This window comes from Artibeus jamaicensis, unplaced genomic scaffold (genome assembly GCF_021234435.1).
Source record: "Artibeus jamaicensis isolate MK-2021 breed Jamaican fruit bat unplaced genomic scaffold, CSHL_Jam_final contig_511, whole genome shotgun sequence".
NCBI lineage: Eukaryota > Metazoa > Chordata > Mammalia > Chiroptera > Phyllostomidae > Artibeus > Artibeus jamaicensis.
Window position 1 is genome coordinate 3,423,857 of NW_026521866.1, and position 115,862 is coordinate 3,539,718.

At 40.9% G+C, this 115,862-nt stretch overlaps 2 protein-coding genes, 3 long non-coding RNA genes and 1 other non-coding gene across 8 annotated transcripts; 1 reads left to right on the forward strand and 5 right to left on the reverse strand.

Moving 5' to 3' along the window:
- Window positions 1–10,715: 10,715 nt before the first annotated feature.
- Window positions 10,716–12,520, reverse strand: LOC128627986 (uncharacterized). The gene is made up of 3 exons (XR_008392287.1): window positions 12,477–12,520; window positions 12,193–12,348; window positions 10,716–11,359 (listed from the first exon to the last, which is right to left on the reverse strand). It is a non-coding gene; the product is annotated as an uncharacterized LOC128627986 (long non-coding RNA).
- Window positions 12,521–36,488: 23,968 nt separating this feature from the next.
- Window positions 36,489–40,107, reverse strand: LOC119041268 (uncharacterized). The gene is made up of 4 exons (XR_005081013.2): window positions 39,829–40,107; window positions 37,671–37,976; window positions 37,101–37,178; window positions 36,489–36,557 (listed from the first exon to the last, which is right to left on the reverse strand). It is a non-coding gene; the product is annotated as an uncharacterized LOC119041268 (long non-coding RNA).
- Window positions 40,108–40,187: 80 nt separating this feature from the next.
- Window positions 40,188–55,117, forward strand: TUBB6 (tubulin beta 6 class V). Of its 2 annotated transcripts, none has more exons than XM_037134484.2 (4): window positions 40,188–40,269; window positions 41,115–41,223; window positions 42,947–43,057; window positions 53,616–55,117. In XM_037134484.2, the coding sequence occupies exons 3-4, from the start codon at window positions 42,997–42,999 to the stop codon at window positions 54,677–54,679; spliced, it is 1,125 nt and encodes a 374-aa protein (XP_036990379.1). In that variant the 5' UTR covers window positions 40,188–40,269; window positions 41,115–41,223; window positions 42,947–42,996; the 3' UTR covers window positions 54,680–55,117. The 2 variants fall into 2 exon arrangements, with proteins under 2 accessions (XP_036990379.1, XP_036990380.2); XM_037134485.2 differs by lacking the exon at window positions 40,188–40,269 and adding an exon at window positions 40,582–40,718.
- On the reverse strand, window positions 51,974–53,666 carry LOC128627987 (uncharacterized). The gene is made up of 2 exons (XR_008392288.1): window positions 53,578–53,666; window positions 51,974–52,258 (listed from the first exon to the last, which is right to left on the reverse strand). It is a non-coding gene; the product is annotated as an uncharacterized LOC128627987 (long non-coding RNA).
- A 2,172-nt stretch (window positions 55,118–57,289) lies between the features above and the next one.
- On the reverse strand, window positions 57,290–100,940 carry AFG3L2 (AFG3 like matrix AAA peptidase subunit 2). 2 transcript variants are annotated; one of them, XM_037134476.2, is made up of 17 exons: window positions 100,824–100,940; window positions 94,529–94,628; window positions 93,840–93,917; window positions 91,138–91,244; window positions 90,829–90,981; window positions 88,741–88,815; window positions 85,114–85,238; window positions 82,801–83,074; window positions 81,349–81,486; window positions 78,328–78,481; window positions 77,080–77,187; window positions 76,863–76,988; window positions 74,785–74,895; window positions 70,884–70,999; window positions 67,169–67,369; window positions 62,833–63,027; window positions 57,290–58,087 (listed from the first exon to the last, which is right to left on the reverse strand). In XM_037134476.2, the coding sequence occupies exons 1-17, from the start codon at window positions 100,938–100,940 to the stop codon at window positions 57,845–57,847; spliced, it is 2,421 nt and encodes an 806-aa protein (XP_036990371.2). In that variant the 3' UTR covers window positions 57,290–57,844. The 2 variants fall into 2 exon arrangements, with proteins under 2 accessions (XP_036990371.2, XP_036990373.2); XM_037134478.2 differs by lacking the exon at window positions 100,824–100,940 and having other exon boundaries at window positions 91,138–91,246; window positions 93,841–93,917; window positions 94,529–94,616.
- LOC119041275 (U6 spliceosomal RNA) lies at window positions 58,953–59,063 on the reverse strand. Its single transcript, XR_005081014.2, has one exon. It is a non-coding gene; the product is annotated as a U6 spliceosomal RNA (small nuclear RNA).
- Window positions 100,941–115,862: the final 14,922 nt, after the last annotated feature.

The following is a 115,862-nucleotide window of genomic DNA, read 5'->3' on the forward strand; positions in this document are numbered from 1 at the left end:
AACCTACTTACTATATGAGAGCTCAACTCTACCACTTTGTTTTTTTCCGGTTACTGCAAAAGTTTTTCTTATACAACCATCTTCACTTGACACTATGCCATCCTCTGCCATCCCATCAGCTAGCCTCTTCACATAGAAAGTGCTGAACAAACGTTTCTTAGTTAATGGAATAAATAAAGGAAGCAAGTCTGCCTCTGCTCTTTTCTTGGTAGGATTATTTGGCACACTGCAATAATAAGCACAAAATTCAAAAGACTTAAATAAACACACATGATATATAGAGTTACCATCTGAATTAAAATATGACATAAAACTTCTCAGGGTGAGAATTAGATGCCCACTCATGAGACTTGGCTTTGGTGGAAACCGCAGTGTGAGGCCTCACACCAGAAGGCTCTCGTTCTCCCCTGGGCCTGGCGCCCTACATCCCGCTCTGCCTCTGGCAGGACACAGCCTCCCTGCGTATCATTTTGAAACCTACATAATAAAATGGAATGACCACTCCAAATCAGACTCCATGTGACTTGTGAAGGTGAAACGTCACAAAGCATGTTGAGTACATTTTTTAGTTATGAGAGCTACTTAATTGCAAATGACTCAGATTTGTAAATTCCCACTCTTGAGAAACAGTAGAGGTAATATTTTTTATTTTTTTAAATATATATTTTATTGATTATGCCATTACATTTGTTCTATTTCCCCCCTTCATTCCCCTCCACCCTGCACACCACTCCCCCACCATTCCCCCCTCTTTAGTTTATGTCCACATGTCTCAAGTTCTTTAGATTCTATATTTCTCCTACTATTCTTGCCCTCCCCCTATCTATTTTCTGCCTACAGTCTATGCTACTTATTTTCTGTACCTTCTCCCCCCATCTCCTCCTCCCACTCCCCTGTTGCTAACCCTCCATGTGATCTTCATTTCTATGGTTCACTCCTGATCTAGCTGTCCTCTTAGTTTGCTTTTGTTTTAGGTGTGGTTGTTAATAACTGTGAGTTTGCTGTCCTTTCACTGTTCATGTTTTTTTAACTTCTTTTTCTTAGGTAAGTCCCTTTAACATTTCATATAATAAGGGCTTGGTGATGATGAACTCCTTGAATTTGATCTTATCTGAGAAGCACTTTATCTGTCCTTCCATTCTAAATGAAAGTTTTGCTGGATAGAGCAATCTTGGTTGTAGGTCTTTGGATTTCATGGCTTGGAATACCTCTTTCCAGCCCCTTCTTGCCTGGAAGGTCTCTTTTGAGAAACCCGCTGACACTCTGATGGGAGCTCCTTTGTAGGTGACTGTCCCCTTATCTCTTGCTGCTTCTAGGATTCTCTCCTTCATTTTAATCTTGTCTAATGTATTTATGATGTGCCTTGGTGTGTTCCTCCTTGGGTCCAACTTCTTTGGGACTCTCTGGGCTTCCTGGATTTCCTGGAAGTGTATTTCCTTTGCCAGATTGGGGAAATTCTCCTTTATTATTTGTTCCAATAAGATTTCCACTTTCTCTTTCTCTTCCCCTTCTGGTACCCCTATAATTCGGATATTGGAGCGTTTAAAGATGTACTGGAGGTTCTTTAGCCTCCCCTCATTTTTTTTGAAATTTCCCTTCGTTTCAATTAGTTTAGCCTTCATTTGTTCTTCTAATTTATGGCTAAAATCAACCAGTTCTGTGAGCATCCTGATCACCAGTGTTTTGAACTGTGGATGTGATAGGTTAGCAATTTCTTCTTCACTTAGATTAATGGGCTCTGGGGCTTTGAGTTCTTCTTGAGCCATGTTTTGGTCTGTTCCCGCCTCTTACATATGAGGAGAGGAGCCTTAGGTGTTCACTAGGGTGGGGCCACCCAGGTCGCTGGGTTGTGACACTGTATGTGGGGGCAGGGTCAGAGAGGGACAATAGTGGTCCCCTCTGCTGCTTCCCGCCACTGGGGCCTGCACGATCTGTCTCACTGCTAGCTCTTTTGCCTGGTTTATCTGCGAACAAATGTGGGACTGAGATCAGCTTGCCACCTTGCACCCTCAGTGGGTCCACCCATTGCTACTCCACACCTGGGATCTGCCCACTGCCTGCGTGCCTGGGTCACGAGCCTGGGTTGGTCCGGTGGATCTTTCCTGCCTGACCCCACTCTTCTGCTGGCTCTGCCCCTCTTACCGGTCTGGCTGAATGGTTTATTATTGTCAGACTTCAGTATAGTTCAATTTTCTGTGGTTTGGCTCGTTTCTGTTACTAAAACTTTGTTGTTTTTAAACTTGGTTGTGCGAGAAGGCACAGTGTTTCCACCTACGCCTCCATCTTGGTGGAAGTCTGAGGTAATAATATTTTTAAAAGAAATAAAGAGTGCATTTTGCACTTCCGCCAAGATGGAGGCATAGGTGGAGATGCCATGCTTTCTCACACAACCAAGTTTAGAGACAACTAAATAATAGCAACAGAAAACACAGTCAGAACACAGAAAATTGAACTTTTCGGAAGTCTGTTAACAACAAATTCTTCAGCCTGACTGGTAAGGGGCGAAACCAGCAGCTGGTAGAGCAGGGTAGCACAGGAAAACTCGGTCAGACAGACTCAGGTGTGTGGAATCCAGGCCCAGGGTTGGACCTAGTGAGAGACCCAGCGAGCAACCTCGGGGAAACAGCGAGAGAGCAATGCTGCAGGTTGACTGTGGTCGCGCATTCGTGTGCAGATAGACAAGCGAGGGAGTGGGCGATTGGATGGGACCCAGTGGGTCCCCGCGGTGAGTGGCAGTGGAAGGCGCTGCCATTTCCCCGCTCTGACGCCACCTCCACATACAGCGTCACAACCCACCAACCTGGGAGTCCAAGGCTCCGCTCCTCAGACTTAACGGGCGCAAACAGACCAAAAATGGCTCAAGAAGATCTCAAAGCCCCAGAGCCTATAGATCTAAGCTATGAAGAAATAGCAAAACTCTCAGACGCACAGTTTAAAACACTGGTGATCAGGATCCTCACAGAACTGGTTGATTATAGCCACAAATTAGAGAAACATATGAAGGCTAAACTAATTGAAATGAATGGAATTGCACAGGAAACCAATAGCAATGAAAAGGAAACTGAAACTCAAATCAATGGAGTGGACCAGAAGAGAGCAAATAATGGCCAAACAGAAAAGAGTGAAGAAGCAAGAATTCAAAAAAATGAGGAGAGACTTAGGAACCTCCAGGACATCTTTAAACGCTCCAACATCCAAATTATAGGGGTACCAGAAGGAGAAGAGAAAGAGAAAGTGGAAAACTTATTGGAACAAATAATAAAGGAGAATTTCCCCAATCTGGCAAAGGAAATACACTTCCAGGAAATCCAGGAAGCCCAGAGAGTCCCAAAGAAGTTGGACCCAAGGAGGAACACACCAAGGCACATCATAAATACATTAGCCAAGATTAAAATGAAGGAGAGAATCCTAGAAGCAGCAAGAGATAAGGGGACAGTCACCTACAAAGGAGCTCCCAACAGAGTGTCAGCGGGTTTCTCAAAAGAGACCTTCCAGGCAAGAAGAGGCTGGAAAGAGGTATTCCAAGCCATGAAATCCAAAGACCTACAACCAAGATTGCTCTATCCAGCAAAACTTTCATTTAGAATGGAAGGACAGATAAAGTGCTTCTCAGATAAGATCAAATTCAAGGAGTTCATCATCACCAAGCCCTTATTATATGAAATGTTAAAGGGACTTACCTAAGAAAAAGAAGTTAAAAAAAACATGAACAGTGAAAGGACAGCAAACTCACAGTTATTAACAACCACACCTAAAACAAAAGCAAACTAAGAGGACAGCTAGATCAGGAGTGGAAACATAGAAATGAAGATCTCAAGGAGGGTTAGCTACAGGGGAGTGGGAGGGGGTAGAAGGTGCAGAAAATAAGTAGCATAGACAGTAGATAGAAAATAGATGGGGGGACAAGAATAGTATGGGAAATATAGAATCTAAAGAACTTGAGACACATGGTCATAAACTAAAGGGGGGTAATGGTGGGGATGGGGGTGTAGGGTGGAGGGGAATGAAGGGGGGAATAGAACAACTGTAATGGCATAATCAATAAAAATAAATAAATTTTTAAAAAGAGTGCATTTTTTCTGATCTTCTTACATTTGTATTTTGGGGTTCAAAAATAATAATATTTCAACAAAAGAGTGGCATATTATTGATAGTAACATAAATTCTGATTCATTCAAATTGAAAATATTAAAAACATTTTATCAGAATGGCAATCGTGGCAAGGCTAAAGGTCATAATTAAAAGAAAGAAAATGTATAATTGTTAATAAGGAAAGAAATCACACTACAAGCCATTTATAATATTGAAAACTTCTAAAAAATCAATCAAAGAAAGTTCATAAAACAAATGAAGAACATTTAGAAGACATCAAAGTTCTTAGGATTATCTATTATATGGTTAAAAAAACAATATTTAAAGCTAATTTTTAAGGCACATTAGTGGTAATAATTGTTATGTTTCCAAATGGACCTTTTACAGACAAAATACATGATACTTGGGATATGCTTCAAGACACTTTGGAGTGTGGTGGAACGTAGATGACAATATGGATGAAATGAGATTACTCATGATTTGATAATTGTTGCAACTGAGTGATGGGTACATGGGGGTTCATTATGCTTTTATCTCTACTTTTGTATATGTTTACTATTTTTCATGATAAAACTGTTTAAAAGTCAAGCATTTTCAAACAGAAGAAATTTCATAGAATCTCAAGAAACCACTTTATTGGAATATGGTATTCCATATGAATGCTTTCTTGACTTGGTTTCCAGGAACTGAAGATACAACAATTTTGATTAATGGTTCTGCTTCTTCTAATGTATATATTTAGTACAATGAGAAAACAACTTCTGGGAAACTTAAAAATCAAAGTAGTAAAAGCTGAATCGCTATCAAGGAAGTCTCAACTGTCTCACATAAAATTTCACATAACAATGTTTTAATTTTTTTACAATGCAAGATTCATGTCCTTGTTTGAAGATCGTTTTCTTTCTTTTTTTTTTAATTTTATGAAACTGGGAAAACACCCAAGACATAGTATAGTAACTTTATTTTTGTGCTCAAGAAAAATGGCTTCGCCTAAATAGTAGATACAAAATAGACAGGGGGAGGTTAAGAATAGTATAGGAAATGTAGAAGCCAAAGAACTTTTATGTGTGACCCATGGACATGAACTAAGTTAGGGGGAATGTGAGTGGGAGGGCAGGTGCAAGGTGGAGGAGAATAAAGGGAGGAAAAATGGGACGATTATAATAGCATAATCAATAAAATATATTTTTAAAAGAAAAGAAAAATGGCTTCAATAAGAAATATGTGCTTGAAAAGTCCATTGGATTTTGTACAGAAGGGCCAGGAAGAAGTCTAGTCAAGCAAAGTTTTGGAAAGTTTTTAGATGTCTAAGTCTCTGTTAAAACACCTTTATTTAAATTATTTCTGGATAATCCAATGAAAGGTGTAAACCTGGAATCACTTTAGATCCTTCCCCAATAAACTTTTTATTTACTGCCGATATCACATAAGTATTCTCAAGAAATAACTAATATGCCTGATAAGTAGAGAACTAATGTAAACTGGTAGGGACCTGGTTGAGCCTTGTGGGCAGTATGTGGGGCTACAGCTGCAAAAGTGGCCTGACAACTGTATGATGTTTTATATGTTGACTTCAATTTTTTAAAAAACTGTAGAATGGAAGTCCTTAAAATTCAGGAAAATAAAATTTTTTTGTAGAGATATGGAACTTATACATTATGATCTAATATAGAATTAATGCTCCCTTTAGTTGCATAATAAAGAAAATTTCCAGTTATTAAAGATGACAATTTAATTCCATAATTTATAAAAGTGATCAAATATATAAAATAAGATAAACTATGAGTTAGAAGCAGAAGATACTATTGAACTAGAAGTATATGAGACATCATTTGGAGATAAACACAAACATCAACTCCAGAAGAAAAGTATTTTTTTTCTATTGATTATGTCTAATCAAGTGTTAAGTTGGCCAGAAAATCCATTTAGTTCTTATCCACAAAATAGAAGACACATTTTTCATCTTCACCAATAACTTTATGGATTTGGACATATTGAGTATGTTGGCTATCTTCCACATGGTATAATGTTGACTGTTCTCAATGTCTCAATTTGATCACTATCAACTTCCACTGATCTGCTCTACCATGGAGCATCATCCAGCGAGAAATCTCCAGCACAAAACTTCGCAAACCACTTTTGACACATTTGATCAGTCACAGCACCTTCTCCATACACTGCACAAACTTTTTTTGCATTTAAGTTGGGTTTTTATCTTTCTTGAAATAATAAAGCAAAATATGCCAAAAATGTTGCTTGTTTTCTTACATCTTCAATATTAAAATGGCTACACAAAAATTTACCAATTTTGACAAATTTTTAAAAAATGCATGCTGATATGACAGCTGTCACAATACAATCTAACAAAATTGGAGGGATTTTTGCAGATGTTCAGAATACATTTTTTTAACTTTAGTGTTGTTCAATTAGAGTTGTCTGCATTTTCTCCTTACCCCTGCCCCCCAGCCCAACCAAATCCCCCTCCCTCCCTTGCGTCCACCCTTCCACTTGGTTTTGTCCATGTGTCCTTTATAGTAGTTACTGAAAACCTTTCTCCCCACTCTCTTCTTCCCCCTCCCCTCTGGCTATTGTTAGATTGTTCTTAATTTCAATGTCTCTGGTTATATTTTGTTGCTTTTTTTCCTTTGTTGATTATGTTCCAGTTAAAGCTGAGATCATATGGTATTTGTCCCTCACCACCTGGCTTATTTCACTTAGCATAATGCTCTCCAGTTTAATCCACGCTGTCTCATGGGGTATAAGCTCCTTCTTTCTCTCTGCTATGTAGAATTCCATTGTATAAATGTATCATGGTTTTTATATCCACTCATTTACTAATGGCACTTAGGTTTCTTCCAGCACTTGGCTATTGTAAATTGTGCTGCTATGAACATTGTGGTGCATAGGTTCTTTTGGATTGGTGTTTCAAGATTCTTAGGGTATAATCTCAGCAGTGGAATTGCTGGGTCAAAAGGCAGTTCCATTTTTGTTTTCTGAGGAAATTCCATACTGTTTTCCACAGTGGCTGCACCAGTCTGCATTCCCACCACTAGGGTTCCCTTTTCTCCGCATCTTCTCCAACACTTGTTTGTTGATTTGTTTATATTGGCCATTTGACCAGTGTGAAGTGGTATCTCATTGTGGTTTTAATTTGCATCCCTCTGATGGCTAATGATGCTGAGCACCTTTTCATATGTCTCTGGGCCCTCTGTATGTCCTCCTTGGAGAATTGTCTATTCAAGTCTTTTGTCCATCTTTTTCACTGGTTTTTTCGTCTTCCTGGAGTAGAGTCATGTGAGTTCTTTATATATATTGGAGATCAAACCCTTGTCTGAGGTATCATTGGTAAATATGTTTTCCCATATAGTTGGTTCTCTTTTCATTTTAATGCTGTTTTCTTTAACCATGCAGAAGCTTTTTAATTTGATGAGATCACATTTGTTTATTCTTTCCTTTATGTCCCTTGTGTTAGGGGACATATCCATGAAGATGTTGCCGTGTGGAATGTCTGAGATTTTCCTGACAATGTTTTTCTCTAGGACTTTTATGGTGTTATGACTTATAATTAAGTCTTTTATTCACCTTGAATTTATTTTTGTGTATGGTGTAAGTTGGTGATTGAATTCCATTTTTTTTTTTTTTTGCATGTAGTTGCCTATATCTCCCAATACCATTTGTTGAAGAGGCCACTTTTGCTCCATTTTATGCTTCTGCCCCCTTGGTCAAATATTAATTGACTGTAGAGAGTTGAGTTGATTTCTGGGCTCTCTGTTCTGTTCCATTGGTCCACATGCCTGTTTCTATGCCAGTAACAGGCTGTTTTGATTATAGTAGCCTTATAATACAGTTTGATATCATGTATTGTTATCCCTCCTGCTTTGTTCTTCTTTCTCAGAATTGCTGCAGCTGTTTGGGGCCATTTATGGTTCCCTATAAATTCCTGAAATGTTTTTTCTATATCTGTGAAATATGTCATTGGTACTTTAATAGGGATTGCATTGAATCTATAAATTGCTTTGGATAGTATGGACATTTTGATGATGTTAATTCTTCCAATCCATGAACACAGTATATACTTCCATTTGTTTGTGTCTTCCTTAATTTCTTTCTTCAGTGTTACATAGCTTTCTGAGTACAGGTCTTTTACCTCCTTAGGTTTATTCCTAGGTACTTTATTTTTCTTGTTGCTATATCAAATAGTATTTTTTTCCTGGTTTCTGTTTCTGATGTTTCATTATTGGTGTACAAAAATTCCTTTGATTTCTGAGTATTGACTTTGTATCCAGCTGTTTTGCCAAATTCATTTATTAGGTCAAGCAGTTTTTTTATGGAGTTTATAGGACTTTCTATGTGCACTATCATATCATTTGTAAACAATGATAGTTCAGTTTTCTTCTTTCCAATTTGGGTGCCTTTTATTTCTTTTTCTTGTCTGATTGCTGTGGCTAGGACTTCCAGTACTATGTTGAATTGTAGTGGTGAAAGTGGGCATTCTTGTTTTGTTCCTGATCTTAGTGGGAAAGCTCTAAGTTTTTGTCAATTGAGTATGATTTTGTCTGTAGGTCTCTCTATATGGCCTTTATTATGTTGAGGAATGCTCCCTGTATTCCCACTTTGCTGAGTGTTTTTATCCTAAATGGGTGCTGTACCTTATCAAATGCATTTTCAGTATCTCTTGATATGATCATGTGATTTTTATCTTTCATTTTGTTTATGTGGTGTATTATGTTTATTGACTTGTGAATATTGTACCATCTCTGGGATGAATCCTACTTGATCATGGTGTATGAACTTTTTAATGTATTGCTGGATGCAGTTTGCCAATATTTTGTTGAGGACTTTAGCATCTATGTTCATTAGTAATATTGGCCTGAAGTTTTCTTTCTTTGTTATGTCTTTATCAGGTTTTGGGATTAAGATGATGCTGGCTTAATAAAAAGAGTTTGGGAGTCTTCCATCTTCTTGAACTTTTTGAAATAATCTGTGGAGGATTGGGGTTAGCTCTCCCTTAAATACTTCATAAAATTCTCCTGTGAAACTGTCTGGTGCAGGGCTTTTGTGTATCAGAAGCTTTTTTATTACTTTTTCAATTTCATCATTGGTGTGTTCAGGCTTTCTGCTGCTTCTTTACTGAGTTTTGGAAGATTATATTTTTCTAGAAATTTGTCCATTTCATCTAGGTTTTCAAATTTCTTCACAGTAATTTCTTACAATCCTTTGTATTTCTGTGGTATCAGTTGCAATCTCTCCTCTTTCATTTCTGATTGTAAAAAAAATTGTTTTGAGTGAAGTTAAAGACAACCAAGAACTACCAGAGCCACCATTCAGAAAAAAAAACAAACAGCCCTGGTTGGTGTGGCTCACTAGACTGAGCACCAGCCTGCAAACTGATGGGTCACTGGTTTGATTCCCAGTCAGGGCACATGCCTGGGTTGTGGGCCAGTCCCCCACATGTGTGAGGGGGATGTGTGAGAGGCAACCATACACTGATGTTTCTCTCCTTCTCTCTCTCCCCTTTCCTCTCTCTCCCCATTCCTCTCTATCTAAAAATAAGTAAATAAAATCTAAAAAGCAAACAAATTTTTTAGCCAACCTAATACATTAAAATGCATTTGTGATTTGATGAAAAAATATAATGGTTTATAATATTTCAAGGTACTGAATCACAAAACTCTGCCAAATAATATGTATGAGGCTTGATGGCTTGAAAATGAATAAAAATTAATAAGATGAAGCCAACTAATTAAATGTAGCATTTCATTAAGGTGTTTTCATGGCTTGGTTAATAACAGAGCTATTGAATAAAACCTTAGGCAGTATTAGAAAGTCTAGAAGTCTTTCAAATGGAGTTGAAGTTAGTTTTGTGGAACTAATGAAGATGAAGAGCAGTATCATTGGTGTTAACAGCAGTTCTCCATACAAGACACCCACTGGGAGAGTTTGGAGTGTTTCCTGTATCAGACCATGGCTCAGACAATGGCATCATTTAGCTAGCAGCTACCAAGTCATAAAAAAGAAATCACCTCAACATTTCCTAAAAATAAAATAATAGTTGAAGATTACCAAGATGACTTGTAAACAAATTATGCTATAAATATCACTTGATTAGCAATTTCACAATATAGTTTTATTTAACTAGGAATAAAAAGAAATGATTTTCTGTTTTTATTAAATGACTGATTAACTTATGACTGTGCTAACTCTTCCCACTTTTAAAATAGCACCCTGTGTTTGCCAGACATAAATTATTCTTGAAGATTCAAATAATACTTAGGTGCTACTTCCAATTCTGCTCTTTTGCTAGCTCTATTGTTTTGGAGGGAGTTATTGGACACCTCTCAGATTTAATTTCCTCATCTGTTAAATGGGTTTAATGCTATTTTTCCTTATCACCCACAATATTATAAGAATCAAATAAGATAATAGAGTTAAAACAGGCTGAAAACAGTAAGGTTTTATTAAATGACAGAAATACATGTAGTTCCTGATAGCTGCAAAAAATAAAAACAATAATAAAAATATCTAAAACGAGTCACAAACATGAGAAAAATAGTTTGTAAAAGCAAACACTCAAATTAACTCAATTCATCAAACATAGGAAAGTCTCCTCTCTGCCACTCTGAGAGTAGACTCGTTTCTTAAGCTCCTACGGACACTGGGCTGGTTTCTCCTTCCTAGGGTATGTAATCTTGGCAGGTGCTGGAACCGCAATCAAGGGCTTGGCATATTAGCAGCTAGGTCCTGAGCTGAGCCCTCAATTTGCATGCCTGGCCTGGCCCTTAGGTGCTCTAGTGATCATCATAACAAGAACACCTCCAGGTAGCCATTGCCCTCTCAGCGGGGTTCCAGAGTGAGATAAAGGGAGCAGATCTGAACATGCCCTGTAGCCTAGAGCCTCATCCAGATGGCCTTCAGAGCAGCCAGCCAGAGCAGCCAGAAGAAGAAGAAAAGAAATGCCTGTCTTTTAAGCCACTGTTGGTGGGGTGGTTGGTGTACAGGATCACTCAGCAAAAGCAAACAGAGCTCCCGGGTGCCAGAGTCCAGTGCTTGTCTTAGCTGTCTTGGTTAAAAGTTTCTGGGTCACATGTCGCTTCTCTCTGCAAAGCATTTCTTCCTATTCTTCAGGTGACACAAATGTCCTTCTTTGAGGAACAGCTGCTACTCAACTTCACAACGTTTGGGTGGAGCTGCCAAACGTGAACTTCTCATGTGCTCCATGGCCCAGGCTGGTCCAAGCAGCATCCAAGGCATCTGCCACAGAAAGAGCCTAAGAGATTGACACAGAGACCAAACCAAGTAGAAACAGGAGAAAGAGTGAAGGCTCCAGAAGCTGCCCCAGGACTGTGGGTGGCCCTTCTTTCATTCTCTGAGTTGCCCTTTTCAGACAGAATTTGCTGTAGGAAGAATAGTCATTCCACACAGTTCAAGCAGAAAAAGATTTAACCCAGAGAATAAGATGCTCAGAGTCACTGGAAGCACTGGAGTAAGGGTTGCCTGGACAGCTGCATGACTGTTCCCCAAGACCCTCACTGAGTCTGAGGAGGGTCCTGCTGGGTCACAGGAAGAGCAAGAGAGAGTCCTACTTATTAACCAGGCCCCAAGCCTCTAACTGGCCAAACCACCATTTACATCCAGAACCCTTGCAACAGAGAGTTTACAGAGATGTGGCTCAGTTTTTCAGCCTCTCCAACTAGAAGGAGGGCAGCTTTAGGGTCCCAGAAGAGTGTTTCTGACCCCTGTTGGTTCACAAACAGTCCAAATAACTTTTATATTTTTTACTATTTTTAACAACTTTTAAAAAATTAATTAGTTGATCTGAGAGAGCGTGAGAAACAACAATTTATTGTTCCAGTTATTTATGCATTCATTGGTTTCTTCTGGTATGTACCCTGATGGGGGATTGAACCTACAATCTTGACATATCAGGACAATGCTCTAACCAACTAAGCTACATGGCCAGGGCTAAGAAGTGTTTTTATCATTACAAAATAATTCTGTGGTTTAAAGAGAGTTGTACTGCATTTTCATAATAATAGTTAAGATCAACACTAACTTGGTTACTCTACACATGAGGAAGCCTAGAATTTAGATTTTAATTACCTTTCTCAAAGTCCCACCAGTGCTGGCCTCAATCCACCTCTTCCTAGACCTTAAGAGCTGATAGATGCTATTCCAGTAGGTCCAAAGATAGAACCTGGAAGGGAGCTTGGCACATAGCAGGCATCCATCAATGCTCGGAAAGTAAACACCCTTTACCTAAGAGAAAAGGAAGATGTAACAAAAATTCAATATATAATCTTCAAAATATCTGACCCATTTATTTTCCCATTTCTTCATGAAAAGAACAAATTAAAACACTTACAGTAAATCTGACACAAACATACCATATTTTTTCTTTTCTTCTACAGGATACAGGTATGTGAGTTCTGTCAATAAAGCATCCAGCCACGCAACATGAAAAATAGAGACATTTATTGAAGAAGATACAAGACATGAGAAACATTGTCCATGGGATAATGACACCTCAGTCCCCTTCAAAGTAGGCACCTTGGGACCTCACACAGTTCTCCCAATCACCATCATCTGCCCTGTAGTATTTTCCCGAATCTCACTGATGATCTAAAATCTCTTCCCTTGCAAAGATGACATTAGTTTTGGAAAAAGCCAGAAGTCATAGGGTGCCAAATCTGGGATGTAAAGGGGGTGAATCACCTGGGTAATTTGATGTTTCACCAAAAAATTCTGCATAAGACACTATGCATGGATGGACATGTTGTTGTGATAAAGCTGCCAATCATCAGTTGCCTGTAGTTATGGCCTTCTGAATCATCCAAAGAGTTTCCTCAGAGGAATGTTCAAGCTTAACACAAAATTTGATGCAGATTCATTGCTCTTACTTGTTTAGTCATTTTGAATGCAATTGCCACACAGTTCACATGCTCATTCAACGGTGTCTACTACCCTCACTAACTAGTATAGTGAAGTCATCATTGTTCAGACACTCACATTCCAGTCCACTCTCCTTGGCTGCCAGGTTACATCAATGCCACTCAAACTGTCTTCGTTATATTAACAATGGCTGGAGTTTTTCTGGACAGACCCTGTACTGTTAACATTTAAGAAATGCTTCTACATGAAGCTGGGTGATGGATACATGGAGTTCATTAAGGTAGTCTCTAATTTGTGTATGTTTAAAATTTTCTATAATAAAAGTAGGGTTTTACTAATTGATTTTTTAATGTTTCCTCCTGCCCAGGACACTGTGAATGAAACAAGCCCATCCTCTAACCACAAATCTGATGGCAGCCCCACCAATGCTTGGCTGCCTGACTGCTCCAAGTTTAGCTTTCAGTCAAGGCCACCACAGGGACACCCAGGTCTTATTATTACAAGGTGAAGTCTCAGGCTTTCTTTGGGTGCCTCTCCTCTGCAGAGCATTTGCTATGCCCTCTCTCCTGGTGGACTGAGGTCAGCAGCTGACCAAAGTATCTGACACATTGTGCTCCCTGCTGGAGCCTGATCCGCAGACCCCGACAATGGCAGGGCAAGCTCAGCTCATTCTAGAAATAGAAAATGAATCAAGGGCACACATATCACCCCAAACTATGACATGTAAAAGGCTTTCTTTCTCCCTTTGATATCCTCATGCCACATTTCCAGTGTCCCTAGAACAACAGTCAGGAACAGGGCTTGGCGTCCTCAGCTGTCAGGGTGTCACCCACCTGCTGTAGCATTCCTTGGGCTTGCTGCTGCCTGCCAGGCCTGGTCTGGAGGGCAGATGGGTACATAAAAATAGTCAAGAGCCCTTGAGGTGCCACTTCTCCAGCTGTTCTTTTGAGCAGAAGCCAGATGAAAAGTTGGAGAAGTTGTGGTGTCTGTCAGGGCCTTGGAGAGGAGGCCAGCTGTTCAGTGTGGTCCCCCAGTGCACTGGATGAGCATTGGACGAAACGGTTTTCCGGTTTCATCGTTTTCCAATCAATTCTACTGCAGCTACAAAACTCCGTTGCACCGTGCCAATATAAACACAGCCTCAGGGCTCACGTGTCCTGTTTCTTGTTTCAGAAGTTGGGGTCATGACAATGGGGATTTACTACCCAGTTTCATTTGAGCAATATGAATAAGATTTGCTGTGGAACATTGTAGTATATTATTGTAACAATAATATAGTATACACTTTAAGAGAATAGATCTCAGGTTGAGTGTTTTTACAACAATACAATAACATTTTTATAAAGAAGAAGCTAGAGTCTAGATGTGTGGCCAGGAAGAGGTACTTGGCCTGTCTCAGATGTGGTTTCCTCATCCATAAAAGTATGAACAGTACCCGCTGTGGAAATGAGATGCCTGGGAGAAAGCAGCGGCTCCCTTCTTGGAGCACTGTGGACACCCAGCGCCAGATTGCTTTGTTTCTGCCTGATTAAATGAATGAGCCATGTAGCATACATTTGGCAGTTCGTCACAAATATACTTAAGTAGGGAAGGGCAAAGGAATTGGGGGATGAGTTGTTAGGGAGGGTGGGGAGAGATGTTTTCTGAATCACGGAGCCAGCTGAGAACTGAGGGAGTGGCTGCCACAGAATTCCTGAGAACAGCTGAGACAGCTGGGAGAAGGGGCTCTCAGCTTGAACTGAGTTCAACTCTCTAAATAGCTATAATTCTTACTATAGAAAGGAAATATTAAAAATGTTGTATTACTTTGGTCTGGCAGTGTGCGATTTGTGGGCATCTCTACCTACATTATCTCAGTTGCTTTCCTAGCAACCCTGTTGGGCAGAGAGAGTGCCCACTGACCCCAGAGACTCTGGGCTTGTCAAAGGGAAGGCAGAGATGGAACTTCCCCCTTGCCTTCCCAGCATGCCCTGCCACCCCTGCAACGAAACATTCAAGGCCAAGACTCCAAATAGACACAAAACTAGCTCTTAACTAGAGCAGCAGGGAATGACAAGGAAAGAAATTTGGGCGAATAGCTGGTTGGTCATAGCTGTAAACCATTCTGACTGTGTTTTAAAAACACCACCTGAATTTATACCTTACTCTGAGAAAGCCCTGGTGTAGGGAGGCATTAAGAAATTTTTCTTTGTTTCATCATAATATTTTGGGCCCTCCTTTCAGAGAGGAAAGTTCTTCTGCACTGCAAATTTTCTGCCACTCTACTTCCTTCATTCTCAGTCACTTATTAGGTACATTTGTATAGTATGTAATGTGCTGGATTTCTAATGGACAATGTATAGGAAGTGTAGTCTCTAACCTTAGGAATTTATGCTCCATAAGGCAGTATTACAGCTACTTCCATTAGTAGGATAATTTTGTGCTCTAATGTCCCAAAGAGAGGACACTGTCAAAATCACATAGAAAGGGCAGAGAACACTTTGTAAATGAAATTGCCAGGGATGATCCTTGGAAGAGGAGGGCAGGTAAAGTGGCCCTGTGGAGCGTGGAGCGGTATTAGTGAGTTTCTACTACACCAGGGCAGTGCCACAAGGCAGACCTGGGCAGAGCTGGTTGGGTCGTCTGTCCCCTCCTCTGTGAAACCCCGGGGTCTCCCAGAGGCCACCTCCACCTCTCTAAGCTCTTCTCCTCTAACCATAACTTCGTCCAGAACTCAGGCCCCCTGCCATTAGTGCCTGGAAAGCCTCTCCTCTCTGAGGGAAAGACAAAGGTTCGTTCTCCTTCTCAAAGAATTCCAGGCACCCAGAGATGTGGGGAGGAGGTTTAGGGGTGAGGTGAACATTACCCTCCATACTAAGTGATTTTTGTCCTCTAGTTGCCTTGAGCTCTGTCCCGCACTGATCCTCTCATCATTTTTTTTTCTGGAAAGAGGACTGACACCATGTATCAAAATCCTTTTACTCCAACCATTTGACCCAGTAATTCCACTTCTAGGAACTAATCTTTACTTCTAAATTTAAATAATATTTTATGCACAAAGATGTTTATTGAAGCATTATTGATAATAGTGGTAAATAGGAAGCAATCCAAATGGCCAAACATATTAGAATATGTTAGAAAATGATGGACAGTCATTAAAATGTATTTTATGAAGCCCCACACTAATGCAAAGCTATATTTACAAAGAGCATTGTTTTAAAGCATACTGCAACATGCACCTAATTAAAGTTTTTAATTCTTTTTAAAATTTTTCATTTATTTTATTTTTAGACAGAATGGAAAAGAGGGGGAAAGAGAAGGAGAGAAACATCAAAGTGTGAGAGAAACACCAATTGCTTGCCTACCATACACATCCCAACAGGGGACCAAGTCGGCAACCCGGGCATTTATCCTGACTGGGAGTCGAATCGGCACCCTATCACTTTGTGGGACAACACTCAACCAACTGAGCCACAGAGGTCAGGTCTGTACCTGGTAAAGTTTAAGAAAACTATTTGTAGAATAAAAGGTGGGCAGGAAATGTATCCCACGTTAATTAATTAATGGTGTTTAAGGGGTCAGATTTTGTTTTTTGTTACCTTCCAGGGTTCTCAAATTTGTGAAGCTTGTTCATGACTACCCATCCCTTTTTAAAAATTGTGGTTAAGCCCTGGCTGGTGTGGTTCAATGGCTGAGTGCTGGCCTGTGAATGAAAAGATCTCTTGTTTAATTCCTGGTCAGAGTGCATGCCTGGGTTGCAAGCCAGTCCCCTGGTTAGGGATGTTGGATAGGCAACCAATCCATGTTTCTTTTACACCCATGGATGTTTCTCTCCCTCCCTCCCTCTCTCTCTAAAGAATAAATATAATCTTTTTTAAAAATTGTGGTTAAAAAGCACATAACAGCCCTGGCTGGTGTGGCTCAGTGGATTGAGCGCGGGTCTGCAAACCAAAGGATCGCCTTTAGGTTCCCAGTCAGGGCACATGCCTGGGTTGCAGGCTGATTCCCAGTGGGGGACCCATGAGAAGCAACCATACATTGATATTTCTCTCCCCTCTCTTCCCTTCCCCTCTAAAGATAATAAAATAAAATAAAATAAAATAAAAAGAATAAGTAAGAACTTTCATATTAAAAAAAGCACATATTGTAAAAAGTACCACCTTAACCATTTTTAAGCATACAGTTCAGTTGTGTTCGATATATTCACATTGTTGTACAACAGATCTCTAAAACTTTTTATCTTGCAAAACATATTTGTTTCTAATGAAAAATAATATGTAGACTATTTTTTAAATTATAAACTGCCCAAGAATAGTCCTGAATATTGCCCTGCTTCAACAGGTACTTTAAAAACTTTTAAAGTATATTCTATTGATTACACAATTACAGTTGTCCCATGTTCCCCTTTTATTCCCCTCCATCCTGCACCCATCAGCTTCCAGAATTCCCCTGACCACTTAGTTCATGTCCATGGGTCATACACATAAGTTCTTTGGCTTCTACATGTCCTATACTATTCTTAACCTCCCCCTGTCTATTTTGTACCTACCATTTAAGCTTCTTATTCCTCGTATTTTTCCCCCATTCTCCTCCCTATCCCTCTGCACTGATAACCCTCCATGTGATCTCCATTCCTGTCATTCTGTTCCTGTTCTAGTTGTCTGGCTAGTTTGTTTTTGTTTTGTAGGTTCAGTTGTTGATTGTTGTGAGTTTATTGTCATTATACTGTTCATAGTTTTGATCTTCTTTTTCTTAGATAAGTCCCTTTAACACTTCATATAATAAGGGCTTGGTGAAATGAGCTCCTTTAACTTGACCTTATCTGAGAAGCACTTTATCTTCCCTTCCATTCTAAATGAAAGCTTTGCTGGGTAGAGCAATCTTGGATGTAGGTCTTTGGATTTCATGACTTGGAATACTTCTTTCCAGCCCCTTCTTGCCTGTAAGGTCTCTTTTGAGAAATCAGCTGACAGTCTGATGGGAACTCCTTTGTAGGTAACTGTCTCCTTTTCTCTCGCTGCTTCTAAGATTCTCCCCTTATCTTTAATCTTGGCTAATGTAATTATAATGTGCCTTGGTGTGTTTCTCCTTGGGTCCACCTTGTTTGGGACTCTCTGAGCTACATAGACTTCCTGGAAGTCTATTTCCTCTGCCAGGTTGGGGAAGTTCTCCTTCATTATTTCTTCAAGTAAGTTTTTAATTTGTTGCTCTTTCTTTTCTCCTTCTGGTACCCCTATAATTCAGATGTGGGATGTTTAAAAATATCCTGGAGGTTCCTAAGCCTCTCCTCATTTTTTTGAATTCTTGTTTCTTCATTCTTTTCTGGTTGAATCTTTCTTTCTTTCTTCTGGTCCACACCATTGATTTGAGTCCCAGTTTCCTTCCCATCACTATTGGTTCCCTGTACATTTTCCTTTATTTCACTTAACATAGCCTTCATTTTTTCATCTAATTTGAGACTATATTCAACCAATTCTGTGAGCATCCTGGTTACCAGTGTTTTGAACTGTGCATCTTATAGGTTGCCTGTCTCTTCATCAGTTAGTTGTATTTTTTCTGGACCTTTGACCTGTTCATTTGAGCCTTTTTTTTTTTTTTGTCTCAGTGCTCCTGCTACATAGTAAGGGGTGGAGCCTTAGGTATTCAGCAGGGTGGGCAACCCATGTGGCTGCATTGTGGTACTGTATGTAGGGGAGGGGTCCAAGAGGAAACAGTGCCCCTTGCTCTCTCTGCCAGTTTTCAGTCAGTTCCCCCCATTCACAAGCAAAGTGGGTCCTTCTGGTGCTGATTTCCAGGTGGGTGGGTTTGTGTACTTTCTAGGACCCTGTGGGTCTTTCCAACAAACTCTCCTATGAGGCTGGGAGTTTCTCCCACTGCCTCCTCAAGCCCCACAGGTAATTTCAATCAAAGGTTTGAGGCTTTATTTCCCCATGCTGGAACCCTGTGTTCCATGGTCTGTCTCACTCCCCAGTTGTTTCTCCTGGTTTATCTGCATGTGAATGTGGGACCACCTGCTCCACCAGCCTCCACTTCATGGAGTCTGCCATCTTCCACCTTGCCAGCCAGCCACTGCCTTGCCCCCTCCAGTCCTCCAGCTGCCACCTCGCCAGGAGTCCTGCCCACCCAGCCTCCCGTCTACACCTCTCCTACTGGTCTGGATGAGTGTTTCTTCTTTAACTCCTTGGTTGTCAGACTTCCATACAGTTCAATTTTGTCAGATCTGGTTGTTTTTTGTTTTTAAATTGTTATTGTCCTTCTTTTGGTTGTGTGAGGAGGCAAAGTGTATCTACCTATGCCTCCATCTTGGCCAGAAGTTTGCCCATCCATTCTAAATGATAACTTTGCTGGAAAGAGTAATGTTGGATGTAGGTCCTTGTCTTTTGTGACTTTGAATATTTCTTTCCAGCCCCTTCTTGCCTGTAAGGTTTCTTTTGGGAAATCAGCTGATAGTCTTATGAGCATTCCTTTGTAGGAAACTCTCTCCTTTTCTCTTGATGCTTTTAAGATTCTTTCCTTATCTTTAATCTTGGGCAATTTAACTATAATTTGTCTTGGTGTGTTTCTCCTTGGATCCAGATTCTCTGGGACTCTGAACTTTCTGGACTTGCATGTCTATTTTCTTCACCATTTTGGAGTTTTCCTTTTTATTTTTTCAAATAAATTTTCAGTTCCTTGCTCTTCCTCTTCTCCTCCCAGCACTCCTATGATTCAGATGTTGGAACATTTAGAATTGTCCCAGAGGTTCCTAAGCCTCTTTTCATTTTTTTTGAATTCTTGTTTCTTCGTTCTGTTCCAGTTTAATGTTTATTTCTTTTTTCTAGTCCAAATCATTGGTTTGAGTCCCAGTTTCCTACCCTTCACTGTTGGTTCCCTGTATATTTATCTTTATTTCACTTTGTCTAGCCTTCCCTCTTTCCATTATTGTGTGTCCATACTCAGTCATCCTTAGTACCAGTGTTTTGAATGCTGCATCTGATAGGTTGGCTATCTCCTCACTGCTTAGTTCTTTTTGTGAAGTTAGATCTGTTCTTTCATTTGGGCCATATTTCTTTGTCTCAGCATACCTGTTATGTTGTAAGGTGAGAAGCCTTAGGTATTTGTCAGGGTGGGGCAAGTCATGTGGCTGCGTTGTGACACTGTATGTGGGGAGGAGCCAGAGAGGGAATAGTGCTGCTTATTTGACTCTCATCAGACTTTCAGTCACTTCTGTCACTACCCACAAGCAAATTGGGCCCTTCTGGTGCTTATTCCCAGGTGGACAGGTTTGTGTATGTTCTAGGACTTTGGCAGTCTCTCCAACAAACTCTTCTGTGAGGCTGGGAGTTTCTCCCACCACTGCACCCCCACAGATCTTTACAGCCAGAGGTTCTGAGGCTTTATTTCCTTGCACTATAATCCTGGGTTGCACAGTCTTATCTTTAATCTTGGGTGATGTAGTTATGATATGCTTTGGTGTATGCTTCCTTGGGTCCAACTTCTTTGGGACTCTGAACTTCCTGGACTTGCATGTCTATTTCCTTCACCAGATTGGGGAAGTTCTCCATTATTTTTTGAAAAACTGTGGAACTCACTTTCCAGTTGTTCCTTCCGGTTTATCTGCATATGAATATGAGACTTCTCGGTCTGCCAGCCACTGCCTAGCCCCACATCCTCTCCACCCTGGCTGCCCGTCTCCACCCCTCTACCAGTCTGGATGAATATTTCTTCTTTAACTCCTTTGTTGCCAGACTTCCATACAGTTAGATTTTCTGGCAGTTCTGGTTGTTTTTTGTTTTTTAATTGGTTGTTGTCCTTCTTTGGTTGTGTGAGGAAGAAAAGCATACCTACCTATGCCTCCATCTTGGCTGGAAGTCTGCTTCAGCTGGTTTTAAAAATCCCAAGATGAAAACCTCTCTCTTTAGTTCCTCTTCCCTCCACCCTAAGTAACCTGGTGGGGATAAACCAGAGCCTATTCTCTCTGGGAGGCCCCTTCATTCCATTTGGGGCTCCACCTGACTCCTACCCCACCCCAGTACGACTCTCCACCCCTCCACAGCTCCTGGGATGATTGCTACTGCCTTGGCCTCCAATCCTGCACACCCTGTGGCGTATGTATTCAAGGTAAAGAGCCAGGGTGAGGGAAGATGGAGGTGGAAGTTCCCATGAGCATGACCAGGGAGCTTCTGGGAAAGTTTTAGATCTTTGAACTGGAGGGTCCTCACATCTGGTCTACTTAACTCCCTCATGTTTCAGAGGAAGAAATTGAGGCTGAGAGGTCCCACAGTTTGCTAAGGGTTCACTGGGGACTAGATTCTCAAGTGCCATTGCCTCATTCAGCACCTCTACAACATGTGGAAGATTGTTCTATTGTGCACAGTACCAGAGAAAATGGTCAGTGTTAGAGTTGATTCCATGACTGGGAAAATAAATGAAGGGTTAGGTTGGGCTGGAAAAGGCCATTTGATTACAGCTATGTAGGAGACATGCTGCACATTTTTGCCTCATTCCTATACAAAAAGGTAAGAATTTTTGTTATGATCAGATAGATGTCAAGTCATATTTGTTATAAATTTGATTTATACACTCAGCTCTATGTATATGACAAGGAGAAAATTCCAACATGTCTTAAATTAAATTATAGCAAGCCAGAGGGTGGAAGAAAGAGGCAAAAAAGGGTTCAGGGGAAAGACAAGCTTTCATCTACACTCAAGGTTTTTCTGGCTGGCCTAATAATCAAATAGACATGAGACAGATTAGCGAGAGAAAATAATCAAATGTAATGCATACATGAGAGAGTAAGAGACATCACATGCAGGAGAAGTTCAGACCTATAGAGGGGGTTGAGGTATATAAGACATTCTGAGACAGGGATGAGGTAATGTACCTCAGGGGCTTTGAAGGGTCATTGAAGGCAGAGTGCATGTTCAGAAATTAGTAGTTCACCCTGCCATACAGACAGGTTAAAAAATCACTTCTGGTAATAGCTCTTATATGAGCCAGGTTCCTAATTTAAATTCTGCTAGACAGTCAAGGGGAAGTAGAAGTTCCTTTTTAGCCCACAGAGTCTCAATTGCCCCCAGCTTAAAATCTGCATACCACTGAGGCACACTTGGGGTGCCTCATTTGAAACCCCTAATGGAGTTAATTAGTTAACAACTGAAGTGCAACACCAACAAAAGACTGCTGTATGTTGGAATTATTATTATTATTATTATTATTATTATTATTAATCCTTACCTGAGGACATTTTTTTCATTGCTTAGAGAGAGAGAGATGTGAGAGAAAAACATTTATTATTTGCCTTCTCGAATGTACCCTGTCTAGGGAAAACCCATAATGTGGATTTATGCCCTGACCAGGAATTTAACCTGCATTTTTTGATCCATGGGATGATGCTCTAACAAACCAAGCCACACCAGCCAGGGGTGTTGGAATTATTAAATTAACTTTTTTCAGGTAATTTCTGAGATTATCTAAAAACAGACTAGCCAGGTGCCATCAAAGCCCTGAAGCCTCTGCTTCTTATTTACAAATGAGCTTTAGGAACTTTGCTGCAGACTCTACTGGCCTATCCCAGAATGAGTCCCTTCACCTTCTCCCATCCCCTTGTCCCTGGCAAATGTACATCCTTTCAAAATAGCTTACATCTTTCTCCTGCTATTTGATGTATTAAAATGCTTGCATGGCCAAGATGGAGGCATAGATAAATACAATGTGCCTCCATGCACAACTAAAATGACAACAACAAATTTAAAAACAAAAAACAACCAGAACTGACAGAAAATTGAACTGTATGGAAGTCTGACAACCAAGGAGTTAAAGAAGAAACATTCACCCAGACCTGTAGGAGGGGCAGAGATTGGCAAGCAGGCAGAAAGGACTTGAGGCAAGGCGGTGGCCAGAGGACCCAGTGGTCCCACATTCACATGCAGATAAACCAAGAGGAACAACTGGGGAGCAAGACAGACCACACCACCCAGGGTTCCAGTGCAAGGAAATAAAGCTTCAAAACCTCCGACTGAAAAAACCTGCGGGGATTGAGGCAGCAGCGGGACTAACTCCCAGCCTCTCGGGAGAGTTCATTGGAGAGACCCACAGGGTAATAGAACAAACACGAAGCCATACACCTGGGAATCAGCACCAGAAGGGCCCAATTTGCTTGTGAGTAACAGGGAGATGTAACTGAAAGCAGGGCAAGAGCTGAGCAAGCAGCGTTGTTCCTTCTCAAACCCTTTCCCCACATACAGTGCCACAACACTGCCACATTGGTTGCCCCACCCTGGTAAACACCTAAGGCTCTGCCACTCTGTTACATTTTACAGTGTAACAGGCATGAAGAGACCAAAAAAAAAAATATGGCTCAAATGAAAAATCAGATCAAAGCTCCAGAAAAAAATACAAATAAGCAAAGAAAAGATAGCCAACCTGTCAGATGCAGAGTTCAAGACACTGGTAATCAGGATGCTCACAGAAGTAGTTTAGTATGGTAAAAAAAAAAGAGAGAGAAAAATGTGAAGGCTATGAAAAGTGAAATAAAAATAAATATACAGGGAACCAACAGTGAAGAAGAAGAAACTGAGACTCAAATCAACAGTTTGGAGCAGAAGGAAGAAATAAGCATTCAACCAGAACACAATGAAGAAAAAAGAATTCAAAAAAATGAGGAGAGGCTTAAGAACCTTCAGGACAACTTTAAACATTCCAACATCAAAATCATAGGGATGCCAGAAGAAGAGGAAGACCAAGGAACTAAAATTTTATTTGAAAAAATAATGAAGAATTTCTCCAATCTGGTGAAGGAACTCGACATGCAAATCCAGGAAGTTCAGAGAGTCCTAAAGAAGTTGGACCCAAGGAAGCACACACCAAAGCACATCATAACTATATTACCCAAGATTAAAGGTAAGGAAAGAATCTTAAAAGCGGCAATAGGAGAGAGTTTCCTAAAACAAAGTGCCCAGAAGACTATCAGCTGATTTCTCAAAAGAAATCCTACAGGCAAGACGGGGCTGGGAAGAAGTATTTAAAGTCACAAAAGGCAAGAACCTACATCCATGATTACTTTTTCCAGCAGAGCTATCATTTAGAATGGGAGGGCAGATAAAGTGCTTCCCAGATAAGGTCAAGTTAAAGGAGTTCATCATCACCAAGACCTTGTTATATGAAGTGTTAAAGGGACTTATCTAAGAAAAAGAAGATGATCAAAAATATGAACAGTAAAATGACAATAAACTCACAACAATCAACAACTGAACCTAAAAAATAAAAACAAACTAGCCAGACAACTAGAACAGGAACAGAATGACAGAAATGGAGATCACATGGAGGGTTGATTATCAGTGGGGAAGGGAAGGGAGGAGAATAGGGGGAAAGGTAAAGGGAATAGGAAGCATAAATGGTAGGTACAAAATAGATGGGGAGGTTAAGAATAGTATAGGAAATGTAGAAGCCAAAGAACTTATATGTATGACCCCTGGAAATGAACTAAGGGGTGGAGGGAATGCCAGAGGGAGGCGGGTGCAGGGAAGAATGGAATAAAGGGGGGAAAGTGGGACAACTGTAACTGCATAATTGATGAAATATATTTTTTAAAAAATACTTGCAAAACTCTGAGAGGACAGACATGTCATCCTTCCTACCGGCCACGGGGCTGGTTGTTTAAACTCCATGGCCCATGACAGGTCTTCTTTTGTGCTAGCAATGGCCTAATAAGCCTTTTCATTTAAAACAAAAAGAAAAAAAAAAACGTTTGGCAGTGGAAGCTAAAATTTTTGATCAACACATGAGTGTTCACTCTTCACTACTTTCATTAAAATAGAGGATATGGACAATCAGGTTGCATTCTAGGTCAGCTGGTTTTTGTTTAAGTCAGAGCCGGCGTTGATTAGTCACAGGATGTGAGAGCTACTTGGGAATTAAAGATCATATTTTCTTACTCACTGGCTAATGAGGAAACCGATTTTATCTAAACCTACAACTTCCAGGATGCAGGGTTAAGAGTCGCAGTTAACTTTGTGATTCATTTCCCCTGTAGAAAAAAACAAGTTGCAGGTAGCCACATTCCACATGGGCATGCCAGGGGTTTAGAAAATCTATGACAACAAAAATATTTTCTAAGCATACATCCTGAATCTGTCAAACAGGATCATTATTTTTTCCCAACTCTACACAAAAGCAGCCCAAGTGGGAGCAGTGGTAGATATGCCCCATCACCTGACAATGCACACTGTCCAAATGAACCCAAACATGGAAGCTCAGGTGGGGTGGGGTAAGGGCTGCCTGCAACAGTTGAGCCCAGTGTCCTCAGTTCTTTGGCCCTTTGGTTATTCATCTGCCTACAGGTAGGCAGTGTAGCAGTTTAATTTCCACAGGTGTTCAGTTAATGTTGGAGGGGTTGAATTAGATCCAAAGGCTGGGCTCACAACTCCCATCACACATCATGAGGGCATATCAGAGCTCAAGAATGAATACAGATTCATACCTTCCTCTCCACACTTGGGCTCATAATTGTTCCAAAAGACTGTGCTAGGTTTCCAGCAACCTCCAGCCTTTGGAAGTCCTTCCCAGAAGTCCTTCTCCCATGGAGCCACTGTCTCTCAGCCACCTGACACTGTTTACTCATCTGTCCTTTCTCTGTCTACAGTGAAGGGAGGAGGCTGCCCCAGTGATTTGGCCGCAGCTTCTAACCTACAGAACCTGGAGGCTGTTGCCAGGCTGTGTGTCCTCCACTCATTGAGCCAAATCATTGGAGTGCATTCCCACCACCATCATTTGATTTCAGTTTTTAAACCTATGAGAAAGTTAAAAGAATAACAACAATAATAAAATGAACACCTATACCCTTCATCTAGAATCTACTATTGCTGACATTTTGCCACTTTTGCTTCCTGTTTTTCTTTGTACACACAACCATACGCCACCCCCTTCCCCCACACACATCCTTTTTTATGGAGCATTTGAAAGCGTGCTGCACACACCATGACACTTCAGTGTGTATCTCCTACATGATCACAGCATCATTATCACGACTTAAGAAATCAATAAGATATCATTTAATTTCCCCAATTATCCTCCAAATGTCTGTTAAAATTTTTTTAAGTGATCCAGTCAGAGTTCATAATTGCTTTGGGGATTTTGTCTTGCTCAAATGTCTTTTTTAAAATCCTGAACTCTGCGAGTTTTCCAGATCTTCCATAATTAGATTTACACAGAAAAACCAAAATGAGTGGTAGCAAGAAACACGTGGGAAAGACACTACCTTCACCACCTGTGGCCTGTCAGCTGCCTCCCCGTCAAATCAGAGAAAAGTTTTCACAGGTGCTGCTGAGGCTGCTCCCTCTGAGCCTCATCTGCAGGGCGATGAGAGGGAGACTGCATCTTACAAGTAAAACCAGAGGTGACTCCTGCCCTTTTTAAAAAAATCCTCACCTGAGGATATGTTCATTGATTTTAAAGAGGGGACGAGACAGAGACAGACAGAGAATGAGAGAGAGAGAGAGACAGACAGACAGACAGACAGATAGACAGACAGAGACAGACATGGATTGGTTGCTTCCCTTTTTTTAACTGGCCTGACCAGGGATCAAACCCACAACCCAGGTATGTGCCCTGAATGAGAATCAAGCCACAATTTCTTTGGTGTATGGGAGACACTCCAACCAACTGAGCCACCTGGCTAGGGCTCCTGTCTTTTTAAAAAATGGGAGTAAATAAAAACTTCACGACCTGTGGGCCTGTAGGTAGGGGCGGCCTCCACAAAACAAAGGGGACTTTCTTGCCAGCCGGGTGCTTCTTGCCCCCAGCTGGGAGTGCCAAGGGTAGCCAGAGAGGGTGGTTTTCTGGGGATCTGGAAGGCAAGGGAGTGGGGTAGAGGCCTCCAGCCTGAGCACATCCTCTTTTCCCCTCCCTCAAAATCCAAATGGTTTCACAGCATGTATATGCTGCTTGAATAAAGCTGTTAGAAGTCAATTCCAGAGGTTGTGACAGCACTAAAAATGGGGCAAACTCAAAGAGTAGATACCAGTGTGTGAACAGAGTGCATAATAAGGGTAAGATTGTTTTGTGAAACTTTTATTCCAGTTTTGTATGTGTGCATGCACTGAATTACAAATATATTTGTTATAGTGAGTCAAGTCAAAAAAAGTTTGAAAGTTACCAATAAATCAAGATAGAAGGCCAAATAAAGAGCTTCCAAGACAAAAGAAGTCTAAAAGAATTTGCTGCCACCAAGCCAGCTCTACAAGAAATACTAAAAGGTCTGCTTTAAGGAAAGGAAGGAAAAGAGACAGACAGAGAGGAACACAGGTACAAAAATGGCAATGAATAAGTACCTATCAATAATATCCTTAAATGTAAATGGATTAAATGCTCCAATCAAAAGACACAGAATAGCGTCATGGATAAGAAAGTATGACCCACACATATGCTGCCTACAAGAGACCCACCTCAGGACAAAAGACCATCACAGACTAAAAATCAAAGGATGGAAACAAATTTTCCAAGCAAATGGACAAGAAAAAAAAGCTGGGGTAGCAATTCTCATATCAGACAAAATAGACTTCAAAAAAAGAGCCATAAAGAGTGACCCAGAAGGTCACTTCACAATACTCAAGGGAAGAATCCACCAAGAAGACATTAACATCATAAATATATACGCACCCAACATAGGAGCACCAAAATATATAAGGAAAATCTTAGAGGAATTCAAGAAAGATATAGACAGCAACACAATTATAGTGGGGGATTTTAACACCCCACTATCAAAAATGGACAGATCTTCCAAACAAAATATCAACAAAGACATTGCGGCATTAAACAACACCCTTGATGAAATGGACCTAACTGATATATACAGAGCTCTTCACCCCAAAGAAGCTAAATACACATTCTTTTCAAATGCACATGGTACATTCTCAAAGATAGATCACATGATAGGGCACAAAACAAGCCTCAACAAATTCAAGAATATTGAAATCATACCAAGCATTTTCTCTGACCATAAGGGACTGAAACTGGAAACCAACCCCAAAGGAAAAAAACCCAAAACACCCAAAATCATGGAGACTGAACGGTATGCTATTAAACAATGAATGGGTCAAGAATGAAATTAGGGAAGAAATCAAAAAGTTCCTGGAAACAAATGAAAATGATCACACAACAACCCAAAACTTATGGGATACAGCCAAGGCAGTCCTGAGAGGGAAGTTTATAGCAATACAGACCTACCTAAAGAAAACAGAAACATTTCAAACAAATGAACTTACTCTACGCCTACAAGAACTCGAGGAACAACAACAAAAACAGCCCAAAGCAAGTAGAAGGAAGGAAATAACCAAGATCAGAGCAGAACTAAATGACATAGAGACTAAAAGTACAATTCTAAAGATCAATGAATCCAGGAGTTGGTTCTTTGAAAAAATAAACAAAATAGACAAGCCTTTAAGTAGGCTCATCAAGAAAAGAAGGGAACGGACACAAATAAACACAATCAGAAATGAAAGAGGAGAGATTACAACTGACACCACAGAAATAGAGAGGATTGTAAGAAATTACTATGAAGAACTGTATGCCAAGAAATTTGAGAACCTAGGGGAAATGGACACATTTCTAGAAAAATATAATCTCCCAAAACTCAATGAAAAAGAAGTAGAACACCTGAATAGACCAATAACAGCAAAAGAAATTGAAGCAGTAATCAAAAAACTCCCATCACACAAAAGCCCTGGACCAGATGGATTCACAGGAGAATTCTACAAAGCATTTAAGGAAGAGCTAACCCCCATTCTTCACAGACTATTCCAAAAAATCCAAAAGGATGGAAAACTCCCTAACTCCTTTTATGAAGCCAGCATCATCCTAATTCCAAAACCAGATAGAGATACAACAAAGAAAGAAAACTTCAGGCCAATATCGCTGATGAACATAGATGCTAAAATCCTCAACAAAATATTAGCAAATCTCATCCAACAATATATCCAAAAGATTATACACCCTGACCAAGTGGGATTCATCCCAGGGATGCAAGGATGGTTCAACATTCGCAAAACAGTAAATGTAATTCATCACATAAACAAAAGCAAAGACAAAAACCACATGATCATATCAATAGACGCAGAAAAAGCTTTCGATAAAGTACAACACCCATTTATGATAAAAACACTCAGCAAAATGGGAATAGAGGGAACATTCCTCAATATAATAAAGGCCATTTATGAGAAACCTACAGCCAATATCATACTCAATGGACAAAAACTAAAAGCTTTTCCACTAAGATCAGGAACAAGACAAGGATGTCCACTTTCACCACTCCTATTCAATATAGTATTAGAAGTTTTGGCCACAGCAATCAGGCAGGAAAAGGAAATAAAAGGCATCCAAATAGGAAAGGAGGAAACAAAACTGTCACTGTTTGCAGATGACATGATAGTGTACATGGAAAATCCTATAGACTCTACCCAAAAACTGCTCAAACTAATTAATGAATTTGGCAAAACAGCAGGATACAAAGTCAATATCCAGAAATCAAAGGCATTTTTGTATACAAACAACGAATCAGCAGAAGCAGAAATCAAGGAAAAAATCCCATTCGATATAGCAAAAACAAAAATAAAATATCTGGGAATAAACCTAACCAAAGAGGTAAAAGACCTGTATGCAGAAAACTACACAGCACTGAAGAAAGAAATCAAGGAAGACACAAACAAATGGAAACATATACCGTGTTCATGGATTGGAAGAATTAACATCATCAAAATGTCCATAATACCCAAAGCAATATACAGATTCAATGCAATACCTATTAAAGTACCAATGGCGTATTTCACAGACATAGAACAAACACTTCAAAAATTTATATGGAATCATAAACGAGCCCGAATAGCAGCTGCTCTTTTGAGAAAGAAGAACAAAGTAGGAGGGATCACAATACCTGATATCAAACTGTATTACAAAGCCACTGTAATCAAAACAGCCTGGTACTGGCATAAAAACAGGCACATAGACCAATGGAACAGAACAGAGAGCCCAGAAATCAACCCAACTCTCTACAGTCAATTAATATTCGACAAAGGGGGGCAGTAACATAAAATGGAGTAAAGATAGCCTCTTCAGCAAATGGTGTTGGGAGAACTGGACAGCTACGTGCAAAAAAAATGAAACTTGAGCACCAACTTACACCATACACCAAAATAAATTCAAGGTGGATAAAAGACTTAAATATAAGCCATGACACCATTAAAGTCCTAGAGGAGAACATTGGCAAGAAAATCTCAGATATTCCACGCAGCAACATTTTTACGGATATGTCCCCTAGAGCAAGGAATAGAAAGGAAAGAATAAACAAATGGGATCTTATCAAAATATAAAGCTTCTGCATGGCTAAAGAAAACAGTATTAAATTAGCAAGACAACCAACTGTATGGGAAAACCTATTTGCCAATGATACCTCAGACAAAGGTTTAATCTCCAAAATATACAAAGAACTTACACGACTCCACTCTAGGAAGACATCGAACCCAATTAAAAAATGGGAAAAGGACTTGAACAGACACTTCTCTAAAGAGGACATACAGAATATCCAGAGACACATGAAGAGATGCTCAATATCATTAGCTATCAGAGAGATGCAAATTAAAACCACAATGAGATACCACTTTACACCAGTCAGGATGGCTATAATAGACAAAGCAACAAACAACAAATGTTGGAGAGGGTGTGGGGAAAAGGGGACCTTAGTTCACTGTTGGTGGGATTGTAGACTGGTACAACCATTATGGAAAACAGTATGGAATTTTCTCAGAAAAATAAAAATTGACCTGCCTTTTGACCCAGCAATTCCACTGCTAGGATTATACCCCAAGAATCCTAAAACATCAATTTCAAAGAACCTATGCACCACAATGTTCATAGCAGCACAATTTACAATAGCCAAGAGTTGGAAGCAACCTAGGTGCCCATCAGTAAATGAATGGATCCAAAAATTGTGGTACATATACACCATGGAATTTTATGCAGCAGAGAGAAAGAAGGAGCTACTACCTTTTGCAACAACATGGATGGTACTGGAAAGCATTATGCTGAGTGAAATAGGCCAGGCATTGAAGGACAAATACCATATGATCTCACCTTTGACAGGAAGCTAAAGAATAAAACAAACAAGCAAACAGAATAAAAACAAAGACGCTGAAATAGAGAACAAGTGGGCAGCGACCAGAGGGGAGAGGGAAGGGAACTTAAGGGGAAAAAGGGGGAGGGATTTTGAGGAACAAGTATGAATGACACAGAGATGAGGACTGGGGGGGGGGGAATAGGAGGGAGGGGGGAGACCGGGCGGGGGGGGGGGGGAGAGAAAAAAAAAATGTACTTGAAAAGTAACCAAATAAAAAAAAATAAAAATAAATAAAAAATAAATAAAAAAATAAAAAAAAAAAGAAAGTTACCAATAAAGGCTGACTTTCCTGGAAGAGCACTGTCTTTTGCTTTGGTTCTTTCTCTTTCTTCTTTTTCCAAACTAGATCCAAGCATGCATCTAGACATGCTTTCTACCTTCCCAGGTCTTTCAGCCTCATCAAGTCAAAAAAATTACTTTCACTCATTCTCAGAGCACGCTGTGTCACCTGGTATGAATATTTGACCAGAGAGCACTCCCTTCTCCATCAATTCTCATAACCCACAGAAATCTGTGTCTGACAACTGAGTTCAGGACACCATGGACAGTTCAGCAGCAGGACGGTTCAGAATGAGGGAGCTACTTGGGAGCTATTCAATAACTATGTTACCTGCGGTGTTCGCTCTCAGTTCTCAACCCTGGCAGAGGAAGAATTCAGAACCAAGAACTCATGCACAAGAGGAAGTTCATTTAGCATGCAAAATGAAAGCACACTAGAAGAGCAGATTCAAATGGGGCACTCAGAGAGCTGCTTTGGCCTTTTAGAAAGATGGCAGAAGTGAGCCAGCTGGGCTGTGTGGACTCAGGAAACAAGTACAGAGGCATAAAAAGGGGCCCTTAGAAACAGGTTGAGGGATTAGTCTGGGACAAGCTGCTGCTCCCAACTGCTACCCTGGTTGTAAGTCTTGTGGAGATGCTTAGAGCTCAGGAGAAAGCAAGCAAAGATACAGACCTGAAGAGAGAAGGTGCAGGCATGCTTCAGTGAGAGAGAGAGAGAGAATGCCGAGTCCTTTGTCTTAAGGATTTTTATGTTTTATAAAGATATGAATTTTAGGGGCAGTCTCCAGGGAGGATCTCAATAGAATAGTCATCAGCTTTCTAGGTGTGCCCTATAATACACTGGTTCATCAAAAAGATCTTATAGTGTCAGGGTCATGGTCTTTACTGATTGGTTGGTGCTAGGGTGGCAGGTCATTGGTCATTGCATGTGGTCCTGATGTTAGTCATGGCATCACTTCATCTGGTTTTCCTGCTTTACTGTGTCTGGTACTGAAAAACAGCTGAGGCCTAGATGTTATCTCCAGTTTGACCAAATCTCTGTCTCTGCAGTCAACAGACCCAAGGCTTGGTTCCTAAGATTATTTTATGCAAATAAGAATCTCATTGCCCTGAGAGCTTAATGTTAAAGGGAGTGGTTGTGCTAGGGAGGAGGCAGGTGTGTCCGGGTGCTGGAGGAGACCAGTTTGAATGAGCTGTCTGTCTCAGTTCCCCCATTCCACTTGCTAAGGAAGTTTCCTAGCTTCTTACTATCCTACCTCGGCCACAGCACCCCTTTCTGCCCACTGAGAAGGCTGGTCCTGCCCAGATGCTCAGCTCAGCCACACCTGGTGGAGGGGCTGTGGGCGCCAGAGCATAGTGTCTCCAGGCAGCCTAAGCAGCTGCTAGAATGGGAGTGCCTGAATCGTTATCTTGTAATTCCATTTTAAAATATACTTCTGTAGTTTGTGTCTTACTTCTCATATAATTTTCATGACAGTAACTCAAAAGTAATTACCAACACCCTTCCTGATGAAGAGTGCTCCTGTGATGAGTCGAGCCCCTACAGTACTACTGCACAGCCCTCTGCCTAAAGCTCATTCTATGCCCCCCCCATTTCTCTCGTGGATGAAATTCCCCATCTGTTCATGTATGTTGTCCATCTTTTTCACTAAATATTTAATATAGTAATCATAGCTATTTTAAAGCCCTTATCTAATAGTTTCAACATCTAGGCCAATGTCTGGGTCTGGTTCTGCTTATTGCTTTATCTCTTTAAAATGGGCTGGTTTTTTTTCCTTGCCTTTTTGTATAATTTTTGTAGAGACTGAGGGAAATAATATTTGTGCCTGGAATGGCATGCTTCCTTCTTCAAACATTAGTGTAAGAGTTTGTTAACCTAGTCAGTGGTTGAACTGGTTTCAGTTTTATTGTTGCTATAGTTACCCTCAGGGCACCACAGCTTCAAATACCTCCAGAACCGTTTTCTAAAGAGCTTTATTCAGATATAATTCACCTAACATACAATTCACTTACGGAGAGTGTTCAATTCACAGGTTTTTAGCATATTCACAGAGCTGGGCATCCATTCCCACAATCCATTTTAGAACAATTTCATCACCCGAAGAAGGAGCCCCACCCACTCCTCTGAGCCGTCACCTTCCACTCCTCATCCTCTCCAGACCTGACAACTACTAATCCACTTTCTGCCCTTCACATATGTGGAATCACGTACTGTGTGCTTTTGGTCTCACTTCTTTCACTGAGCGTACTGTTTGCAGCGTTCATCCACGTTGTAGCACGTACCTGTGCTCCATTCCCTTTTATTGCAGAACACTGCTTCACTGTGTGAACATATGCTGGTGGGTTTTCTCAGTGTTCTGCTCCTTCCTCAGCTTTCACGTCCCTGCGTAGCCGTGCCATGGAGAGGGTCTCTTTCTGTGCTTTGCCTTGTTATTTGGTGTTACCCTTGTGGTGGGCCTCGGGGACATTCCCTATTTTCCTGGTCAGTCCCATGAGCCTGGGCCTCCTGGACCACTGATGGCAGTTCCACAGAACCCAGCCTCTCCTTCCCAAGAGAGTTAAACTCTGCCTAGACCTGTGGGGGGTCCTGCCCTCCCCCAATGGCCTATGAAGGATCTGAGGAAGTGGGTGGCACCTGATGGAGGCACTGGAAAAGAACTTGTGTCTTGTGTCTGGGGCTTCCAGTTACAGTCGCCCACAGAAGTTATTAACAGACTTGCTAGTATCTTAGCTACTAGATTACCATTTTTATGACGCTGCATCTGCCCCTGTACTTAGTCAACAGTGGAACAGCTTAGTATCTTTTGTCTGGAGATGGGGGCACGCTGCCTCTTTGTAATTCAGTCAGGAGCTTTATGCCCCGGTTCTATACCTGTTGCTGCTATCTGAAACACTCTGGCGGGGTCTGGCTGAGGAAAGGGTAATTCAGGGTGTATAGTAGACACTTAATAAATGTGGGCTTCATATGGAGGGAAAAACACCATGGTTCTTAAACTGGGAAGCATGTCGAACCCCCCTGAGAACTTCCTCAAAATACACACTTCTTCTGAGACACCCCCCCAACCAACCACAGAAATGGAAGCTCCTCTTGTCACGGTTGGGGATTTTAGTTCCAATGTGGCTTTAATGTTAAGACCCCCTGGAATAAGTGACTGACATGGAGATAAATTAGGTGATGCCTCAATGAGCAATAACCAGAGCACGACATCCCACGTGGCTGCTGTGACCCACCTTCCTGTCACAGCTTAATTAAATTATATTCATGGTCCTGGTCACATTTGAAGTGAAAAATGCCCATAATTGACAACAAACTCACAACTGAACCTAAAACAAAAACAAAAACTAAGTCAACAACTGTAACAGCAACAGAAACACAGAAATGGAGATCACATGGAGGGTTATCAAGTGGGTGGGGGAGGGGAGAGAATGGGGAAAAGGGTACAGAGAACAGGAAGCATAAATGGGAGGCACAAAATAGACAGGGGGAGGTTAAGAATAGTGTAAGAAATAGGAAAGCCAAAGAATGTACATGTACGACCCATGGACATGAACTAAGGTGGCAGAATGATGGTGGGAGGGGAGGTGCAGGGTGGAGGGGAGTACAGAGGAGAAAAAAATGGGACAGATGTGATGATATGTCATCATCACAGAAAATATATTTTTAAAAAAGAAAAATGCTCATAATTCTCAGCCCCAGAATTAGAAAATTAATCAACAGTTTTGAGTTGGGAGCACTGCCTTCCAGCAACGAGGTGAGCATGGAGCCGAGTGCAAAAGGGAGGAACCAGACTTCTGTTTTTCATTGTTACAAAGAATGTGTTTACAAAATCCCTTTTAATGTGTTTTTATATAGGATATTTTGTGGCTTTGTTGGCTCCTCCTCTTGCTATCTTGATCAAAATTATCCCAACAAACACACTTTGCTTCAATTTCTCCTTCCTTACCCTTTATCTCCTGGCCTGTAAGTGCAATCTATTTAGTTACTACAGCGTAAATTCCTTAATATGCATTTGGGAAAGGTATACTGTTTTATGTTTTTATGGCTATTTTATGCATAATTTAGAGCTTGTCATAAGACTCTATTTTTAAAGGGAAGCAAATATTTTCTACAAGGACTAATAGGTCTTTCTGCAAAAATTAAAAAATGATGAAATGTTTAAAAAAAGGGAGACCCAGCTCCCAGGGTCCCATGAGAGCCTGTACCTCCTTACATTCCTGTCAGCCCTCATTCAGGGGCTCCATCAGCCTTGGATTCTCCTCTAGCATGTTCCCCACAGACTGTGTCTTCCTTGGGTGAAGGGATTTGTGCCTCCCTCCCAGACCTCCCTCTGGGTGCTGAACCATAACAGCCACTACCCAGGTGGCTGGCCTGTATCATGGGCTGGAGCTCCTCTCCTGTGGCCTCCCTAGCAGTGCACACACCTGTCTCAGGTGTGTACCAGAGTCATACAAGGTCCCCTGGTGCAGAGTGCAGCTGCAAAAGCAAAGATAAGAGGGTCAGGTCAAGGCTGGAGCCAGCTGCCCCATTCTGTCACATCTTGCAGAGAATTCTGTCACGTGGCATCAGAAAATTCTAAATCAAACCTGGCTTTCCAGAGTGTCATAAAGGTACAAAGGTTAAAGTGGAGGATAAATATTACACGATAACTTAAATACAGTGATAAACAAGGTGGGCCTCCATTGGTACACTCATCCCAGGCCCTACAGATGTCAGGGAGAGCACCGGAAGGTCCCCTTTTGTCTGTGTAACCTCTGGGCCACCTGGCGAGTTCACAGCATGCCTGCAGTGTAGGCTATCTTATCTAATTCCCATGACAACCGCAGACATCAGAAGCTCTATGACTTCTGTGCTACACATAAGAGGTGGGAGCAGGCAGGAAGCCTCTGGCTCATCCTAAAGCATGTGAAGGACAGAAGCAGGCCTGTTTCCCAGAGGGCCTGACACTGTGGTAGGCCACAACCACACCCACTCCAGACCCTCCGGAATGGGTGTTACTCTCATGTCCACTTGTTCCGTGAGCATGGTGTTCTGGCTGGTCAATATTTCAGTACTATCATAAAATACCATTTTTCGAAAGAATTGGAACCAAGAAAATATACTTACCTAGACTGCACTACACACAGGTTGGTATTTAAGAGGTCTGCAGGCCACCCGTACAACCGACTCTTCTCCCTGTAAAATGAGGACTTGGGTGGAGTGACCTGAGTGTATGAGTCCAAGTTACCTTCAGGCACCACTGGCATTGGCCCTGGTTTCCCACTTGCCCTGGGCGTGGCTGTGTTGCCAGGGCCTGCTCACCCCACGAAACAAGACAGTTGCGAGTTCATCACAGAGCTTGGAGCCCAGGTGGCAATACTCAGAGGGTGGAATAACTGCACACCCCTCCCACAGCATGGTTCAGTCTCCATTTCCTGTGCCAGCACCTGCTTCTCCCTGCACAGCTGACAGGTGGAATGGCCTCTCACCTCCCAAGAACCCACACTCTCCACCAAGAGTCAGATAACATAAAAAGCACAATGATCAGATATCATTACATTCAACATCTGGGGTTTTAGTTGAAAATAAAACCATGGTGGCCATCACCAGCCTGTCCTGGTCCCTCAGGGACTTCTCAGCATTTGGAGAGGAGTGGGACCTTAACTCTTCTGTCACAGCAACAGAGAAAGGGGCAGAAACTTGGCTCCTATCTCCTACATTCTGAATGCTTTTCAATACCTGTATCCAGACCTCGGCAGGGATCCCAGAGTCCTCACTCCAGGTGGATGATTGTGGAGGAAGCAGAAGAGGGGCATTCTGAAGAGAAATGAAATGTGATCAGGGGCACAGAAGATGAGGGGCTGGGGGAGGTGGGAAGCCAGCAGCCAGGAGGGCGTAGGCCACGTGCTGCGGAGAGCACCAATGCCGCAGAACTGGAGGCCTGTTATCACCCTCAGACCCAAACACAGAGCCGCTGGGATATGGCCCCCCAGGGCCCATGCCACTGCTTTCGCACCCAGGACCTCAGGACTCTCTGCCCAAACTCCTTGAATCTGATTCCAGGGTGTATTCCTCCTGTGGATGACAGCGACATCGATGCACACCAACAGGTGGTCTGCTGTGTGGGTGGGGAGGATGAGCTTGGGCTAAGAACGGGGATGTCCACAGGGGCCCTTCCCAGTGTAATGTAGAGTTGGAGTGAGGGCTGGAGGGGGACAAAGGGGGATGAGCTGAAAGTTGGGGCTGGAGGTCAGCCCTCCCCCATGGCTACACTTCATGCAAATCCCCAGGGTGTTTGAGAGTCTTTACCTGGAGCCTTGCTTTGCAGATAGGAATGTCTGTCTTTGGACAGACAGATAGCTGATAGTTCCTGTCCACTCTGCAGATGGGAACGCAGTCTCTGATTTTTGTAAGCTTGACTTTTAACTTCTTTATCTTTAGACATTCATTTACTCTTGCTCTGGTCCCATCAATATTAAGAGACAGGTATCAGACTCTTGTTGGAGTCTTTTCACTCCTTTTTGCCAGCAAGGTGACAAGGCCCACTCTGATCCTCTGTTGCATCATCTGCAATAATATCTACCTTGGAGGGTCACTGTGATGATTTCATAAGTTCTGTACAAAAGAATGTAACACTGAGCCTTAGTCACCTTAGGCACATCCATCCCCAACCCTCTACCTCCCACCCCCGCCATGGTGTGGGTGGGTAGGCTGGGGTGCCAGTCAACAGAGTGTCCACTTGAAACTCCAATAAATCAACTTTCCCCCAGTGAGTCCAGATTATAGCAGCATTCTTTAAGCCACACTGGCACTACATTCTGAATTGATACCTTGGATTCAAATTCCCGCTCAATGATTAGTATTGAAAATGTGGCTATTTCAGCAAACTATGAAGTTGTTGCCTGGTGGCTTGATTTCTCAGGGACTGAGTGACCAGAGCTGAGGAAAGATGCTCTGAGGAACCATAGGCCCACCACTCCCCTGCACCAGTAGATTGATGAAGAGAGCATGTACTTGAACAATTAGGATGTGTCTAAACTGGGTCATCTCAGGCTGTTAGTCTGCCAGGGTAGCATGGGTGAGGCTCTGGCCTCACTTGCTTCTCTGGGAGTGTCCTGTGAATAGAGACTTGGGGACTTACAAGAAGGCATAAAAGCAGCACAGAAGGGGAGTGAGAGGGGGTGGGGCAGGAATCCAGAGGTTAAAGAATTAATACCTAAAATTAGAAACATTTGAGAAACTCCGAAATTTTTTTAAAAGTTCTTCACCTCTTTCCAACCACATACACACTCATTAGGATTTCCCCCAAAGTTTTTGCATATCTAAAAAGAAATCGCTGGTGCAAATTGTAGAACCCTCCGTCTGGAAGGGGATGCAGTCCAGGTTTACAGTCTCCTCACCTGAAGTGTTCACATGGGAAAACACATGCAAAAGTCTTTGTGGTCACATTCAGACTGAAGGTTCCACAGAATCAAGTCCCTTAGGAAAATCCTTTCATTTTACCAATAAGTAAACGGAATCCCAGAGAATTCAAGTGTCTTAACACAGAGCCAGTTGGAAAGAGTGGAATTGAACTCCATGTCACCCTGACTCACCACCATCTAGTGGTCATTCCTTTCTACCACACAAGACCTGGGAGAGGAACTATTGCTCCCTAAAGACCAAATTCATGCCTAGAAGGAATCTGGATTTACAGTGTACCTGGCATACATTATTTGCCTCAGTGGCCAAGTGGGTGAGCCTTGCCAGCTGGAGTTGCCCATAGGAGCATACTGGAGAGAGTTCTAGGTGTTTGAGTCTTGGAATATGCCTCTGGGACGCCTAACATCAGCAAGGCCCAGGTGTGTGGTGGGGAGAGGGCAACTGCACATGGAGGGTAGGGGGCCCAGAACCTAGAGGGCCCTAGACACAAGCCACTAACAAATGAAGATTTTATTTACCTGCTGGAGTGCCTTCCCAGCAAATACTGGGAACTGAAAAGGGTGGAGTTCAAAGAGAGGTCAGGGCTGCATCGTGTCATTAAAAATAAGATTTTATACATATATATATATATATCTCGCCATGCTTTGCAAAGCAGAATTATCTCCAAGTTCCCAGGGAGAGCTTTGTTCATTCTGCAGGGAATCCCCCCACCTTTCTGTACAAGCAAGACAAGCTGCGTAGGATTAAACTGTCCTCCTATCGTCCTCACTCCTCCAGCATTGCACTTATCCAACATCCACACATGCACGCCTCTCTGCCAACGGCAAAACGAAGTCCCACATCTAGGACTAGGGAAGGTGAGGGAATGGCCTGCTAGAGCCCAGCCCTCTGAGCCCTCCTAGGGGCAAAGCGCTTTCCATCACTAACTCCAGAGAGATTGCGTAGACCACAGTGCAGGAGGTTGTTCACTTTCAGATCCCGGGACGTATTTACTTCAACCAAAGCCCTTTGCAAATGGCTCAGAGTCACCAGAATGGAACGGTACCTGTAGTTGCAGATGGAAAGGCTCCCGGAGGGCGGTGAAGTGAGTGTGTGAGGGGGAAGGGGGAGGTCAGAGTCACTGTGAAAAACTCAGCTTTCGTAATTCGACCTCGCGGATCGTGCGGGAAGCGTGTGCACCCAGCTAGGCCCGCGCGGTCCCGAGACCTATCCAAAGTCGCTCTGGGTGGGACCCCGCCCGCCCTTGGCGGCTGGCGTGGGGGGGGGGGACGACTCTTGACACCAGTCTCAGGAGGTCTGAAGGCGAGAGGTCTCCAGTTTCCCTCCCGGGAGGATCAGCAACCGAGGAAGCAAAATGGGGTGGGGGAGGGGCGGGAGCCGTTCGTCTTTTCCTTCTCCCTCCCGACTAAGTTCCCACTCTACGCTCGAGGGAGCCGCTCACTTCCCGGCCTGGCTGCCTGCACAAGGGGTCCTTCGGCTGTTCCTGGTTAGTCCTCCCTTCTGGGAACCAGCAGGGTCGAGGCGGCCCCGGGAGGAAGACCCTGGGAACAGCGAGCTGCAGGCTGCGGGGGGCGGGCTTTGGCGCCGGGGCCGGGACTCCTGGGCCCGGGACTCCTGGGCCCGGGACTCCTGCGGCCAGGGGCGGGGGCCGACGAGCGGGAGGGGGGAGCAGGGAGGGGCGGAGGGAGGGGCCCCGAACCGCTGGGGCGGAGGGGACGCTGAGGGGGAAGGCGAGGCCCGCAGCCATTGGTCAGGGCAGCGGCGGGGGGGTGGAAATGAGGGCGGGAGGAGGGTCGAGTCCCCGGAGCGTGCGGCTGGCCCTCAGTAGCCTCCGCGGTTAGAAGAGCGAGGTCCGGCAGCGCAGAGTTCGCGCCCGCCATGAGGGAGATCGTGCACATCCAGGCGGGCCAATGCGGGAACCAGATAGGCACCAAGGTGGGTCGGGCGAGGGGCGAGCGGACATTGGGCTTCCCTGCGGGCGAGCAGCTTGCAGGCCTGGGGCGTCTGGGCTGGACCCTCGGTGCGGGTTCTGTGCCCCTCGATCCCTGGAGCCAAGTACTGCCCCGCGCCGCACCCAGGAAGGGCTGGAGGAGCGGCACCCCCAGAGGCGGGGGCGTCACAACCCAGGACCCCCTGGCCCTCACCCCACTCTAGCTGGGAGCGGCCGCGGGAGGCTCAGGCGCGCCTGGAATTCGGCAGCGGCGGACGCGCGCCCCCAGCCCCTCGCCCCTCGCGGCCGGGCCAGCCCTGGGGTTAGCCGCGGGGGTGGAGGGGAGGCGCCTGGAGCTCCGGGTTCTGACCCTGTGTCACCCCTGCTTGTCCTGCATAAAGTTTTGGGAAGTGATCAGCGATGAACACGGTATCGACCCAGCTGGAGGCTACGTAGGTGACTCCGCGTTGCAACTAGAGAGAATCAACGTCTACTACAATGAGTCATCGTGTGAGTAGCGGCGGGTCCCTGCCCGCCACCTCTGGGACCCCGCCCTCCCCCCCCCATGGTTCCCTCCCGCGACCACGCCCTTCCCCTCCGGAGCCCGCCAGTCCTCTCCACGATCCCGGCCATCGCCCGACCCGACCGCGGCCACCGCCTCGGCCATCCCACTCCCGGACCGTGCCCTTCCCCGCCGGACCACGGCCATCGCGCTCTGGGACCCCAGCTTTCCCCTGTCTTCTCCACTCGGACCCGGACCCGAGTTGGCGCTCTGGGCTCGCCTTCTCGGGAGGGTAGTTTGCTCTAGGAAAATTTCACCTGGGACACAGCAGGATGCCTGGCTCCTCCCTAGCTCGCGCTAGGGCGGGGAAATGCGCTGTCAGTTTATTTCAAACAGCCCAATTCTGCGCGGGTCTGAGCTTTTGAACGGGACTACCCATTAGTGTTGTGAAATCAACTTGGTAATGTCCAGCCTTTTTCTTTCCAGTTTAAGATGACCTCCTAATGGAGGTTGTTGGCTAAACTGAAAAGTACTCCCTTACAATGATTTTTCTGCCCCTTGCAAATCTCCAAAAAGACTACATTCTCTGGAAACTGAAACTAGACAATTCTGGGTAATTAATTGTCTGGTGAACTTTAGTAAAAATCCAAGCTGTAGTTTAGCTTAGTTTGAAAGTATTACCCCCTGTCCTGGATATCTTCATATGTATTGTAGCTATATGTATACATTATTTCTGTAAGGTTTTTTTGTGTGTGTGATAGATGAGGTACATGCCCTTCAAAACAACGAAAAGCTAAGACACTGAAAGAGCACCCAGGAAATAACAGATGCTGCCCTTCTACACCAAACACATATTTTGAGAGATAATCACATTCAGTTTTTGGAATCATGCTGCCTGTCCACACAAGAGCAAAGCACAGAAATAACTGGATTTATTCATTGAGTAGCTATGACAAATGGTCTGTCACAGTCAGGCCTAGGAGATGAAGTTGCTAGATAGCTCTAAGGAAAATTCCAGTACACACTGCACTTCCTGTTAACCCTTAGGTCCAGCTTAGTTACATCCTTTCTTCAATTGGGTGTGTGCATAACTGGACAGAAGTTGAAGAGCACTTCCTGTGTGCAATCCTATTAACCTCATCCTCACTGGGAACAATTTATTGCCCAACTGGCACAAAAGTGTACTTAACAATGAAAATGCTACACAGGAGCAAGCACTCACTTATAAATGAGAGTGTCTCTTGGGAAATGGCCCATGGAATGGTAACTAGAATGAGGTGTTAACAACCGTAGCTTGGGTTCCTTGTGTGTGTGCACGTGAGGGAGGTGCCAAAAAGCAGAAAGATCATCACAGCAGCATGGCAATTTGCCTCAACAGATACAGTTTATTTCCATGGAGCTAAAAAGGCAAAACTGACCAACAGGAATGGAGTGTTAGGGTGAACTGGAAAATACAGGAGGCAGGAAGTCAGAAGACCTGATTTCTCACCCTGCTTATTTATTCCTGGAATTCCCTCTGCCCATTCATTCCTGGGCTGGTTTCCTCATCTGAACAATTCAAGGGTGGAATTGTGTTCTCCCAGTGCTAATGAAATCCCAGTGCTGTGATTCTAAATGAAATCCTGCTTCATACATTCCAGGCATCTGAGCTGGTGGGACTTGCTCTGAGGAACTCCATTACTTTAGAAACCAGAAATTGACGTTTTGTGGGTGGGCTTTGTTCTCTTCTAGCTCAGAAATATGTGCCCAGGGCCGCCCTGGTGGACTTGGAACCCGGCACCATGGACAGTGTGCGGTCTGGGCCTTTTGGGCAGCTCTTCCGGCCTGACAACTTCATCTTCGGTAGGTTCCATCTTTCCCGCTTTTTTCCTACTTTTAAATTATGTGCAAGATTAAAAACATCACATGGCACAGAAAAGTTTGGAGTGGAAATCAACAGTCCCCAGCCTCATCAAAAGCACCTGTTAACTTTTATATTTTTTATTGGAAAAATAACCTCTGTATCTCTAAATGAAATGCTTAATCTGGTAGTTCTTTATTTTTAAAAAAACTTTAGATATTAATTTTCTTCATAAATCATTATGATAATATTGCCCATCTTTTAAACTTCAAAATGTTCTGCTTCTGTTCTAAAGACTGTTACCATATAAGTTTTTTTATTACAATTGGGCAACTCTACCCCTCCCTTCTACATAAAGAAAAAATGATAATATTACCTTCTCCTCTGTAAACTCCTAAAGAAAATTATATAAAATAATTGGCACTGTTAGTGTTACCAGCCTCCATCACCCTGTAGCCATGGTTTTTAGAGTCAAGACTACTTCAAAGTATACAAGAGGATACAGAATCTTGAAAGATTTTATTGGTATATGAGTTGATTACACTGTACTTGAATCCGGCAGTGACATGTTAGAAAGGTGACTCAGGAAGATGAACATTCACAAAGAGTTTATGTGTCCTCTGGGTATCATCTGCTTTCCTATCACCATGACAACCCACACAACCAAAGGCACAGGTGAAATTTCTGATAACAACTTGTTGAAAGGTTTTTCCACCTTTAATATTTCAAGTAGATCAGCACTTTGGTATCCCTTTTCTTAAATCAGAAAACCTAAATTGCCAATGTTTTTACGTTCCACAACATTTATATTCTTTACCTTTCACTGGACTAGAGACCATAATGGCCCCAAGCACAAATAAACAGGGCTCACACATAAAGAAATCTGAAGACACAATATTAAAATGCAACTTGCTGAACCCTGTTCCCATGGAGGTTGGTTAGCCAAAACACAGGCACGCACACACATACATTCAACTGCTTTTGGAGAGAAAGGAAAACATGTATTCTACTGTACATTGTTTAAATTTAAGATGTTCTAAATTATAGATGTTATACTGGTCTTCATGTAACATTTTTATGTAAGTAGATATTTATTACATGACTCTATATCCTTTTACATGGCTTAAGTCTGTCATAAATGTCATAGATGAGACTATGGCATCTGTTGATGCACTCTCTGGAGAACGTCTCGAGCAGGACACCAGAGGCCATGCACCTTCTCTGCTTTACTTTCTCCCTCTTCCAGTCCAGACGTCTTGCTCAGGAGCCAGGCCTCACCCTCGGCCATTCCTCCTGCACAGCCAGGGCATTTGAGGTTTTAAAGAGAGTCATAACCGTGAACTGATTTTTACGTAATTGAATTATTACAAACTGCTGAAGTTTGGAGTTGTAATAAGCTAGTTTCTCAGAGTAGCAGCTTCAGGAATTGTGGAAGTTTTCTTTGGTTTTATTTATTTGAACCAAATATTGGGAGTATACAAAAGGTTTGGTCTCTTCTTTCTAGGTGTCAGTAAATGGGAATCAAAAAGTTTAAGAACAAATTAAGAACTATAGTAAACAAATAATGATCTAATTTACTATCCTTGTAAACCTTAAAAAATGTTAGAAATGACATTTGACATGTACACTGTGTCCAGGATTACTTCTTGTATCTTTGTTTCTTCTAGAACATGTATACCTATTTTTGATTCAGAATATTTAAAAATTTTAACACACTGCACTGATGTGAAATATTGGATAGTAATTTTTTAATGATGCTCTTTTTATTAAGAATTGTGAATTGCTTAAGTGAATATGCTTCTTTTGTTAAAACAGTACATTTATTTTGTGGAATGTATGAACATACTGCATTGTTTTGCTAAACAGTTGTTTTTATGGCACTCTCCAGTTACTCAAAGAGGCAGAGTTGTCTGTAAATGGGAGGTGGCTTTCTAGATCATAGTTTCAGAGTCGGTAAATTAGAGTAAACCAGTATTATTCCATTTTCAGATATAGTTTGAAATGCTTTTAAAAAACAGACGAAGTACACATAATTCTAAAAGTGAAAATTACCTGCATTTGAGATTTGAACATGGATATAGTTTTTTAAAAAACCTTTTTCTTCACAAATTGCTACCTGCATCACAGTTGTGCCTATTAGATAGTGGGAAAGGTTCTTGTAGGAGAAAATGAAATACCAGAGAGAGAAATTTTCCTTTAAGCCTCTTTCTGCACTTGTACCTTTTTCTTCAAAATTTAGGTCAAAAGGCACATACATAGCCTTCAGGCTTATTAATCGATCCCTCGGGGTAAGTTGTATATAAACCAAAGGGTGTAAACCAGGACTCTGTGAAAACCCTGCAGATCTGTTGCAGCCCAACTGCCAAAGCTTAGAGATTATAGGCTTGAGTTCTACGATCTGGAGCCACTGATTAATGTCACAACGTTGCATTAAGAAGATGTTCAACTCATAACCCCCAAATATTTAACTGGGAACATCTGTTGCTATGAGACAGTGGCAAAATATTTTCAGAAGCCACCAGCTTCTTCCTTTTGTCAAGAGCAGAGAAAACTTCATGGCTATTCATGCTGTAAATATTGAGGAAGCCAAGTTGAATGATATGAGCTGAGGGAAGAAAAAGGGTCAAGTTCAGAATCTCTGTACACCAGCTATACGGAGCTTGATTTACTGTGCTGATCTATCTGCCTACAGCCACCTTTTTGTTTTCAGTTATTAGTTTCTACTCAATTTTAATGAAATCATTTCTGCGTTTTTTTTGTGACAGCTACACTCAGTCTTTGCTTTGCACAGGTATGATAGTTCTGTGCTGAGCCACAGGTACAAGGCTAACCCTGAGTGTAAGGCTAGCCCTAAGCTTATTTGTCCCACTGCCTCTGCCGTGGTCTGGCCGAGCTGCTGTCTGCTGGAATGGGTGGAGAGGGGATGGGCAGGAGTTAGTGGGGACATAGGAAGGACAGTGGGCTTGCCACAGCTACTCTTACCATTTTTGACCCTGGTAAGAGTAGGTGGTCAGCCAGGTTTCATTGTGTGACTCAGTTGGGTGGGAAGAAAAAGTAAGAGAACAGTTACCTTCTAGTCGAGTAAATGGCCACCTGAGGGGGCTGAAGTGGCCAGTGCCCACAGAGTCTGATGCAGGCTCAGAGGGACCGTTTTCATAGTTTATTATTAAATAGATATATCTGCATCATTTACTTTGAGCCATAGGCCCTGCCATGCCAATTGCCTTGGTGCCTTTGACCAGACAAATGGGGCAAAGACCACAGGAGTGAGGCTGAGCTCACTTATAAGGTGGGGCTAAGGCAGACAAATACAGGGGGAGGCCGAGGATATTTTTTCATTGCTTTTAGAGAGAGAGAAACATCGATGCAAGAGAGAGGCATTGATTGATTTCCTCCCATGTGCACCCTGACCAGCGATCAAACCCCCTAACGTAGGTATGTGCCCTGACCAGAAGTCAAACCAGCAACCCTTTAGTCATGGGACAAGGCTCCATCCAAGTCACATGGGCCAGGGAAAGTGTCAGTACATTTTAAAATTACTGAAGAATTGAGGATTTCCAGTCAAGATGGTGGTGTAGACAGACATGGCCCACCTCTGTGCACACCACATCAAAATCATAGCTAAAATATAGAACAACCATCACTCAAAATGATCAGAAATTGAGCTAAATGGAAGACTGAAAACTATGGAATTAAAGAAACCGCATCCTTCCAGACTGGTAGGAGGGGTGCAGAAGCAGAATGCTCTGGTCCCTCACCCACATGTGGTGGATAAAAATTCAGAAGGGATATCTTGGGAGTGAGGCGTCCGAGCCCCACACCAGGCACCCTAGCCCAGGGTTCCTGTGCCAGGAAGATAAGTCCTTACAATTTCTGCTGCAAAAACCAGCAGGAATTGAGTTGGTAGAAGAAACTGCTGGAGCCCCAAGCAGTTCCTCTTAAAGAACCCACACATCAGACTCACTCTTTCTGAGCACCAGCACCAGGGTAGCAGCTTGAAAGGCACCATTGTTACACAGGGAGAAACTGAAGTGTCTGGCATCAGGGCAAGCAGAGGCCATTGTCCCTTTTCTAAACCCTCCCTCCACAGAGCTGGCAAGCTGGTGCACATCTGCGACTCCATCGACCTGGCTAACACAAAGGCCTGCCTTGGAGATCCCCAGAGACTCCGCCCCACCCAAATTTAGGGCCCACCCAAGCTGCTTTCCCAAGTGAATAGCTGGTCTTGGCTTATGCTTCACAACTTCCTAAATCCTCTGAAACAACAGCTGGCCACAGTGAGCTCCAGGCCCAGCACAAGTAGCAGCCATCTCAGATTGCTTATAGCTCAGGCAGGGTGGCCCCAGGCAAAACACAGGTGGGGGCTGACCTTGGCCTGCACCACCTAGGAAATCTCAGAGCCTGTGCACCTAATGGACAGCTACAGACCACATCAGAGTGCCACCACCCTTTCCCCACACAGTGGATCCTCCATGCAAGGTAGAGGTTGGTCAGTGGTCACATCCAGTCCTTGCAGTTGATTTGCCCAGGTAAATCCTTCCCATTGACCTGCCAACAGCAACCAAGGCTCACCTATAAGGAGAGGATGTACTCAGCCCACATGAAGAGTGTACCTTCAGTACATGGCTTGGTTGATAGTGGAGGCTGTGCCACTGGATCCTATAGGACACCTACTACATTAGGCCATGTTACCAAGAAAAGGAGTCATAGCAGCTCTAATACAAAGAAACACAAGAGGCTGCCAAAAGAGACAAACATGGTCCAAATGAAAGAACAGATCAGAACTCCAGGAAAAGAGCTAAACAAAAGCAACCTATCAGATACAGAGTCAAAAAACTTTATAAGGATGCTCAAGAAACGTAGTGAGGACCTCAGCATCATGAAAAAGATCCAGTCGGAAATGAAGGATTACACTAATTAAAATAAAACAATTTACAGGAAAACAACAGGGTGGATGAAGCCGAGAATCAGATCAATGATGTGGAACATAAGGAAGCAAAAAACAACCAATCAGAACAAGAAGAAAAGAGAATCCAAAAAAACAAGGAAGCGGCCTGTGCAATCCAACATAGAGGTGCCAGAAGGAGAAGAAGCTGCCAGCAGGAAATATATTTGAAAAAAATAATGAAAGAAAACTTACCTAATTCGCTGAAGGCAATAGACATGCAAGTCCAGGAAGTACAGAGTCCCAATTATGATGGATACAAAGAGGCCCACTCCAAGATACATTCTAATTAAAATGCCAAAGGTTAAAGATAATGAGAGAATCTTAAAAACAGCAAGAGAAAAGCAGTTAGTTACCTACAGAGGAGTTCCCATAAGACTGTCAGCTGATTTCTCAAAAGAGACTTTGCATGCTAGAAGGTATTGGCAAGAAATACTCAAAAGTCATGAAAAGCAAGGAACTATGGTCAAGATTGCTCTGCCCAGCAAAGCGATCATTTAGAATTGAAGGACAGATAAAGAGCTTCCAGACAAGAAAAAAATTAAAGGAGTTCATCATCACCAAATCATTACTATATGAAATATTAAGAGAGCTTATTTAAGGAAAAGAAGGTCAAAACTATGAACAATAAAATGTCAAAAAAATACAAGTCTATCAACTATTGAATCTAAAAAAATGAAGTAAGCAAACAAGACAGAATCATGGGTACAGATAATGTTTTGCTGGTTGCTAGCTGGGAGGAGGATATGAGGGAATGGGTGAAGAAGTGAGGGGATTAAGAAGTACAAATAAATAGGTACAGGATGGCTATGGGGATGTACAGTACATTATAGGAAACAGAGTAGCTGAAGAACTTAAATGCATGACTCAATGGTGGGGGCATTGCCTGAGGAAGTGGAGGGTGCTGGGTGGAGGAGGGGCAAAAAGCAGGACAGCTATAATAGCATAATCAATAAAGTATAATAAATAAAATTACTGAAGAATCACAGAATTAGGCGTTTTTTCTTGTTTTAGACTTCTGTTAAGACCATAATGTTTAGCACTGATAAATGCTGTGGAAGATACAAAAAATTTAAGATGACTCATTTGCCCAAGATTAAAACCTTGAGTACAATGCAGAACCCATTGGTACTCATCAGCAAACCTCACTGTGAGAGGCTCCCACGTGATGTAGTGCACAAGAGCCCTTCATCTATTCATCTTAGGTGATGTAGCACAAGGCTGGTCTCAAGAAGGAGCCTTGGGGTCACTGTTGCCTACCTCAGCTTCCCCTTCTGGTATGCAGCATCAGGTATGGACCTGCCCATGTACAGAGCGGAGAAGCTGGTCTTCAGGCAGTGGCTGTGAATTCTCACCACCAGCTGGGTGTAGGCTAAAGTCAAGTTAACACCTGAAGAATAAGTGGGGAGAGGTCTATACAGTGCAGTACCAGCAGTGTCCTGTACCAGAGCAGAAGGACAAACAGGCCTTGGCATCTGTCTCCTTTCGCTTCTGTCCACTTGAGGCTATCAAATTGGCTACCCAACTCCTGCTTTCAGCAGTGTGTCCTGGTCTCTTTCAATATGGAGGGAAAAATCTGATCAGGGTGCTTACAGATTTACTTTTTTATACATGGTTCTTCCTTTCAACATCAGAGTTTGATATGCCCATTTACTAAAGAAACAGAATGCTTTTTAATTACCTTCTTTGCTTGCTAATTAACTTACAATTTTAGCTATATATTATTTTTTTCACCAGTTAAAGGAACGAGAAATAGCAGTATCTTGTTTTCACATTTTATTTTATAGTATGCTCTAGAATTTAGTTCTCAGTGGTTTTCTCCTAATAGTCCTTGAAATGCATGTTAACCTGTTTATTTGAATTTAAAAATAAAGTCATGTTTTTCTAACAGTGTGTCTAATTGGAGGATGACTCTAATGATGAGGACTGCCTTTGCCAATTAGATTATACAAGTAGTATTTATAATTCAAATAAGCAAAAATTGCAACCTAAACATTGAAAAAATATTTTTTATTTTTATTTTTTTTAACTTTTTTATTGATTATGCCATTACATTTGTTCTATTCCCCCCCTCCATTCCCCTCCACCCTGCATACCCCTCCCCCACCATTTCCCCCTTTAGTTCATGAACACGTGTCTCAAATTCTTTAGATTCTGTATTTCCCCTACTATTCTTACCCTCCCCCCTATCTATTTTCTATCTACTGTCTATGCTACTTATTTTCTGTACCTTCTCCCCCCTTCTCCTCCTCCCACTCCCCTGTTGCTAACCCTCCATGTGATCTTCATTTCTATGGTTCCACTCCTGATCTAGCTGTCCTCTTAGTTTGCTTTTGTTTTAGGTGTGGTTCTTAATAACTGTGAGCTTTGCTGTCCTTTCACTGTTCATCTTTTTTATCTTCTTTTTCTTAGGTAAGTCCCTTTAACATTTCATATAATAAGGGCTTGGTGATGATGAACTCCTTGAATTTGGTCTTATCTGAGAAGCACTTTATCTGTCCTTCCATTCTAAATGAAAACTTTGCTGGGTAGAGCAATCTTGGTTGTAGGTCTTTGGTTTTCATGACTTGGAATACCTCTTTCCAGCCCCTTCTTGCCTGTGAGGTCTCTTTTGAGAAATCAGCTGACAATCTGATGGGAACTCCTTTGTAGGTGACTGTCCCCTTAGCTCTTGCTGCTTCTAGGATTCTCTCCTTCATTTTAATCTTGGCTAATGTAATGATGATGTGTCTTGGTGTGTTCCTTCTTGGGTCCAACTTCTTTGGGACTCTCTGAGCTTCCTGGATTTCCTGGAAGTCTATTTCCCTCTGCCAGAACGGGGAAGTTCTCTTTTATTATTTGTTCAAATAAGGTTTCCACTCGTGACTCTTCCCCTTCTGGTACCCCTATAATTCAGATGTTGGAACGTTTAAATATGTCCTAGAGGTTCCTAAGCTTCTCCTCATTTTTCTGAATTCTCATTTCTTAATTCTTTTCTGTTTGATCATTTTTTTCCTTCCTTCTGGTCCACTCCCTTGATTTGAGTCCCAATCTCCTTTCCATTACTATTGGTTTCCTTTGTATTACCATTCATTTCAATTAGTTTAGCTTCCATATGTTTCTCTAATTTGTGACTAAAATCAACCAGTTCTGTAAGGATCCTGATAACCAGTGTTTTTAACTGTGCATCAGAAAGACTGGCTATTTCTTCGTCGCTTAGATCTATCGGTTCTGGGGCTCTGAGTTGTCCTAGAGCCATTTTTGGTCTATTCGTGCCGTTAAGTAAGCAGAGCGAAGCCTTAGTTGTTTACCAGGACGGGGCGACCCAGGTCGCTGGTTTGTGACGCTGTGTGTGGGGGCGTGGTCAGAGGGAGCCATGGTGGTCCTCTCCGCTAGCCCAGTCCATCCAGTCACACCACTTGCCCCGGGCCTGTTTATCCGATCGGAATTGTGCGAGCCTGCTGCCCCACGCAGGCTTCCCTTCTCACTGGTTTATCCGCACGCAGACAGCCCGCCGCGCCTCTTCCCTGTGTGCTCCCGTAGCTAGCCCGCTCCGCTGCTGGCTTCGCTTCTCTTACCGGTTTAGCTGAGCATTTCATTGTCTTTGGACTCCGTACTGTCGATTTTCTGTGTGGCTTGGTTGTGTTTATTGTTGTTAAAAATAGTTGTTCTTAGATTTGGTTGTGCACAGAGGCAAGGTGGTTCCACCTACACCTCCATCTTGGCGGAATGAAAAAATATTTTTAAACATTTCATTAAAAGAAAGTTCTACTGGTATTATTTCCATTTTCCCAACTCGAAGTATATTGGATTAAACAAAATGCCTTTCAGTGAAAGAGTTAGAATTTGGTGAGTCTTGGGAAAGCCTTTCGGTATCTCCCAGAAACAGAAGGAAAGAATGACTGATCCAAGTGAGATATTTCCAATTCTGCTTTCAACAAGAGTGAGTTTTTGGCTGAAAATATAATTAAAAAATACTTTTTTAAAGACTAGGAAAGGTCATAGCAACTTTATTTTTTCTTTATTTTCATTGATACTATTGCACATGTCCCAAATTTTCCCCGTTTTGTGACCCTCCTCCCAGCCCCTGCTCCCCCTTCCTCCAGGCCATCACCACACTGTTGAGTGTCCATGGGTTATACATATGTTCTTTGGCTGGTCCCTTCACCATCTTTCATCGAGTCCCCTCTTCCGCTCCCCTCTGACAGCCATCAGTCTGTTCCATGTGTCCATGCCTCTGTGATTATAGATCAACTATTTGATTTTTTGGCGTGTAGCTCTGAAGATCAAATAATTAAATGACATTGTTAAAACATAGTTTGTTCACATTTACATATTTATGTTACATGTGTGCATATATATTTTTCAACATACATGTAAAATCAAAACTTGATGCCAAATTTTGACTCATTATTGCAATATTTAATATTCATCTTTAGATAAACTAATTGAAAAAGTTACAATGTATTTTTAACATCTTGTGATCTTAGGAATTTAACAACAATCAGTTTCAACTTACAATTTACTTCTGATTTTTATATACTCTATTGGATACATGTAACAGAATGATGTAAGTTGTTTTTAAAAGAGAGTAGCTATAGTGCCCTAGACATTAAAATTGTGTCATTTACAACTATTTGAATTTATGAAGACAAAGTGGATGTCAACTTAAAACTGTATGAGGGGGTATGTAGTTTTATAGTGTTTTCAGTATTTATAGTATTTGTAGTATTTTCAGTGCTACAGAGCTCTGTTTGAAGAGCACTGCATTATAAGAAAGCAAAAACTAGGTAAGTCCCTCCCTGTCCTTTTTATCGTGTCTTTATAAGTGCAGCTTTTCATACACACACATGCCTGTATTATTTATACAGCTTGGGAAAGAGACCTTCACTACCAATAGACCTTCAATTTTATAATGAAACAAGCTGAGAGGATCTTAAATTTAAGAGACAACCTTTCAGATGCAAAATTTCTTTCACAAAGTAAGACACAAACAAGTAGGTGGGGAAAATGCACCACTGTGCAGAAAACAGACTTAACTAGAAGGTCTCTTGCTAGTTATTTGAACTATTTGGATAAAAATACAAAAATCTTTCAGGTATGTTCACTTCCTTACCAGCACTGGGCTGGAAGCAGTCTGAGGGCAGGAATCACTTCCTGTGCTAATTACAGGTGCCACATAAATAGTTGGTGCTCAGAAGATTTTGCAACAGTAATTCTGGATGATAAATGAGGGACTCCATTAACATGAAAAATATTACTGTTTCTAAAAGAAAATGTACATAGTACAAAATTCAGAAAACTTGAGAGGGAAGAGATTAATGTATATATTATGTCCCCTTTGACTTTTACCATGTGTGAGAATTACCTATCAAAAAATAAAAATGGAAATTACCTGGTCAAAACATGTCCACCTTAAAAATTGATAGGACTTTAACTCGTCTTCACTGATACTAAGTTATGTGCTCCGCATTGGGACTGGTGGGTGCCTGTGTCCCTGCCCACTGACCGGCGGATACCGTATTATCTAATCGTCTCATAACACATTTTTTAACACCATTGAAAAGTATTAATATCCATGAGCAATTTCTGTCTCACCTTATTTAAGTTGCATTCTCTACTCTTGCTTATTACAGGACAAACCGGTGCAGGGAACAACTGGGCAAAGGGTCATTACACAGAAGGAGCAGAGCTGGTAGATTCGGTGCTCGACGTGGTGAGGAAAGAGTGTGAGCACTGTGACTGCCTGCAGGGCTTCCAGCTCACCCACTCCCTGGGAGGAGGAACAGGGTCGGGCATGGGCACACTGCTCATCAGCAAAATCAGAGAGGAGTATCCCGATAGGATTATGAACACCTTCAGCGTCATGCCCTCCCCCAAGGTCTCGGACACAGTGGTGGAGCCGTACAATGCCACCTTGTCAGTCCACCAGCTAGTGGAGAACACAGATGAGACCTACTGCATCGACAATGAGGCTCTGTATGACATCTGCTTCCGCACCCTGAAGCTGACCACTCCAACTTATGGAGACCTCAACCACCTGGTGTCAGCCACCATGAGTGGGGTCACCACCTCACTACGCTTCCCTGGCCAGCTCAACGCTGACCTCCGAAAGCTTGCTGTGAACATGGTCCCTTTTCCCCGCCTCCACTTCTTCATGCCTGGCTTTGCCCCCCTGACAGCCAGAGGCAGTCAGCAGTACCGGGCCCTGACAGTGCCCGAACTGACTCAGCAAATGTTTGATGCCAAGAACATGATGGCAGCCTGTGATCCAAGACATGGGCGCTACCTGACTGTGGCCACTGTCTTCCGTGGCCCCATGTCCATGAAGGAGGTGGACGAGCAGATGCTGGCTATCCAGAACAAGAATAGTAGCTACTTTGTGGAGTGGATCCCCAACAACGTCAAGGTGGCCGTGTGCGACATCCCTCCTCGAGGCCTCAAGATGGCCTCCACCTTCATCGGTAACAGCACAGCCATCCAGGAGCTATTCAAGCGCATCTCGGAGCAGTTTTCTGCCATGTTCCGCCGGAAGGCCTTCTTGCACTGGTTTACAGGGGAGGGCATGGATGAGATGGAGTTCACAGAAGCAGAGAGCAACATGAACGACCTGGTGTCTGAATACCAGCAGTATCAAGAAGCTACGGCCAATGATGGTGAAGAAGCTTTTGAAGATGATGAAGAAGAGATCAATGAATAGAAGAGTGCTCCTGTTTCAAATACAATGCAGATTTTCTTTAATTTTGATGTGTCTTAATTCTAATGGCCAGCAAATGATGAACTGGTCTTAATGTATGGGTGCAGGCCCCTCCCAAATGCAATAAAATTGTACCCAGTCATCTAGAATAAAGAAAGCACATTCAAATAGAAAAGAATTGGCAGTCCAACCCAGCCAGATCAGACTAGCAACATTTTCTACTGGACAATTTAAAACAAATAATAGGCCACCAATAAAGGGCTAAACAAATAAACCTCACCTTCTGTAAGAGTTCAACCATGTCTGAGAACAGCAGAGTAGTTAGTGGTTTTTCATCCTTTGAAATGAAGCTGTGCAGTGTTGCCTTATATTGAAAATGCAATATTAACCTTTGACACAATCTATTCATAATAAAACACTAAAACTGTTTTGTCTCTTCCAGCCTGTTTTATAATTTGTTACTTTGCATTATTTCAGTGGTTGCTCAGCTCTCTAATGCCTTGCGGAATGAACTGCCCCTGCAGCTCACCAAAAGAACTGAAAGGCTTTTCTTGAATTGCAGGCTTTAAGGGTGGTAGCCAGAATTCTGAGCCTAACAGTAATAACACCTGTGTAATTAAACAGCCTTTCATCCACATTTGCAACCAGCATTTAGACCTCCCACAGAATTTGTCACCTCCCTAGGTTATATCCTGGGCTAGTAGGCCCTGGGCTTTTCTGACAACCCAGCTGAACTTTGCCAGAGGAGCCACAGAAAATCCCACTTGCAGCAAGCCCTCGGTGGGTGAGAGGGTACGGAGTAGGGTAGGTTTCCAAGAGCTGTTGAGCTTCCTTCAGTGAGTTCTCAGACGAGGAACCCAGGCCACTGGCCCAGCCCAGCAGGGAGGGTGAAATTTTCTGTGTAACAATTATTTTTATGGTTCCTGTAAATTAGCCACAACTTCTCTAAGAGGTCTTGCAAAGTAAAGTTCCATAGAACAGGACCTCGCTATTAGTAATCGGCAAACATTGCCAAAGTTAGCTGTGAACCTGTGACTTCTCCTGTAGATGACCCAGCATCTCCCTGAGCAAAGCTCCCCCCCCCCCACTTTGTTGGACAAGAAGAGAAATGAGCCTTTGCCATTTGCAGCCACTGAGATCTAGGGCTGCCTCACAGCATGACCTAGCCCCACCTGGTGCTGTGGTGCCACAGCTCACATGCAGTAACTGCATTTATCTTGTGCTAAGTAAGCCCCAGCCTTGAGCAGACAGCAGAAAACTGAACTATTCTGTGAAATTACAGTAAAAATAAACCTTACCACCCCCAACTAACCTGGAAACATGCTAGGTTTGATTGACCTTAAAAAAGATGTGCTGTGAGCACCTGCTGTGAGCCACACTGTTTAGGTCCCAACAAAGGTAATGCTCACCACCATGAATGCCCCGGAGTACAGGTGTGACCATAAGGAGGCCAGCTGGGGGCTGCAGGTGTGGGTTACCATCTGACTCAGCCTCACACACAGCTTTGTCAGTTTTCATACTGAATTGTGACTCATGTTTGGCACAACTCACTTTCCACCCAGAAGCCTCCCAGCTGAGGCCAGAATAGCATACACTGGCACCTCTGCAGTGGGATGGGGAAGGAGTAGAGTATCTAGTCTCCTCTTTGTCTACTGCTTATGTGGAGAACAGTGCACTAGACATCTTGATGGCAAGTGAGTCCTCTTACAGCCTTAAAACAATTCTTCACTCCACTACTTACCACAAGCATCCTGAGGAAAGCAGGCAATCTGTGACTTCTGCAGGTCACTGCTAGAGGAGCTGGGAGACTCCCAAGTGTCTTCTACGATGAGTTAGTGGAGTCAGAAGAACTGCTCCTGGGGCAGGTGAGCTGGAGTTCGGCATCTCTGGGCCCACTGAAGAGTAGTCACAGGACAGAGCAGCCTGCCTGAGCCACCCCGCATCCCACTAGCCCAGTGCAGTGGAGATGCCACAGATCCTGCGTCTTAAATGTGAGGAGACACCATTCCCACATTTTTAACTACATCAAGAACATGCAAGGCATGCTGGAATAACACTGAAGGAGGCTGCTAAAAATGTTAGTAAATGCAAAAATGTATGGTACCTCCAAATCCAAATAGTGGCATTTGAAGACAGTACACCTTCATGCCATTTTTGGGTAAGAAATCTGACCTAACCTAGGTTTGTAACAATGCAGACCTCCACTTTTCTGGAACTGCATACACCCTTCCAATACTACTGGTAATAGCTTGTAATTCACACCTGGGAAGCCATTCAGGGCACAGGGGCCTCCCTAGCTTATAGTCACTGTCCTCTGAAATCCAGGTGATGGCTTGGGACAACCTGGCACACCCACTATATTACACACTGACTTCCACACCCAGACAGTATGACCAACATGTGGTGATGACTAATCTAGTAAGGGTGTAAACCGATGCCATTATCACAGATTTTTGGACTGAGTTGGTATCAATATATTTTACACCCAGAGTTCATTCCAGACACACAAACCTGCAAGTTACTCATTGTCTTGTGATCTGATGAGAACCAGAAAGACTGACATTTTGTTTTCTTAAAAAAAAGCAGTCCAAGCATAAACAGTGGCCCTCTCTGTGGTTAGAAGAAAAGAAGTACAATGTTTACACTTTATTTTTGATGTAAAGAAGCCATATTTACATAATACATTCATATTTTAAATATGTTACAGCTCTCTGTAGAAAACCATTCCATTAAAACAGCAACATGTGACCTGTATTCAATCTTTAAAGTATTAGTCAAATTAAAATATTCGTATCAGGACTCTTAATTTCACAGCCTTCGAAGGAAAATGGGAATGAAGAATGGGCTGTTGCAAAGTGAGAAACAGACCTTTGCCACGTGGCCAGCTCTGAGTCTCTCCACTTCACACATTGAGCTGGCTTTCACTGACAGTGAAGAGGGAAGAGTGCTAGGATCCGATCTCCACTCTTCCAGGGGCTATCCAAGGGCCCAGGGCCTTGGGAAAAACTACCCTGCCACCCCTACTGGGATTTCTGAAGCTGAGGATTAAGTACTCCTCTTCCCACCACTTCAACTGGTCAGCAGCTGGTTAAATCAACTTAGCAGTGTTCCCATTCTTCTGAGAAAGCCAGAGTTGAAATAATGTGCAAACTGAAACCACAATACAAGCTAAAATGGCCTCCCTCCTCGGATCTGATTGGCAATTTTCTCATCTGGGGATTCCTCTTTCTCCTTTTCCCGCTCTTTGTTCCAGTCTTTCAAGCCCTCTGGAAGTGAAGTGTCCTCATCCAAACTGCCAGTGCCTTCCACAAATTCTTCATAGGTAGATTTTTCTGCAAATGGTCTGGGGCCCAAAAGTTCAATCATATCACTCTTATCTAATACTTCTTTTTCTAATAATAGAAGAGCAACCTGAAACACAAACAGTTCTTATTAAATAGCTACTCGGCAAAGTCTATTCAAAGTTAATGTTTTTATTTATATCCAACCTCATCCTCAAAAGGGTTTAAAACCACTGAAAAAGACATACATAAGGTCACATAATTTTGGAGTAAGATGTGCAAAACACTGGAAAAACAAATGTCCATCAGTAAGGGAGTCACTAAATAAATTTGGTACACCCACACAATGAACAATTATGCACCTATTCCATGAGAAAAGTGAGATGCATAATATCTGTAATAAGCTAATTTGTTTTTAAAAAATATTTTATTTATTTATTTTTAGAGTGAGGGGAAGGGAAGGAGAAAGAGTGGGAGAGAAACGTCAGTGTGTGGTTGCCTCTCACGTGTCCCCCACTGGGGACCCGGCCCACAACCCAGGCATGTGCCCTGACTGGGGATTGAATCAGCCACCCCTGCTTCGCAACCCTGTGCTCAATCCACTGAGCTACACCAGCCAGGGCTGCTAATTTGCTTTTTAAGAGGGAAATGTATCTTTTGGTGATAAACCAACTTTTATATGTGCTGCAATCTTATTCCCCATGTTTTTCCTTACTGTTACCTTTTAAAATTAGATTTGTTTTCCCATTCTTTTTTGCATATTTTCCCATTTCATTAGATTTACAGAGAGACCTGTGTGAATGTGGTTAATTACTTTTTAAAAACATTTCTTTTAGTTCATTATATTTTTAATTTGATTTTGTTTAATAAGCTTGTTTTGAATCTACTATGCTTAATTTGGTTTTATTTTCCTTGCTATTCTTATATTCCATTTATATAGTTTTAAAATTCCATTTTCTAAAAATTGGTTTCTATATAAATGTGCAGCTTTGTGAAAAAATATGGAAGGAACATGTCACAAATTTGCATGTCATCCTTGCACAGGGGCCATGCTAATCTTCTCTTTATCATTCCAATTTTAGTACATGTGCTGCCAAAGTGAACACAGGAAAATAGTATTTTTTTATGTGTGTATATATACATAAAGGAATTCTGGAAGGGTACATAGGTAAGTGGTGGAGGTGTTGGGGCAAAGGACAAAAACTGAGTGAGCAGGAAATTTTAAGTTAGTCCAAAAATAATAAAGACAAACAAGGGCAAAGATAGAAAAATGAAACCAGGAAAGTTAACATGAAAATAAGTATCTTGAAGTTCTATTCATTTGTATGACTGAATCACAAATTTGACACTATACATGTTAACAGGCCACTGGAAAGGGGACACCTGACCAACCACATGCACAGAAGTGAGTGATGGTGTCAGGGGAGCAGGGAAGAGTGGTCATGTTAGAGCATCTGACCCTTTCAAGGAGAACCAAGTGGGTTCCACTGTAAACTGATCTCATAAAAGATTGTAGGTGACTTCCTAAGAAATTTAACATTCTATCGTTTACATTAAATGCTGTTTCTAAAGACTCCAAATTTAAAAAAGAACAATTTTCTGCTATCTTTAAATTTTTTTAAAGTTTATTAGGGACTATTTCAAATATGTACAAAGGTAGAAAAAATGGGTAACTAATCCCCACATAACCACTATCAACAGTTATCAACTTACACCCATTTTTATTTCATTGACTCCCTGGTTTATTTTAAAGAAAATCCCAGATGTCTCACTTTATCCACATATACTTTTGTCTATATCTTCAAGAGATAAAGACTCTTAAAAAAACATAACCAGAATACTAAAACAGCCTAACTTTTAAATATATTGTATATGTAAGATATGAAGAAATAAAAGCTTTAGGATTTCTTTAGACCATCTTTATTTCTCAAACTTGCCTATTTACACAATTGCAGCTAACCACTTAAGTTGTGATAATGTATTTTATTTAACTCAAGATATCAAAAATATTGTCATATCAATATGTAATGACATTAAGAATAGTTGACATATTTTACATTTTTTTTCATACTAAGTCTTCAAAACCCAGTGTACATTTTATGCTCACAGTACATCTCAATTCAGATTTGCCACACTGACAGCATAGGCTTGGTTAAAAGTTAATGACAAGGGCTCTGCAGACAGGACATCTGGGTCCAAATCCTAGTCCTGGCACTTACCAACTGCCTGATGACCTTAAACAAAGTTAAGCAGCACTGTTTCTTTATGTATTAGTTTATCTGTAAAATGGGGATGATAATGTAGTAACTTCTTGAGGTGTCAGGGTGTTTTAAGAGAAGTTAATACATCTTAAGCAGTACCTGATATATGTAAGATACTACATGAATGCTAGCTGATTACTGTTATTCTCCTAAAGCTTTCCCTTAGAGATCAACTCGTCCAACTCCTTAGCCCACAGATGAGTAACCTAAGGCCCAGAGTTTGGAAGGCACTAGCCATAACAGCAAAGGCTCCAGATGCCTCTCCTCTTTGATTTCTTTTATTTATTTATTTTTAGAGAGAAGGGAAGGGAGGTAGAAGAGAGGGAGAGAAACACCAATGTGAGAAAGAAACATCAATCAACTGGCTGCCTCCCACATGCACCCCAACCAGGGACTGAATCACCAACCTGTGCACCCCGACTGGGGAGCAAACCAGCAACCCAGGCATGTGCCCTGACCAGGAATCAAATCAGTGACCTTTCGCTTTGCAGGATGACACCCAACCAACTGAGCCGCATCAGTCAGAGCAGGCGCCTTTCCTCTTGATGGCTCCTGGATGGCATGTTATTCTTAAATATTTAATATTCTCTGATGGACCAGGCAGAATCTCAGAACTCTGCGGTGTTTCAGGATCCTCACTCTGTTGAACTAATTTTCTCTTCACAAACATTTATTTCTTTGTTACCATTGTCAGGACATGTACTGCACAAATGGAAGGGTAGATAACCAGGTGTAATTTCCAGGACCCATTTGAGCATCTATAGCATGTATGTGGACTCCCTGTACTCACACACTATTCTCCTAGGACTAGTCATCTCGATTGAGCGCTTCCACTCACCATTGTCTTTTACAACTCATTTCTTCTTTTCAACAATTGAAGGGGGATAACCAACAAACCCTATGTCTGGCCTAGACCGCTATCCATACACCACTTGCAAATGCCTACTGCTCATGCCCTCCTGGGTGTCAAGACTGAATCTCTCCCCATCCCAGGCTGCATCTGCCACTAGGAGGAGTCCTGGAGCCATCCTAAGGGCTTCCCTTCCATTCATTCTCTACTTTAAATATCTAAACATCTCTTGGTTTTTTAGATCTGCCACTACCCAGCACACCTCAGGAATGTCAACACATGCCTGCAACAGCTCTCAGGTGGTCTCTGTCCTAGTCTCTTCCATCCCACTGGCAGTGGCACACTGCTGCCACACTCTCTTTTTAAATGATGAATCACTTCCACTCAAGATTTTTTTAAGGACTCCCTACCATAAAAAAGGGGGTTGACTTAGACTATTCTAAAAGTCACTTTTATTCCCATTATTGTGTTTCTAAATTTTCTAACTAGCTTTTGAGGACTGCAGTCCTCCTTCCCCCCATTATCTATCTGACTGAGGAAGGCCAACCCAATCCTGCCCTCCTCCCCAAACGCTTCTCTGCTCAAGTCTCCACACTGAGACCTCCTTTCTTTCCCATTGACTTTAACCGGACTGTTCTTCAAGGTCAAGTGTAAGCCCTATGTTCTATGTAAAGCCTTCTCTGACCACTCTGGTCTTTCCTTACTTGGAGCTACTGCTGTATGCTTTCTAGTGTTTCACAGACACCAGCTCTCTCCCCAGTTACACTGTGTACTTTTCTGAAAAGACATTATAAATTTTTAGAATTACATGGCACTGGGCAGGTTCACAGGAGGCTTTTTCTGAAGACTTGCTTATGAACAGCCTACTTCAGAATATTCTTTTATCTGTGTCAATCCTTTATAAGGCTTTTTCATTTGTGTTTTTCTCATTCAAGTGTGGAATGTTCAAAAAACAAAAACTTCTAATTTTGGTTGCAATGGATTTGAAAATTAAGAGTGCACAGGATGCAAGAAATCCACTGAATTCAAGATCTGCTGCTTTTGCAGGTGCTATTCAAATAAGGTGCAACAATGAAAATCATGAAGCAGATTTACTCGTGGATGCTCATAATTAAGCCAATGTAGTTTTCGTGTGCTGACTTCTACTTACTAAGTTTGGCTAATACATTTATGTGCCCTTTCATTTGTCATTCTGGAGGTGAAAAACAATGGTAAATTTCTATCAGTCCATTGTGCTCCATATTTAGGAGTACAGCAGAGCCTTGAATAACATTGTTTTGTTCAGCACTGTTTTGTTTTAACAGTGACAAGAGGCCACAGGAACTTAATTCTTATTTATATCAATTAGCCTATGGTAAAACTGGTTTCATCATACGTCATTTCACTTAAGGTTGCAGAAACTATCAACAACATTAAGTAAGGATTTATTGTACTGGTAAAATACCTGCTGGGAAAAAAACTTGGTAGGGAAGAGTGTAGATTAAATTGTTCACTGGGTAGTTGATAATAGACTTCATTAATCCATCACTCATATCCTTAAGAGCCACAACAGCCAGGATCATTCCTGGTTTTGCTCACCACCATATTTTTACCACATCACAGAGACAAAAACAGACACAGAAACATCAAAGTAAAGGAAGGAATCCAAAAGTTAGCCAAGTATGGGAAACACTGATGTCTATAAACTAAGCAAAAGAACAGATCATCACTTTAAACTTTTTTTGCAAAACTGTGTATAGAATTATTTGCACAACTGGCACCTACCTTCTCCACATCAGCTTTCTTTTCTGTGAGGAGAGCTACTGTTCTTTTATAAGCATCATTAATAAGTATTCGTACTTCGTCATCTATCAGTCTTGCAGTGGCTTCACTATAAGGTTTCTCTAATACCATGTCACCCTGACGCGGGAAGTCAAAGGAGATTTGCCCAACCTTTTCATTCATGCCAAACTGGACAATCTGAAAAAGAACACATCATTGGTAGTATACATCCATTTTTGGTGATAGGCTAACATATTTTTATAAAATGCCAGTAAATCTTTACAAAGACATTAATTAATTCCACACACTTCACTGTAATACCACTCTTTAACCTGGCAAAATCTACATGGCAGTCTTGAGCAGGCTGAGTGGACAAGTGTGTTCTGTGTAGATATAGCCAGCAATGAACAGTGTCTCAAATTCCTCAATGAGGAATACAAGACCGGAAGCCCCCAGACAACATCTATAATACAATCAGGTGAGAAACAGGTGGGGACAAATCCCAACAGCCATAATACCTGCATGATTCTACCCTCTGCATGAGGGAAAGTAGAAAAGAAGCAAAAAGCTTCTGACAGATGTAGGAGTAAGAACCTCAAACCCTCCAGGCTCTTCCTACAAAGAGCATCACATCACCTTGTGAACAACCGACTCTGGAAGGGGCATTTACATTTTTCTGTTTCGAGTCCATGGGGCTAGGAGATTATGTGAAGAGACTGGCACAGTCTGGGCCATAGCTAACGAAAATAAGCTTTACATTAAGGAGAAGCTTCTGGATTATCAACAAGACAAGTAAAAACAAGTGTTGGAGAGGTTGTGGAGAAAAGGAACCCTCACTTACTGCTGGTGGGAATGCAGGCTGTTTCAGCCACTATTAAAAACAGTATGGAGATTCCTCAAAAAATTAAGAATAGAGATACCATATGACCCAGAAACCGCTATTCTGGTATCTACCTGAAAAATTTGAAAACATTCACAAAGATATACACAACCTTATGTTCACTGCAGCATGACTCAGAGTGGCCAAGATGAAGTGTCCTTCAATAGAGGACTGGATAAAGAAGATGTGGTACATACATACTACCCAGACATAAGAAAAGATGAAATACTGCTCAGCCACAAGATGAAATATTACCATTTACAACAACATGGATGGACCTTGAGAATATTATGCTAAGCTAAATAAATCAGAAAAAGCTAAGAACCATAAGACTTCACTCATGTATGGAATATAAGACTGAAACTCATAGACACAGACAACTACGGTGGTTACCAGAGAGAAGGGGGTAGAGGGTATAAAGGATAAAAGGGGGCCAAATACGTGGTGACAGAAGATGATTCGACTTCAGGTGCTGGGCTCACAATGTAATACAGAGATCTTGTATCATAGTATGTACACTTGAAACCTACATAGTCTTATTAGCCAATGTCACCCCAATATATTTAAATAAAACAAAAAGAAGCTACTGCTTCTGAAAGTAAAATCCAAACTCAATAGAAAAGAGAAGGTCAGATAAAAGTGGGGAGCAGGAACAGAGCTAGGAGAACTCAGAAGCCATGTTTTTTAAAACTTTGTGAAAATAACAGAAAAATAATTCTAAAGCTAAAAAACTAGAAAAGCAGTTCCAATCTTCCTCTTTCTTAAGAGGTCAGGAAAACAAATTTCATATTGCCTATTTCAATGGGCAATAGAAAAATCACTTATGAAGTTATTATGAAAAACATGAGCAAAATAATGTCTCCACAGGTAAGGAAAGCAAGGTGGAAAGACATGTTCATAAAAGAGATGAAGGAGTTCCGGCCAAGATGGAGGCATAGGTAGAAACCCTTTGCTTCCTTGCACAACCTAAAGGAGGATAACAACCAATCTAAAATCAATAAACAACCAGAAGCTCCAGAAAACCAAACTGCATGGAACTCCAACAACCAAACAATTAAAGAAAATCAATCAGCCCTGGCTGGCGTAGCTCAGTGGATTGAGTGCGGGCCTGTGAACCACACAATCGTGGTTCGATTCCCAGTCAGGGCACATGCCTGGGTTGCAGGCCAGTTCCCAGCAGAGGACTCATGAGAGGCAACCACACAGGGATGTTTCTCTCCTTCCCTTCCTCTCTAAAGATAAATAAATAAAATCTTTTTAAAAAGTTAAAAAAAATCAACCAGAATAACCAGACTGGTAAGGCAGCTAACCACGAGGGCCAGCTGGGGGAGAAAAACTGCAGCAAGTCAGCAGACCTCGGGGCAGGGCTGGCTGAGGCATGGCAATGGGCTGCGCGGGCCGCACTGGCAGGGCTGACTTGAGGGGAAACAGACTCAGAGCTGATGCGGGCTGCTATGGTAGAAGAGACTCCCAGTTCCACACAAGAGTCTGTCAGAAAGTATGCTAGGTACATGCAGGCTGCATTGTTCCCTCTCTGGCGCCTCACCCAGGGGCAGCACCGCAGAAAGTTGCCCTGCCTCAGTGAATTCCTAAGGCCCCACCCCCTTAAAACTACTCATCTGTGCCAAGACAAAGAAATACAGCCAAAACGAAAGAACAGAGCATAACCTCAGAAAGAGAACTAAATGATAAGGACAGAGCTAACCCATCTGACGAAGAATTTAAAGTGCTGGTAATCAAAATGCTCACAGATCTGATTGAGCTTGGTTGAAAAATGAAAAAACAAAGATACCCAAAATGACATAAAGCAAAATATTCAGGGAACCAACAGTGACAGGAAGGAAATCAGGACTAAAAGCAATGATTTGAACAAAAGGAAGAAATAAACATCCAATTGGAACAGAATGAAGAACCAAGAACCCCCCAAAATGAAGAGAGGCTGAGGAATCTCTGGGACAACCTGAAACATTCCAACATCCGAATTACAGGTGTGCCAGAAGGAGGAGACAAAGAGCAAGAAACTGAAACCTTATTTGAACAAATAGTGAAGGAAAATCTGGAGAAGAAAATCTATCTGGAGAAAATCTTTCCTTCCCCAATCTGGAGAAGGAAAAAGACTTTCAGAAGTCCAGGAAACCCAGAGTCCCAAAGAAGTTGTACACCAAGGCACATCATCATTAAGTTACCCAAGATTAAAGACAAAGAGACAATCTTAAAGGCAGTAAGAGGGAAGGAAAGAGTTACCTACAAAGGAGTTCCCATGAGACTATCAGCTGATTTCTCAAAAGAAACTTTGCAGGCAAGAAGGGGCTGGAAAGAAGTATTCAAAGTCATGAAAGGCAAGGACCTACATCCAAGATTACTCTATCCAGTAAAGCTTTCATTTATAATAGAAGGGCAGAGAAAGTGCTTCTCAGATAAGGTCAAGTTAAAAGAGTTCATCATCACTCAGCCCTTATTCTTATGAAATGTCAAAGGGACTTATCTAAGAAAAGGAAGATCAAAAAACTAGGAATAGTAAAATGACAACAAACTCATGATTATCAACAACTGAACCTAAAAACAAAAACAAACTAAGCAAACAAGTAGAACAGGAACTGAATGACAGAAATGGAGATCACATGGAGGGTTATCAGTGGGGAAGGATAGGAAGGAGAATGGGAGAAAAGGTACCAGGGAAGACAAAGCATACTTGGTAGGCATAAAATAGATGGGGAAAGATAAAAAATGGTATAGGAAACAGAGGACTCAAAGACCTTACATGTACAACCCATGGACATGAACTAAGGGTGGGGGGAATGCTGGAGGGTTGGGGGTCAGGGTGGGGGGGGATAGAGGGAGAAAAAATTGGGAAAACTAATAGCATAATCAATAAAAATACTTAAAAATTATACTTAGGAGGGTAATTAATAAGAACAGAGTTTATACATTTCAAGGTAATTAATATTTGTTTGCAATTAAATTTCACCAATTTTTTAAAAGGATAAAAATTGCAGCCTACTCCTTCAAAACAGGCTGAAAGAAAACAGGAAAATTACAGAAAATATAAATGAGTAACAAAAATCAGAATCAGAAAAACTCCAATGAGGTCCTAGAATACAGAAAAAAGACATAAAAGAAAAAATTATTTTAAAAATAAAGATGAAGCTACAAACAGCACAAGAGCATACAAACTCAACAAAAATACCCTAAGAAATAAAAGGTAAAAGATGACAGTAAGAAAAAAAATTTTATGTGAGGCATAAAAAGATTTTGAGAAAGTGGCAGACCCAGAAGAGCTGACATGAATAACAGGAATGCCCAAAGAAGTCATTACTTAAGTTCTGATTGCTTTAAAATGGATTTAATAACTACTCCTTTCCTGAAAAGCCTAAACCAGTCACACACAGTAGTACTGTTTCAGAACCATTCATGCCCATTGCTCAAATGTGAGGAAGAAACACTCCATCTCATACTCACTTGGGCATACGCACTCTGGGTCACTTTCCTCAAGTCATCTTGAGCACCAGTTGTAATTCTTCCAAAGAAGATTTCTTCTGACACTCGGCCACCTAGAGTCATGCACATCCTATCCAAGAGCTGCTCTTTGGTGTACAGGTATTGTTCTTTGGGTAAATACTGAGCATAACCCAGTCCCTTGCCCCTTGGGATGATGGACACCTGGCAAGTACAAAACATAAAACTGTTAGAGACTCCACCACCAAATACAGACTTGATCACAATACTTACAGATAAACTCACTTATGAACAGTAAGCTCCAGCTGGGCACTCCATCAGCCTTGGCTAGATGAGATCTAGGAGAAGTGACTGTTCAGGAAAAATATTTCTCTTAGGACAACTTCACCTTAGAGTTCCAGAAAGTATTTGTCTTTTTATAAAACTCAATTGAAATTATTCAGTCTTGACAAAGACTGTCAAGTCTTTTTGAGTCAAGACATCTTGACTGAGTGGTGACATATCCTGAGAGCTTGGATACAGTGAGGGCTCCATTCGACATGACTGTCGGCCACAGCCACACCCTCCTTTACAGGACAGGGGGTAAGGCAGACCTTAATGATCAGCTTTATTTTCTTTTCTAGTCCTCTTTTTGCCATTGAATAAATTACTTTAATTTTGAAAAAAATCCACTTTATTAAGGGATGAATTTATATATAAAAGAATGCAACCATTTAAAGTGTACAGTTCAATGTGGGTTTTTTTTCCACGTTGGACGCACTTTTATTTAAACAACTCTTCAGTTTACAAAACATTGGGGGAGCCCCTTTTAATTTACACTTGAATACTAGTATGTAAAACATGAGTCTCTGTGGTCTGGGGAGAACACATCCCCACACAACAGATGGAGCTGCTTGTTTATTTACAGGTATGAGTTCATAACATGCAATTGTACAAACTTGTTCTTCATTCAGCTATTTTAAGATCGATGAGTTTTGACAAACTTAACTCCCTACCACGATGAAGAGACAAAATATTCTCTTCATCCTCAAAAGTTCCCCAGTTTCTCTTCGTAGTCAACCCTTCCCCTTACCCCCAGGCAACTGCAGATAGCTTTCAGCCCCTATGAATTAATGAATTAATTACAATTTCTAGAATTGCATATAAATGGAATCATACAGTATGTACCTCATTGTGTCTGGTTTCCCTCTTGGTTGCTGGGACTCACCTCCACTGTTGTATGTATTAATACTTGATTCATTTTTACTGTTGTGTAGCACTCCAATACACATTTCGTTCTTAAGCGATATCAGGGTTGTTTCCAGTTTATTGCTATTATTTATAATGTAGTAAAAGTCTCTGCATGGACATAATATTTTCATTTGTCTGGGTAAATATCTATGAGGGGATCTTTGGTCATTTGGAAGCATTTACAAGAAACTGCTACATTGTTCCTCAAAATGACCATTTCACATTCCTATCAGCAATGTATGTAGTAATTCCAGTTGCTCCACATTCTTATCAGCCCTTAAGGACCAGCATTAACACTGTAACCATTCAGAATTTCCTTATGGTTTAATTTGCATTACACTGATGACTAGTAATATTGGGTATTTCATGTGCTTACTATCTATTCATATACCACCTTTTGTGAAGTAGTCTTTTGTCATATACTGGGTTTTACTAAGTTGCTTGTTTTCTTAGTGAGTTTTAAGAGTTCTTTGTATTCTTTGTGTTCTAGATACAAGTCCTTTTTCATATGTGAGTACTGCAAATATTTTCAGAGTATATGGCTGCCTTTCATTTTCTTAATTGTGTCTTCCAAAGACACACGGTTTTTAATTTTGATGAGATCCTGTTTATCAACTGTTTTTGTAGTTCATGGGGTTTTTTGTTTTGTTTTGTTTTTTAAAAATATTTTATTCATTTATTTTTAGAGGGGAAGGGAAGGAGAGAGGGAGAGAAATATCAATGTATGGTTGCCTCTCATGTGTCCCCTGCTGGGAACTGGCCTGCAACCCAGGCATGTGCCCTGACTGGGAATCGAACTGCAATCCTCTGCTTCGTAGGCCCACACTCAATCCACTGAGCTACACCAGCCAGGGCTCATGGTTTTTGTGTCTTCAGAAATTTCTGGCTACCCAAAGTTACAGAGACTTTTTCCTAAGTTTTCTTCTGGAAGTGTTATAGTTTTAGCTTTTATGACCTATTTTCAAATTATTTTTTTGCATATAACATAAGGGGCAATGTTTACTTTTCCCCCCATATAAACACTGAGCTACCAGAACCACTTGTTAAGACAATCCTCCCCACCTACAATTACCTTGGTCTGTTTTAAAAAAAATCAATGAATCAATGACTTGTGAAGGTCATCTTCTGGACTCTATTCCAGCTCACTGGTCTATGTGTTAGTCCTCTCACCAATATTAGTCTTCATTACTGTAGCTGTATAAAAAGTCTAAAATCGGTCAGTGTAATCCCTTCAACTTAATTAACTATTCTAGTTGATATCTGCAATTCCATATAAATTCCAAAAAAAAAGGTTTGCTATGATTATGACAGAGATTGCACTGAAATGTCAGAACAATTCAGGGAGAACTGACATCACAACATTCCATGAACATGGTGTATCTCTACTTTTATTTAGGTCTGAATAATTCAATGCACAGGTCCTATAAAAACAGGGTGGGGCAAAAGTAGGTTTACTGTTGTTCATATGGAAGATAATATGACAATAAATAAAAGAATAAATAAAAGAAAACCCTGTTTCACATACAAACTCTAAATCTACTTCTGCCCATCCCATATTTTGATAAATTAATTCCTATGTATTCCATGTTTTTGATGCTTTGAATTTCATGTTTTGAATACACTGTAAATAAATATGGATTATTAAAATTTCCTTGTCTAATTGTTCATTGCTATATATAGAAATACAACTGATCTCTGCATATGGACCTTAAATTCTACAGCCTTGCTAACTTACTAGTTCTAGTGGCTTCTTTTTAGATTATTTAAAATGTTCTGTGTACACTTTTAGGCTGTCTCCTCCATGGTCCCCTTACTTCAGTGGACCCCCCTAAATTTCCTGTTATCCTAATAAAACAAGCCATCCGTGCTGCACCAGTTTGGGAATACATTCAGTTGAAAATGCAGAAAATTTAACGATCTCACTTGGTGCACCCGTCTCTTTGGTCTCTGCTTAGTTTCCCAGGCTCTCTGGGATATCCCTTTGTGTGCACGGTCTAGTAGTCAGCCAAGGATTTGGGTCGTTTCTACTTGGTTTTGGGTCTCCCCCCTCTGTAGCTTTCTTGCTTCTAGAATTTTCTTGTTAAATTTCCAATTATCTTTATATCCTAAACTTTCTCCTCTGCCAACTTGTAAGTCCAGCATTCCCCACCTCAGGCTGTGGAAGTCCTCAGGCAAGAAGCCACAAGTGCCCAATTCTAACTAACTGCAGCTATTACTTTTTAAAAGTAAACTCTCCTCAGGTTTGGTCTGCTTTGGGAAACTTTTCGGTCCCTTTCAATGGCAGTTTTCTTTCCAAAACTTTGTAGCTTACCCATGGGAGGTTTTGTGTAACCACTTTATCCCACTGTTATTACCAGATGTTTCTGCTAAATTTCTTTAAATTTAAACATCTCATCTATTTATCCTTTGAGGAAGTGCCATCTTCTTCTCAAGTAATTGCTCACACAATTACCTGGCTTACCTACTGTTCAACATAACCTGCTTTTACCTTTAGAAGTGGGTCTGCATGTTCCAGATACCAGCCAGCAACCGCATGACCTGCCTCATGGTATGCCACAGTTTTCTTCTCTTCAGGCTGCAGAACTTGGGTTTTTTTCTCTAAGCCTGACAAAAAAAAAACCCAACACCACTGCATTAGTGACCTGACATAAAAAGAGTTATCCAATACTATACAGTGCCTTATCTAAAAGGTGATTTAGAGATTAGGATGCTTTGACAATCCAAAAATGATCCAAGTCAGAATAAAAATAAAGGATCAACTTCAAAACAGACCCAACTATAGCAAAATGCACTTACTACCCCTACCCCAAGGCATACTATTTCCCTAACTTTCTTACTCTTTTGAGTCAAGAGTGTATTATTCTGGGATATAAACAGAAATGACAAATTACATTCAGCATTTAAGTCAACTTAAAACATATGTAATTCACCTGGCTCAGTGGACTGAGTGCTAGCCTGAGAACCAAAGGGGTGTTGGTTCAATTCCCAGTCATGGCACACGCCTGGCTTGTGGGCCAGGTCCTCAGGATGGGGAACATAAGAAGCAACCACAAACCACACTCTTTCTCCCTCCCTTCCCCTCTATCTAAAAACAAATAAATAAAATCTTAAAAAAAATACATACAGACACACACACACAATTCATAGAAAACAGAGTCTGGAAAGAGCTCAGTCTAGGTATTCAGAATTGCCAAGCACTGGGAAAGCAACGATGCCTGCCATGGTAGACTGCTTGGCAGACTGCCTGCTCTCTCTTCTTGATGGAAGGTAGACAATAGTCATAGGAAGGACTAAAGATCTTAGAAATACTGAGTCAGTTAGGCCAATGCTGCAGCACCCAGCATACTCAATGAACAGCCCAAGAGGGTTCTAAGAGCCAGACAAAGGAGCAGCAGGGTAGACCAGAGAAGATAAACCCCAAGAAACCTGTGCTGGGCCAGTGAAAGGCCCCTAATCTATGCACAATTCTTCTCTGGCCTGGATAAAAGTCGATGCTGAACCTCATCACACCTTAACAAAAATAGTTTTGTTGTGTTCAAGATAACTCATCTGAGAGAATTTATCAACTGATAACATATTAAGAAGTCTAGAAGATTTAAAAAAGAAATAAAGTAGTATGTTGCCAATGATACGACATAAGGCAAGTATGTGTATACCACAGGTGGAAAGTATATGCAAGGGTGGGAAGTTATACAGGGTGTGTTAACAAGCCCTCTGTTTTACAAAGATAAGCAGTTCTTGTTTAACCAAGAAAACGAAATTTCCCCCATAGTTTATCATAGGAATTTTTCATTTTTCGTATATTATCACAGAACAAAGGCTACCCACGGCTGGTTTACAGTGTCTGCACTGTGAACAGGTAAGTGTCATCCGCCTCAGAGCAGGGCCTCTTACTCTATCTCCCGGCAGCTCTCTTTTCACAGTCCCATTTTGTACTAAGCACTGATAGCATCCCTCTGACTTAAAGGCACAAATATGCAGTTTTCACATTTTTATAGTGATTTACTTCATTTAATTCCATCCATACCTCTGTCATTTTAGATTTTTTTCTTTTCATTAACAAATTTTAGAGTAAGTGGTTGGTACTCACTCATCCAATAGTTATTTAAAAACCTAACCCAGACTGAGCACATTGCTATTATAGCTCTAGAACCTCTCTGGAATCTCCCTTAATCTGGCTTCATACTCTCCCCTCAATTCAAACTGTCATGTCAAAAGTCACCAAGAACAGTCTCACTGCCAAATCCAAAGGTCATTCTCTCCCACATCCTCACATCATTTGATCCTGCTGCTAACTCTTCCTTAATAAACATGTGTTTGTCCTTGTCTCTTCTCCTCCAACTTCCTGAATCTTCTTTGACAGTACTTCTTCTTCCTTGTCTTATTTGTGGGTGCACCTTCTGGGTCTGTAAGCACATAAGCTTTGGTGGCTTCACTGATTCACATTTCACCTCTCTGCTAATTTGGCAATGCTTACTAGGTGAGTCCCTGTCGCCCTACAGGGCACCTGCTCACTGAGTCCTCTTACCCACCTTCACACTCCAGGAACCAGTCTATACCACTGTAGCATTCCAGAATTCCACATGGACACCCTGCTCTATTTCAAACCCAGCACATCTCATTTTCTGCCAAACTAGCTGCATTGGAGAACCCCACCCCACTGTCCTTGCAGCCCGTCAAGCTGTCCTCTTTTTTTTTTTTTTGCCTATTTTCATCAGAACCACCTGTGCTAAAGCCTGCTATCTCACATAAATGACTGCAAAGTTCTCTGTTTCCACATACTTCTTTCTTCTTCAGAGATAGATCATTTCCCTAAACTATCATTAATTATCACATTACTCAGTGGCTCAGGAAAAAAAACCCGCATTTGTTCAATATTGGCTACAGGACATTTTAATAATGAACTATAGAAATGATCCCTGAAGCCCTGGCTGGTGTAGCTCAGTGGATTGAGCGCGGGCCTGCAAACCAGACAATCGCGGTTTGATTCCCAGTCAGGGCACATGCCTGGGTTGCAGACCAGTTCCCTGCAGGCCAGTTCCCAGCAGGGGACGCACGAAAGGCAACCATACATTAATGTTTCTCTCCCTCTCTCCTTCCCTTCCCCTCTAAAGATAAATAAATATTAAAAAAAAAAAAAAGAAATGATCCCTGAAAATATAGTCTTGCACAAGACATTTTAAAAAGACCCTGAAGCCCTGGCTGGTGTAGCTCAGGGGATTGAGCGCGGGCCTGCAAACCAAGGGATCGCAGTTCGATTTCCAGTCAGGGCACATGCATGGGTTGCAGGCCAGTTCCCAGTGGGGATGCATGAGAGGCAACCATACATTGATATTTCTCTCCTCTCTCCTTCCTTCCCCTCTAAAGATAAATAAATAAAAATCTCTTTTTAAAAAGTCCTTGAGCTTAATATTCAAGGCTTTCTAAAATCTGGACTTAATTTTTTTCAGCTGTGCCTTACTTCCCATAGGAACCTGAATCTGACCAGTTTACTTTTGCTCTATGAAACACAGGGTGTATGCAACACTATCTCCAAAGCATCTTCTAATGTTCATGCCACTGTCACACAGTACCCCATCTGCCTACTGAGTCCAGTTTAAACTCCACCTCCTCTGTGTAGCCCTAACTGTAGTCCTTTCTCTCCTTTGAATGCCCAAATTTTTGAATTGCTAATTATGTTTCTATGAGTATTAAATTGTAAGATCTCTAGAAAGTAAGGAAAACAATCATGTGCATCCCCACCACGCTGGTGAGGTGAGCATTTCCTGGTTAAACAGTCATTAGAGCTGTTTACCCATCAGCTATATTTAACATAGAGCACATTTAATTCATATTTGGAAATAGGAAGGTTGTGAGCATTTATTAAAAAAATAGATTGGGCCCTGGCTGGTGTAGCTCAGTGGATTGAGCGCGGGCCTGCGAACCAGACAATCGTGGTTCGATTCCCAGTCAGGGCACATACCGGGGTTGCAGGCCGGTTCCCTGCAGGCCAGTTCCCAGCAGGGGACACATGAAAGGCAACCATACATTGATGTTTCTCTCCCTCTCTCCTTCCCTTCCCCTCTAAAGATAAATAAATAAAATCTTTAAAAAAATAAATAAATAATAGATTGGTATAGTTCAGAGGAAGACATCTATCTCACTGCTTGCTGCCCATGCAAGTGAGGCAGCATGTGAACTACCATCTCAGACTCACCCAACTCCTACATCTCCAGGGGATGAAAGGGAGTTGCAGCACCAAAGGAACACAGCAGGTGCATGGTAAGCCCCACAGCTAGGGAGATATACTTTTTTTTTTTTTGCTTCTAGATCTTGCCAAAACAGAGAAATCACTGGCCTCACATTCATCTTCTCAGCTTTGTGACTTGAGTTACATTCAGATGCCTTACCACCAATCACCCGTTCAATTGCTTGTTCAAAGTGTTTCTGGTTTATGGAATCTGAAAGGTGTCTCGCAGCAATCAAAGCAGCTTCATTACAGACATTAGCCACATCAGCTCCTGCAAAATGAATATACAGAACGGCTCAGTCACCAAATATGAACACTCAAACTAATTAGTCACACATTGTGGAAAACTAAACCCACAGTCGACCTCTCAACCAGCAGACTAGATTAGGGTTTTATGTAAATTTAATTCAGTCTGATTCATGATAACCCTAAGATATTCTAACACTCAATAAGAGCCTGGTAATATCCTGGCACTTTATATTGAGAGGCAAGTTTTACTAGTAAATAAATTATTACAGGCAAATATTTACCTTTACATACAATATTGCTCATATAGTAGCAAACAAAGATAATATTTAAATGCGCCCATTAATTAACTTGGTTCTACTCTGTGGGGAAGGTGATTTATGTGGCTATTACACAATATGCTGAAATATAATAAAGAAAAACATAAGCATTAAAATATCCTAGTGCGTTAAAACACCAAAAACTTCACAACTTGCCAAATGCTTTCTAGAGCCATAAGGTTCTTCGAATTAATTTTTCAGACAAAGTCTATGGTAATGCAAACAAACTATAACACAATGCATGTGTTCAACAAACAAATAGTAAAATATTATAAACTGCAAAGTCTAAAAACACAAAGCAAGTAAAAAGTTAGGACCTCTGAGACATTTAAGATGTTTATCTTCCTCTAACAATATACTTGTTATAATCTCCTTGTACTTTTCAAATGTTCCTTTTTATTTCATTTTGAGTTTGGAAGAGGAAGACAGGGAATGGGAAGAAAGGATCATATTTTATATTTTAAAATTCTCAGAATAAGCACATTAAAAGATGCTCAGCATCACTGGTCATTACAGAAATACACATCAAAACCTTGAGATACCACTTCATACCCACTAGGATGGCTACAGTCAAAAAGACAGACAATAACAAGTGTTGACAAGTGTGAAGAAACTGGAACCTTCATACATTGCTGGTGGGAATGAAAATGGTACAGCTGCTGTAGAAAACAATTTGGCAGTCCCTCAAAATGTGATTCAGCAATTCTACTTCTAAGTATATAACCAAGACAAGTGAAAACATATATCTATATAAAAATCTATACATGGATGTTAATAGTAGCATTATTCACAATAGCTAAAAGACAGATACAACCAAATGCCCATCAACTGATGAATGGATAAATAGTAATGTGGTATATCTATACCATGGAGTATTATTCAACCATAAAAAAATGAAAGCCTACAACACAGATGAACTCTGAGAACATTATGCTACATGGGAGAAGAAGCCAGGCACAAAAGACCACGTTATACAATTCTATCTATATGAGAGACTAAAATAGAAACATTTAGAGACAAAAAGTAGATTAGATTAGGGGCACCTAGGGCTAGAAATGGAGGGAGTGGCTGCTCATGTATTCTTTTGAGGTGAGGAACATATTTTTATTTATAGTGACTGGTTGCATACTGTATTTACTAAATATACTAAAAACCACTGAATTGTACTCTTTACACACAGGTGAACTTGATGGTATGTTAATTTTATCTGAACAGGGTTGTTTTTTAAAAAATCTAAATATTTTCTATAACATTGCTCAGTTTCACTGGCCATTTCTCAAACATCAAGGCCATGGCTGCAGAACCTGTACCTTTAGGTTCAGGTTCTGTACCTTCAGGTACCTTGGTTTATGGATAAAACGTTATGTTGTCAAGAAATTTGTCACAAATGATCCAGAGACACAGAGAAGAGGGTGAAGACATAGATAAGATTGAACATAAATTAAGAAGTGCTCCTACTAGCACTACTAGCTCCTACTAGCTAGCTAATGGGTGCAAAGAAATTCACTACACCATTTTCTCAACTTCTGCTATGTTTGAAATTTCTCACAATAAAAAAGTAAAAATATATACACAGGAAGCCCCAAGATGAGAGGTAACAAAGTGAACTGGCACCTGGCAACTATCATTGATTTAAAGAACTTATAATCAGAACAGATTATGTTCCACTCACCTGAAAACCCTGGAGTTAAGGATGCAAGTTTTCTTGCCAGTTTCTCCTTTTCCAAAGTACTGTCCAATTTTAGTGGTCTGAGGTGAACTTTGAAAATAGAGGCTCTTCCTTTTATATCTGGTGGTCCTTGAGAAATTATTTTTAAGGGAACAAAAGTCATGGTTAAACAGTGACATCCTCATGAAAACTGGACCAAATTCAATGAAAATCATCTTACCAATAAAGATTTGCCTATCAAAGCGCCCTGGTCTCATCAGTGCAGGATCTAGGATATCTGGTCGATTGGTGCCGGCCAAAATGACCACATTTGTGGTTGTGTTAAAACCTGAAAAGACAATACCAAAGACACAATCATTATTAAGTAACATGAGGCAGAAAGTAAACATGTACCTGAGAAGAATATAAGAACACTACAGATATACTGCTATTTAAATTTTTTTCAATTTATTATCTAATGTTTTAAGTCACAAACATAAGTGATTTTTTTATTATTCATATGTCCTTAATAATACTAGTCATAATTTTAAGAATCAATTTTTTAAAGACAAAGATTTTAATTTATTTAACTAGAAATTCAGATGTTATCAATTTTAAGAATGTTTTATAATCAATAAGATTAAATTTGCAAATGATGTGTCTAAACTCCCTGGGCCATGGGATAGCCCACTGCGTATGTGAAGACAGATCTCAACCTCCACCTCCAACCACTTCTCCAAGCTCAACTTGCTCAGTTTTACTGGCCATTTCTCAAACGTCAAGGCCATGGCTGCAGAACCTGTACCTTCAGGTTCAGGGTCTATAGCTTTAGGTATCTTGGTACTGAAAGATCCCAGATATTAATTTCCCCAAATATGGCTCTCTGATTTAAACACGTGGTACTACATGTGGACTGACCACCAGAGTGAAGAAGGAGCACTACCTTCTGATTCTGGACACAATACCCACTCAGTAGTAATATAAGCTGGCTCAATACTTGTCACTGTGCCCTCCCCTTTGTGAACACCCAACAGCATCCACGTATCTTACAGCATGAAGGACCTGGCCCATCCTAAGGACTGGCTTTCTTAAATAAAAGGAAAAAAGACTGCTACTCCCTTAGTAAAAGAGTATTCATGATTTGCCAAATTCATACATGGTTACACTTGGGTTTTCCTGATGCTCCAGAATCATAAATAGTTTTGAGAATAAGACTAAAATCTTTTGAGTTATTTCACCAATTTTCCTCTTATTCAATACCAGGTACAAATACCATCTTAACACTAATATTAAGTTATGGCAGGCTGACAGGAAAAGAATATTTTGTTACTATCTACACTGGTATAAAAGAGCATTTTAAAAGGCTGTTTTAGAAATGCTTTTTTTGGGGGGGAAGTGGTTAATAAGAGCATAAGGATTCTCCTTTAAGATATAATATATAGAACAATTAGACAATGTAATTTAAAATACAAAAGACTCAAATATTCACCATCCATTTCCACAAGCAATTGATTAAGTGTATTCTCCTGTTCACTCTGCCCCCCAAAGTTGCCTCTTCCTCTCTTCCTTCCTACAGCATCTATTTCATCAATGAAGAGAATGCAAGGGGCATTCTTCCGAGCAAGGGCAAATAAGTCTCGAACCTGGATAAAAATATAAACTAGAGTCAGTTGACAAATACATTATTATTTATCCTCCCAATAAAAAAAAAATAAACATCAATTTTCCTGCCCCACAGGAAGACAATTTTTTTTTTGCGTTAAACACTGTACAGTAAATATTTTAGAAGTTACAAGTAGCAAAGAAGTGAAGTGGCACATAACCTTGTGGGTAACTGACTTAAGGTAAGCAAATATTTTTATAACCTCATAAATTACTGTATATGAAAGCACTAACAATATCTTCTACTTTTACAGCATCAAATTAATAATATATATCTTTAGCCTACAAAAAGATAATACAGTAGCACTGTAAACTTTACATTCCCAGTTTAAAAGTTCAAACTACTCTGAGATTCACATTGCATGCCTGAGGCCATTATTAACAGGGACTTACTAAAAGATCTAGGCAACACTTACACAGAAAGTAAAGGAATGACCCACCCAAGTCCACCCAGCAATTGACCCAGAGCCTCTGACAGTGCCCTACCCTCAGCCCTGCTGCCAACAGGAGCAGTTGTGAGGCCCCTACAGCCATATCTGCCCCACAAAAGCATGCCCCTCAGGCTACTCGCTTAGGTGGGTTGAAGAAGGACTAGGTCTCCCCATTGCCTCACTATCAGTGACAGAGTTCAGGGTCGCACTCTATCAACCTACCCCTAATGGAGAGATCCAGAGACAAACTCCCTATCCCTCATATCCCTTTTACTTCCTTCACCTAAAGTCCAAGTCTCCTATCATCCTCCTGGGCCTGGACTTCTGAAATATTTATGCGTACATTGCTCTCAGCACATCCCTTAATGTAACTCATCTCCCTCTAATACAGTATGACCTCCCCTCTGAACTACACATCTGTGATCAACAGTCCTCTACCCTCTCAAACTCTTTCCTGAATAATTATTTTATCTCTTTGCCTAAAATGAAATTTGGCTGTTCCTGCAAAGCTCTCAACTAGAAGGTTTTTCATCTTTCCCTCCGGACCAGTTTGAGACTAACATCCACTTCATATCCCAAAATAATTCCACTGGAAAACCCCCTGCGCACTGAGACTCCTGCCATGTGCCAGACACTGTAGCCACCTAGTCACCTATTTCCCTACTTTCCCACCCATATCCCCCACCAGGAACAATTTTCTTAGTGATTTACACACTCCTGCAGGTCCTGGTCTTTTGGTTCCCTAACCCACTTCTTCAATTACCTTTCCCTCCACTCTGACATGACTAGCACTGCCATGGTCCCCTCTAAACAGCCAGCTTCAAACAGTCTAGTCACTGACCATCCATCCTCCTGACCACCTGGCCTGCCCACGTACTCAAGCACCTTCCACAACCAATTCATCTACTTTTTAGCTCTCCATCCCTTTAGGCCCATTGCTTTCCCTCCAACCATAGCTGTTCTCTGGTCTTTAATTCCATCTGTGCCCATATTAGATTCCATGACCCATCATAAAAAACTTCCCCATACTCTCCTATTTTTCTAAGACTTATCTGCCTTACAAAAGTCATATGAATCTACCATCTCCACCTATCATAGTTCATCTATTGTAAGATGCCAATAATGGTTAAGATCCATCATTATCACTCTACTTGTCACTGAAAAAGAAAAAAATGCTGTCAAATGATAGCACAACACTTTTATTGCTTATAAATTGTATCCCGATATTTAGAAAAGTAATTGTGATAGCACTCTATAGTGCTATCTATAGCATTTCTATAGTGCTTAAAAAGAAAAGATCAACATCTTAGACATTGGTAAAATACATGAGAGTAAAAATTTAAGTGTTTCTTTAAAAATTATTCCACACTCACATTTCCTGATTTCAAAACTTAGTACAAAACAACAATAATGAAGATGGCGTGATACTGGCATAAAGATAAACATACTGGTCAGTGAGGTAGAATTGAGAGTCCAGAAATAAACCCATCTACCCGTGGTCAAGGATATCAATACCATTCAATGGGGAAAGAACAGTCTTTTTAACAAATGGTATTGGGAAAACTGGATACAGACTGTAGAAGAGTGAAGTTGGACCCTTATACCACACCACATTTACTCAAAATAGATCATATGAATTTGAAATGGATCACAGATCTAAAGGAAACAGCTACAACTACAAAACTCTTAGAAGAAAACATAAGAATAAATAAATATTTACAACCTCGATCTGGCAATAGATTCTTAGTTGGCACTAAAAGTACAAGCAACAAAAGAAAAGAACAAATACACTGGACTTTTTTCAAAATTTAAAACTTTGGTGCTTCACTATCAAGAAAGTGAAGACAACTCAAAGAATGGAGAAAAATATTTGTAAATCATATACCTGACTTGAGTTAGGACCCAGAATATAGAAACAGCTCTTACTACTCAACAACAAAAAGAGAATCCAATTAACAGACTACAAAGTTGGTCAGGGTGGGGAAAGTGGGAAAACGTCATAGGCCTTACTGAGTGAGGCTTTGCCCTGAAAGAGTATTCAAGGCAGTGACTGGTAAGGTGTTACTCCACAGTATGCCAGGGCACAGGGCCATCTTTACTAAATCCCTGTTTCAGAGGAACAAAGGAGGAGGATGAGGAAGCTGCACCACCAGAATAAAACAATAGGCCCTGGATAGTGTGGTTCAGTCGACTGAGCATTGGCCTGGGAACCGAAAGGTCTCTGGTTTGATCCCCAGTAAAGGCACATGCCTGGGTTGCAGGCCATGTTGCCAGTGGGGGGTGAGTGAGAGGCAAGTGAACCATGTATCTCTCACACACTGATGTTTCTCTTCCACCCTATCTCCCTCCCTTCCCCTCTCTCTAAAAGTAAAACAATTTTAAAAACTTAAAAAATAAAAAATAAAACGAAGACTTACTCTAGCTGGACCCACACCAACAAACATCTCTAAAAACTCGGATCCACTAACAGTGATGAAAGGGACGTTGGCTTCTCCAGCTGTGGCCTTAGCTAACAGCGTTTTCCCCGTGCCTGGAGGACCAGTAAGAATGGCACCCTTCAGATACAAAAAAGAGAAAGCACATTTAACTAGGGTTTCAGAAAAGTGAAGTGCATGTCCATAGACAATTCCTAGGTATAAATCTGGATAAATTTTAGTGATATACATTAAATATTTCTTAAACATTTGAAATATGGTAGAATACTCTTACATTATTACGAAGAGGAAGAAAAGATTATTAGAGATTATATTGTTTTTAAAAATTTGGTCAGAATGTGAAATCTTAAATATTTCTCTTATCAGATTTTGTATTTACTTAAATAATTAAAAAAGACACAATCACACTCCCAATTTACGTTCTGCTTTTTTCTTCCCTTTGAAGTTTCACAAATGAAGTAAAAAACCTAATATGATAAACTTAAAAAAGAAAAAGTGTGTTTGCTTAAACACTAACTATTTAAGTTATAGAAATGCTCAAATACAATGTGTACAGGTACTTAAATAAGTTCATAGCAAATTATAAAAATGGCTATTTATCCATTTAGGTAGGACATAAAATCAAGGAAATGGTGGTTCCTTTTACAAAGGATTCCTTTAAAGTTAACTTTATTAATAGATTTTTAGAAGAATTAGTTAAACATTTTTGATTAATTTAGTTAATGACTGAGGCAGGACCTGGGAGTACAAAAATCAGTACTGAAGCCAGCCCATCACTAGCAGTGGTCACAAGGCTGTCTGCTGGGAGGAAGGCAAGAATTAGTGCTGTCTGGCTCTTCTCCACCAAGTGCTGTGCCATGAATTTCAGTGACAAGACCAAGCAGAGCATTTATTCATATCTGCTGAAGGAGGAACTGGGTGATGACAGGGCACTATGGCTGAGAAGTGGGGTGTCTAAAGCAGACTGGAGGAAGAAGGAAAGCAACTCAAAGAAGGCTTCCGAGGGGAGAAAACATAAATCTTTTGGGACTCAACCCACTATATGCAAGAGCACACATGCACACAGACCACATAACCCAAAAAGACTCGAGTTAAGCAAAGACTAGAAAGTTAGGATAGAGGCTGGCGTGGCTCAGTTGGTTGAATCTCGTCCCACAAAGTGAAAGTCACTGGTTCAATTCCCAATCCTGGGCCGAAGCCCAGGCCCAGCTGGAGCACATGTGAGAGGCAGTCCATTGATGTTTCCCTCTTTTTCTTCCTGTCTCTAAGACTAAATAAAATCTTTAAAAAAAAAAAAAAAAAGAGGAAGGAGGAAAATAACTACTTTATAATGAATAATCAGACTTTGTAAAATTATAATTTCAGAGATTAATAAAGAATTCAAAATATTTTGAGTTAATGAGTTGAAAATAATCTTCTGCAAGTTTACTTTACCTTTGGGATTTTTGCTCCTAGGTCTTGATACTGCTTTGGGTTTTTCAAGAAATTCACAAATTCCATTATCTCTAGCTTGGCCTCCTCACAGCCAGCCACATCTTTGAACTTCACATCTATCTCATCCTTTAAGACCTTGGCAGTGGTTTCTCCAACACTGAAGAGTCCACCCATCCCTCGGCCTGTTCGACCAATACCAGCAGGCCCTCTCCGTATGGTGTACAGTAAGAAAGCGATGATGAGCACCGTGGGCAACATGCTCAGGAGGAATGAACTAAAAAGGGAACCACACACAACAGCAACATACTTTTAAGACTGTTAATCTTTGGCTTTTTAAATGTTTTGCAAGATATACTTTTTGATAACTGCATACATTTTATTATATATTTTTATAAAACCTGAATGCTCTAATATTTTAGCTGAGGCCCAAGGAGAAGCTTAGTGTCAGTATCACTGAAGCAAAAAGCACAGAGATCAAAAACCCTGTTCTTAACATGTATTAATATTTTATTCCTATCCCAATATCTACAACTTATGTACAATGCAAACCTAAATGTGATTTACTTTTATCATTATAGCTGAGTTTCAAAGAAATTTCTTTTGAATCACTCACTTAAAATTTTAACATAATCCTGATATTAGCCTGCATAGAAATTCCAGTTCTATTACTGGAATGCCTCAACTTATTCTGAAGAGGTATCTTCCAAATATCAAATCCTTGCTAAGTTAACCACACATGAGTTTCAAAAGTCCAATATATATTTCTTACATTTAGTATTGGCAGGTACAAGCATTTATGTATTGAAAATTCATACCATTTTACTATAAATTACTTTTTCTTTCTCCTTCATGTTACAGTTAAAGTTCTATTATTGATTTACTTTCAAAAGTGTGCATGCACTTTAAAGGGGGTATTATGAAACCTTGAAGGAATGGCATCACAATTGCTAATAGTGTTTATTTCTGGGTATTGATGTTATAGATGCTTTTTTACTTACTTTATATTTTCTCAGTTTTCAACAGAGACCATGTATTATTGCCTGTTTGATAGACTTTATATTGAGCTTTCAGATAAGGATATAAGATTTTTAGTGGCCAACTGCTTACGGAGTACCAACATTAACTATTGTGCTATATATGCTTTTCCAATGGTAATGAGTGCTGCACAGGCTTTTCCATCCAGCTTGTGCAGAACTGCTCTGCCCTCAACCTTGTGCCTGTTGCAGGGATGTACTTGGGAATGGCTTACAGTCTGGGCATGCTTTTTGCCTTTTATCTGTTTGTCTTAGGTCAAAAACAAAACAAATACCAAGATTTACTTCCCAATTTTTCATTTTTTATAATATTTTAAATGCTCCTACAGCAGGCAGCAAGAACCATGAAAAATTTACATTTGGTTTCTTTCTTGAGGAAAAAAAATATTCACTGACAATAAAAATTTAAAGAATGATACAATAAATTTTTTGTAATGTTTCAGCACCAGTCTATAGAGTTAAACAATTATATGATAGCCTTAGGGACTGAGATCTTTATCATATGTGAGACAATTTCAATAGCTATCTAAATCTAAATACTGCAAGTAGATTGCAGGTTTACACAAACCAGGATTCAAAAAAGTCCCTAAAATTGAGCAACACTATCCGCTCAATTAACACACCTGTTAATTAACTCTCTGTTTTTCTACTCTTTCACATACAGAAAAACTAAGATCAAATCGTAACTGCAGAGCAAGGTATACCCCCTGTATTCAATGCAAATGGGGCAACTGCCAGGTTGTTGGGTGTGCCCAGATGACCACTCAAGATGACCACTCAAAGGCAATATAATTCCCAAGTAAGTTTAAAGACAAATCACTCTTGAAATCAATGGGCCCGTCTTAAAACATTCAGACTTATAAGTGGCCTTTTTTTAAATACACATAACCCCTAAGGGAAGCAGCAACTCTAAAAAGAGAGGAAAAAAATCACTTAAAATTCTTGGAAAATTCTGAAATATAAATGTGAATACAGTTAAAGGGTGGAAACACCACACTTTAACACAATGGGGCTCTTCGGACAAAAATTCTACTAAAAGTGCACTGGACATTAATACCCTAAACCACCGCTTAATCATGGTAATTATAATGTATAGAAAATTAATTAGTTTCTAGCAAAAACTAGTAAATTACCAATGGTTTTTTAAAAAGCTGGCCAAATTAAAGAAGACCTATTTGATAATGTACTGTGTAACCTGCCAGCTGGTGATGGAATACATAGTGAACCATATAGAACACAGCAGTTTTCAACATGTATATGTATGTTCACTGCTTCTTACCCATCACTTTCAGCAATGTAGACGACAGGGACCCGATTCTCCCCTTCTATGCCCAATTCCTGCTGTAAAGTTTCCAGATTCCGCTCAAAGGTGTCCACACTGCCAATATTAAACCAGACGTATTGCTATAAAAACAGAGAAACAAAATATCCTAAGAATGAAGGGGAAAGGAAAGAGTTTAATTCACTAAAGGGTTTAATTTTTTAAAAATTTTCAGAAATAGTGAAAATGTACGAATTAAAAAACCCAACAATAATAAAAGGCTGGTTTTAATGATATAATGATTAAATTTCACTCAGTGAGAATATCTGGTTATCCTTGGCAAATAAGCATTTCTTTAGCAATATTCCTCAGTAGTTCTAAAACTGTAAATTCAAAAGTATAAAAAAACTATTTGAATACACAATCCTTTTTATAAATAAATATGCCCCTTTTACCTCTTTTCTATTTCCCAGTTATTTCTCAGCTACCTATTCCCAAACTAAAAGCTACTGTGACACAGTAATAACAACCAAAATTTATTGAGCACTTACTAAATGTCAGCATTGTCCTAAGCCCTTTATATACATTAACTCATCAACCTTCAAAGCCACTCTAAGAAGTAGGTACTATCACCAGGGTGATTATCAAATCTTAACATCAGAAGGCATCCTCACGTCACCCTGTTACCCTTCTATTCATTCAGACTGGTGAGTTACTGAGGCCCTAGGAGGAACAATTGAAGGGCCCGAAGAAATGGCTTATTTTACCCCAGCATGGAAGTATTCCATATTGTGCTACATCAGCCCTGACTACTACTGTCTCCATTTCACAGATGAGAGAGCAACAGGCGTGACTTCATTTGCCCATGATTACACATCTAATAGTAAGAGGCTGAATCTGAACCCAAGTAGACTGGCTTCAGAGCCACCGACCATAAACACCTTATCATACTACTTCTCTTATGGGAGGTAACCGTTAACAACTCATTATTTATGGAGTTTTACTTATATAATACTAAACCAAAAACATATGTTTTACTTATATAATACTAAACCAAAAACACTAACAATTAACAACTCATATTTATGGAGTTTTACTTATATAATAGACCCTGTTCTGGCACTCTGCAAGTATTAGCCACATTTTACAGAACAAAAAGACTGTTCATCCTTTTAACATGTAATTGCTTTAAAAATATTTTTTAAATCAAAATAAGCAGCCTAGAATATAAAACTTGGACAACTCAGAAGCGTACACAGAACAGAATAACATATCATCCCACATTCCTCCCACCAATCAGTGTTTCTGAATATCTCTGGCATTTCTCTGCACATATTTAAAAACAAAAGATGAACCCTGACCTAGTAGCTGAGTTGGTTAGACTGTTGTCCTAATACCCCAAGGTCGAGGGTCCTGTCTCTGGTCAGAGCACATACAAGAAGCACATACAATGGATGCATAAGTAAGTGGAATGACAAATTGATGTTTCTCCCCCCACCCCCCTTTCTCTCTTTCTAAAATCAATCAATCAATAAAAACAAAAGCAAAAGATGGAGAGCAAGTTTTGTAATAGGATATAATAATAATTCTTGGTAAATTGTTCAGACGAAGCTACAAAATCCCTGTGGTTATGCCTCAAAACATTTCAGTAATAGATTAACCACACGTAATTGACAATTCCTAACTTAGAATCTATTATTAGGCAATATGCTAAACGCAGGACTCACATCAGAGAATAATCAGGGTGGACCAAGACCAGCGGCATGGAGATTCTGGGGTCAAAGTCTTGATAAAGACCCTCTGGGGAGGGATCCTAGTGCTCCAGGTAATTCTTACGCACCCTGAAGTTTGAAAACCACCACTGACTTTCACAACTCTCCTTTAAGCACTAGGCCCTAAAACAGTATAATTGTTTTTCCCATTTTTAAAGATAAAGAAACCAAGGTTTAAAGGAGTTAGGCATACAGCTTGTAAAAAGCAGAAATGATATTAAGCCAAATCTGTCATATTCCAAGGCCTGTGCTAACAAATACAGCACAGTAATTAATGCTGCTACTCTACAAGTAGTGGAACACTAAAAATCTTAGATCCATTTCTGCAAGTTCAATATAAAGTCTGTCAAGCAAGTAACACATGTTCTCCATTGAAAAATTAAAAAATAAAAAGCTTATATAATCTCAACACTCAGATACACACTATTAGCGATTTTAATGCCATGCCTTCAAAATTTCATAATACCCCCCTCACAATGGAAGTACATGCACAATTTTGAAATCAATGTAAAACCTTAACTGTCATATTAGAGAGAAAGAAAAAGAATTTATAATAAAATAGTATAAATTTCAATATGTAAATGCTTGTGCATTTACATACTAAATGTAAAACTTGCCCTCTGGGAAGGGCACTGCCCACTGACAGCCGCTGCTCCAGCAGGGAGGAGATTAAAGCTCAGGGAAATGAGGAGCCCTAATGTTAACCAGGGGCCTAATGTGGACACTTATCTATTTCTAATTTTTGGCTCTATAAAAAATGGGAGGACATCCCTGAATATAGACATCTTTACATGCATCCATATTATCTCCCTAGGATTATTACTGAAGCAAAATTACTCTGTGCATGCATACTTTCAAAACTCCTGATATATATACACTGCTAATTGTCTTCTTGAAAGGAGTGCCAATTTAATTCCCAACACTAAAAGTCTGAGGGATAGTTCTAAGGAAAAAAAGTAACATACTTATTAATGAACATTTCACCATAAGGTTAAAAAAAAAAAAGGGAAAAAATTAAGACAAATAACTTTCCTAAAATAAAACACCAGAGTCATATGGCTTCATGAATATTCTTATATTTATTGATGTTTATCAGACAGAGAAAGATGGTCACCATCAGCTCTAGCTTTCCTTAAAACATTGCCCCATCCAGGCAGGGTGACTAGGACATGGTTAAACAAACTCATGCTATAAGAGAAGGGAAGTAGCCTGGAGAAAGGTCTGACACTGACGGAAAGGGTAAGACTGAAAGACACTGAAGGACTAGGAATGGGCGGGTGGTGGGAGTCAGGGCCAGCGGAGGACAGGGGTTCACCTGGGAACCTCACCTGCCTCTTCCTTCCCCACCCCCGCCCCACCATGATCTCCTGAAGCCAGTCTGGAGTCTCTGGAATAGAGTTCAAATGGTTGGACAGGAAATAAAAATTATTTTAAAAACAGGAAAAAATGGAAATTAATATATCACAAAGTAGTTGGGAGACATAAGCAGAATGCTTCTTAAGCCAATTTGGCAAAAAGCTGTCTTCAGATAAGCAATTCAGATTATAACATATTTTTGCTAACCAAGCAATTATTTTCTAAGTCTTGAAAAATCACAGACAATACTGGAATACCAAACACTGGGATTTCACTCACTGTTTCCTAAGTGCACAGTCAAAATGATTACTAAAACCAAAACAAAACAAAAATACTGACCCAATCTTCACATCACAACCCAGTACACAACATGTACATTCTCACCTATGGAGGTGAAGATTACAACCACTACACTGCCCCACACTGGTGTGTCCACTGTATAAAACTACTGCAATGTGAGGAAATGTCTGAAAAATTAATTTACAGCTAATTCACATCAAATAATAAAATCATTTACCCCATCAACAGGAGTTTTTCCTGGTGTAAAAGTCACTCGAACAAAACGCTTGTTGACGACTTCCAATCTGTCTACCTGGAATTTTCAAAAGTTAAAAATATTCAAACATAAATTTACAGAAAAGATCTGAGATATTCTTTTAAGCTTACTTAAAATATTTATATTTCAGATATACAAAGAAGAATAATGAATAGCATAAGGATGCACCATGTTGCCCGCTCTGGCTTGAGAAATAAAACATCACAAACACTACTAAGGCCAATGGTCACACCCTCTCCGCCCCAGAAGTGGCCACTCTCCACATTAGGTGCTGACCATCCCAAAGCACTTGTGCCACGCAAGTAATCCTAAACATACACACACTCACTTTTGCCTGTTTCAAAGCTCTAAAAATGGCCTCATCTGGTATGTGTACTTCTACAATGCCCTTTTCCATCCTATCGTTATGTCTGTGAAGTGCACCCATGCTGACATGTCAGTTCTGTGGGGTATTCCATTCTATGAGCACACCGCAAATTATGTATTCATTCTCCAGTTAACAGACATTTGGGCTATTTCAAAAGGTTCACTATCACAAACAACGCTGTTATGAACATTTCTCCTCACATTCCATAGACCTTCTTGAATACAGCTTCAAAAATTTCTCTGGGACATGCACCTGTAGTTGGATCAGTAAGACTGGGCTACAACTCCAATTTTACCAGACAGTGCCAAACTGCTCTCCAATTCACACTCCCTGGCAAAATATGCCTATTGCTCTGTATCCTCACTTGCTATTGCAGGACTTGTTAATTTTTGCCACTTTATAGGTATAAAATGGTTTAAACTTGTTTTTTTCTGTAACCTCCTAACTATATTGTATTTTAAGAACATGTTTAACCTCATCCCAGGGTCTTTGGCTGATTTGGAGCATAAGCTTGCCTCTTGCTGTAATGAAGTCAGCCTTGGCAGGAAGTCTGGAAGTTACAAGTCAAATTGGAAAGTGAGGGAGCCCTGGATAATTCCAGAAGCTGGAACAGGAGATTGACTGTTCCTAAAGACAGTCCTTCTAGAAAGGAACAACTAAAGTACTCGACCCCTCATAAAACTGTTAGAGCAATGGCAGACAGATTCCACAAGACCAGAATGTCAGGAGAAGACACAGCTACGGAGAGTCCTCCCCAAGGACCTGTCACCACCTGGGGAAGGACGGCTGTGTAGTTCACTCCGCACAAAGGAGGCTCCCTACAAAATCTGGAAATTGTAAATATAATACTGTCACTTTCGTAAGAGACACTTGCTCCAAAAATTGGAATCATTTTCATTTTTTCCATCCTCACCTTACTGTGTAACCTTTAAAAATAATTGCAGATTCTTTATATATTAAGTATTAGTTATCCATTTCATTGATGAGAAATCCAGTATTCAGAGGTTAAATAATTTCCCCAAGGTTACAAAACAGGCCTAATCCTGGTTCTCTTACTTATCGTTCATCAATTCTATGATGGACATTTCTTATATTTTAATATCTCAGAAACTATGATACATTTCACAACTGATGGTATTTCAGTGTCATTGAAGGCTTTTTCTTAGTAATTCATAACATAATGTGTGTCTTACAACCAACAGCACCTTAAAAATACTGAAATAGGGTCTTACTGAGTAAAGACCCAGCCGGCAGTGACAAAAGCTCCTGAGCAGCCCTCACAGCTGGTCTGGTCTCACTTTCAAACACTGAGTGGCTTATTCATCCAGTCCCAAGCCCACCAGAGATTAAAGCAGTAAATGATGCAAGCAGATGGAGGGCTGAGGAGCAAGAGTTGAGAGCAGTGGTGCCAAAACAAGATTCTTATATGAAGTGAAGCAAAAGGATATTGTGATAAATTTGGGGATTGCTGGGTAAAAACTAACTTGGTTTTTTGGCTGCAGTACTTTTCAGCATTAAAAAAATCCAATATGAAAACAGTAAGCTTATCCTTTATAATGGACAAACTTGGCTAACTTGTTGACTATCACTTTATTAGTCTAATCTACTGAGTTTCACCTTTTTAACCACAGTAGTCCCATAAAATACTTACCAATCCCATAAAATACCCATAAAATACTTACTACTCCTTTGGAAAGATAGTTATTGACAAAGTCCTTCCACGTGATTTCTCTTCCAGAGCTCTTGAACAGGAAGTAAAACATGACTCCACCCCAAAACAGAGCAGTCCAGAGAAAGTACATCCTGAATTCCTTGTCATCCCATGGAAAGTCACCCTGGACAAAGAACGAGAGAGTTTCTGTGAAGAATGAAATGTCACAACATGATCTCTGTTATGTTGCCCACAGATTTCTCCCAATGCCATAAATGCCTCCTAACATTCCAAGGACCACCCCAACTCCTTAAAATTAACACATGGTTCAGAATCAAACCTTCTGAAACCTGGACCACCAGTGAGAATCATCTTTCTTGCCACCTCGCTTTCCACCGCCACCAACGCCTCCTCCAGCAGGTCGCGGGGTAGCAGATGACTTTGATTCTGTTCATAAATAAAGAGCAGCATGGCAGGTTTTTATAGCTCTCAACAATGTTTCCATAAACAGTTAATAAAAGACATTCATTGCAAAATATATTACGGCAACTAATCAGTTAATAAAGTCTTATGAGAAAGGATGAGACTAATATAAAAAGTTAACATTCATGGAGACTTGTCAGTGTTTTACCTACATTATCTCATGAAATCTGCACAATAACACAATAAGTATGCCCATTTTACAGATGAAGAAATTGTAGTTTAAATGACAGTAAGTGATAGAGAGAGGATGTGAACACAGGTACCGTATTTTTCAGACTATAAGATGCACCCTGCCCCCCACCATTGCGAGCCAGGTACGCTACATTCGGACTATAAGCTCCTGAGCAGCCCTCACAGCTGGTCTGGTCTCACTTTCAAACACTGAGTGGCTTATTCATCCAGTCCCAAGCCCACCAGAGATTAAAGCAGTAAATGATGCAAGCAGATGGAGGGCTGCAGAGTAAGAGTTGGGAGCAGTGGTGCCAAAACGAGATTCTTGTACGAAGTGAAGCAAAAGGATATTGTGGTAAATTTGGGGATTGCTGGGTAAAAACTGCAATTGGAGACGCACACCCTCCAAAATTGGGGGGTGCGTCTATAGTCCAAAAAATATGGGTAAGTGAATTCCTGAGTTTTCACTTAAAGGTAAAAAGTAAGTGCTCTGCTTTCCCACTCCCAGGAAGCGAACACTGTTAACAATTTCTTCTGCAGGAGACATGATTCTGATAATTGACAAAAACTCCACATAAAATTTGTTTGCAGGGATCTAAAATTAGTCACTGCTGTGGGCTGAATTGTGTTCTCCTCACCAATTCATATGTTGGAGTCATAATCCCCAGTGATCATATCTGGACATAGGGTTTTTAGAGAAATAATCAAATTAAAATGAGGTTGTGTTGATAGGACCTAATCAAAGATAATTGGTGTTTCATAAAAAGGGGGAATTTGGACACAGACATGCATAGAGAAAAGGCTAGGGAAAGAGACACCAGAGAAGACAACCACCTACAGGCCAAGGAGAAAGGCCCAGAACAGATCCTTCCCTTGTGACCCTCAGAAGGAACCAACCCTGCCAAAGACAGTGATTTTGGACTTGCAGCCTCCAGATTTGTGAGACATACATTTCGGCTGCTTATAATACCCATTGGTGGTACACTGTATGGCAGCCCTAGGAAACGAATATAGTGACTAACATCCTCCTTTTCTCCCCAATTTTCTATCTTCTTAAAGACCCACAAATAACAATGTAATATCTTCAACCATTGTGAAACCACCCCTCTACTGGGGAGGATGGGAGGCCACAGCACCCAGTCACCCCAGTGGCTACATGGCACTGTGGCTTCCTGACATGCTCACCCCACCGTGATGCACACAAGGAGCTTGTGCACCTGTCTTAAGTGATACCAGGTCTGGGAGAGACAAGTACTACCCACAGGCACAGGGCTGGAAAACAAAGCCAGTACATTTCTAAAGTTGTTTGATAACATTCCACACTACCCTGAGACATCATTAACATATAGGTAAGAGGTACCCAATAGGTTGCTTTTAAAAGTTGGATCTATTACCATTCATTTTCCCCCAAACCAAGATTAAAAGACTACCACGTACTGGGCAACATGTAGAAGTTACCTATGCCACCAATATGCCAATCAGCCCACACAAGTGCTTCTCCCCTTATGCCCTGGCCTTGCTTTTTATTCTTTGAATTCTTTGAGCACATATTTGTTTCTCTAACTAAATCTAAGTTCATTTAAAAATAAGGGATTTATTATATTTGTCCTTGTATTTCCCTAAAAAGAAAAGATGCCAATTAAATCTCAACGTGTGCCTCGCATTGTGCTTAATGCCATTACAAATCTGAAATGGGGGACAAGAAGCTCGGAGCTCACATAGTACCCCCAGCCAGGCAGCTCTAGGAAACCCTCTCTGAATCCCTTACGGCTCTGAAGAACAATTGGAAAAATTCACTACACCACCATATATGTCAAATAAACTGTATGTATTAGGTCTGTAAAATTCTTCTCAGTGGCTTAAATTTGTGTCAGATATGTTCATATATATGACTGATAATGATTAAGTATCTCTAAGGAGACCTTAAATTAATTCAACTTGAAAAATGACAAGAAAACATAGTATACTTCACTGGTGGGTACCCATATAGAATTTTATATGTTGTTAAAATTAATAGGTTTAAGAGTGTAGAAAGTGTTTAACAGTATATGAAGTGTTTATAAGAGTGTGGGAAAGGTTTATAGGAATGTGGGTAGGATTTATAAAGCCTTAAAATATAATATAAATAATAAAATAAATATAACCTGCTACTTCACAGATTTTCACCTATCTCGGGGGTCTCTGGAACAGAGCTCCCGCAATAGGTGAGGGATCACTGTAAAGATAAAATTAAAGGTAAAATAAGTCAGTGGGTCTATAATATATATATTTGTAACCTACAAGTTTCAGCAGTGCTGTAAAAGAACACTCTTCATTCAGTGAAACTGTCATTAACGTCACATGTTAGAGGCAAATGGTAAATTCAAACACAACCTTTTTAGAAGGTACCTTTTTTTTCTCCCGTAACTTCTTTAGATTCACTAGCTTTTTTTCCATTTTTTCCATTACGAAAATATTTTTCAAATCCTGTTAGAAAGGGAAAGAAAATACACATCCTCAAACTAAAAGTCATCAGGTTTTGTGTGTTCATTTTTAAAGCAATTGATATATCATTAAAAAACATAAGCTAAAAGTACAAGTTTTCTTATGTAGGAGTAAATCAGTCTAATACAGTTTATATCCCAGGGGTGTAAAAGGAAGAAGTCTCACTTGCATGGCAATTTCACTACAAATGTCATATGTGAAGGTGGCACATTTTCATCACTGCATCAGACAGGAAGAGGCGGGGTGGGTTACAGGAGAAGACAACCTGAAACACCGTGTATGCATGTGCTTAGGAAATACCACTGCAGAATGGCTCTTTAATAAGAAGGCAGAACATGCCCTGGCTGGTATAGCTCAGTGAATTGAGCACGGGCTGCAAACCAAAAGGTCCAGGTTTGATTCCCAGTTAGGGCACATGCCTAGGTTGTGGGCCAGGTCCCCAGTAGGGGACGTCCCAGAGACAGCCATACACTGAAGTTTCTCTCCCTCTCTTTCTCCTTCCCTTCCCCTCTCTCTAAAAATAAATAAATAAAATCTTTAAAATAGGGGAAAAAAAGGAAGGCAGAACATCACGGTCATATCTAAGTGTTTACCTTTTGGGGGTCGAGAACAGAATCTTTGATAAGCAGCAATCACATCTGTCAAGAGAGAATTTCTGCTGGTCGTTGCTTGAGTTGTAGCATAGTGATAAAGCTGCAACATGACACATATAAAAGCATGAATTATATTAAAATAAAGAATTTTTAAAAGAGCTTCATTTCCTAATATCATAAAGTGAATGAAATGTTTCTCCTTCCTCTGGTGGTTACAGACTCACACAGAAAGACTTCCTCTATGAACTGTGCCACTCCACTGAACAACTGACATAAATTATGATCCAGAATACAAGAATACTTAAAAATCACACAGAAGTTAGAACTGGAGCCCAACTACAATTCTCTGCCAACACATTCACTTTGGTATTGTTTATTTAATTTTGCAGCATTCAAAAGACAAACCTGGACACTGAAAATCTGCTGCTTCAAGCTGACTCATTTGTAGGGTCTATAATATTAAAAGGTTATTTAGCTGAAATTACAGAACAATGCTGTTTGTCAAGATAATATTAAATTTACCTTATTTCAAAGATAAGAAAGTTATAGTCCAACATTACTGATAACCCTTATAGTAACATTTGCTAAAGATATTTGATATACTATCATCCCAGTGAGAACCCTGGTTACACGAATCCCATTAATGATACATCTTTGCTTTAAATAACATAAGTTGCTGAAAAGCTGTGTGTAAATACAGTCTGGATAAATCAAAATATAAAGTAAACAAACTGAGAAACTTCCTATTAAATTTGCAGCTGCACAATAAAAAGCAATCAAAGGCAAGGCACACTGAGGGGATATATTCAAATTTGGTAGTGAAAAAGCTCAAGTAATCTTATCCTTTTGCAAAGTAAAAATTCACCACCATCTTTTTGGAGGACAAGCTTTTAAATACAGATGAGAATGTTGAAAGTGAAGTTCATCTACATTATCATCTATCATCATTTGCCTCCTTTATAGTCTGATGAGAAAAATAAAACATCTCAAAACCATATAAAAACCAGTTCACAATAACTCACGTGGCAATAATCAAAAAGACTGACAATAACAAGTGTTGGTGAACACGTGGAGAAAAATGGAATCCTCATACATTGCTGGTAGGAATGGGAAATAGTACAACCACTTTGGAAAAGTTCTGAATTCTCAAAATGTTAAATGCAGAGTTACCATATGATCCAGACATTCTACTCCTACTTAAGAAATCTGAAAATACATGTCCACACAATACCTTGTACTCGAATGTTCACAGCAACATTATTTATAATAACCACAGTGGAAACAACCCAAATGTCCATCAACTGACTATGAACAGTTGATACGTGGCTTGTCCAGAAAAAGTTCAGTCATTGTTAATGTAACAAGAACATTTGCATGTTATTGGTGTGACCTGGAAGCCAAGAAGAGTGGACTGAGATACTCATGCGTGAACAATGATGACTTCGCACTACCAGTCAGTGGCGGCCTTAGACACTGGTGAGTGAGCATGTGTAGCCATTTCATTCAAAATGACTGAGCAAGTAGAGCAACGAATCTGCATCAAATTTTGTGTTAAGTTTGAACATTCCTCCATGGAAACTATTCGAATAATTGAGAAGGCCATAGCTACAGGCAACTGGTAGATTGGCAGCTTCATCACAACAACTCACGCAGTTTTTTGGTGAAACATCAAATCACCCAGGTGACTCAGCCCGCCCTACAGCCCAGATTTGGCTCCCTGTGACTTCTGGCTTTTCACAAAACTAAAGTCATTTTTGAAAGGGAAGAGATTTCAGACTATTGATGAGATTCAGGAAAATACAATGGGGTAGCTGATGGTGATTGGGAGAATTGTGCAAGGTCTCAAGGTGCCTACTTTGAAGGAAGCCAAGGTGTCATTGTTCTATGTACAATGTTTCTTGTATCTTCTTCAATAAATGTTTCTATCTTTCATAGCACGTGGCTGGATACTTTCTGGACAGGCATTGTATTCATACAATGCAATATTATTCAGTCATAAAAAGAAATAAAGTACTGATAAATGCTACCACATAAGATAAGCCTTAAAAACATGATGCTAAGTTAAAGAAACTAGAGTCTTATATTATGATTCCATTTATATGAAATGTCCAGAATAGGTGAATCCATAGAGAATACACATTAGTAGCTGCCTTGGGCTAGAGGAATGATTGGGGGAAAAATGGGAACTGACTGCTAATAAACACAGGACTTCTTTTCAGGGTGACAAAATTGTCCTGAAGTTAATACAATGGTGATGGTTGTGAATATACTAAAACCCACTAAACTGTACACTTTAAAACAATGAATTTTATGTGAATAAAAATGTCAATTACAAAACAAAAAAAATGAACTAATTTAACTTCAAAATGAATATACAGTTCTACACAGAAAAATAGGACAGAAGCACTGATACTATTCTTGGTTGAAAGCAATGCTGGTCTGAGAGAATTTGGACCTTCTGTTGTGTTAGGCTCTCCCCAGATGCTGGGAACACTTGGTCTAAGAAATAACTGCTGATAATGGACAAAAATATACCATAACTGAATAACTTTCCCAATGCAAAGTCTATTAAGGGTATAGATTAGAATAACATGTTGTTCAATCTGCACAAGGGAACAAGTAATACTGATTTGTTGAGCATCTACTTCAGGCAGGTGCTGCCAAGCAGTGGAGTCCACAGGTGGAGCAGAAGAAGTCCCTAACTCTGAGAATCTCAGAGGTATAAAGACAATAGTCCTGTGGACAAACCAATTACAGAATGCTTAATACGTGCAAAAATGCAAAACCTTTAAGTACAAGGAACAAGGGCAGCACAGAGGATGAGTGATTACAAGTCTTAAGGGATCTAGGGGTGTCACAAGAAAAGTGACACCTAGCCTGGTAATTAAAAGATCTATTGTCAACCTTTTTAATTTTGCTGAAACTAGAAATCTGATTTTTGGAAGCCTCATTTACACACTGGTAATGGACAAAAACTGCCTGGCCATTTCCCAGTGATACTATTGTGAGAATCAAATGTAATCACACATGTAAAAGTACTTATAAAACTGTATGGCAATGCCTACATTTAAATGACCATTTCCAATTATTCTGAAAGCTATTTAAGAGCAAGCTTTCTTTATATCCCCATGTAAAGCAAGTCTTTTGGTCACCACAAAGCTTAGTACAGAACTGTTTGTCGACTCATCAGCCCCCTTTTGGCTCTATTTTCAAATTCTGTTGACCCGAAATATCTCTAGCAATAATTCCTGTGACTCCACTTTATGCTGAGGATGTTTTCTATAAAGAAACCTCCAGTGAAGCTTCTCTCCTCTACACATCTAATCCAGCCCATACAAAGAATAAGTCTTGTCAAGATGGAGGTGTAGGTAAACACACCTAGCCTCCTTGCATAACTACAGCAAAAATTACAACTAGACTACAAGTATCTCCCAGAATCATCAGAAAATCAAGTTGCATGGAAGTCGAACAACCAAGGATTTAAAGAAGCCACATTCATCCAGATGGGTAGGAGGGGCAGAGACTCGGAGATACAGAGTGGCATGGAGATGTGGAAGAGGCAGTCCCACATCCACAAGTGGTGACAAAAAATTGGGATATTTTGGGAGTGAAGGATCCCAAACCCCGAGGCCCAGGGTTCCAGCTCCAGGTAGATTAAGTTCCCGTAACTTCTGGCTATAAAAACCAGTGGGTATTGGCATAGGGGAAGAAACAGGGGGATTCTCAGGAGACCCCTCTTAAAAGGACTGCAACAGACTTAGGACCTACACAGACTCACTCCCTCTGGGCTTCAGCACCAGGGCAACAGCTAGAAGGTCACCAGTGGTAGACAGGGAGAAACTTAAGTGACTGGCAACAGAGCAAGTGCTGGGAGACAGCTTCCTCCCAGGCAAAATTCCAGAGGGCAGACAGTGGCCATTGTCCCTTTTCTGAGCCCTCCCCCCTACATGGCCACAGGGCAGTTAAAGGAGTTGCCCCATTCTGGCAATTACCTAACACTCCACCTCATACAACTAGCAGATACACTTTTCTACAACAGGCCACACAACTAAGACAGGGAGTCAAAGCAGCTCCACCTAATATACAGAAACAAACACAGGGAGGCTGCCAAAATGAGGACACAAAGAAATATGACCCAAAATGAAAAAGACAACAACAAAAAAAACAGGACAAAACTCCAGAAAAAGAACTAAACAAAATGGAAGTAAGGAACCTATCATGCAGAGTTCAAAACACTGGTTATGCGATCCTCAAGGAATTCATTGGGTATTTACTTCAACAGCATAAAAATGACCCAAGCAGAAATGAAGGTTACATTAAGTGAAATAAAGAAACATTTATAAAGAACCAAAAGGGCAGGGAATGAACCCAAGAATCACATCAACAATTTGGGACATAAACAAGAAAAACATGTTCAATCAGAACAGCAAGAAAAATAAAAATAAAAAACAAGGAGAATCTAAGGAGCCTCTGGGACATCTTCAAACACACCAACATCCAAATCAATCATAGGGGTATCAGAAGGAGAACTGGAAGAGCTAGAAATTGAAAACTTATTTGAAAAAATAATGAAAGAAAACTTCCCTAATTTGGTGAAAGAAATAGACATAAAAGTCTCAGAACCACAGAGTCCCATATATGATTGACCCAAAGAGGAACACACCAAGACACATCATAGTTAAATTACCCAAGATTAGAAAACTGTGCTTGACCAACAATTAAAATAAATAAATTTTTAAAAAAATTACCCAAGATTAAATATACGGAGAGAATATTAAAAGCAGCAAGAAAAAAGGAGCGTTACCTACAAAGGAGTTCCCATGAAGCTATCAGCTGATTTCTCAAAGGAAACTTGAGAGGCTAGAAGGGGCTGGAAAGAAGTATTCAAAGTGATGAAAAGCAAGGACCTACATCCAAGATGACTCTATCCAGCAAAGCTCTATCATTTATAATAGAAGGGCAGATAAAGTGCTTCCTAGACAACGTAAAGCTAAAGGAGTTCATCATCACCAAGCCCTTATTATATGAAATGTTAAAGGGACTTATCAAGAAAAAGATGATCAAAAATACAAATATTAAAATTGCAATAAATTCACAACTATCGACAACTGAATCTAAGCAAACAAGTAGAACAGAAACAGAATCATAGTTATGGAGATCATCTGGAGGGTTATCAGTTGAGATCGAGAAGAGGGAGAAGGGGGGAAAGGTGCAAGGATTAAGAAATGCACATTGGTAGGAACAAAATAGTTGGGACAATACTAAGAACAGTACAGGAAATGGAGTAGCCAAAAAACTTATATGCATGATCCAAGGAAATGAACTAAGGGAGTAAGGAATACTGGAGGTAATGGCGGTACTGGGTGCAAAGGAGCAAAATTGGGACAACTGTAATAGTATAATTAACAAAATACATATGTATTTTTAAAGATTTTATTTATTTATTTTTAGAGAGGGGAAGGGAGGGAGAGAGGGAGAGAAACATCCAAGTGTGGTTGCCTCTCATGTGTCCCCTACTGGGGACCTGGCCTGCAACCCAGGTAAATAAATGCCCTGATTGGGAATGGGTATCCCCACCCTTTGGTTCATAGGCCGCCACTCAATCCACTGAGCTGCAATATATGAGTTTCTACTCTGAAGAGAGGGCGTTGTTACCTATAATCATAGTTATGTTTACTGGTATGTACTATGTGCTAGACACACAATGCCAACAATAGTCCACTCAACAGATGAGAAAATGGAAGCTCTGAGTGTTTACGAGCTTAACTCCAAAGTTTTGCTTTTATTGTATCATGCTCACGCTGCAAACTCTTAAAACACACACACACACACACACAACGTATGCATTCTATTTTCCAATGTCATCAAAGGTAAAACGAAAACAACCAGTGCCGGAGATGTGACAACCTGTTTAGGTCTCCGTTGCCATATCGGTAAAACAGGTTCACCCAGAATGAAGTCTGAGAACCCTCGCAGCTGATCTTTAGAAGTTCCCTGACGCAAAGATCTGATTCTATCGGAAATTCATGTTTTCAAAAATCCAACTCTATACCCGGGGTTAGAAGGACACAAACGTCCTCACAAAAACTACAGGACACAAGATCAGAACGCAGGGCGTCCAGGTATTCACAGGGAGCGCACGCGGCTGCACTAACGAGAGGAACTCCCCCCGGACTCCGCGAGGTCCGGGAGCGTGCCCAGGGGCTGGTGACCTTGACGCCCTGCTCTCCGGACCGGAAGCGGGACCAAGAGCCCAGCTGGTGCGGGCCGGGGGCGGAGGGCGCCCAGGACTCACCGTCCGGAGGTAGGACCGTTTGTTGGGGCCCACGCCACCGCCAGTAACGAGCAATGGAGGCAGGCCGCGGGGCCAGCAGACGCCCCGGCCCCACAGCAGTAGACAGCGGTGCGCCATGGCTGCCGACGCAATCCGCTCCAGCCGGAGGCGCTGCGCAGGCGCAGCTCTGGGGCCGACGGGCGGACAGCTACCGACGGCTCCGGCCAGCAGAGTACCACCCGTATCTGAGAGACCCCAGACAGGGTCGTGGGCCCGCGGCTCCCGGGGAGCCCACGGTCTGCACGCGCGCTTTTCTCGACCCCGGCGTGATGACGTCAGCCGTAAGGCGGGCCGTCTCAGCTTTGCGGCGTCGCTCAATCTGCACTGGAGGTCGGGCCTAAAAAGAAGAGCGCGGAAGGTGATGCGCGGTGTTGGGGGCGGGACAGAAAGGAAGAACACGGTTTGAGAGTGGAGGGCGGGCACTAGTCAGTGAGCAGGACCGAAGAAGAGCGGCGAGGTGGAAGTAGGAGGGGCTGCTGGGTCCGCAGACCGGTTAGTAGGCGAATCCACCTTCAACATTTTTGGCATTCACTCTCTCGGTAAGCCACTGGACAAATGTTTTGAGCGCCCACTCAGTGGTGCGCATCGTTATCGGCTCTCCACATACCGTAACTCCTAGGACAGCAATATAAAGAAGCACAAACCAGTGACCTCATTGCAATAATGAAAGTGTTGCGATGCTGACATCTAGCTTGGGCCCATCAGGAACCTTTTCAAAGAGAAATGATTTTCAGAGAGCAGGGTGAGTTCTTCAGGCAGTAGAGACCTGTCAGTTTTGTGCGGGGACCACCTCTCTGTCCTGGTGGATGGAGGATGCAGCAAGGGCGCAAGTGAGAGCACACCAACCAATTGGTTATTGCTACCACCAAGTCACTATAACGGAGAGGCGATCCGGACCCCTTCGTTATTTGCAGTTCCACCCAGGCACTGTGGTGCTCGCTAAGTGTGTGCACACAATCTGCGACTTTGCATTTTTGTGAGTGAGCCATTGTCCTGATCTTTGCTAGTACATCAGCCTCCACATTTTCGGGAGTCAAATTAGACTGGTCAGGCTAGCAGCAGTTGGCTCCTGTAACCTTTTTCCTGTGATATTTCCTGCCACATCGTGGCCCCCAACAATGACTCTTTTAGTACTTGCCAGCCATCTCATGTTCATTGTGGCAGCAAAGTCGTGAGACCCTTGAATATAGCCAACTGTCTGTACAGGGGACTATAAGCCATGGCTCTTGTGTAAATACCAGTCATGTCGACCTTAGTTCTGTACACTGGCTAATCTGTTGTACTCCTGTTTCAAACCATATATTGTTGTATGGGGTTGTATGGCCACCATGGTCCACACACAAGAATTACCTCAGCTAGACCTGTGCCTGCGCTGTGTAGTTTTAGAAATAGGGATTGTGACTTCTCTTACTGATGGGTGGGGGGTGTGTTCTATATTAGGGGCTGAAGCAGTCCTATAATGCATTGGTCTCAAAATGGCATGTGATAACTCATTCCCCAAAGGACTGTGGAAAGGGTACGGTGCTGTTGCAAATACACATGCCATTTTTGTAGGGTGAAGTCTTGGGCAACAGCTGAAGCAGTCCTTGCAAATAACCCTTCTATCTAACCAGTAATCGGGAGGCCTATCTGCACTGTCACGGTAGGGCAGCAATGATGGGTTCTATTTGTGGCAATGTTTTATACAATCCCAAAACCTGTTCAATGGAGGAATGAGGTCTTTCCATTATTGGAACTAGAACTTAAGTGGGATGGCTTTCCTGGTTGAGCTTGTCATAGGGCCCCAAAGGTTCCATTGGAGCTTACAGTTACATCGAAACACATGGGCACCTCACCAAGGGAGAAAACTGAGGCCTGTGCCTGGGATACTAGGATTTTTCTGTTCTCAAATGCAGCTTCTGTTCACCTTCCCAACACCAGTGAACGCCTTTTTTTTTACCAGCCAAAATAAATATTGTATCTCATCAGTTAGTGTGTCTGGTATGTATGTGACCTATAGGAACTTCACAGCCAGATTCAGGCCTTGTATCATTTGTGCACTGATGGCCCAACTTCTCTGTGGCAGGTGGTTCACCAAGGCATGCAGTGTTTCTATAGCAGAGGCAAATCTTTACAGGTTAACATTATGACATCAGTGTAATGAGCCATTTCACAGAGGAGGGGAAGGAAAATAATGACAGGTCCTGAGCCACCAAGGCTTTCTAAGTAGAATTGAAAGAGCACTTGGAAGGTATACTTGAAGTGGGAAACAGGTTTTTAACAGGTTTTTTGTTTTTGATTTTTATTTCTGTAGGCATCAGCTTTGCTGCAGGGGAAGGCTTTAACCCATCCAGAAAGTATAACCATAGCAACAAGAATTTACTGAAAACCCATACCAAGTGGCAGTTGAATGAAGTCCAGCTTACATGCACTGTGGTATATGAACAAATGTAAAAACTGAAAACTCAGGTTTGTCAGGAAGCCTGGAAGAACCAAGCAGCCATCCTGGGTTTCCCATAGCTCATTTATTTAATTTATAGTTATTTATCAATTATAATTTTTATGATTCAGGAAAAGACTGTTGGCATATACAAGGACATCAGGATGGGATGGCAAAAGTCTGGTCCTGAGAGATCATTTTTGCAGAAACAGAATGTACTTCATTTATATGTTCTACAATCTCATACTCAGGTTCAGTCCTTTTGGTGTGTGCCTTAACTGTGATGACAAACATCTTACGCCAGAATATCACATGTTTTGAAGAATTTTGTATAATTTCTGGAATGTATAAAACAAATACAAATATAACATAAAGAAGTCTCAATATCATTTTTTTATTTGACAATGCTTTTTTACACATAACTTCAACATGCCAAATAAGCCTAACTAGTTTAATATTTCTCTTTGAACCAACCATATGCGAAAACATATTTGCAGATGATACCTTGGACAAGGGTCTGATCTCCAAAATACATAAAGAACTCATACAACTCCACTCCAGGAAGACAGACAACCCAATTAAAAGATAGGTAAAGGATTTGAACAGACACTTCTCCAAGGAAGACATAGGGAGGGCCCAGAAACATATGAAAAGATGTTCAACATCACTAGCCATCAGAGAGATGTAAATTAAAACCACAGTGAGATACCACCTCACACCAGTGAGAATGGCCATCATAAACAAATCAACAAACAAGTGTTGGAGAGGTTGTGGAGAAAAGGGAAGCCTAATGCACTGTTGCTGGGAATGCAGACTGGTGAGGCCACTGTGGAAAACAGTATGGAATTTCCTCAGAAAACTAAAAATGGAACTGCCTTTTAACCCAGCAATACCACTGTTGGGATTATACCCTATGAATTCTGAAACACCAATTCAAAAGAACCTATGCACCCCAATGTTCATAGCAGCACAATCCACAATAGCCAAGTACTGGAAACAACCAACCTAAGTGTCCATCAATAAATGAGTGGATAAAAAAAAACTATAGTACATTCACACAATGGAATACTATCAACAGAAAGACGGAAGGAGCTCCTACTCTTCAGGACAGCATGGATGGATCTGGAGAGCATTATGCTAAGTGAAATAAGCCAGGCGGTAAAAAAGAAATACCATATGGTCTCACCTATAAGTGAAACATAATTAACAAAACAAATAAGCAAGCAAAATACAACCAGAGACATTGAAATATAGAACAATCTGATAGTAACTGGGGAGGAGGAGGGAAAGGGATAATAGGAGATAATGGGGTGGGCATCAAGGAATCTGTATGAAGGACACATGGACAATGCCAAAGAGGGTGGGTTCAATGGTAGGAGGCAGAAATGGGTGGGGGGACATAGTGGGGTGAAAATGGAGACAAATGTACCTGGACAACAACAAAAACCATTTCTTTTATAAGGACAGATAACTTTTGAGGTATTCCAGAGGCCCTCTGGAATACTCCAAAGTTATTTCCAGGTCAAGAAAAAGATTCTAATTTTATATCAGCTTACTTTTGATATTTATATACTTAATTAAATTTATTTCAATCTTATTTAGCTTGACCTTTAATTTTTTTTAAGGTTTATTTTTACAGCCCTGACTGGGGCGGCTCTGTTGGTTGGTCATCATTCTGCAACGCAAAAGGTTGCAGGTTTGATTCCTGGCCAGGGCACATGCCTAGGGCACATATGAGAGGTAACCAATCTATGTTTCTCTTTCTCTCTTCTACCTTTCGCCTGTCTCTAAAAATAAATAAAATTTTTTTAAAAGATTTATTTTTACAAACTGTCTTTATGTACGACCCATGGAAATGGACAATGATATGGGGAATGACTTGGGTGGAGAAGGGTGCTGGCTGAAGGTGAGAAAAGGGAGAGAAAGTGGGGACAACTGTAAAAGCATAAACAATAAAATTTTTTTAAAGATTTATTTTTATAAGCCTATAACTTTTTTACATTCAGATTTTGTCTTTTTCTCTGTTTTCTGAAATAACTAGGCTTACTTTATGACAAAATTATATTTTTTCCAAAAATAAATTTCCTTTTTCACTGAAAACATGTTTTCTTTTATCTTAATTAATCTTTAACCCTTAGATAACTCAAAGACATGAATGTTTTACTTAAACCAACAAACTAGCCTTTATTTATTAAGAGTAATATTTGATCATGTAAACTTGAAAAGCATTTGGGTTAGTTTCTGTATTTCTGAGAATTTTAGAATAGCCAATCCTTACAAACACGTGTTTGTTTGTTAAGCCAATTAAACATAGCTCTTTTACAGGGACGTAAAGTATAGCTTAGAGAATATAGTCAATAACACCCTGCTCTGCCTGGTGTTGCTCAGAGGATTGAACGCTAACCTGCAAACTTAAAGGTTGCCAGTTTGATTCCCGGTCAGGGCATATGCCTATATTGTGGGCCAGGTCCCCAGTTGGGGGCCTGTGAGAGGCAGCTGATTGATTTTTCTCTCACCCATTGATGTTTCCCTCCTTCTGTGTCTCCCTCCCTTCCCCCCTCTCTAAAATATAAATAGATAAAATCTAAAAAAATAATATTTTAACAATTATGTGTGATGCCAGGCGGTACTTGAATTATTTGGAAGATCATTTCATAAATTATATAAATGACTAACCACTAGGCTGTACAAATAATATAAAATGATGGGAGGAGCTCTGCTCACAGAGCTCCCCCACCCCCATCTGCCACCCATGAGAATAAGTCTATCAAGACACGATCTGCTTGGGGGGAAAGGTGGCCAGTCTCTCAAAGGAGAAGGGCCAGAAGTCTTTCCCTCAATGGGCTTTTATTGGGTTCAATTTGCACAGAATACAGGTAAAGCTCATCAATCATTGTCAGGCAGTAAGGATCAAACAATAGATAACATACAAAGAACTACAAGGGCTTATTCTGAGTCAAGGTCAGTTAGCTAAAGAGCTATAAAACTTTGGGGAACAAATTCATTTTATGCTTGGACCCTTATCAGAAAACTGAGGCATTCTTAGCAAAGCAGGTTTCACAGGATTTTATGTATTCTTTCTTAGGCCTGATAACCTGGCGAGCCTGCCCTTTCCACACAGAGCTGCACTGCCCTCTGTCATTGTTTCAGGCTTAAGTCAGGCAGGGGAAGTAAGGCAGCCAAGAGATTAGGAGACATCTCACAGACAGAATGAGCACTCAAAGCTGAGGGGTGAGGGTCCATCACCCCCTTTCTCTGTAGCCCCCAAGTCCTTCCCTGAGGGACGCTTTGTGACCATGCCTGTCTAGGTCGTCCCTCCCTTGAGGAATCTTACCCATCATTGGCTAACTGGTCATCTGCTTGGGGCCAAGCAGGATGAAGTAAAAGGGGTCAGAGTCAGCGCCCCTGCAAGGGAGATAAGCTTTGTCTTCCTACTGGCTTAGGGTCCCAAGGTCTCTCACTCAGCCTTAGCCATGAAGGGTTACAGCTTCTGAAAACAGGCAGGGTGGTTCCCAACAAAATGATACTGAATATCAACTGTAATCTACAAAAGAATTTTTAAAAGCGTTTTTATAAGTTTTAGTACCATCTGGAGGTAGAAAATACAACACAAATGCAATATATAAATAGACACACCTGAACATACAAACAGATGCAAACAGGTACCACATGGCTCTCATGGGAATGTCAAATAGTGCAGTTATGGGAAACGTTTGGTGTTTCCTGAGAAAACTGAACATAGAACTATCAATCAGCCCAGCAATTCCCTTCCCAGGTATACAATCAAAAGAACTGAAGAAGGACTCAAACATACTTGTGCACCAATGTTTATTACAGCATTATTTCACAATAGCAAAAAGTGGAAATAACTCATGTCTATCAACAGATGAGTGTATAAACAAAATTTGGTAACAATACAGACAATGGAATACTATTTAATTATAAAAAAGTAACAGAATTCTGATACATGCTACAACTTTGAAAACATTATACTAAGTGAAATAAGCCAGACACAATAATACAAGGTGTCTATCCACACAGAAGCTTGTACACAAATGTTCATAGCAGCATTATTTGTAATAGTCAAAAAGTGAAAACAATCTAAATGTTTATCAACCAATGAATGAATAACCAAAATGTGGTACATCTTTACCATAGGGTATTACTCAGCCATGAAAAGAAATTAAGTATTTCTTAATTTCTTCTGGGGCTTCTGGTCAAGATGGTGGTGTAGGTACTCACATCCTTGCCCCCACACACCAAATTACAAGTAATGTGTAGAACAACCATCATTCTTAAAATCTAGCTGAACAGAAGTTTTATAACTAAGGATATAAAGAAGCCACATACAGGATGGCAGGAGGCAGGGAGATGCAGAACAGGCTAGTTCAGCAATTTTCAACCTTTTTCATCCCATGGCACACATAATCTAATGACTAAAACATTCACACTGGACAGCTACTGTTGTATTGGCAGTTGTCATTTTTTAATTTGACAGTCTAAGGGAAAACAGGTCAGTATCCCTGACTAAATAGTCAGATATTTCATGTTTTAAAAATTCTTGTGGCACACCAGTTTGAAAGTTGATGGGCTAGTCCCATGCCCAAATGTGGCAGTTAAAATTCAGGAGGGGTATGTCAGCTATGAAGTTTTCCCCTCACCCCCAGGAGCAAAGTGTCCCAACCCCACATCATGTCCCCCATCCCAGGGTTCCACTGCTGGGAAGAGATGTCCCCATGACTAAGTGAGATGGAGGGTCTCTAGGGTCCCAGGCATGTCTCCTAAAGGGCATGCACACAGATTTACTCAGACTCACTCCCTCTGAGCTCCAGTGCTGGGGCAGCAGCTCATAAAAAAGCCAGGGACATACAAGGAGGAGCTGAATTGCCTGGTTTGGGGTAAGAGTTGACAGAGCAGCTTTCTCTCAGACAGAAGTGCTGGCAAAGGCTATGGTTCCTTTGCTGAGCCTTCCCCTGAACAGAAGCAGCAGGCAGGTGCGGTATATGAGTCTCCCTCAACCTGGATAACACTGTCCACTCACATTGGTGATTCCCTGAGGCCCCACCCAACTCAACTTGTAGATCCAACAGAGCTGTTTCTAGTGGCTTGTCCATACAAATGGCCTGTCTTGGCTCTTGCTGATGACTTTCCTCAAAAGTTCATAAACTCCAAAAAAGCAGCACTGGCTTCCATGTGCCCCTACCTCTTGCTAAGAGGCCTCAACCCCAGTGCTAGCTGCTGCTGGCCTTGGTTCACAGCATGTTCTCTCCTGGGCAACTGCAAGCCCAGTACAAGTACCAGCCCTCTATAGATCACTCTGTAGATCAAGCCAGGTAGCCCTGGGAAGGACACAGGTTGACACTGATCTTGGCCTGCATCTCCCATCCCACCCAGCAGTCAGCTTCAAAACACATGGAAGCACCACCCAAAACCTGCTGTGAGCAACACACTCAAGGGGAAGATTCATTTGGTACCAAAGCCCAGCTGAAGCAAGTCCTCTTCCAAGGGATTGGCTCTTACACAGTAGCTCCTCCACTGTAGTTGCAGCTAGTACTTGCAGCCAAACAGCCTGTGGGTAAATTTCTCCCACTGATATGCCAACAGTAATCATGGCTCAACTACAATAACAGGGTGCACACACCCCACACCAGGAGAGCACCCAACATGCCCAGCTGGGATGTCCAAGGCTACACCATTAGGCCCTACAGGATACCTACTATATACGGCTGCTCTACCAAGACTGGAAAATGCAGTACCTCTACTTAATACATAGAAACATACACAGGAAGGCTGCCAAAATGAGAAGACAAAGAAACATGTCCAAAAAGAAAGAATAGAGCAAAACTCCAGAAAAAGTACTAAACAAAAATTAGACAAAATGCAGAGTTCAAAACATTAGTTATAAGGATGCCCAATGAACTTAGGGGAGGAGTAGATGAACTTAGTAAGAACATAAACAAAGAGATAGGGAAGATAAAAATGGAGATAGAAAACATATAAAAAAATAGAAATGAAGAATACATTATTGGGAATCAACAGTAGAATAGAGGGGACTTCCGCCAAGATGGAGGTTTAGGTGGATGTGCCGTGCCTCCTCACACAACCAAGTTTAGGGACAACTAAATATTAGCATCAGAAAACACAACCAGAACACGGAAAACTGAACTTTTCGGAAGTCCGCTAACAACAAATTCTTCAGCCCGACCGGTAAGGGGCGAAACCGGCGTCTAGTGAGGAGCTGCAAGGGAGGGCTCGGTCGGACCGGGCGCGGAATCCAGACCTGCGAATCCAGACGCACGGGTTCCAAACCCAGGATTGGACCTAGTGAGCGACCAAGCAACCCACCGGGTGAGCGACTGCAGAGGAGGCAGTGGGGAGGCGGTGCAGCGAGTTGACTGCGGTTGCCTAATTGCGCGCGAGCGAGGGAGTGGGCGGTTGGACCGGCCGCAGCGGCGATAGAGGGCGCCACCATTTCCCTGCTCTGACCACGCCCCCACATAAGCGTCACAACCCAGCGACCTGGGAATCCAAGGCGCAGTTTCTCACATTTAAAGGGCCAGAACAGACCAAAAATGTCGCAGGGAGACCTCAAAGCCCCAGAGATAAATCTAAGCGACAAAGAAATAGCAAAACTCTCAGACGCACAGTTTAAAACACTGGTCATCAGCTTCCTCACAGATCTGGTTGATTATAGCCACAAATTAGAGAAACATATGAAGGCTAAATTAAGGGAAATGAATGGAATTCCACAGGAAACCCATAGAGATGAAAAGGAAACTGGGACTCAAATCAATGCAGTGGACCAGAAGAAAGCAAATAATGGCCAAACAGAAAAGAGTCAAGGAGCAAGAATTCAAAGAAATGAGGAGAGTCTTAGGAACCTCCAGGACATCTTTAAACGCTCCAATATCCGAATTATAGGGGTACCAGAGGGGGGAAAGACACAACCACCAGTGGAAAAACTATTTGAACAAATAATAAAAGAAAATTTCCCCAATCTGGCAAAGGAAATAGACTTCCAAGAAATCCAAGAAGCCCAGAGAGTACCAAAAAAGTTGGACTCAAGAAGAAACACACCAAGGCACATCATCGTTACATTAGCCAAGATTAAAATGAAGGAGAGAATCCTAGAAGCAGCAAGAGCTAAGGGGACAATCACCTACAAAGGAGTCCCCATCAGACTGTCAGCAGATTTCTCAAAAGAGACCTTACAGGCAAGAAGGGGCTGGAAAGAAATATTCCAAATCATGAAATCTAAAGACCTACAACCAAGATTGCTCTATCCAGCAAAACTTTCATTTAGAATGGAAGGACAGATAAGGTGCTTCTCAGATAAGACCAAATTCAAGGAGTTCATCATCACCAAGCCCTTATTATATGAAATGTTAAAGGGACTTATCTAAGAAAAAGAAGTTAAAGAAACATGAACAGTGAAAGAACAACAAGCTCACAGTTATTAACAACCACACTTAAAACAAAAGCAAACTAAAAGAACAGCTAGATCAGGAGTGGAAATATAGAAATGAAGATCTCAAGGAGGGTTAGCAACAGGGGAGTGGGAGGAGGAGATGGGGGGAGAAGGTACAGAAAATAAGTAGCATAGACAGTAGATAGAAAATAGACGGGGGGGGGCAAGAATAGCATGGGAAATATAGAATCTAAAGGAATTGAGACACATGGACATAAACTAAAGGTGGGTAATGGTGGGGTTGGGGGGCAGGGTGGAGGGGAATGAAGGGGGGAATAGAACAACTGTAACAGCATAATCAATTTAAAAAAAATAAATTAATTTAAAAAAACAGTAGAATAGATGAAGCAGGGGCTTGAATCAGAAATTTGGAAGATAAGTAAGCAGAAAATGCCCAATTAGAACAGTTAAAAAGAAAAAAGAGCCCTGGCTGGTGGGACTTAGTGGATTGAGCATTGGACTGCAAAGCAGGGGGTCACTGGTTCAATTCCCAGTCAGGGCATATGTCTGGGCCACTGGCCATGTTCCTCAGTGCAGGGTGCATGAGAGGCAACCACACAATGATATTTCGCTCCCTCTCTTTCTCTGTTCCTTCCCCTCTGTCTAAAAATAAATAAATAAAAGCTTTCAAAAATTAAAAAAAAAAAAAGAAAAGAAAAAAGAATCCCTCCCCTGCCAAAATGAGGATAGTTTATGGAGCCTCTGGGACAACTTCAAACATACCAACATTTACATCATGGAAGTGCCAAAAGAAGAAGAGAGAAAAAGCAAGAAATGGAAAACGTATTTGAAAGAATAATGACTGAAAACTTTCCTAATATGGAGAGGAAACTAGACATACAAGACCAGGAAGTGCAGGGAATCCCAAATAAGAGAAGAGACTTATGTCAGTCTCAAAGAGACTGACACCAAGACACATTATAATTAAAATGCCAAAAGTTAAAGACAAAGAGAAAATCTTAAAAGCAACAAAAGAAAAGCAGTTACCCACAAGGAAGCTCCCATCAGACTGTCAGCTGATTTCTCAGCAGGAACTGTGCAGGTCACAGGGACTGGCAAGAAATATTCAAGTGATGACAAGCAAGGACCTACAACCAAGATTACTCTACCCAGCAAAGCTATCATTTAGAATTGAAAGACAGATAAAGAAGTTTTCCAACAAGAAAAGCTAAAGGAGTTTATTACCATCAAACCAATATTACAGAAATGTTAAAGCATCTTCTCTAAGAAAAATAAAAAATATGAATAATAAAATGGCAAAAAATGCCTGTCCATCAACAATTACTTTGAATGTACATGGATTAAATATTCAAACAAAAGACATATGGTGTCTGAAAAGATAAGAAAACAAGACCCTTACACATGCTGTCTACAAGAGACTCATTTCAGATCAAAAGAAACACACAGTCTCAAAGAAAAGATACTTCATTAAAATGGAAGCAATAATAACAAAAATGCTGGGGTAGCAATACTTACACCAGGCAAAACAGGCTTTAAAACAGAGGCTATAACAAGAGACACTCCACTTCTGGGTATTTATCTGAAGAAGCCCAAAACACTAGTTTTAAAAGTCATATGCACCCATTTGCAGCAGTATCTACAATAGCCAAGAATGGAAGCAGACTAAGTGTTCATCAGTAGATGCATATAGATAAACGAGTGCTGTGTATGTACGGTGGCATGGGACTCAGCCATGGAAAAAAGAATGAAATCTTGCCACCTGCAGCAAAATGGATGGACCTAGAGGGTATTGTACTGAGCGAATTAAATCAGAGAAAGACAAATATGTGATTTCATTTATATGTGCAAACTAAATAAATAAATAAATAAATAAATAAATGAACACACATACCAGAGACAGACTCATAGATACAGAGAACATTTTGACAGTTGACAGATGGGGTGAAGGGGTGTGGGTAGGGGTGTTGGTGAAAAAGGTGAAGGGATTAAGTGCTAAAAATTGGTAGTTACAAAATAGTCATGAGGATATAAAGTACAGCATGGGGAATATAGTCAACAATAATATAATAACAAGGTATGGTGTCAGATGAGTACTAGAAATTATTGACATGATCACTTTGTAAGTTATATAAATGTCTAGTCACTGGGTTGTATACTTGAAACTAATAAAATATTGTATGTTGACTGTAATAAAAATAAAAATTATTTTTTTAAAAAGGAAGAAAGTACTGATATATGCTGCAATATGGATGAATCTTGAAAACACTGTTAAATGAAAGAAAGTCAATCACAAGGACCACATATTGTATGAACCCATTTATATGGAATGCCCCAAATAGGCAAATCTGTAAACACATGAAGCTGATTAATGAATTTCAAGAACTGAGGGTATGGCTGATGCACTATACAAGAAACTAATAAAAGTGACGTGTTATTGTAGACAGTCAGAGAGTGCTGGAGAGTCTCTTCCATTGGCCAGAATGGGGCAAGGGGAGGTTCTTGCACTGAGTGTGCCAATGGCTAGAGAGATGAATAGATAGGGCTCCAGCAAACCAAAACCTAGCAGTATGATTGTATAGAGAAAGAAAGCCATCCTCTCCCTATCCCTGTAAGAATTACAGGTCTTTGAGATGGGAGTCCACCATTCTTCAGGTCCTGGCACCTGAATAAACCTCTTTTCTTTAGCAACAGCACCTGCCTCATGAGTCTGGCTTTTGTTGCAGCAAGCAGCTGAACCTACTTGGTTGGTTTCAGTTACTTGCAGAAGGCAGGGTAGCATGGATCACCTGAGACTTCTCAAAGTGTACTTTTAATATTGCTTACCTTTTTTGAATCATGTGAATATATTTACTAATCAGATAGAATATATAATTTAACAATAGTAAAGGAGTCTAGTTTAGTGCTGAAATTATACATTTTTAAAAATAATTTTATGCTAAAAGGTAACTCTAAGTAGTTTTTTCTGTTTCTGTTCATACATTTATATATATTTCCAAGTATATTAAATGTATTTTTACATGAATAAAATTACACTTTACTAACATTGCTTTTTTTATTAATATACATATTTTTGTATGTTAATAACATAGTTCCATCCCATTCTTTAATCAGCTCCATTGTATTCTTTGGTAAAGGTATCACAATCCTAACCATGATCGTTCAGACTGCTTCCAATTTATTTCTATTTCAGATGCTAAAATTAACATTATTATAGATGTATATATACATGTGTAATATCTATTCAGAGGATGATTCCCTTAGCAGAGAGATTGCTTGATAAATATTATTTTAAAATATAATTTTTAAGTGTTTTGGGGCTAGGACCTTGAGACAGCATATGCAGAGTTGTACTGCATATATTCTCCCACTAGGTGGCAGGAAAGATCTATAAATGTCTAAGAGAATGGAGCTTTGTGCATTTCAATATCTTAAAGTGTGTGTGTGTTTAATAATGTTGATATTGTTCCAAGATCACCTGTAACAGTTTTGATGCTGTGCTTTCTTTTTTTTTTTTAAGATTTTATTTATTTATTTTTAGATAGAGGGGAAAGGAGGGAAAAAGAGAGGGAGAGAAACATGAATGTGTGGTTGCCTCTCACATGCCTCCCACCCAGGACCTGGCCTGCAACCCAGGGCGTGTGCCCTGAATGAGAATCAGACATGTGACCTTTCAGTTTGCAGGCCAGCACTCAATCCACTGGAGTCACACCAGCCAGGGCCTGAAGCTGTGTTTTCTATAAGGTGAGGCTGACATAGTATTTTCCAGTGTCAGTCAGTGTTTGTGCTGCTTGCTGTTCCCAGAAATGTGCCTCAGGTGATGAAATCTAAAAAGCACAATGTCTGATTAATATCTAGATGATAATGAATAAAAGAATGCATGTGACATCAGCGCCACAGTATAGCGATGCAAGTTTCATGAAAGACAATAGCAAAACATTTAAAATAGTCCTAATTACTAGTTGATACTGATCAAATATATATTTTAAATTGTTCACCACAAGAATGTACATAAATCATAAAGTTCCTAGATTTTCCCCAATAATATCTTCTTGCTAATCTCAAGACCCCTTAGTCATAAGCCATTTTTTTAGTATGTTACTGTAATACCAGAAGGCATCAAGGGAAAGAGGATTTGCAAGCTGTGATGGAAATAGTGTCTTAAGTTTCTAATGAAAAACTACAGAAGCTATAATGGAGAGAATTAAAGTGCTCAGAAGCAGAAATAAAGTACAAAATCAAAGACACATATTGGAAAGACTTACTTGAGAATCAAAGACACATATTGGAAAGACTTACTTGAGAAATTGTGTTGGGAAGAGGAATTAATTATATGGAAACATATACCATAGAAAGGAAAAGGCCCAGAATGTACTCTGTTTTTATAACATGCTATTACATCTAGATTATTTTAAGGCTCAGGATAGTTCTCAGTTTAGTTAGAGGGAATATGTCCTTGGGTCCCAATAATATTCTATACACAGGATCTTAGAAAATCTAGATACTAGTGGCACAGACTCATAATCCCTGACCTTCTGCCATCTCACCCTGCCAATGTGGCAGATTGAAGAGTCTGTAAATTGAGACTTTATTTATCACTATATTTGAGGGTCAATTAAATACCAGAGCCCAATTTTTGTTACTGTTCTGGGGTAACGAAGCAATGTCCATGGTAAATAGGGGAAAAACATCTCTGAAAGTTCTTCAAAACTTCTTACATGCTGGAAGATTGATTTTTCTCCCTAAATTAAAAAAAAAAAAAACAAAACTATCTTGGTACAGCAGTTTTCAAACTTACTTATTTTTAGCAGCAGGCTATTGTAAAAATGAAAATTTGACACAGAATCTTAATACATAGAATCTAAATAGATAAAAAAAAAAAGTAGGACTATTGGAGGCATGTGATCCTCAAAGGCCATAGAGCTTCCCGGAACTGTCAACTAGACGGCTCTGTGTGTGGTTATACTAGATGGAACTCCACCCAGCTGCTCCCAGTTTCATGACTTCCTCAGAGTCATACTTGACTCACTGAACAAGCAATTATGAGGGGTGTATTGTTTGCCTGCTACTGGGATAGATCCTGGGTACACAAAGATGAATAAGGCTAGATCCTCATCCTTGAAGAGCTCAGATGGTCTATTAAAGAATTCCTTTG

Excerpts from the sequence above, each read along its gene's own strand:
- TUBB6 (XM_037134485.2), top strand. The coding sequence starts at position 40,662 with ATGAGGGAGATCGTGCACATCCAGGCGGGCCAATGCGGGAACCAGATA. Across the intron at positions 40,719-41,114 it reads GGAACCAGATAGGCACCAAG|TTTTGGGAAGTGATCAGCGA; the intron begins GTGGGTCGGGCG and ends TCCTGCATAAAG. Across the intron at positions 41,224-42,946 it reads CTACTACAATGAGTCATCGT|CTCAGAAATATGTGCCCAGG; the intron begins GTGAGTAGCGGC and ends GTTCTCTTCTAG.
- AFG3L2 (XM_037134476.2), bottom strand. The coding sequence starts at position 100,940 with ATGGCGCACCGCTGTCTACTGCTGTGGGGCCGGGGCGTCTGCTGGCCC. Across the intron at positions 85,239-88,740 it reads GAAAAACTCCTGTTGATGGG|CAATACGTCTGGTTTAATAT; the intron begins GTAAATGATTTT and ends CTGTTTTTATAG. Across the intron at positions 71,000-74,784 it reads AATTGAACGGGTGATTGGTG|GCTTAGAGAAAAAAACCCAA; the intron begins GTAAGGCATCTG and ends TTTTTTTGTCAG.